At 42.1% G+C, this 144179-nt stretch overlaps 4 protein-coding genes and 3 long non-coding RNA genes across 18 annotated transcripts in view; 4 read left to right on the top strand and 3 right to left on the bottom strand.

Annotated features, from left to right (window-relative positions):
- Positions 1-9488, bottom strand: part of LOC127001008 (uncharacterized) — a 65740-nt gene extending 56252 nt beyond the window's left edge. For 4 of the 5 annotated variants that reach the window (XM_050865208.1, XM_050865199.1, XM_050865205.1 and 1 more), the window contains exon 1: positions 9342-9488. The gene's annotated coding sequence lies outside the window, so the exon portion shown is untranslated. The remainder of the gene's footprint in view (positions 1-9341) is intronic. The other variant, XM_050865195.1, reaches the window with a different exon arrangement.
- A 26750-nt stretch (positions 9489-36238) lies between these two features.
- On the top strand, positions 36239-55559 carry LOC127001044 (metabotropic glutamate receptor 3-like). Of its 2 annotated transcripts, XM_050865216.1 has the most exons (17): positions 36239-36775; positions 42766-43056; positions 44517-44676; positions 45781-45917; positions 46775-46923; positions 48006-48199; positions 48740-48861; positions 49097-49275; positions 49388-49626; positions 49734-49856; positions 50006-50127; positions 50550-50745; positions 51468-51748; positions 51967-52209; positions 52588-52736; positions 53342-53523; positions 54192-55559. In XM_050865216.1, exons 2-17 carry the CDS (start codon positions 42793-42795, stop codon positions 54329-54331), a joined length of 2880 nt encoding a protein of 959 aa, XP_050721173.1. In that variant the 5' UTR covers positions 36239-36775; positions 42766-42792; the 3' UTR covers positions 54332-55559. The 2 variants fall into 2 exon arrangements, with proteins under 2 accessions (XP_050721173.1, XP_050721180.1); XM_050865223.1 differs by lacking the exons at positions 36239-36775; positions 42766-43056; positions 44517-44676; positions 45781-45917 and adding an exon at positions 46049-46503.
- Positions 55560-60576: 5017 nt separating this feature from the next.
- Positions 60577-82516, bottom strand: LOC127001083 (uncharacterized aarF domain-containing protein kinase 5-like). Of its 7 annotated transcripts, none has more exons than XM_050865257.1 (11): positions 82090-82516; positions 77027-77168; positions 76792-76875; positions 75787-75921; positions 75072-75230; positions 73406-73537; positions 71859-72024; positions 70085-70255; positions 65476-65719; positions 61823-61990; positions 60577-61050 (listed from the first exon to the last, which is right to left on the bottom strand). In XM_050865257.1, exons 1-11 carry the CDS (start codon positions 82332-82334, stop codon positions 60951-60953), a joined length of 1746 nt encoding a protein of 581 aa, XP_050721214.1. In that variant the 5' UTR covers positions 82335-82516; the 3' UTR covers positions 60577-60950. The 7 variants fall into 7 exon arrangements, 5 of the variants coding, with proteins under 5 accessions (XP_050721214.1, XP_050721223.1, XP_050721224.1 ...); XM_050865266.1 differs by lacking the exon at positions 65476-65719 and adding an exon at positions 66335-66569 and having other exon boundaries at positions 82090-82515; XM_050865267.1 differs by lacking the exon at positions 65476-65719 and adding an exon at positions 64197-64377 and having other exon boundaries at positions 82090-82513.
- A 612-nt stretch (positions 82517-83128) lies between these two features.
- Positions 83129-104475, top strand: LOC127001114 (damage-control phosphatase ARMT1-like). The gene is made up of 7 exons (XM_050865287.1): positions 83129-83367; positions 97565-97700; positions 100045-100210; positions 100822-100993; positions 102708-102876; positions 103485-103662; positions 103978-104475. Exons 2-7 carry the CDS (start codon positions 97666-97668, stop codon positions 104206-104208), a joined length of 951 nt encoding a protein of 316 aa, XP_050721244.1. The 5' UTR covers positions 83129-83367; positions 97565-97665; the 3' UTR covers positions 104209-104475.
- A 5726-nt stretch (positions 104476-110201) lies between these two features.
- Positions 110202-126205, top strand: LOC127001117 (uncharacterized). Its single transcript, XR_007754728.1, has 3 exons — positions 110202-110369; positions 119395-119711; positions 125940-126205. It is a non-coding gene; the product is annotated as an uncharacterized LOC127001117 (long non-coding RNA).
- A 976-nt stretch (positions 126206-127181) lies between these two features.
- Positions 127182-128411, bottom strand: LOC127001123 (uncharacterized). Its single transcript, XR_007754732.1, has 2 exons — positions 127828-128411; positions 127182-127744 (listed from the first exon to the last, which is right to left on the bottom strand). It is a non-coding gene; the product is annotated as an uncharacterized LOC127001123 (long non-coding RNA).
- Positions 128412-139725: 11314 nt separating this feature from the next.
- LOC126997985 (uncharacterized) lies at positions 139726-141540 on the top strand. Its single transcript, XR_007752543.1, has 2 exons — positions 139726-140411; positions 140595-141540. It is a non-coding gene; the product is annotated as an uncharacterized LOC126997985 (long non-coding RNA).
- Positions 141541-144179: the final 2639 nt, after the last annotated feature.

Genomic DNA, 144179 nt, shown 5'->3' on the forward strand with positions numbered 1-144179 from the left:
AGAGAGAAAAGAGAGTTAGAGGAAAAACAAGCCCGCGGAATCGGAACAAAGCGAAGAAGCCACAACAGGAAAAGGAATAAACGAATCAGGTCATCAGACACAAACTGACTAACTTTTTGACGAAGCCCGAAAAACAAGGGTGGCCAGGCTTAAGAAGGAGGAGGAGGAAACATGGAAACATGGGCGAGCAGGCAGCAGAAAGCCTGTTGACTCATTGCGAGGCTGCCTGCTTTCAGTGACTTAATCAGTCCGTCAGCCACGGGAGTGGCTTGCCGGAAGGACTGAAGCACTTTTGTACGTACTCGTGGGTACGCTTAGTTCACTCCCGACGCAGCAAAGTGACGGCCAATGCGATTTTTAAAGGAGTTGATTGTTTCCGCACTAACCACTCCTGCAGGAAGGCTGTTCCAGTGGCGGACGACTCTGTTCGAAAAATAACTCCTGCCGATATCCGTAAAGCATCGCTTGGCTTGAACTGTTTTACCGTTGTTTCTTGTTCGCAGGTTAGTTTGTAGCGTGAAGAGTTTGGAGGGATCAACATTGCTGAACTTGTTCAGGTACTTGAAGACTTGTATCTTGTCACCCCACAGTCGTCTCTTTTCCAACGTGAAGACGTTGAGTCGCTTGAGTCGTTCTTCGTAAGGTAGCGTTCTCAATGATGGTATCATTTTCGGAGCGCGTCGCTGTACTCTCTCGAGAAATTCAATGTCTTTCTTGTAATTAGGAGACCAGAATTGCACAGCGTATTCCAGGTGGGGTCTTATCAGCGACTTATATAATGATAACATAACTCCCGGCGTCTTGAATTCGAAGTTCCTCGCTATGAACCCGAGCATAGTGTTGGCTTTTTTGCAGGCGGACTTGCAATGATTTGTGGGTTTCAGGTTACTGCTGATAGAGACCCCGAGGTCTCTCTCCTGTACTGCCTGTAGTGATTCGCCAGGAGGAGGAGGAGGAGGAGGAGGAGGAGGAGGAGGAGGAGCATGAGAACAAGGAGTTTAGAAGATGAAGAACAAGAACGAGAATTACAATAAGAACAACCACAATAACATGAATGAGAACTGGTAAAGGAAGCAAAAGACGAAGAAAGAAACGTGGAAAAAAGAAAACCAGGGGTGTGGAGTCGGAGTTAAAAATTTCCGACTTCGACTCCGACTCCGGGAAATTTTAAGGTTGCGACTCCGACTCCGACTCCGGGAAATTTTAAGGTTGCGACTCCGACTCCGACTCCGGGAAATTTTAAGGTTGCGACTCCGACTCCGGGAAATTTTAAGGTTGCGACTCCGACTCCGGGAAATTTTAAGGTTGCGACCTGACCTGACTCAGGAAATTTTAAGGTTGCGACTCCGACTCCGGGAAATTTTAAGGTTGCGACTCCGACTCCGACTCCGGGAAATTTTAAGGTTGCGACTCCGACTCCGACTCCGGGAAATTTTAAGGTTGCGACTCCGACTCCGGGAAATTTTAAGGTTGCGACTCCGACTCCGACTCCGGGAAATTTTAAGGTTGCGACTCCAACTCCGACTCCGACCTCCCTACCCCTCCCCCTCTACTGCAAACCTTTTTTTTTTTAGGTGCTGCCTGAAGCGCCGGTAGACTCTTTTGAGGTCCTCTTGGACGGCCACAACCAGAGAATAGTTTTTGAACCGACCGAACCCGATAACTGCATTAGCTAGCCATCTCGCCCTCCTAACTTTATCTGATCTCCCATTCCTCAGTTACGTTAGTTCAAACCATGGTTGCCGATTTTGTTAAGTCTGTACTTTCTGTCTCAACTACATTTGGTATGTCGTTTTCAGGCCACCTGTTGACATATTTTCCTCCTTGTGGTTCCCATTCAAATGAAGGACGTATTTACACCACAAGAACGTCTTATCTGCCATTCCAGGACCTAAGTGTAATGGAAAATAGCTCAAGAAAGCCTACATGCGCTATAGGCAGGTCGTAAAAAAAAAATTCAGAACTACATTACAAGATAAATCATTACGTAAAGGAGTCGGAGTCGGAGTCATTTTTACTGACTCCGACTCCGACTCCAGCCAAAAGTAGCCGACTCCACCGACTCCGACTCCGACTCCACACCCCTGGAGAAAACAAAACAAAAACAAATGCAAGAACACGAATGAAGAGAAAGAAAACAAGAACAAGAAAAAGAAGAGCAGGAAAAGTAGGATGAGGAGGACATTATATGAGGCGACGTGTAGCTGACCTCTTCTCTAGAGTTACCCCTCCCCTTCCCCACGGTCAGTAGCCTATTGTCAGACGCTTCCACCCTTCACATCCACTATTTCCAAAGGCCGAAAAGGAGATCAGTCGGGTTCTAATGAGTGTTTTTTTTAGGTTCATGGTATATCAGAGCAGTCGAACTACCAGAAGTGTCATAAAACTACCCCTGGAAATGCCCCAAACTCCTACGAAAGCCTAGTCAAACATGTGTGTTTGGGTGCCGAAATGTTTGAGTATGATCCTAAGTCTCGTCCCCAGATGGCGCGTCGGTAGCAAGAACCAAACCAGCGTGATCTTGCCTTATATACTCTGTCTACCCTTCTTTAGTCCCTAATGTTGTTTTTTAATATGGAATGTGATCTTTTGGACCATTTAGCGTTATAGGCGGGGTTTGTTCATTTCTTTTAGCTTACATGTGTTAAGTTTTTGAATGTCACTCACGGGATAATTTTGGATAGCATTATTTTTTTTATTATTATTCCCTTCTCTGGTCCCTAGTATTGTTTTTTTTTTTTAACACGGAATGGGATCTTTTTGCACCATCAGGCGTTGTGGGCGGAGTATTTTCTTTCTTTGAGCTTACGTGTATTAGGTCTTTGAATGGCACTCACGAATAGCTTGGGGAAGGGTGAGCAGTTTCTTTTTTATATCTTTTTCTTCTTCTATGCTGACACTTTTTAGAGCTCGTCCTGCTCCGTTCTTTGCTTCGGCTGTTCCCTTGCCCGACACCATGATTAAAAAGAAATATAATGTTGAATGGGAGCAAGAAAAAAAACAGAAAAGGAAAAATGTAGGAATATAGTGTAGCATTAAATGAATCAAATCGAGCGTTGAATGGAAATCGAAAAGAGAAAGAAAGAAATAGAGCATTGTATTCAAGGAAGGAATCATTGGTGTTCAGTGGAATAAACAAAAATAGAAAAAAAAAGTGTTGAATGGGAATTATGATTAGCCGTAACCCGGACAAGAACGCGGGTCGAACACGGGTCATTCAACATGCAGTCAGCCAGTCAGCCAGTCAATCAGCCAGTCTAACCAGCCTTCCCTCCCCCCTCCTAAATCACCCCTTCCCCTTATAGCAGAGAGAGAGAGAGAGAGAGAGAGAAGCAAAAATCTGTGGCGCTGGAACTCAATATTTATTTTTTTGCGTGCTTCATTAAGTGCAGTCGAGGTTTTCCTGGGCCCGAGTATGGTGGAAGGGGGGGGAAGGCGAGGCTGCACGGTCTATTATTGATCATTAATTAATACCCGTCAGAAGTTTTATAAAAGCCAATTAACGTACTTTGACAGGCCATTTATCCCGACACAAGCTGATCCGCCCATCATCTCCTGTAATTTCAAAAGACCATTAGACCCGGTGATGCGTAACTGAATGGTGCCCTTGTTGCCTCCTCCTCCCCCTCTTCCTCCTTTCCTCCTCCTCCTAACCCAATATCCCTATCCTTCATCCTATTATTCTTCACCTCAAAGTCCTCGTGCTCCCTCCCCCTACCCAGCCACCCGAGCTCCACTTTCACGCCTCCTCCCCTGGTTCCTTCTCTCCGCCCTTGTGTCCTCCTGCCAGTCACCTCCACCTGCGCCTGATTACTCATTCAAGGGCCTCCTGTCAACAATATCCCATCCTCGCCTACCTGACCTTCGCCGCCCACACCTCACGACATGGCTCACACCTTAGTACACCTGTCTTCTCCTTTCCCTCCCAGCCCTCCTCCTCCTCCTCCTCCTCCTCCTCTTACAGGTGTCAAATCCGTAAAGGTGAGCTGTCTACCTGATTACCTGCGTGCGTGCTGGACTTTATCTTACTCTCTCGAATGCCTCCTGATTTTTTGTTGTTGCTGATAATGATACTACTACTACTACTACTACTACTACTACTACTACTACTACTACTACTACTACTACTAATAATAATAATAATAATAATAATAATAATAATAATAATAATAATAATAATAATAATAATAATAATAATAATAATGTACACCAAAGCACCTTATGATCACTCGACCGGTCACTATTACTTTTCGATGTGTGTGGAGGATGGGGAAGGGGGGGGGGGGACAGAGAGAGAGAGAGAGAGAGAGAGAGAGAGAGAGAGAGAGAGAGAGAGAGAGAGAGAGAGAGAGACACACAGACACAGACACAGACACAGACACAGACTCAGACTCAGACTTAGACACACACACACACACACACACACACACACACACACACACACACACACACACACACACACACACAATGCATACACACGTAGAAACATAATCTAATAGACAGACAAACAAATAGACAAACAGACAGACAAACAGACAGAGACAAACAGAGTGGACAAAAACGGACAGAGAGGTAGACACAGACAACAATAGAAACAGTCACACAGACCAACAGGCAGACAGAGACGAGACAGAGACCCATACTCACAAACTCCTCGGGGCTTACACATCCACATTTGGTAAGTCTTTCTTAGAAGTTGTGTGCACGAGTCTTTCCACGGGTAGTTTAATAAGCCTTATGATAGTTTGACAAGGTTTCCCCACCATGAGCGTAAAACAAGTACTCGTGAGAACCCGCATAATCTCCTTTGCGTAGTTGTCTGAGCTTTTCCATGGGTAGTTTTGTAAGCCTTGTGATAGTTTAACCCGTTCGCTGCGATTGGCACGGATTTGCCCTTCCCTGGTAGCCTGGTAACATAATATAGTCCCAGGTCTTTCTCTGCCTCTGTGGTGGACAGTGGAGTGTTTCCCATGTGGTATTGGTGTGCTGGATATACCCTCCCATGGTGTAGGACTTTACATTTTTCTTCACTGAATTGTAACATCCACTCTTTGCTCCATTCCAGTAGCTTGGTGAGGTCTAACTGTAGGAAATCCGCATTCAAGGGGTTAATGAGGTTTATGCACCATGAACCTCAATAAACACATATAAGAACCTGACTAATACCCTTTGTGTGGATGAGTGAGTATTGCCATAAGCCTAGTAATAGTTTACCGAGATTTCTGCACCATGAACGTCAATAAACACATGTAAGAACCTGACTAATACCCTTGCCGTGGATGAGTGAGTATTGCCATAAGCCCAGTGATAGTTTGACAAGGCTTCTGCACCATGAACGTCAATAAACACATGTAAGAACCTGACTAATAACCTTTGTGTGGATGAATGAGTATTGCCATAAGCCCAGTGGTAGTTTGACAAGGCTTCTGCACCATGAACGTCAATAAACACATGTAAGAACCTGACTAATACCCTTGCCGTGGATGAGTGAGTATTGCCATAAGCCTAGTGATAGTTTGACAAGGCTTCTGCACCATGAACGTCAATAAGCACATGTAAGAACCTGTTTAATTCCCTTTGCGTGGATGAGTGAGTATTGCCATAAGCCCAGTGGTAGTTTGACAAGGCTTCTGCACCATGAACGTCAATAAACATGTATAAGAACCTGTTTAATTCCCTTTGTGTGGATGAGTGAGTATTGCCATAAGCCAAGTGATAGTTTACCGAGATTTCTGCACCATGAACGTCAATAAACACATCTAAGAACCTGTTTAATTCCCTTTGCGTGGATGAGTGAGTATTGCCATAACCCTAGTAATAGTTTACCGAGATTTCTGCACCATGAACGTCAATAAACACATGTAAGAACCTGACTAATACCCTTTGCGTGGATGAGTGAGTATTGCCATAAGCCTAGTGGTAGTTTGACAAGGCTTCTGCACCATGAACGTCAATAAACACATGTAAGAACCTGACTAATACCCTTTGCGTGGATGAGTGAGTATTGCCATAAGCCTAGTGATAGTTTGACAAGGCTTCTGCACCATGAATGTAAAAAAGCACTCATAAGAACCCGAATAATCTTCTTTGTGTGGTTGTGTATGTCCATGAGTAGTTGCACGAGTCTAATGCTAATTTCACAAAGCTTCTTCACCGTGAACCCAAACACTCATAAGAACCTGACCACCAGCGTTGCCATATTATCGTACTCAAAACATTGCATTTATCAGTTCCAGGGCCCCAAACCTTCCTACCCGCACAGATAACGAGATTCCAGCTAAAGTAATCGTTAAAAGCATTACTTATTGGTGTTTGTTTGCGATAGGTGTGTCAGAAATCGGAAAATACGATGTGCTGAGTGGCTGAGTACGATAATTTGGTAACCCTGCTGACCACTCTCCCTTTTTGTGGCTTTTGGAAATATTTGTTGCGAGAGCCGAAAGCGTCTGAGAATACGGACCAGACTGACACACGGAGGGCAGCGGGGGCGGCGTGAGGGGGCTTGAGCGGGGCGGCGAGTGGGGCAAGGCGGCGCCACGGCGTTGATCGGGGGACGGACGTGCGTGAGGGCGTGAAAACTTAAGGGTTTCGAGGGCGAGTTGAAGGTCAGGCGGCGAGAATTAAACGCTTAAAGAGAGAGAGAGAGAGAGAGAGAGAGAGAGAGAGAGAGAGAGAGAGAGAGAGAGAACGGTGAAAAGAAGGGACTCTGGCGTAACAGGAGGGAAAGTTTGAGAGAATGGAAAGAAAACTTGGGATACTACGAAGAATATGGAAGCAGAGGAAGGAGTACGCGAAGAGAACAGGGAAAAGAGGGAACTATGAGAACTGAGATGGTAGTGGAGGAGGAGGAGGAGGAGCAGGAGGAGGAGGAAAGTAGGCCTAGAAAGAATCATTTGAGCGCCATTTTGAGTCGAGTGATAGTAAGATGTAAGGGTTCGAGGTGTGTGTGTGTGTGTGTGTGTTGGTGGGTGGGTGGGTGTGTGGGTGTGTGTGTGGGTGTGTGTGTTGGTGGGTGGGTGGGTGTGCGCCGCGTCGAGGGGGGAAATATTATGTTTTGAAGAAAATTTGTCAGCTAATTCAAGTTTGTATTTTTCGTTCGTTTTCGTTTTTTTGTTTTGTTTTTTTGGACAGAGCGATTTGATCCTGTCTTTCTTCCTTCCTTCCTTCTTTCTTTCCCTCCTTCCTTCATTCCTCCCCTCATTCCTTCTTTCCTTCCTTCCTTCCAGTCTTCCTTATCTCATTTCTTCCTTCTTTGTATCCTTCCCCCTTTCTTCCTTCCTTCCTTCCTTCCTTTCTTCCTTTTTTCCTCCCCTCCTTCTTTCGTTCCTTCCTTTCTCTTTTCCCTAATTTCTTCTTCCTTTCTATCCTTCTTCCCTCCTCCCTTCCTTCCTTCCTTTCCTCTTTTTTTCCTTCTTTCTGCCATTCTTCGTACTTTCGCTCCTTTCTTTTTTTCTTCCCATCCTTCCTTCTTTCCTTCCTTCCATTCATCCATTTATCCTTCTTTCTTTGTTTTCCTTATTTATTCCTTCTTCCCATCCTTCCTTCTTTCCTTCCTTCCATTCATCCATTTATCCTTCTTTCTTTGTTTTCCTTATTTATTCCTTTTTTCCATCCTTCCTTCATTCATTCCTTTCCTTCCTTCCTTCCTTCGTTTCTTCCTCCCAGCTGTCCATCCATCCATAACTTTCCTCATATTTCCTTCGATCCGTCATGTTCTTGGCATCAGCAACATCTCAAATTTCAAGCAAAAAAATAAAACTTCAAAAATACGTGTCGCCCTCTTGAAGTGACACCTTAACCCGTAAACATTAAACTGGTATCGATTAATTTCTTGAGCCGTTTTATACGCTTCCATCTCGCCCCTCTCGCTCACCCTCGTTTTCCTCACCTCCCTCGTGCGCCTTCCTCTCCTTCCCTTTTTTTTTCCACTCTTTTCCTCCTGTTTTGACTCCCTTTCTCTTCACACACTTTTCCCTCGCTTTCTTTTCCACCCCTCGTTTTAAGTTTTCTTTTTCCATTCTCTCAAACTTTTCCTCCTGTTCTACCTCTCTTTCACTACGATCTCTAACGGTTCCCACTTTTCCCTGTTCTCTCCGTTGAGACTTCCTTCTGTTTCCATATTCTTCGTGGTATCCCTGAGTTTCTTCCCATTCTCTCAAACTTTCCCTCACGCTCCGTCTTTCCTTCACTACCATCTCAGTTCTCATACTTCCCTCTTTACCCTGTTCTCTCCGCGTGCTCCTTCCTCTGCCTCCATATTCTTCGAAGTATCCCCAAGTTTCCCTCCTTCCGATTCACTTATACTTTCCCTCCTGTTCAGTCTCTACTTCACTACTAAGTTCTCACAGTCCTTTGATTTCCCTGTTCTCACCGTGTACCTCGATTCCCATTCTCCTATTCTTCGCAGTCTCCCTCACCGATGACTGGAAGGTGTTACGCCATCTCCTCACCTGGACCCACGCTCGTGCCTTCTGTTATGTCACGAGGCGGAAGGTGAGGAGGTGTCAAGTTCATGGTAAGCTACGACTTTCTCTTTTCCGGGACATTGTAATAAAAATCAAATCAGTATCAATGGTATGAATGCCTTTTGTAGCGTTAGTATTCACAGTGGACAGACAGACACCTGAGGGGATAAGAGCGATACGTTATATAACAAGAAAAAAATATAATAGCAATGTAAGGGTGAGGGCGTGGAGTAGGGAGAGGGTGCTAAGTAGGGTGTGGGGTCCGTAGGGTAAGGGTGGTGTGAGGTTACGTGGCTGGGAGTGTTACGGTGTAAATAGGTGGCCTACAGTGAAGTGCTGGGGATTAGGAACGGGAATGGTGAGGATATATAGGACAGTGTGAGTTGACATTATGAGGGCGATGAAGGTTAGTGTAGAGGAGGGAGAGGGGGAGGTCAGCCAGGGTGTATAAGTGGACTATAGGCATGGCACGTGGGTGTGTTGGGAGGGGGACAGGCTGCAGGGCTGGTGTACTGGTGTGGGTATGGGGTCTGGCCAGCACTTAAGGGTGGAGGGACGGGAGCAAAACTGTGGGTAGTGCTTGTAGGGGAGGTGTTATGGTTAGCAAGGAGGGGGAGGATGTATGGGTGAGGAAGGGTAGAGGTTAGCAGTGTGGGGGTCGGGGTCAGCACTGAGGGCAAGGGTGGGTGGTGGCAGTACTAGTGTTAGTAGTGGCGGGAGACTGACAGCATTGTGGATAGTGAAGGATGAGGGACAGAATGGAGGGGACGACAGACTGGGTAGAGACTGAGTGGTTGAGGCAGCGTGGGTAGTGTCGGGGCTGGCGAGGGGGGTGGGAGGGGGCGGGAGGTGGAGGGTTAGGGGGACAGGACTCACCTAAGCTGTTGCGTCGTCGGGGGCAGGAGGAGACGCTCACATGGGGTTCGGTCACCGCGCGCCGACCCACAAACTGTCGGCGGCGCAGCACCGCTCCGAGCGCCCTGGTTGCTGCCCTGGCCGCTTCTGCCCCGCTACTGTTTCTGGTGCTGGCTTCTCTGTCAGCCGCCCCCGCCCCCTCCCCGCCCACACCCCGCGTGGCAATGGGTGCCAGGAGCGGCGACGACTACGTGAGAGGGAAGCCCCGGGCACCCTCCTGCGGCGGCGGCAGCAGCAGGCCTGGGCGCGCCACCCCCCATCCAGCGGTGCAGCGGCGTCGGGGCTGGAGCCTCACCTGGGCAGGCAGCCACCCGGGCCCCCCGCGGCCTCCACCATCACCTCTCTGGCCTGCGGTGGGAGGGGGGGAGGGAGGGGGCGGGAGGTGCGTCACAGGTGGCGGTCGCGCTCAGCAGGTGGTTGTGGGGGTCCGGGGGGGAGTCAGATCAATGGTGCGGGGGGCGGGGGCTCTCAGGCCAGCGCTGCCTCTCTCGGCACAGCTGCTGCGTCCGTCTCCTGATGTTTGTGGCACAGGCCTCACCACCCTGGCCTGAGGTCACGAGTCACAGCAACACGGTGTGGTCAGGCCAGGTCACTGACTCACTAGAGTGGCTTTTCTGCGGCGCACAGGTGGCACAAGGCGGTCGCGCTGGGGTACAGGAAGGGAGCACACTAGCCCCCGCTTCTTCCTCTCACCTCTCACCTCAAGCTTCTAGACACGCATGGCATGGGGCAGCCCACTCCTCGCCCACACCGTCGCGCTTCTCCCGAGGTGAAGGTAAAGCTGCTCGCCGGGGCAGACAGCTAACGGCTGACGGCTGGCGGAGGGCGGCTGACGACTGACTCCAGGGCACGGCGAACCTCGGTGTGTCCCGTTCGGAGCGTTGTTCGTCCTGGACCAGGTGTTGTGGCGGCGGAGGCGGCGGTGGCGGCGACGCTGGGCGCTGACGGGTCTTGACTGCGACCTGAAACACGGCAACACACAGGCGCGTTAACAACACACACCGAGGGTACACACACACACACACACACACACACACACACACACACACACAAACACAAACATTGTTAAAGGAAACTTATTACGGACAAATACAAACTAAAGGAGAGGAAGTAATTCTCATATATATATATATATATATATATATATATATATATATATATATATATATATATATATATATATATATATATATATATATATAAAAATTGGTGTGTGTGAGGTGTGAGTGGAGTGTGGCAGTACCTGGTGCTGGCTCTGGGCCGGGACGTTACCGAAGGTAGGTGAATGGTACCTGACGTCACACGAAGCCAGGTGCGACGGTGCACGCTGCCTGTTGCCTCAAGACACCGAATTCTTCCTCGCTTCCCTTTTTAGCAGCGGTCTCTTTCTTCCACTTCGTTCGCTTCTCCCTCCTCCTTGCACTGTCTGATCATACTGCTAGTTTTTTTTCTTCTTCCCATCTTCCTTAATCCTCTTGCCATTACTTCGTCGTTATCCTACCTTCTTCCCTCCCTTCCTACCTTTCCTCCCTGATCTCCTACTGCTCCCTTCTGCCCCCCTCCCTTCCTCCCTCCCTCCCGTTTCATCGACCACTTGTTGATTTGCCCAGGTGGCGCATGCTCCCTCCTCCCTCCACCTCCATCCACTGCTCTCAACTTCCCTCCACGAGTCCTCCCATGCCTTCTACCTTCCCCTATTTCCCTCCTGCACACCCAAGCCCCTCCGGCCCCATACGTGGCACAGTTCCCTCGACAGCCACTCCGGGACACAGTGGGCCAGAACTAACCAAGACATGAGCTTTAAACAAACAGGATAATCATGGACTCATCAAAATATCCAGATACACACATAATCGTTCGCTCTCCTCCACCTTTACCACCACCTCCTCCTCCTCCTCCGTTTCCTCATCCTATTCTTACCCCTCCTCCTTCTCCGCCACTTGCCTCCTCCTCCTCCTCCTCCTCCTCCTCCTCCTACTCTTCCTCCTACTTCTCCTCTTCCTCCTCCTGCCCCAGTGTGCCTGTAGGTAGCACTAAAGTTGGCACTCCACGACCACCACCACTACCACCACCACATTCCTCTACAGCACGACCACTTCAACCACAACCATCACCCCCACAACCATCACCACCAACACCAACACAATCACCACCACTTCCGTTGCCTCCACCTCCACCACCACCAACAGCGTAATCACCACCACCACCTTCACATCATAAGATTATATCCACCACCACCATCACCGCCACCTCCAACACCTCCATCTCTCTCTTAGGACATTTCCCCCCTTCCACCATTTCTTAAAGATCTACCACCACCACCACCACCACCACCACCATCACCCTATTTTTCCCCCACTTTTACTCCTGTGCACAACAATCTCACACACACACACACACACACACACACACACTCGCTCACAACCACACCACACTCCTCCACCTCCGCACCCTTCAAACATCATCACAACTTCCCAACCGTTAATCATTGTGGATCACCTACCCTCATACCCCTTCCATATTGTTTTTTTTTATAGTTATTCCTAGTAATCATAATAAGTAAATTTTCAACTTAACGACTGCAATACCTAAATAAACCGATCGTTATTATTATTATTATTATTATTATTATTATTATTATTATTATTATTATTATTATTATTACACACACAATGATGACAACGACCCAAATAAATAAAAATCATACGTAATAAAAAAAATCCTCTCTCTCAGTCGATCTATTTACATATCTCTCCCATTCCCCGACTCACCGACGTACCGACCGACTCAACCCAGCTCCCTGTGACTCTTCCTGTGCCTGTATCCACGATCTGACTCCACCATACCCCCCCAAGACTCGTCCCAAACCCAAGGCATCGCTAGCGTCGAGTCCCGCCCCGGAGCCTGCCCTTGAGACTTGCCTTCATATATTTAAAGGAGAAAACGTGAGGAGGGAAGAGGTGGTGATGCGAGAGAGAGAGAGAGAGAGAGAGAGAGAGAGAGAGAGAGAGAGAGAGAGAGAGAGAGAGAGAGAGAGAGAGAGAGAGAGAGAGAGAGAGAGAGAGAGAGAGAGAGAGAGAGAGAGAGAGAGAGACGGACACACACGTACAGAAAAACAGAGAGACATATGGAAAATCAAGAATAGGCACACTTCCATACACACACACACACACACACACACACACACACACACACACACACACATACAAGAGGGAAAGAAAGCAGAGACAGGAAGAGATGAGACAGACGGTAAACGAGATACAGGGAGAGGCGAAATAAGAAAGACGTGTAACAAAGCGCAACCACAATGAAGGAAGACATAGATAGATGGTAGGAGGGCGTGCTACAAGGAAACCGATAAACAAGAATAGGATAAAGGTTTCTAGGAGCGTATGTGGAGAAACAGAGGTGACGAGAGGAGGCGCATGGCAGAGGAAGGAATGAAGGACTGAGGGCAGAGGAAATGACAACAGGAAGGCAAGGAGATGAGGCGGGGGAGACGAGGGGAAGAAAGGGCGATGGGAGAAAAGATGGCGATGTGTTATAGATAGACAAGGGGAAAGATGGAAGAAAGGGAAGATATGGAGAGGTAGATTAGATAAGGAAGAAAGAGAGGAACATTGAAGAAAGGATGGTGATGCGAAGAGACAGATAAGAGGAAAGAAAGATGGATAAAAAGGGAAACTAATGACACAGGAAGATAGAAAGAATGAATGCCGATGCGAATAGAAAGAGTTGCAAGAAAGGGAGGATAAGGAAAGATAGATTAGATAAGAAGGAGAAAGAGGAAAACGGAGAGAAGGATGCCGATGCGTGATAAATGGACAAGGAAGAGAAAGAAAGATGCATGAAAGAGATGACGAGAGGTAGATTAGATAAAGACGAGGAGAAAGAAGGCGAAAGAAATATGGTAATGCTTGATAGATTTATTTTTATTTTTATTTACGTCTTCGCCTGTAGCCCCGGTAGGCTTTCTTCAGGGGCCTAGTGGTCGGCCCAAGCCTGTCATGGCGCAGGCAATTTTTTCATAGTGGCGCCATTTATGCTTGGCTCATGCTGCCCCCCAGAACTCATTCTTGATTCACTTGGACGGTTTCTTCTAGAGTCCGGGTTGATGGGTGGTCTTCAGGACAGTATGTGGGTAGTCTTAGGCCACTCAGGGGTGACTGTAAAACCCCAGGTGGTAGCGGCCGGATTCGAACCGACGTCGTCCATGGCCCGCACGCTAACCACTCAGCCACCGCCTATCCAGGGCGAGAGAGAGAAAGAGAAAGATGCAAGAAAGGGAAAATAACAAAAGGTAGATTAGATTAGGAGGAGAAAGAGGAAGAAGATGAGGCAAGGAAGACGAGAGGAGAAAGCAAAAAGGAAGAGGGAAAAAACAGTGAAGAGGAGGAGAAAGGAAGAGCAACAGACAGGGATGCAGGAAAATAAAAATAAACACAGAGGAGGGGAGATGAGAGGAACATATGACAGGGAGGAAGGGGGGAGAAAACACAGAAGAGGGGAAAAAGAGTGGAAAAAAGAGAGGGCAGCAATGAAAAATACAAAGGAAAGGAGAAGAGGGAAAAAGAAAAACACAGGTGAGCAGGAAAAGAACAGTGGGAAAGGGAGAGAGAGAGAAAAGCACCCAAAACAAAAGCTAAGGAGAGGAAAAAAAATAAGAGGAAGAGAAAGACTGATAGTGAGACAAGACAATAAATAACAAAAAAAAAGGAAGAAATATACAAAGCGGAGGAAAAAGACGTAAGGGGAAGAGGAAGGACGGAGAGAAAGAGAAGGAGGAGGAGGATGAAGGGGAGGAGGAGGAGGAGGAAGAGGGGAGGAGGAAAAACTGACAAAGAAAAGGGGATGGAGGGTTGATACACAGAGAGAGAGAGAGAGAGAGAGAGAGAGAGAGAGAGAGAGAGAGAGAGAGAGAGAGAGAGAGAGAGAGAGAGAGAGAGAGAGAGAGAGAGAGAGAGAGAGAGAGAGAGAGAGAGAGAGAGAGAGAGATCAAGGTGGAGGATGAAAGAGAGGTAAAGAAGGGGGAGGGGGGAGGGAGGGGGGGCAGGAAGGAAAGGGACACGAGGGAACAAGGAAAATGCTGTGACACGGTAAATCGATCGAAAACAAGAGATAAACGCGACCTGTAAATCCTGTTGTTTACAAATTTGCCTTTACCGATACACCTGTGGGCGACGGGGGGCGGAGGGGAGGACGAAGGGGGATAGGGGGAGGAGGAGAAGGGGTAGAAAGGGGACAGAGAATACCACAGAGACCAAAATAACAAAAACAAGATTAGCGGAATAAGTAGGAAGTGGTGGTGGTGAAGAAGAAGAGGAAGAAAAACGATAAGAAAACGATAAGATAAAAACAATACAAAGAACGAGAAAAAATAATAATAATAATAATGATAATAATAATAATAAACATAAGTAATAATGCTAATATTACCAAGATTATTATCATTTAATTATCATCAAAATTAGCACTATTAACATCAATATTATTTATCTGTAATTATTATGAGAGCAAAAACCAATAGTTGTAGTAGTAGTAGTAGTAGTAGTAGTAGTAGTAGTAGTAGTCGTATTAGTAGTCGTATTAGTAGTCGTAGTCGTAGTAATAGTAATAGTAGTAGTAGTAGTAGTATATGGAAATGAGGAGGAGGACACGGAGGATGTGGAAAAAAGGAGGTAAAGGATTAGGAAAATGAAAACGAGAAGAGTCGGAAGACGCGGAAGAAGGAGAAGGAAAAGGAAAAGGAGGAGGAGGAGGAGGAGATAGATGAAGAGAAGGAGGAGAACAGGAGGAGAAGGAGGAGAAGGAAAAGGAGGAGGAGAAGGAGCCAGAATGCAGGCGGCAGGTAGCTCCGTCCGCTCACCTGTTGCGGGGGTTGGTAGGAATTATTGATCAGCCCCGATATGAAGGGCGAAGGCGTGTGGGTTGGGGAAACTCTTCTCGCCTTTCCCACTTGGCCTCCTCCACCTCAAACCCGACACTACAACAATAACACAACAACAGCACAAACACGACAACTGCCCCCCCCCCCCTCTATACCAACACTCCCTTACCTCCCCACCACCGACTAACTCCACCTCCTCCTCCTCCACCTCTTCCTTCTTCTTCCCGCGTTTCTCCACATCCTTCCAGCTCAAAATCACCGTTTCTACAACAACAACAACAACATTAGTACCACAACCACTACCTTCCACCAACACCCTCTTCTCTCCCCACCACCGACTAACTCCACCTCCTCCTCCTCTTCCTCCTCCTTCTTCCCGCGTTTCTCCACATCCTTCCAGCTCAAAATCACCGTTTCTACAACAACAACAACACTAGTACCACAACCACTACCTCCCTCCAACACCCTCTTCTCTCCCCACCACCGACTAACTCCTCCTCCTCCTCCTCCTCCTCTTCCTTCTTCTTCCCGCGTTTCTCCACATCCTTCCAGCTCAAAATCACCGTTTCTACAATAACAACACTAGTATCACAACCACTACCTTCCACCAACATCCTCTTCTCTCCCCACCACCGACTTCCTCCACCTCCTCCTCCTCCTCCTCCTCTTCCTTCTTCTTCCCGCGTTTCTCCACATCCTTCCAGCTCAAAATCACCGTTTCTACAATAACAACACTAGTATCACAACCACTACCTTCCTCCAACACCCTCTTCTCTCCCCACTACCAAGTATCGTCACTAACTCCTCCATTTCGTCGCGTCCCACCACATTCTTCAATCTCAAAATCACCGGTACTATAACAACGCAAATATCACTCCTACCACTACCACTCATAACCTTCTCCTTCACCCTCACCACTCCCCCCACCTAACAGCCACCTCCTCCACCATGCCTCATCACCATAACGACCTCCTGCATACCTGAGGAGTAGCAGTTTACCTTTACACAGCACCGCACAGCTCATCACCACCGTCCGTGCTACACCAACACTGCACACACCACGTAAGATCACCATCTCACCCTTAAAACACCAGGCACACGGCACTTTAAGCTTCGGTGGCAGGAGGAGGATCATCACAAACGTACCCAGCCAGTATTCCGAAACAGTACTCGCGTCGTGGCCTTGTTTCGACGCCGCCTGCTGCTACACGTTATATACCTGCCCCTGCTCGACCACCTGTCTGCCACCTTCACCTGACGTCACCTGTGCACCTGCCTCTTTCCCCTTCCACGCGCCGCGCCCCCCCATTTCCAGCGTACCCATTTTCCTCCGTTCTTTAATAGATCTTGGGCCCGAAATACCTCGCGTGTCCCCCTAAATGGGTTCTTCCGGATGCTCACCTAGGCAAGATGATACTCTTTGTTATACACCGTCTGAACTTTTCCTACTAAAGACATCTACGTGTGTGTGTGTGTGTGTGTGTGTGTGTGTGTGTGTGTGTGTGTGTGTGTGTGTGGAGCGACAGAGATTGAAGGAAGGAAAAAGAGAGGGCAGCAAAAGGCGCGTCGAGGAAAAGGTAGAAGAATTAAAAGAAAAGAGGAGGAAGAGGAGGAGGGGGAGGAGGAGGACGAGGACGAAGCGCACAGACGATGGACGACACACACACACACACACACACACACACACACACACACACACACACACACACACTAAGAACTCAGAACAATCACACAGAGAGAGAGAGAGAGAGAGAGAGAGAGAGAGAGAGAGAGAGAGAGAGAGAGAGAGAGAGAGAGAGAGAGAGAGAGAGAGAGAGAGAGAGAGAAGGAAACTGGAGGAAGCGGGGGGAGGGGGGATAATGGGGGAACGAGGGAAACGAGAAGACGAGACGCAACGAGCAGGGAAAAAACGGCAAAAAAAAGTAGAGGAAAAATCAAAACGCCAGGTCGCCCCGCCATCCCGCGTCCCTGCTGAGGCTCCGGCGGCGTCCCGAGGTGGCAGCGAGCGTAGCGTACCTGGTGGCGGTGGCGGCGGCGGCGGGTGAGGTGGCGGCGGCGACGCGGCGGGGGGCGTGTGGTCGTAGCTGCTGGTCGGCGGCACCTGGCCCGGGAGGTTGAGTGTACCTGGTGTGAGGGCCAACAGGGGTGCCACACGCCGCCACCTGCTGCTGTCCAGGTGACCCTCTCTCTCTCTCTCTGTGACACACACACACACACACACACACACACACACACACACACGAAGAGAGAGAGAGAGAGAGAGAGAGAGAGAGAGAGAGAGAGAGAGAGAGAGAGAGAGAGAGAGAGAGAGAGAGAGAGAGAGAGAGAGAGAGAGAGAGAGAGAGAGAGAGAGAGAGAGAGAGAGAGAGAGAGAGAGAGAAAAAAAAATTTACAATCTTTCCAATTATTACCCGAATTAAAACTATATTTGATGATGATGATGATGAATAGGAGAAAAAAAGAGGAAGAGCAAAAAGAGGAGGAAAAGGAAGAGGAAATGGAGCAGAAAGTGAAGGAGTAGGAGGAGGAAGTCACTTTAACTATTTTTCCTTCAATTACCGGTAATAATAATATCAAGATATAAAAAAAGAGAAAGAAGAGGAGGAGGAGGAGGAGGAGGAGGAGGAGGAGAAGAAGAAGAAGAAGAAGAAGAAGAAGAAAAAGAAGAAGAACAAAAAAAAGAACAAAAAGAAGAAGAAAAAGAAGAAGAAGAAGAAGAAGACGAGGAGGAGGAGGAAGAAGAGAGAAAAAAAAGTAGGGGTAACAGTAGTAGTAGTAGTAGTAGTAGTAGTAGTAGTCCAGCTCTAGTAGTATAGTCCGTTTCATTCCGTTTGTCCACTCGTGAACGTAGATGTGGCACCTGCGCATTGTTAGTTCGTGATTGCGTGAAGATTAACTTTATATATCCAGTGATATCTTTGAATGTTTGTGTATATAAAAATCCCTCAAGACCTCTTATATGAACCACAAACATGCCGATTTGCATCTATAATATACCAAAGAAGAACACGAGAGAACAGCTTATATATCAAACAGTATAGTCTGATCATACTCGAACGACTTACAGCCTTTCAGATAGCCATATTTCATCTCATTCAGGAAGGCTACATAAAGTGATATCTGGTTCTGCAAGCGTCTATACATAAGGAATTTTGATGTGTTGCATTTAAATAACATGGATGATATTCGAAATAGCCTAGCATAACATTCATCAGTTAATGTTTATTATTTCATGTTATTTTTAATATTAATTGTTATTTACGTGCTGTGAATTATTAAAATACCCTTTATTTGCACTTGGAGAGCCAGATGTCTTTAATATACCTGAAATGAGATGAATATACGAATTTGAAAACCCATAGATCGATCGTTCGAGCATGATGTGACTATGTTGTTTAATACAAGCTTGTCTTTTCGTAAGAAAGTAAGGTTATCAATGAAAACGACTGAGTTGTTTTTTGTATACATAAAAATTCAAATATATTACTGAAAATAAGCTTGAATGTCAACAGTTGATTTTCACGTATTCACGAACTAGAAATGCGCAGGTCCCACATCCATCGAAATTCCCGCTTTGTTGGTGGACAGACGTATTGAAACGAATTATAGTAGTGGTAGTCCAAGTAAAAGTAGTAGTAGTAGTAGTAGTAGTAGTATACGTATAACTTTAAATCATTGTTATCATCTGTGGTAGCATAAAGCACATTTTTATCATTCCACTCATAAGAATTTTCATCGTCACTACTGTACTACTGCTACAACTAACAACTATAACAATGCTAACGCTACTGCTATAACCTCTAGTACAACCAGGGCCCGCAGCCGCACTCTATCCCCCTGGCACTCATCACAGGCCCGCGGACAAGCAAGCATTCCCGTCTTCTTTCATGGGGAGGCTACGAAAACGGCCGATCAATAAGGAATGACGTATGGACGGGCAGCGAGAGGAGTGACGTCACGGCCCACCTGTGTTACGTCACCACCTGCCGCCCACAATGCAATGGGCCAAAAGGGGCAAAGGTGACGGCCCGGACTGACCGAACAACAACAACAGGGAGGGAGGGAGAGGGGAGGGGAGGAGGGGATGGGAGGGGAAGGGAGAGAGAGAGAGAGAGAGAGAGAGAGAGAGAGAGAGAGAGAGAGAGAGAGAGAGAGAGAGAGAGAGAGAGAGAGAGAGAGAGAGAGAGAGAGAGAGAGATGGAAAGGATTTATTCACAAATTCAAACACACACACACACACACACACACACACACACACACACACACAACACACAACACACACAAGCATGCAATCTTGGAAATCGATCTTTATATCCTTTTTTAACAAAGTGTGTGTGTGTGTGTGTGTGTGTGTGTGTGTGTGTGTGTGTGTGTGTGCATAAAAAATCAGCTTTAATCTCCTTCATACGCAGTCCCAAGCTTTTTTTTTATAACTAAATGTATTATTTTTGTACTTCAGTTCCATCTACGTACACTGAGAACTCTTCAACTACACACACACACACACACACACACACACACACACACACACACACACACAGAGAGAGAGAGAGAGAGAGAGAGAGAGAGAGAGAGAGAGAGAGAGAGAGAGAGAGAGAGAGAGAGAGAGAGAGAGAGAGAGAGAGAGAGAGAGAGAGAGAGAGAGAGAGAGAGAGAGAGAGAATATATGGGTATCACTGTGGACACGCAATAGACCCTAATTCCCGGTATTGCGATATTTCCACTCAACCGGACACAATCTTACCTCCCCAGACGCTTCCTCCGCCCCCCTCCCCCCTCCAACCCCCCAATGGGACACGGACGAGAGGGTAGAGAGGGGGGAAAGTGGGTGACGAGGGAGGATGTGATGGGTTGTTATGGCCGGTGGTGAAGGGTTGTAGTGAGGGGTGACAGGGAGTGGTGGTAGGATGGACAAGGCAGGGAAAGGCTGTGTTCGGGGGTTAGCGTTTGGCCTTCCGCGAAGTGACCGGACGGACGAGGTGTGTGTTTAGAGTACGACGGAGTGGTCACCCGCATCCCGTGAGAGAAAGACATAAAGAAAGAAAGAATGAATGAAAGAAGAACAAGAAAAGAAGGAAGGAAGGAAGGAAGGAGAGAAAGAAAGAAAGAAAGACGGAAAGAGAAAGTATAAAAGAAAGAAAAAAAGGAGGGAGAAAATAAAGAGAGAAAGAAAGAAAGAAAGACGAGCAATATTTTTTCTTGTGGGCATGTTGTGTGGCAGGTGTTCAAGCTAACAAACAAGTCGCAATATGACAACAGAGCGAGGAAGTAGAACGTAACGGCTCTCCTAACACTGCCCCGTTTCAGCCACTGAGCGGGCCCGTATATGAGCCAGAAGCAGTAATGCACTCCATTGTTCGTCGAAAAAGGAAAATGTCGAAGGAAAACAACAACAACACCAAATCATTTAAAAAAGAGGCTGGAACATTGCTATTAAATACTGCATCCACTATCCTGGTTTCTTTTAGTTCAACTCGCTCTGTAACGCTTCACTAACGCCCCAGTTACGCAGTCGGTGGCCAAATGGTTAATGCTCAAGAGCAAATTGAAGGTCCTGAGTTCGTGTCCCACAGATGGCTGACTGCTTAGACTTTTAGAGGGTCGTTGTCTGGAAGCTCCTCAACATCAGCCTAAACTTCCACTACTGCTTCGGATGAGCTGAGCACCAGAGGAAGGAGTTCTTTAAGGGACGGGCAACAACCTGGTGCTGGGTCGCGATAAACTGTTAACGGGGTCAACAGTACTTCACACACTGGGGGCCAAATACCGGACGGAAGGAATCAAGTCTTGGAAATAGTCCGTGGCCTCAACAGACAACTCTTCAACCACTCTTAGCATAACATGCGGTGAGCCTCAAGGATCTGTATTGGGACTTTGACCTTTCCTTTAGTGTAAAAGACACGGTAAATGCTAGTCTAGCATTTAAATACCTGATCTCCATCTTATTAGCCCTGATTTAAATAAAATACACTAATAAAGATAAAAAAAACTAACAACAACTTCACTTAACATTGAAAAAAAATAATTAAATGATTTTTCACGGGAACAAGTCATGTACTCTGATAAGTGAGAAAAAAATATAGCAGTTGAAAAGGAAATGTGCACCAAACTTTCAGGAGTAATTATTGATAAGAACATAAGAACATAAGAACATAAGCTAAACTTGCATTCTCTAGAAAGGCGAAGGGTGCGTGGAGACATGATCGAGGTTTATAAATGGATGAAGGGCTTTAATAAGGGGGATATTCATAAGGTTTTGTTGGTAAGAGAACCGGGAAGTAATGGGTTTAAACTGGATAAATTCAGATTCAACAGGGACATAGGCAAAAAATTGGTTTACTAACAGAGTGGTGGATGAGTGGAATAGGCTTAGCAGTCACGTGGTGAGTGCCAATACAATTGTCACATTCAAAAATAGATTAGATAAATTCATGGACAGCGATATTAGGTGGGGTTAGATACACGGGAGCTTAGGTTCAAAGGAGCTGCCTCGTACAGGCCTACCGGCTTCTTGCAGACTCCTACGTTCTTATGTTCTTATGTTCTTTAAATACCGACAATGGCTGAGTGATCAGCCTGGAGGACACGGGTTCAAGTCTCGCCCGCCGTTACAAGTTGACAATTTTCAGTCATCACCGAGCGGCATAAGACTAACCACATACTGTTCTAAAGACCACCTGCCAACCCAGACCCTAGATAACCTCTTTAAAAAAAGGTGAGCTCCGGTGGAGCAGCATGACCCAAGCAGGATGGCGCTACTATAAAACACTTGCCTGTGCCATTACGGGCCCGTGCCGACCAATAAACCCATCAAGAAAGCCTACCGGCGCAATAGGTCGAACACACACACACACACACACACACACACACACACACGACTCATTTTAATACAAAGTCTTGGTAAGTAAACAGCACCGCTTCAAGAGGTTTTCCCTAATTCCACCACTTAGGGTGAATTGGGCGACGCTACTCCGAGGGGTATCCATGCATCTTTAGTAAAACACCTGCGTTATAATCTCTCTCTCTCTCTCTCTCGTTTAACCACCTTACTGGTTTAGTCTTGCATCTTCTTCTTCTTCTTCTTCTTCTTCTTCTTCTTCTGCTTCTTTTTTTCTTCTTTATTTCTTCTAGAATTAGTCTTCCTCTTCCTTTTGTTTTCCTCTACCTCTAATTATTATTATTATAATTTTCCTTCCTCTTCTTCTTCTTCTTCTTCCTCCTCCTCCTCCTTCTCCTCCTCCTCCTCCTCCCCCTCCTCCTCCTCCTCCTCCTGAGCAATGACAACGAAGTCCATTGATGAAGCTAATCTATCCCTGCTTAAGTCTGCAATGCTGAGTGTCTCACATGATGAGTGTCGTCTGCTGCCAGTTCGAACCCCGCCGAGTGTACCGAGTGATAACCCTTTCTCTCTCTCTCTCTCTCTCTCTCTCACCTTACATTATCTCCTTTTTTCCTTTTACTTCAGCCTGTCTTTCTGTCTAATGTCTGTTTGTCTGTCTGTATCTCCCTCCTTATTTCTACCTTCATGCCACCTTTCTCGCTCACACCTGCTTTGTTCCCTTCCTTTCTCCCTTCCCTCCTCTTCCTCCTCCTCCTCCTCTTCCTCCTCCTTCTCCTCCTCCTCCTCCTGCTCCTTCTCCTCCCGTGCCTCCCGTAACCGGATGAAATTCTCCCACAAGCAAGAATTAACAAGTTTCTCGCGCAAATCTTCCCTTTTTCTTTTACTCTATCGGATGTTTGCGCAAGGATCATGATACTACGAGAGAGAGAGAGAGAGAGAGAGAGAGAGAGAGAGAGAGAGAGAGAGAGAGAGAGAGAGAGAGAGAGAGAGAGAGAGAGAGAGAGAGAGAGAGAGAGAGAGAGAGAGAGAGAGAGAGAGAGAGAGAGAGAGAGAGAGAGAGAGAGAGAGAGAGAGAGAGAGAGAGAGAGAGAGAGAGTTCTCTATTTTACTGAACCGTATTATAATGCACTATTCCTTCCTAAAAAGATGCGAGTAAAAAAATAATCAGCACATTAATGTCAAATGTTTTCCTCTCTTAGCCGTTTCGGTGAAACTTTCTCAGTTGCGCTAAACATATCGAAAGCCTTCGATAGAGTCTGGCACAAGTCTGCTTTCTAAATTGCCCTCTTTCGGATCCTATCCCTCTCTCTGTACCTTTATCTCCAGTTACCTCTCCGGCCATTCTATCTCTGCCGTGGTAGACGGTCACTGTTCTTCTCCTAAACCTATCAACAGTGGTGTTCCACAAGGCTCTGTTCTATGACCCACTCTCTTCCTATTATTCATCAATGATCTTTCTATAACAAACTGTCCTATCCATTCATTCGCTGACGACTCCACTCTGCATTATTCAACTTCTTTCATCAGAAGACCCTCTCAACAGGAATTACATGACTCCAGGCTGCAGGCTGCAGAACGCTTAATGCTATCATTTCCGATTGGGGTAGAAGGAACCTTGTGTCCTTCAATGCCTCAAAAAACAATTTCTCCATCTATCAACTCGACACAATCTTCCAAACACCTATCCCCTATTCTTCGACAACACTCAGCTGTCACCTTCTTCAACACTAAATATCCTCGGTCTATCCTTAACTCAAAATCTTAACTGGAAACTTCACATCTCCTCTCTTACTAAATCAGCTTCCTCGAGGTTGGGCGTTCTGTATCGTCTCCGCCAGTTCTTCTCCCCCGCACAGTTGCTATCCATATACCGCCCTCGTATGGACTCCTATGCATCTCACGTGTGGGGGGGCTCCACTCACACAGCTCTTCTGGACAGAGTGGAGTCTAAGGCTCTTCGTCTCATCAGCTCTCCTCCTCTTACTGATAGTCTTCTACCTCTCAAATTCCGCCGCCATGTTGCCTCCCTTTCTATCTTCTATCGATATTTTCACACTGACTGCTCTTCTGAACTTGCTAACTGCATGCCTCCCCCCCTCATGCGGCCCCGCCGCACACGACTTTCTACTCAAGCTCATCCCTTTACTGTCCAAATCCCTTACGCACGAGTTCACCAGCATCTTCACTCTTTCATCCCTCACGCTGGTAAACTCTGGAACGATCTTCCTTCATCTGTATTTCCGCCTTCCTGCGACTTGAACTCATTCAAGAGGAAGGTATCAGGACACCTCTTCTCACGTAATTGATTGCTCTTACGGCCACCTCTTCGGATTCTTAAAAGGAGCAGCGAGTAGCGGGCTTTTTTTATTGTTTCCTTTTTTGGTGTGCCATTGTGCTGTCTCCTTTGCTGTAAAAAAAAATGTTCCAAGGGTCATGAAAACGCTCTAATACGTTAATCAGGTGTGAGCAAGACGGCCAGGTGTTTGCCGCTAAAAGTGCTGGTAATTAACGTGCAGGTAACTTTAAAAGGATACAAATTAGCTAACCACCACGAACTTTCTCTCTCTCTCTCTCTCTCTCACACACACACACACACACACACACACACACACACACACACACATACACATACATATACCACCATTATCACCCTTACGAACATACTCCATCACCACCCCCTCACCATCACCACCATCACCCCCACCATCATCACCATCACCAACACCAGCACCACCGCCGCCACCCTCGTCACCCGCCACTAAATCAGTCAGTTCATCCGGCAAGATTAGGGACTCCGAGAAAGTGTTATACTGGAAAGCTTACAGTAAACAGGGCAAGACTTCCCTTTCCTCCACCCTTCTCGGCAGGATTCGCTTTACGTGGAAATACCGAAAGGAAAAGAGGCGTCATGCTTGGGAGGGGTCACTTAAAGAGAAATTAGAGGTCGGAGAGGGAGGCGGGGAGGGAGGGAGAGAGAAAGGAAGGAAAAAAGGAAAGATAAGAAAGGGATTTGGAGGGGAAACATGCATACCGACAGAGATGGAGAAGCAGATAACAAACAAAGTAAAATAAAAAGAAAATTAAAGAAAGAACTCCAGACAGTGAGAGGGCGTGTAAGGAGGGAGGCGGGGAGGCAGGGAGAGAGAAAGGAAGGAAAAAAGGAAGGATAAGAAAGAGATTTAGAGGGAAAACAGGCAAACCGACAGAGACAACCGACTAAAGGAAAATAAAAGAAAAAAAGAAAGAAAGAACTCCAGACAGTGAGAGGGCGTGGAAGGAGGGAAGCAGGGAGGCAGGGAGAGAGAAAGGAAGGAAAAAAGGAAAGATAAGAAAGAGATTTAGAGGGAAAACAGGCAAACCGACAGAGACAACCGACTAAGGGAAAATAAAAGAAAAAAGAAGGAAAGAACTATAGACAGACAGATATAGACAAATAGAGAAATAGATAGGGAGGAATGTAGAGAGGAAGGAAAGATGAAAGATAAGAGAAAGATAATGAGAGGGAAAACAGAAAAAATAAGAGAGATAAAGAAGTAGATAACAACCAAAGGAAAAGAAAGAGAACAAAGAAAGATGCAGAGGGAGGAAAGGAGAGAGGAAAGATAGGAAAGAGAAAGATAAAGAGGGAAAACGGGGAAACCGAGAGAGATAAAGAAGCAGATATCAACCAAAGGAAAAGAAAGAGAACAAAGAAAGATGGAGAGGGAGGAAAGGAGAGAGGAAAGATAGGAAAGAGATAGAGAGAGGGAAAACGGGGAAACTGAGAGAGATATAGAAGCAGAAATCAACCAAAGGAAAAGAAAGAAAGATAGAGAGGGAGGAAAGGAGAGAGGAAAGATAAGAAAGAGTTAGAGAGAGGGAAAACGGGCAAACCGAGAGAGATAAAGAAGCAGAAATCAACCAAAGGAAAAGAAAGATAGTAAAGAAAGATAGAGAGGGAGGAAAGGAGAGAGGAAAGATAAGAAAGAGTTAGAGAGAGGGAAAACGGGCAAACCGAGAGATATAAAGAAGCAGATATCAACCAAAGGAATAAAAAAGAACAAAGAAAGATAGAGAGGGAGGAAAGGAAAGAGCTAAAAATAAGAGATAAGGAGAGGGGAAACAGCCAAACCGACACAGATAAAAAAAAAGCAGATAACACGAATGGAAAAGAAAACGAAAACAAGAAATAAAACAAATATGAACAAACAGATATTGACAAACAGATAGACAGATACACAAATAGATAGATAGACTGACAGGCACATAGATTAGTAGATATATAATAAGAGCAGAAGAAAAGACAAAAATGTAGAAGGAAAAAATAGAAAGTAGATAAGACAAAAAGGAAAAAAAACGACAATGACGGGAAAGAAAAAAAACACAAAGAAAAGAAAAAGAATACAAGCAATACGTTCTCAAAAAAAAAAAAATACACATCCTAATACATAATAACGGTGGATAGATAGGTAGATAGATAGATAAATAGATATCTAACGAGAGAAAGAGACGGTAGCAAAGAAAGAGAAGAGGAAATAGACAGAAAGAAAGAAAAAGGGAGAGAGAGAGAGAGAGAGAGAGAGAGAGAGAGAGAGAGAGAGAGAGAGAGAGAGAGAGAGAGAGAGAGAGAGAGAGAGAGAGAGAGAGAGAGAGAGAGAGAGAGAGAGAGAGAGAGAGAGAGAGAGAGAGAGAGAGAGAGAGAGAGAGAGAGAGTGTAGGTCAGGATTTCCCTCCACACCTCAAAACGGATATCAAACTAACGTCACTTCAACCCCAGTAAGTCACGAGACAAGAGGATAGGAACGGAAGAGAAAGTGAAGAGGAGGAGGGGGAGGAGGAGGAGGAGGCAACAGAAAGCAGAGAAAGAACACCGGATGAGACAATGAGCGAAGGACAGGAAAATCAGATAAAAGGACAAAGAAGAGTCAAAGGAAACGCAGGGACGAGTAACTGACCCCAGAGTTTCAAGAAGGAGAATACGGAGGAGAGGAAGCAGAGGGGAAGGGCAGCACACAAGAAAGGCGAGTAGGCAAGCAGGGAGAGGGAGGGAGGGGCAGCACATAAGAAAGGGGAGTAGGCAGGCAGGGAGAGGGAGGGAAGGACAGCACATAAGAAAGGGGAGTAGGCAGGCAGGGAAAGGGAGGGAAGGACAGCACATAAGAAAGGGGAGTAGGCAGGCAGGGAAAGGGAGGGAAGGACAGCACATAAGAAAGGGGAGTAGGCAGGCAGGGAAAGGGAGGGAAGGACAGCACATAAGAAAGGGGAGTAGGCAGGCAGGGAAAGGGAGGGAGGGGCAGCACATAAGAAAGGGGAGTAGGCAGGCAGGGAAAGGGAGGGAGGGGCAGCACATAAGAAAGGGGAGTAGGCAGGCAGGGAAAGGGAGGGAAGGACAGCACATAAGAAAGGGGAGTAGGCAGGCAGGGAGAGGGAGGGAAGGGCACATAAGAAAGGGGAGTAGGCAGGCAGGGAAAGGGAGGAGGGCAGCATAAGAAAGGGAGTAGGCAGGCAGGGAAAGGAAAGGGAGGAGGGCAGCACATAAGAAAGGGGAGTAGGCAAGCAGAGAAAGGGAGGGGCAGCACATAAGAAAGGGGAGTAGGCAGGCAGGGAAAGGGAGGGAGGGGCAGCACATAAGAAAGGGGAGTAGGCAGGCAGGGAAAGGGAGGGAGGGGCAGCACATAAGAAAGGGGAGTAGGCAGGCAGGGAAAGGGAGGGAGGGGCAGCACATAAGAAAGGGGAGTAGGCAGGCAGGGAAAGGGAGGGAGGGGCAGCACATAAGAAAGGGGAGTAGGCAGGCAGGGAAAGGGAGGGAGGGGCAGCACATAAGAAAGGGGAGTAGGCAGGCAGGGAGAGGGAGGGAGGGGCAGCACATTAGAAAGGGGAGTAGGCAGGCAGGGAAAGGGAGGGAGGGGCAGCACATAAGAAAGGGGAGTAGGCAGGCAGGGAAAGGGAGGAGAGCAGAAGACGAAGAGGCAAAGCAACAAACTCCACAGCCTCGAGGAGAAGATCGAGAAGGAAATAAAGGGTAGAGAAAGGGCAGCCAGCGGGAGATAGAAAGAGGAACATAGGAAAGGACATAGAAAAGTGAGAGACGAGGAGCAAGAAACCAACGATACAATATGGAAAAGGAGAGAAAGGGCAGATGAAGGGCAGAAGATTGACCATACGGAAAGGAGGGTAAGTAGGAGAAAGAAAGAAGAGTAGGAGGAAACAAGTAGCAAGCAACCCACCTCATAACCTTGAAAGTAATATGGAAAAGGGGGGAAGGGCAGAAGAAGGAAGGGGAAAAAGTTGGAAAGTTTCGTTTAGTCGGCGCAACATCTGAGGTCATATGCCGGAGAGAGACAGAAGGGGAAGGAATTATAGGAGAAAGGAACAGATCCCAGGAGACGGGACACAACCCCCGCTTAATACCTGGTACCCATTCACTGCTGGGTGGATAGGGTGTAGGGTATCGGGGAAGGAACGGGAACAGATGAGACATACGGAAGAGGGAAGGAGAAGTAAAAGGCGAGAGAAAGAAAAGCAGGAGGAGGCGAGGGGGAAGCAACCATCCGTGGCCGGGGAATAACGACGAAACTTACATCAAACTTTCTTTCCCCGATGATACAAACCTAAAAATGGAGGAGCCACGTAAGAAAGAAACAAAAGAAAACAAAAGTATGGGGAAATAAACACACATGAAAATAACAACTTACTCGTGACGAAACATTCTTGATACTGGCCGAAAGAAATATGAGGAAATGAAAAGAATTAATAAGTCGAATAAACAGAATAAAGAAAAAAATAGTGTACGTAGTAGAGCCTTTAAAGATGTAGTACACTGATTCAGCACACACACACACACACACACACACACACACACACACACAAGCACCCCAAAACACACACGCAAATACAGTCCCCCTCCCCCCCCAAACACACACACATACACACAAACATACATACAGAAACACATACATTACCATATCAATAGTTATATGTTAACGAGAAACAACAGCTCTGACGTAGGTTCCAAGAAGTAAAACGGAGGAGACGGAGGAGGAGGAAGAGGAAGAGGCAGCAGCTTGATCTGGAGGTGGAAAACAAAGTACTTGAACAGGAGGAGGTACTGGAAGATGTTATGCATTCTTATAGTCCATTTCATTCCGTCTGTCCACTCGCGAACGTAACGTGGCACCTGCGCATTGCTAGTTCGTGATTGCGTGATGATTAACTTTATTTTTTTAGTGATATATTTGAATGTTTGTGTTTACAAAAAAACTCAAATCATCTTATATGAACCGTAAACATAAGATTTGCATCGATAATATACCGTATAAGCACACGAAGGAACAACTTGTATATCAAACAGTATAGTCTGATCATACTCGAACGATGTATAGCCTTTCAGATACCCATACTTCATCCCATTCAGGTACATAAAGTGACATCCGACTCTGCACGTGTCTATACATAAGGAATTTTGATGTGCTGCATGTAAACAGCATGCATGGTAGCCTAATATTCGAAATAGCCTTGCACCGCACTCAACAGTTATTATTTACTATTTCATGTTATTTCGATTGTTATTCGTTATTTACATGCAGTAAATTATTAAGATACCCTTTATTTACACTTCCAGAGCCAGATGTCCTTTAATATGCCTGCAATGAGCTATCAATCAATGAACTTGAAAAACCATAGTTCGAGCATGACGTGACTTAAGTTATTTGATACAAGCTTGTCTTCTCGAGTGCTTGTGTGTTAGGTTATCGATGCAAACGACTAAGTTGTTTTTGTATACATAAACATTCAAATATATTATTGAAAAATAAGCTTGAATGTCTATTACAACAGTTGATTTTCACGTATTCACGAACCAGAAATGCGCAGGTGCCACATCCATCAAAATTCCCGTTTTGTTGGTGGAAAGATGAAATGAAACAGACTATTGTGGAGGGTACGGTGCTAACAGCCAGCGTGAGGAAATGAAAGTAAGTGAAGAACGGAGAGGAAATGGTGACGTAGAAGGAGCAGCAGTATGCAATCATGGTGCTGGAGGAGACACGGGAAATGATGGTGATGGTGTGGACAAGAAATGGGTAAAAATAGTGATGGTTGTGAAGGGGACGGTAACTATAGGGATGGTGGATGAAGAAGAAATGGTGTTGGTGGTCGTGGTGGTGATGAATGTAATGATGGAGAAGGTGGAGTAATACGACAAAACTGGCAGTGGTGACTAGAAGAAGAGGAAGAAGAGGAGGAGAAGAGAAAGAAGAGGAGGATAAGAGAAGGAGGAAAATAGATACATAGCTGGGGCCAGTTTTGTGGATGTTATTGTTGTTGTTGTTATTGTTGTTACACAGAGGTGGTTGTGGAAACGTGCGTGCTATGGGTGGGGGTGATGGTGGTGTTAGTGATGGTGGTGGTGGTGGTTGTGGTGGTGATGGTGATGATAGTAGTGGTGATAGTGGTGGAGGTGATGGTAATGATAGTGCTGGTGGTGGTGGTAATGGCTGTGGTGGTAATGGTGGTGGTGATGATAGTGATGGTGTTGATAGTGGTGGTAATGGTGATGACTGTGGTGGTGATGGTGGTGGAGGTGATGGTAATGATAGTGGTAGTGTTGATAGTGGTGGTGGTGGTGATAAAAGTGGTGGTGGTGGCGATGATAGTGGTGGTTGTGGTGATGATAGTGGTGGTTGTGGTGATGATAGTGGTGGCGGTGGTGATAATAGTGGTGGTAGTGGTGATGATAGTGGTGGTTGTGGTGATGATAGTGGTGGCGGTGGTGATAATAGTGGTGGTAGTGGTGATGATAGTGGTGGTTGTGGTGATGATAGTGGTGGTGGTGGTAATAATAGTGGTGGTAATGGTGATGATAGTGGTGGTTGTGGTGATGATAGTGGTGGTGGTGGTGATGATAGTGGTGGTGGTGGTGATGATAGTGGTGGTGGTGGTGATGATAGTGGTGGTGGTGGTGATGATAGTGGTGGCGGTGGTGATAATAGTGGTGGTAGTGGTGATGATAGTGGTGGTTGTGGTGATGATAGTGGTGGCGGTGGTGGTGATGATAATGGTGGCGGTGGTGATGACAGTGGTGGTGATGGTGTTGATAGTGGTGGTGGTGGTGGTGTTGATAGTAGTGGTGGTGGTGATGACAGTGGTGGTGATGGTGTTGATAGTGGTGGTGGTGGTGTTGATAGTGGTGGCGGTGGTGATGATAGTGGTGGTGGTGGTGTTGATAGTGGTGGCGGTGGTGAGGACAGTGGTGGTGATGGTGATGATAGTGGTGGTGGTGGTGATGACAGTGGTGGTGATGGTGATGACAGTGGTGGTGGTGGTGGTGGTGTTGATAGTGGTGGTGGTGGTGATGACAGTGGTGGTGATGGTGATGACAGTGGTGGTGGTGGTGTTGATAGTGGTGGTGGTGGTGATGACAGTGGTGGTGCTGGTGATAACAGTGGTGGTGGTGGTGTTGATAGTGGTGGTGGTGGTGGTGATGATAGTGATGGTGGTGGTGATGACAGTGGTGGTGGTGGTGGTGTTGGTGTTGATAGTGGTGGTGGTGGTGTTGATAGTGGTCGTGGTGGTGATGGTGATGACGTGTTGATGGTAATGATAGTGGTGGTGATGGTGATGACGTGTGTTGATGGTAATGATAGTGGTGGTGATGGTGATGACGTGTGTTGATGGTAATGATAGTGGTGGTGATGGTGATGACAGTGGTGGTGCTGGTGATAACAGTGGTGGTGGTGGTGTTGATAGTGGTGGTGGTGGTGGTGATGACAGTGGTGGTGATGGTGATGACAGTGGTGGTGGTGGTGGTGGTGGTGTTGATAGTGGTGGTGGTGGTGTTGATAGTGGTGGTGGTGGTGGTGATGATAGTGATGGTGGTGGTGATGAGAGTGGTGGTGGTGGTGATGATAGTGATGGCGGTGGTGATAATAGTGGTGGTAGTAGTGATGATAGTGGTGGTTGTGGTGATGATAGTGGTGGCGGTGGTGATGATAGTGGTGGCGGTGGTGGTGATGATAGTGGTGGCGTTGGTGATGACAGTGGTGGTGATGGTGTTGATAGTGGTGGTGGTGGTGTTGATAGTGGTGGTGGTGGTGATGACAGTGGTGGTGATGGTGTTGATAGTGGTGGTGGTGGTGTTGATAGTGGTGGCGGTGGTGATGATAGCGGTGGTGGTGGTGTTGATAGTGGTGGTGGTGGTGATGACCGTGATGGCGGTGGTGATGGTAGTGGTGGTGGTGGTGATGATAGTGGTGGTGGTGGTGATAAGAGTGGTGGTGGTGGTGATGATAGTGGTGGTGGTGGTGATGATAGTGGTGGTGATGGTGTTGATAGTGGTGGCAGTGGTGATGACAGTGGTGGCAGTGGTGTTGATAGTGGTGGTGGTGGTGGTGTTGATAGTGGTGGTGGTGGTGGTGGTGTTGATAGTGGTGGTGGTGATGGTGTCGGGCGGTGTTGTCAGAGCTAACACCTCTCACCTGGTGCGTGCTAGTTTTAAAGAGGACAGGAGAGGCTGCTCCCTTCACCCTCCTGTATTGATCACCCTCCATTCACAACACTCTCTCTCTCTTGCTTTTATTTACTTTTACGATGACCCATTTTTGGTTCTGGACAAAGCCGCTGCGTCGTTAGACACGCACACGCACCCAGACATGTACGTACACACACACACACACACACACACACACACAGGTTATGCAACAGGCGGCAAAGAGTCTACACTAATGGATCCACGGCGTTCTGCTCTTGTCACACACCCTCGCGACGTTTTAAAAGGCTCGGCGCTATAGTTCCTGTTTGCTATATCTATCGCGTGTGATCTACAAATACTCAAGCACCTCAGGAATAGCACACGCAAGCAGATGTTTCAGAAGTTTCGTTCCTCATTGTTTCACTGTTTCGGCGTTCCACAGGGCTTGGTGTTTACTTCCGGTTCGGATTGCTGTGTTTCATGACTTTCATTATCTCTTTCTCAGCGTCTCAGGTGGATGGGGAGTGCTGAACATGGCGGCGTATCGTCCCTGCACTACTCTCCCTACCTGCTACGTCTCTTATAGTAATAATAATAAAAAAGTAGTTCCCCCGCGTACCCGTCCATGCCAGACTAAGGCGAGAGTAAGGTGGCAGTCGGAGCACCAGCGAAGGACGGAAATGGGATGAGATGCGTGTATTTGAAGTTTTTTGTATATTCCAATTCGCAGCTACATAAAGAATGGTGCTTCTACATTCTACTCGGCAGGGGATTTCCGTGTCCTTTTACTTTCACTTATCGAGATGGAGAGAGAGAGAGAGAGAGAGAGAGAGAGAGAGAGAGAGAATAAGCAGACCGGTGTGTATACAAGCATCAAACAATTGTAGGTGAACGACAATGAAAATTTATGGGTTCACACACACACACACACACACAGAAATCCTCAGTGTGGTGTGTGGCGGGTTTTTCCCAAGAATGTTCTTCATACAAGTTACGGCGTCGAGAGTGTGACGTCAGGCGGACATCACATCACCTCTGTCTGTCCGTCACGAGGCCAGACTGTAACGGTGGGGATGTTTGTGTGTGTGTGTGTGTTGTGGTTGGTTCTGTTGTTAATACTTGGAGTAGTTATTGCTTCCGTTGTAGTTGTTATTGTTGTTGCTGTTGTTATTGATGATGCTGCAACAGTAATAGCAACAACTTATGCTACTGCTAATCATACAACTACTACTACTACTACTACTACTACTACTACTACTACTACTACTACTTTAAATGACTGTAATGCTAATACTAATACTAATAATGATAATAATAATAATAATAACAACAATAATAATAATGTCTGATGATTATGATGATGATCGTCGTCGTTCTCGTAACAGCAACAGCAAAAAAAGAGCAAGAACAAGAACAAGAACAAGAACAAGAACAAGAGGATGACAAGGAAAGTAATGATTATGACGATGATGATAATGATATTGAAATGGACAATGATGATAATGATGATGCTGGAGATGCAGATGAAGATAAATAACGATGATGATGATGATGATGATGATGATGAAAACCAACGAAAATAACCCTAACTACACCACCACCACCACCGCCACTACGCATTATCACCACGGGGGGGAAGGAAGGCGAGAGAGAGAGAGAGAGAGAGAGAGAGAGAGAGAGAGAGAGAGAGAGAAAACACTGGGTCCGCGGGGTTTCCTGTCCAGAAGAAGTGACACAAGAGGGACAATTGGTACCGTTACTGCTCAAGGTGGGGCTTCCTCGAGATGTCAACAACGATTACCTCCTCCTCCTCCTCCTCCTGTCGAAACTCTACATACCCAAACACTGACCCCAAGAAATAGCTGTGACCTTTCAGAGTACGATGTGTCGAGCGAGTGTTTGGGTCTATCTTTGGCTCCCCGTTCTTTGTGCTGCTTCCTTTACGGGTGGTGTGTTTTTGTTTATGTTGACGCGTTCGTTGTTGTTGGTGCTGTTGTTTACTTCGGGATATTTCTTCAGAGGTCTGCCGCAAGCTAATGCAAGGTTGCAAAGCGTATTTGAAGAAGAAAATGTGATATCTAATTCATACAATTTGACAAAGCGCTACTTTGATGCTAAGTGGGTTACTGACAAGTAACATATGCACATAAAAATAAAGATAGCCACGAAATCGCCCGATGAAAGCTAAAGAAATGTTTTATTCAAACCATGGTCTGGAAGTAACTGAGCATACCAGTGCATAGAAGTTGTAGTAGCAGCAGCAGCAGCAGCAGTAGTAGTAGTAGTAGAAGTAGTAGTAGTAATAGTAGTAGTAGTAGTCTCAGGGTCACCAGACACTCTGGCCCAAAAGCCACCAACACCTCCAGTATGGACTATGAGGCCACAGTGGTGGAGAGTGACATTAGGGTGGGTCGGGAGTGAAATGAGTAGGGAAGGAAAGGGAAATCTAGACGCAATAGATGATAAGGTGTTATGTAGAGATTTAGTGCTAAGTAGCATTAGTGATATGGTTGGATGCCACAGTCATTAGCGAACAGAGTTGGGGCTAATGACCTCCAAACTATGGAGCCCTCCATGATTATGTGTCGGGAAAATAAACATGGGTGGAGGTATCTTTTATGTAGTAGTAAAAAAAAAGTAGTAGTAGTAGTAGTAGTAGTAGTAGTAGTAGTAGTAGTAGAAGTAGTAGTTGTTGTTGTTGTTGCTGTTGTTGTTGAAGCAGTAGTAGGGCTCCGTAACCTTGTTTCGGGAAAGGACTATAAAGGGACAGGATTCCCAGCCTGACCTCCGTCAACCGGATCGCAGGAACAATGGAGGAAGCTTCTTACGACACACCACTGCCGGACAAACAGGATGTCGCTGCTTTGTGAAATAATAACAAGAACACAACCAACCAAGAGTAGGAATGACAATAAAGCGCCCGTTCTCCTCCTCGTCCTTGTCCTCATCGTGGACGCCGTCAACCTCCGTCAACTCTTCACGCTACAAACTAACCTGAGAACAAGAAACAACGGCAAAACAATTCAAGCAAAGCGATGCAATACCGACATCGGCAGGAGTTATTTCTCGAATAGAGTTGTTCGCCACTGGAACAGCCTTCCTGCAGAAGTGGTTAGCGCAGAGACCATCAACTCCTTCAAGAAACGCATTGATCGCCACTTTGCTGCAACAGGAGTGAACTGAACGTTCCCAAGAGTAGGTACACAAGTGCTTTAATCCTTCCCTGCAAGCCACTCCTGTGGCAAACGGATTGATTAAATCACTGAACGCAGGCAGCCTAGTAATGAGCCAACAGGCTTTCTGCTGCCTGCTAGTCCATGTTTCCATGTTTCCATGTTTCCTCTATCATTCCTTCATCTACTTCATTCTCCTCGAAGTTCATGCAAGTCGGACGCCACTTTGTCACACCACGATAGTGATGTATGACCTTTGGTGTTTAAACCTTTCCCGGCCCTCACTGTGAACGCCATCTCCATTCTTCTTCCTTTTTTTCTTCTTTTCCTTCTGTTTTTTCTCCTTTTCTTCTTCTTCTCCTCCTCCTCCTTTCTTCTTCTGCCATTCCACCTTTCTCTTCACCGTTGTCTGTATACGTGCTCCGGCCTGTATCGTCACAGCTCCGGACGTGGCGGTGAGTCAGGTCCTGGGGTGAGGGCGGTCCAGGGCCAGTCACCAACCCGCGGCTACCCTCCGCCACGCGCCACGCTGCGACTCACTGCCCGCGCCGCCTTGCTCACGGGTACACCTCGAACATGATGACCCGGCGCGCGGCAAACACTCGTAAGTTTTAATGAGTACGTGTGTGAGCGTGCGTGTGTGTGTTTAAGAAGTGATAAACGCCTGCTCAGTGTCTCCAAACCAAACGCGTGCATCGAAATAGATTAATGAAACTCGTGGTCTGTGTTGTTATAAAAGGATACACCACTGCTGAGTTCGTGTGCTCTTTTGACGCCTGTGTGCGGTGTGTGCGTACAGCGCGTTGGTGGTGCGACAAAGTGACGTAGTGACGCAGCTGGAACAGACCGCCTCTCACCAATTAACTGTTTCCCGACGCACCACACCGAGGGAAGCTAATGACCAGCCGAGCAGCGGGCGGCCAACCTTCAAAGCTATTCACTCCACTCCTGGAACACGACACTTACTGAGAGAAAAAAGGAAAGTGGATACTGTCTCCAGAAGTGACGGAAATAGCTACCATCGGCGTCGATAAGAATACATACGCGGTGAGTAATACAACTGGTGGTGACTAAGACGGTTCTTTTTGTGAGCAGCGAGTAGCGGGCTTTTTTTATTATTGTTTACTTTATATTGTGCCCTTGAGCTGTCTCCTTTGTTGTAAAAAAAAAAAATAAAGCACGCATTTCCCGAGCTGACTATCAAAAGTTTCTACTATCACTATATTATTCACAAGAGGTCATACATTAATTTGGGATGCGTGCCTGAATAGCCAAAAAAGCTTCTAACACCTCATGAGAATAACAGTCACCAAAATGTATATGATTGAAACGCAAATCTATCTCTCCAAATTTGCATCCATGAAAGTATCGAGTAGCACGACTTTAATACATCTCTCAGTCAGGGCAGTTCAATGCTTCAGATGCTTAAGCCTTATTGAACTCTATCCACTGTTAACTTTCCCCTTCGCTGTTAACTTCCTTGAGCCTAGACCAGCATCACCGCACCAATGCAAACATCCATCACCACATTTTTTATTTCAATAATACGATGAAAATTGATGCTTCCCCATAAACTGAAAGGGAGCTATAGAGAATCAGGGCAAGAGGAAATGGCAACTCTTTCGTGTCCGTTTTGAGAGGCGCAATAGAGGTGTTTGACCAGCACGTTAGGTGTGTTATCATGTAGAGCACAGGGTGACATCCGTTCTTTGAAACCAAGGGATATGATGTAAGCAAGACGAACAGTGGCTATGTGGGAAGCGAAAGAGAATGAGGAAAAGGGTAAAATAGGAAAAGGTCAAATTGTATACAGACAGAGATTAGACAAAAGAAAAACGCATCCTTTCGAAACTATGCTGTCCAACTCCGTAATGCAAGAGTCAGTCAACATCTTAATTCTTTTATTCCCTTTCATTGCCAAACTGTGGGACAACTTTCACTCCTCAGTATTTCCTCCTTCCTACGACCTAACTGATACTCTTCATGAGGGGAAAATCACGGCACTTTTGAACCTAAATTTGATCAATAGTCGATATTCTCAGACGCTTCCGCCTCTCACATCAATTACTCCCAATGACCGAAAAGGAGTTTAATCGGGTTCTAATGAGTGTTCTTTTACGTTCATGGCACAGAAGAAGGGTCATAAAACTACTCTTGAAACGGCACAACACTACTACGAAAGCCTTGTCAAATGTGTGGGCTTGGACACCGAAATGTTGAAGAATATGACCCAATATCTTTTCGCTTCTTCTGTCGCCTTTTTGCGGGTAATTTTCATGTGATTTAGTTTTGCCCTTTGCCTGTCACCGGTGGGGCAATAAAATATATGTAACCCGGTCTATAAACAAAAGGAGATCAATGGACAATTCGGCATACATAAGGAGATACATAGAGGCTCCTGCTATACTCGTGTTCATGCAGGGCAACGGAGGTAGTGAGAAAGGTAAAGAAAGGGATGGATGAGAAAGAGAAAAATGGAAAGAAAGGTTCGTGGGGGGGAAATGATCGAAAAACAGAAAGAAAACGAAAGGAATGCAAAGGAAGGGAAATGAAAAGAAAGTGATGGAAGATAAAAAAGTAAGAAAGGAAATGTGAAGATAGGAGTGTGGGGAGACGGCGATGAAAGAGAAAGTAAAGGAAGGGAATAGATTGTAACAGAAGGGAATGGAAAAGAAGGCAAGGGAGGAAGAAGAGGAGGTGAAAGATGAGAAAAGGATATGGAAAGGAAAGAGAGCGTGAAGAAGGTCATGGAAGAGAAGAGAAAGAAAGGGAAGGGGATTGATGGAAGAAAAGAGAATAAAAAAAATGGAAATAAAAGACGGAGGAGGAAAAGAGAAGCAAAAGGAAGGGAAGGGCAAGGAAGGAGGTGATGGAAGAGAAGGAAAGAAAGAGAGGGAAAGGGATGAATGGGAAAAGAATGAATGAAAAGGACACAGAGGACACACACACACACACACACACACACACACACACACACACAAACTCGTGAACTTTGTCAACTTAGTGGAACTCTTGTTTTCGGCGGGTTGGATGGAAGCACGTGGGCGGGTGGGCGGGTGGAGGGAGGGGGGGAGGGGGGAGGAGAGAGTGAGGAGGCGAGGCGTGACTCATTCCTCCTCCCTCACTCACGCGCAATTACCTGTCTTGGATCGTCTCACGTGGGAGGAGGATAAGGATAATGGAAAGGTGAGAACTGGAAAAAACAGCGCAATAGTAACGACATTCTAGTGATTACAACGACAACAACGATGAGGATGAGGACGGTGGTGGGGGGTGGAGGGGGCTGGGGGGGATGATGATAATAACATAATAAAAAAAACAGTAATAAAAATAAAGGAGAAAAGTATAACAATAACAAGGGTAACAGTAGTAGTAATAGTAGTAGTAGTAGTAGTAGTAGTAGTGAGAGCAATAATATGCAGTATGGTAAACTGGTGAGCTTTAAATAATACATCACGAGTAATTAAGACAGGTAAACAGTAATGATGACGATGATGATAATGACACCGTAAAAACAAGTCTCATAATACCTACAAACATGCCTACAACAATTATCATACATTCCACAACATTATCATCAAAACACCGAACAAAGGATAAGGTCAGCCAAGGCACCACCCCCACCGCCACCACCGCCACCTGCATCAATTCATGGCTCTTCGTATGAATCAAATCGTGGAAATACCTGAAGCGGGTTACGTACGACAACGACGACACTCCCTCCCCGCTTCCTGCTCCTTCCAGCACCACAGCCTTGCCAGACGGACGACTCCACGCCCCTTATTTGGGGTGACTCATGCAAAGACCGTGTGTGTGTGTGTGTGTGTGTGTGTGTGTGTGTAATGGATGGAAGAACGTGAGGCATCCAAGCAGGTGTAGCTGTTTACTCAGGAAGGAAGGAAAGTGTTCTCATCACTAAGGTGTTTCCATGAATGTCAGTGTGTGTGTGTGTGTGTGTGCGTGTGTGTGTGTAATTCACCAAGACCTGATCACAAGCTAGACTCGCCATCGCGAGCAAGTACCCTCCCGACTAGAGCAAGGCTCATTAGTCGATCTCTGGGTACTGGCAGGACCTTTACACACCACACATCCCATCCCCCTTGCTCAAGGGGGGACAGTAACTGCTCCTTGCCAGCAGAAAAATCCCGGCCTGCGAGCGGGGCTCGAACCTACGCCTGCCAGACCCCGAAGGCTGGCAGCGCAGAGCTTTACCGCTGAGCTAAGTGTGTGTGTGTGTGTGTGTGTGTGTTTACCTATTTGTATTTACCTATTTGTAGTCTACCGGGCCCGAGCTAAGCTCTAATAGTCCCGTCTCCATATCTACATTTATCCAGCCTTTCCGTGTGTGTGTGTGTGTGTGTGTGTGTGTGTGTGTGTGTGTGTGTGTGTGTGTGTGTGTGTGTGTGTGTGTGTCATTGTTTCTTCTCCAGTGACTCGAGCCGCACTAAATGCCTGAGGAGCCAGTCATCATTGCTACCTGCCATGACGAGGACAAGGGAGGAGGGTGAGGAGGAAAATGATGATGATGATGATGATGATGATGATGATAAAAATACTACTACTACTACTACTATTACTACTACTACTACCACTGCTACTTATAATAATAATAATAATAATAATAATAATAATAATAATAATAATAATAATAATAATAATAAGTCATTATGGGAATCACGCATGGCTTCTGGAGTGCTTCATAAACGCAAACCTTGTCAGGAAGAACCGTCAGCCACGCACGTCAGCATACAGAAGACACTGAATGCAGAGTCGGTTTCACGGTCAGGTTCTGCGGACTTCACTTCGAGTCAATCAAGGGACTTTGCACATCTCGTTTGTCAATTATGCTATTTTTCAGTGATGAAATTCCCCTCGGTGGAGTGGAGCTCTCAAAGACGGATACTGTGCTCTCAAACATGAACACGACACGGGATTTATATTCAGGATTCCATGCATGTGTCTACTGTCGATTTAGTTCTTACGTGTGTGAAAAGTTGTTTGGGTTAAATTTGGCTCCACATGCTGCTCGCTTCTCATAGTCACGCTTCCTTTCCGGCTGAGAGCTCGGCAGGCCCTGAAGCTGTGGCGGCGCCGTCCACGGGCGTCAGCAGTGTCGTCTCTTTCCTCAAGTTAGAAGACAACGCTGGTGAACCAAGTAAACGGCGCCAACACAGGAGAAGGAGGACGAGAAGGAGAAGGGGGAGGAGAAAGGAGGAGGATGAAAGAGAAAGAGGAGGAGGAGGAGGAGGAGGAGGACGCGGAGGAAGAAGAGGACGCGGAGGAGGAAGAGGATGCGGAGGAGGACGAAGGAAGGAACGAAGGAAGCGGAGAAAAAGGAATGAAAATATTTGTGTTGTTGGAAGTCTTGCCGGAACTGTTATGGTAGTTTTAAAAATAGAGAAAAAAACTGTTTACCTATTTTTTTACCTTCACTCTACTATTATTACTTTTTATGTTGTTGATCTGAGTTTTAAGAGTGTTACCAGCAGCAGTAGTGGTAGTAGCAGTATTACCAGCAGCAGCAGCAGTAGTAGTAGTAGTAGTAGTAGTAGTAAAAGTAGTAGTAGTAGTAGTAGTAGTAGTTCTTGTTTTTCGTTGTCCTGCAAATGATGACGATAGTTAAAATTAAATTACATGTATACACGCTAACTTAGAGGTGCTTAGTGTTGTGTGGTGTAGTGATGTGTTGCGTTGCGTAATGAGAGAGAGAGAGAGAGAGAGAGAGAGAGAGACTCGAAACGTAACATTCCCTTTAACCATCTTCAATACAGCTCCACCTGTAGTCAATCTGTTCACCTGTGTCTCCCTTCCTCCTACCTCCCCTCCCCCCTTCCGTTGGCCATTCAATTTTCCTGCTGCAAGACTATCCCCTCGAAAGACAGTGTCCACGGTGATCAAGGACGCATGCTGGAGGAGGAGGAGGAGGAGGAGGAGGAGGAGGAGGAAGAAGAGGAGGAGGGGGAAGAGGAGAATCAGGAAGATGAGAAGGTAAAAGAAGAGGAGGAGAAGTGAGATGAGGAGGTGGAGGTGGAAGAGACAGAAGATGAGGATGTAAAGGAGGAGGAGGAGGAGAAGGAAGATAAGAAGGTAAAGGAGGAGGAGGAGGAGGTAGAGGAGAAAGAGATGGAGGAAGATAAGGAGGAAGAAATGGAGACGAAGAAGGAGGAGAGGGAAAATGAGTATATAAAGAAGGAGGAGGAAAAGGAAGACAAGAAGGTAAAGGAGGAGAAGGAGACGGAATAGGAGGTAGAGAAGGAAGAGGAGGAGGAAGAGGGGGAGGAGGATAAGGAAGATGAGGAGGTAGAGGAGAAGGAGAGTGGAGGAGGAGGAGGAGGAGGAGGAGGAGGAGGAAGAGGGGGAGGAGGATAAGAAAGGTGAGGAAGAGGAGAAGGAGAGTGGAGGAGGAGGAGGAGGAGGAGGAGGAGGAGGAGGAGGAGGAGGAGGAAGAGGGGGAGGAGGATAAAGGAGATGAGGAGGTAGAGGAGAAGGAGAGTGGAGGAGGAGGAAGAGGGGGAGGAGGATAAGGAAGATGAGGAGGAGAAGGAGAGTGGAGGTGGGTGATTGGGGGTCAATGGGTAGATATAGGAGTAGGAAGTGGAATAGGAACTTAGAGGCTATTTCCAGATCAATCACTCGCCTTGTACTAGACGTTAGGAAAGAATAAGTTTAAATTTAGCTCAAGCTTCACGTGTTTCAAATGCTCTTTTTTTCCTTTCAAAACTGCAAGGCTTTCACCCCCCAGCCTCCCGCCCCTCCGTGTGTCACCCCCACCCCCACTACCGACCCTCACACGTCCCTGCCTACGCTTCCTTCCTTCCCACGCTTTACCCTCACCCCCCTCTCTCTCACTCTCTATTTCTCTCTCTCGCCCTCTCTTCCGCCACTCCCTGACTCCCTCACCTCATTCACTCACGCACCAACCTGCCATTCTCATCTCTATGCCATACGAGTCTAGGTGGTCCATCGCTTTATTGTTCCAGATTTACTTTTTCCTCCTACTCCTCCTCCAACACGGCCTGCTCTTCCTATTCCTCCAGGTTACTCTCGAGGCGGAGCGTGGGAGGATGCTAGTACCCGTGCTGGTGGTGGCGACGGTGCTGCTGTGCGGGGGAGGAGCAGCAGGAGGAGGAAGAGGAGGCTTCGTAGCGGCGGCGTATTCAGCTGACTATGAAGAAGGACGAGTCAAACGCTCTGCTCCTGCCACCGAGACCTTAAGAATGACCGCTGTGTACCCCATGGACGCCACCCTCTACCTCGGTGCTTTGTTCCCCCTCCACGGCAGAGAAAGGGACACGATCACAGGGGAGGACGTCTGTACGGGTCTCCAGGTTGGTTGGTGTTACGTGTTCGACTCCATTCAAACTGACCTCGTACATAAGCCCCTCCCTCTTCACCAGTAAGTGCACTATAGCATCGGCCCATCCACAAGCAAGCCACGCCCTGTCTTCACCTCAGGCTGCTTGCGATTGGTGGATGCAAGGAAAGGTTAAATGCCATTGGTGGTCGCATGGCTGGCGTGGGCGGGGCTTGGCTACGAAGTTAATGTGAACGGAATAGTTAGTTGGTGTGTGTGTGTGTGTGTGTGTGTGTGCTTTTGTTGTTATTGTTGCTACTGTTTTTTTTTCCATATTTTATCGGTATTTTCTTCTTCTTTCTTACTCCTCGTCTTCTTCCTCCTCCTCCTCATCATCATCATCATCCTTATTTTCTCTTCTCTCTTCCCCTTTCCTCTCCTCCCTTGTCTTCTGTTTCAATTTGTTTTGCTCGATGATCATAACTGTTGGTTCATAGAGGTTGTGTTGGTCATTTACTCTCCAATTATGAAAGAAAGGTTCTATTTCTCGCAATGTCGTTTCTTTTCCAAGTTGCTCCAGTTTCCCGTTTCCCTTAAGTTTTTTTCTATATCTAATTTGTTTTTCAGTTTATTTTCCCAGTCTGTTCTATTGAAATTTTATAAAAGCAGCTATTTCTTTTTCATTGTGATCATCGTGGCAGTATACGTCCTTTTTTACCCTTTTTCTTTGAATGCTCACAACAGCTTTTGGTCTCTCAGTAGTTTTGGTCCACATTTTCCCCACGCCTTTAAAAATACACAGCAGCCCTTTTTCCTTTCCCTCCCATGCTCTTCCATCCTCCACTTCCTTTAAATATCCACAATGACTTTTTTTTTTTAGTTGCTCCACGCTCTCTTTTAGCCCTTCTAACTTTTCCCTGTCTTTTCTCCTTTTTCTTTATAAACATCATTATTTTGTGATATTCATCTGCGCTCCATATTTTCACGCATAATAATTCTTGCCTCTTGTATTCGGGTCTAGCCAGCACACCAATATGCATTTTTAATTAATGTTACCTCACGCTCCCTTGCAGAGTTTTTTTCCATGTTTTGTTTGTTTTTCACTATGTATTTTACAAAACATACAAATTAATTCACTTTTTCACTGGCTTTAATTCATTTAAAGCTCTCTTTTTTTTTTTTTTTTTTTTTTTGCCTCGTGTTTTCCAAAAAATCACTATTTTACCAGATTTCCTTCCAACGCATTAAAAATTATTACCTATTATCATACTTTAAGCCTTCTTTTAAATTTTGTCCGTCTCTCTCTCTCTCTCTCTCTCTCTCTCTCTCTCTCTCTCTCTCTCTCTCTCTCTCTCTCTCTCTCTCTCTCTCTCTCTCTCTCTCTCTCTCTCTCTCTCTCTCTCTCTCTCCCCTCCTCCACCACACACACACCCCACCCACACACAAGACAAGGCCACAAGTCACTGCCCTGACACACACGTATACGTTACACAGAAAAGGGAAGGCATAGAGCCGCTGGAGGCGCTGATGTACACACTGGACGAGATCAACAAAGACGACACACTTCTGCCTGGCATCACCCTTGGAGCCATTGCCTTGGACTCCTGCAACTCCCCGAGTCTCGCCCTCAACCAGAGCCTCAGCTTCATCAAAGGTAAGGACACATGTGGGGGGAGGTTTCAGTTTTGTCGTTTTACTTCTACTAGTGTTGAGACACTACCCTTCACTTCAGCTATTTTCTCGTCCCCCTCCAGTCTCCTTCCGCCTTCTCCTCTCCCCACTGGGTCTGTCCTCGACAACCTTCCTCCACCGAAGGGAATCACACCCTTGGAAATTGGCACAGTAGACTATACGAACAAGATCTGCAAATGTACCTGCATATGATCGACATGAATAATTCAACAGAATCAGACAATTTATCAACGAAGTTGCTGAAAGAAAAGACTATTTATGTTGGAAAGGAAAAGATTGCATAGGATTTGATACAGACCTTCAAGTACCTGAACGAGTTCAATAACTTCGATCAGTCAAGAGTTACTTGAGCTCAAAACTTAACTGACAACTAAAAATAACTGTCTGCCGCTTCAGAATGCATCACAAATATCGGTGGGAGTTTTTTTCCTCGAAGAGTAATCCGTCACTGGACCAACCATCCTACAGAAGTAATTAGTGTGATAACGATCTGCTCCTTTAACAATCTTATTAACTGCTGTTTCGTAGCGACAGAAGTGACTGAACGATCTCGAGTGTACGTAAAGCGAATGCTTTATATCAGCCTGCAGCCTGCAGGTCACTGAAGTGCCTGACGAAAGGACTTATCACCAAGGCAGACAACTTCATTACGGGGTTTCTGTTGCTTACTCTCTTGCTTGTTGTTCTCATATTTCTTCAGACTTCTCATTCTTCTCATTAATTTTTATAAAAGAAGTATCCATCCTATTCTTCCTATATATTCTTAATCCCACCATATTCTTTATTTTCCCACGAGTTTCACTGCCCCTCGTTTCTAAACCTTTTATTCTTTTCAAGATCCGGTGGTTCTACGTCTCATTTATCCATCTTTTATGTCTTCCACCGCAAACTAGACATTTTTTCTTCTCTAATCAACTGTTATTGTGACATTTATTATTTCTACGTTTTCTACAGTTTGATCATCCTAGGCTGTTTCCTTTCAGCATTCAGTGCAGGCTTCTTGGCCGGACAGAATATCACTGCGATGGCCGTCATCCTTCAAATTGTCTTGTTTTCTTCCATTCAGGTTTCTTGGCCGGCCAGAACCAATACCACAATAGTGAGTTTACCTGCGGGGACGGCAGCTCGCCTGTCTACCGCGGCGGCAAGTTTGATAAGGTGGTGGGCGTCGTAGGTGGCCAAAGGTCCTCCGTATCCGTCCAGGTGAGTTAATAATTCCCGGCGGCGCCCACACCACGCACCTCCCCCGCCACGCTCCCCAGACTCACGGACACGCTACACAGGGGGGGGGGGGGAGAGAGAGAGAGAGAGAGAGAGAGAGATCCATAAACGTAACAGTGCCTCTCCGCCTGAGTGTCATGTGTTAACGTGAGGTGCATGCAACTCAACCACACCTACGAATGTCAGACTTTGCTTTTTACTAAGATTTTATTACCAAAGTAGAGTAATGGTCATGATGTCTATCGATATACCCCCTTCACTGATATTCTCATCAAGTGAACATTTTCTCCCATAATGTTGGATATCATTTTTGTCTATGTATCAAGCTCCCAGCCCTGAGAGTGAAGACAATTTATTACCTTAAAAATCTCTTGCTCGATATGAAAGAAGTGTTACGCTTTCGCTCAAGGTTACAGCGGCTCGGCTCACCATAGCGTCGACGCGGCTGTCTGGTGCACCGATACTGAGCGGTTCGAACGCTTTGCGTTGAACAATCGTTCTTAAGGAAGTGACGGGTGGTGCGGCGATAAGTTCACTCGAGAACGAGACGGAAAGAATCAAAAGAGAGGTGACAGCAAAATTTATTTTCAGAGTTACCCAGCTGTCTCTGGTTCCTCACGCTATCATTAGATGTTGATTAACCGCCTTAGATAACATGATGAAACGTTCTCCACTTTGACAATAGTTCATTATTGTGCCCCTGTTCATTTTCTTGAAATGGTCGTGTTCTTATTCTCCTATTAGTAAAAACTATTTGAAGAAACGTACAAATTGTTTAACACAAGCAAAACAAAAAAAGACGAATCCCAATAAATACATCCACTTCCATGTCCCTCCAGATGGCCAGCGTGTTGAGGGTGATTCAACTGCCCCAGATCAGCTACCTGAGCACGTCTGCCTCGCTCGGCAACAGGGAAAGGTACCCGTTCTTCCTGCGTACGGTGCCCTCCGACGCCACACAGGCACAGGCCATCCTGCGCCTCATGAAGTGAGTGCTCAGGCAAGGCAAGACAAGGCAATGCAAGGGAAGGAAGGGGGGGAAAGGGAGGTAGTGGGGAGGGAAGGAAAGGTAGTGAGGAAATGAAGGGAAGGGAAAGGGAAGGGAAGGGAAGGGAAGGGAAGGGAAGGGAAGCAAAGCGATGGGAAGGGAAAATAAGAAAGGCAAGGCAAGATGAAAGGAGGATGTGGATTGAAAATGATGGAAAGAATGGGACGGAATAGGAAGGGAAAAAACTGAATAAATGGGAAGGGAAGGGAGAACATGGAAAGGAAGGAAAGGGGATGAGAAGAAAGGAGAGGGGAGGAAAGGGAAAGGAGGGAAGCAGGAGACACAGAAGGTTATGGAAGAGAAGGAAATGATGGAAGGGAAGACAGAATTATGGAAGGGACGTTAGCCAAATAAGTACGTCCATATATGTATAAGTACCTTCATCAGGGTTAGGTAGTGAAATAATGTGTTCGTGCTCGGATTAGTGATAAAAAATGCAACAACAACAACACCAGCTGAGGCATCACCAGCACCAACGAGAATAGTAGTAGTAGTAGTAGTAGTAGTAGTAGTAGTAGTAGTAGTTGCTGTAGTAGTAGCAGCATAATAGGGAAAGAAGTAGCAATAGTAGTGACAAAAATGGACATGAACTATTAAAGAAGCACAAAGAAAACAATCAATGGAATAAATACGTAACTGAATGAATAGATAAATAAATATATTTTTAAATAAATGAATTAAGATAAATAAATTAATACATAAATACACACACACACACACACACACACACACACACACACACACACACACACACACACACACACACACACACACACGAAGAGAGAGACGATATCAGTCAGTTAGACAAGGTTAAAAATAAACCAATCTTACTTTGAAGAACAACCACCACGGACAACAATAAGACTTCCATAACCAACAATCACTACTACTGCTGCTGCAGCTACAATTACTACTACTACTACTACTACTACTACTACTACTACTACTACTGCTGCTGCTGCTGCTACATAACACCCCCCACCCCACCCCACCACCACCTCTATCGCCTCCACCGCCCACAGTCACTTCGGCTGGACACACGCCGGCGTGGTGTACAGTTCAGAGGAGTATGGCGTGGGCGGCTACCGGGAGCTGGTCAGCCGCGCCCACAAATACGACGTGTGCTTCGCCACACCCACGCACGCCCTGGCCGGCCACGACCCCGACGAGACCTACAGGAGTGTCGTAGAAGAACTGTTCCGAGGACATTTTCATGGTATGCTTCACAAACTAATTCACTTCTATGGAAATTTTTACTTAGCGTGTGTTGGATATCATGCTATGCGTCGAGTATCATAAAGGCACTCGTGGCAGTAGAGATAAACAATAATCATTCTTCGTTCTTCGCACACAAACGGCGGCAGGTTGATGAATGAACACACACACACACACACACACACACACTCACTCACTCACTCACTCACTCACTCTCTCTCTCTCTCTCTCTCTCTCTCTCTCTCTCTCTCTCTCTCTCTCTCTCTCTCTCTCTCTCTCTCTCTCTCTCTCTCTCTCTCTCTCTCTCTCTCTCTCTCTCTCTCTCTCTCTCTCTCTCTCTCTCTCTCTCTCTCTCTCTCTCTCTCTCTCTCTCTCTCTCTCTCTCTCTCTCACTGTGTGTGTGTGTGTGTGTGTGTGTGTGTGTGTGTGTGTGTCGTGAACGAATACGAGATGTAAAAAAAAAGTAAAAATAACACGATGAAGCTGTGGACCTGTCACTATCTGCCTCCAGCCTCACCTCTAGTACTATGGTACCCCGCAGTGGTGGTGGTGTTCGCAGTGCGGGAGGTGGCCGTGCGGCTGCTCAAGACTGTGCAACTGAGCGGCCATCAAGATAGGTTCCTCTGGCTGGGCTCCGACGGCTGGACGTACAATACACCTGAGGTAAGTAAGGGGGGACGCGCGCACAGACAAATGGACAACCCAAGTGAAGAGAGCATGAGAGAGAGAGAGAGAGAGAGAGAGAGAGAGTAATGGGATGCTATAAGAAAGAACGGAAGAAGCGTAGGATAAATGATGAAACGAATTGATGAGTGGCAGGTACAAGGGTAAAATTGGAGAAGTGAGGGAAAAATGAACACATTCCCTCGTGTTTCATTCGTTTCCATTCGTTGTCCAGGACGTGGCACCAGTAGCCGAGGGCGCTTTTGGGATCCAGCCCCTGGCACGGAGTATGCCAGGCTTCGACGAGTACTTCAGTGGCCTCACCCCGCAGACCAACACCCGCAACCCGTGGTTTTCCGAGTACTGGACGCTGAAGGACGCCCCCGAATACTCCCGCCGCCACTACCGCCCCGGGTGAGAGTGAACTCCTTAAAAGGATATAAACATATAATGGGATACTGTGAAACTCTTGGTAATTAATCTGAAGGTGTGTAGCTTACTCTCATCCCCACACAACGCCCTGCAGCGCCAGAAGTCTCGACAGCGAAGCGCAGGCGAAAAGCAACATAAATCTGACGGAGCCATACCGACACGAACCGTGGCTACACTTCGTGAGGGACGCCGTAATGGCCTTTGCTCATGCTCTGCACGACATGTGGGAGGAGGAGTGCGCAGATCAGCCGGGGCTGTGTGAAGCCATGGCGCACAGCGGGCACCTCCACGGTCATCACCTGCTGCAACACCTCAAAAAGGTGTCTTTCACAGGTAAGAAATTTACGTCGATCACCAGGGATGGCCAAGCACGAGATAGGTTAATAGATATCACAGCTGTCCATGAGCATGAATGTCATGTCTTTTTCTCTTCTACGCAGACCTAAGCAACGTGACCTTCCGTTTCGACGAGCAGGGGTCGGGGCCAGCCAGGTATACCGTCTTCAACTACCAAAAGGTGGAAAATTATACCTACGCCTGGGTACCCGTCGGCAACTACTTCAGTAAGTCCTCTATGCCAATCTGTCTGCGTCTAAGCTACTACTACATATACTTATCAAGTATTTGATAGCAACATTGTTCACTTTTGAAAGCCTTGCAGTCAGTAGGCGGCGTGTATAGCAGCTTTACAGTCCACCCCCCCTTCTCACAGACACCACAGGGGCCAGGCCAGAGCTCTACTTGGACTCTGCCTCCGTCAAGTACCGCCGCGGAGCACTCTTCCCGGAGTCTTCGTGTGGCGTCCCTTGTGGCCCCGGCCAGGAGAAGGTGCCGGTGAGTGGCTCCTCCCGTCATCAGTAAATCTTTGCCATTCGTCCTTTATTGATTTCATAAATGTTGCCTCATTTTATACTTTGGGCGTACACACTTCACTCACTGATGACTAGCAAAGGTCTCTCAAACACTGCACACATAGGTTAATCAGCAATGAAAGGGCAGAAGTTTTGCCAGTTGCACGTCGCTATGTCACACCCATGTTACCATTCACAGACTTCCGTGTAAACATGTAAATATATATTCAAATGTAAAGCACGTGCAGCTGCAATGTAGGCTGCACGTGCTTTACATTTGAATTTACATTTACATATTTACAAGGAAGTCTGTGAATTGTAACATGGGTGTGACATAGCGACGTGCAACTGACCTGCAAACCCTGACAGTCTTTCCTTTATACTGGAACTTTTTGTCATCTACAGCTGCAAGACTCGTGCTGCTGGAGCTGCAAGGACTGTCAGCCGTACCAGTATTACAACAAGACAGAGTACATGTGCAAGGACTGCATGCAGTGCTTCAAGCCTGACCAAGAGGGACGAGGCTGCGTCCCGAAGGAGAAAAAGTCCATCGACTACAAAAGTCGCTGGGCCATCACGTCACTCGCCCTTGCCAGTCTCGGTTAGTATCCCATGCAGAGACTCAAATTAAAACATGATGCATACAATACTAATATTTCTGATGTAGTTAAGATGACTGTAACACATTTTCACACCCTGCCTTAAGTTCCCAGAGTGCACGGCATAAAGCATCGTGGCTTTTCCATGACACCAAACTTGCATTCATGTCTGGGCCTCAGTTTTGGCCATTCTGGCCACTGGTCCTCTCCCATAATACTCAGAAAACACTCCACCTGTTTCCAGTAGTCAGCACTCACGCCACCTCCCTCCCTACGCACACATATAAAACACATTCCACCCCTCCCCGGCACAACATTCCTTGATTGTCCACAAACTCCAGAAAATATGACTCCCTCGTTAACTTAAATTAACAAGGCCGGTCAACAAGAAACCTTTTATCAGCGTTATCTAAGTCAGAATCACTCCCATATCGTTGAGTAATCACCCCCACACTCCTCCACTACATCTCACTCTACACCCCCCCCCCCCTAGCAATCAGTCCATACCACTCCTCTGTCGTTCAACCCAACTCTTCCCCTCCCTCAGCATTCCCCACCACTCTCCTATCGTTCAACCCTCAACCCAACTCTCACCCTCCCTCACCACTCCCCTATTTTTCAACCCTCAATCCAACTCTCCCCATCCCTCACCACTCCCTTATCGTTTAACCCTCAACCAAACTCTCCCCCTCCTCCAGCACTCACCCCCAGCACCCCTTCTCAGGTATTTTCAGCACGGTACTAGTGGGAATCATCTTCTGGGTGCACCTGGAGACACCGGTAATCAAGGCTGCCTCGAGGGAACTCTCCTACATCCTCCTAGGTGGCATCCTGTTCTCCTTCCTTATGAGTTTCGTTATCGTGGCGCCCCCCAACATTATGTCCTGCGGCCTCACCAGGTTTTTCCTCGGCTTCAGCTACACTCTCTGCTACGCCGCCATCCTCACCAAAACCTCCAGGATCTCCAGAATTTTCAACAGCACTCATTCTAGTAAATCCCACAAGGTAAGCTTAACTCTTTTATTAGTATTATTATTGTTGAAATGCCTAGCGATTTTCATTCCCCTTTGATGAATGCAATAATACTCTCTCTCTCTCTCTCTCTCTCTCTCTCTCTCTCTCTCTCTCTCTCTCTCTCTCTCTCTCTCTCTCTCTCTCTCTCTCTCCGAAAGCATTACATCACTCACCTCAACTTGTTCTCTGTCTCTCCCCGGTCCTGGTAGGCTCGCTACACGTCCCCATGGAGTCAGGTGGTGATCGTGGTGATGCTGGTGAGCGTGGAGGTAGTGATCAACGTGTGCTGGTTGGTGCTGAAGCCTCCAAGCACCAAGAACCTGTGCGACAGAGCAACAGACTATCAAATTATCATATGCAGTGGTCTTGACGATTATTCTTATATCGTGGGCCTCATCTATCCACTAATCCTGGTGGCCTTCTGCACTATCTACGCCATAAAGACAAGAAAGGTAAGCTGGTATTTGATGTCAGCGAGTTAAACTCAATAACACAATTCTTACAGCTCGATTCGGAAACCATTAATTACCCTTCTTGACTGCGATGCACTTACTGGTAGAAACTGAAGCACAAATTGATACAAAACGCTCCATTAAGGTATTTACTCAATACCTCATACGTTTATTATTTTATTTCCCCTTTGGGACCCGGGTGACTCGGTGGGTAGGTGCTTGACTCGTGACCGAAATGCTGCGGGCACAATCCAAGCTCAAGGAGGCGTTTCGGTGAGAGCGTTTACGCTTTCTTGTAACCCTGGCAGAACTACATGGTCTTAGGTACTCAGCTGAGAGAGATCTATAAACCACTTTTTTTCTATCTTCCCTTTACAGTGCCCGGATGGATTCAATGAGGCCAGATATATAGCCTTCACCAGCTACACGACTTGCATCATCTGGCTTATATTTGTGCCTCTGTACCTATCAGCGGGAGTCACGGATGATATAAGAGTCGTCACGCTGGCCTTGTCCCTGTCTTTGGGGTAAGTGCGTGTGATACGAGTGTGAGGATCAACATTCATGATTATTATACATGTTCCATGAAAATGGACCAATAAGATAAGATAGCCAAGCATGATTGTTCAACTATCTAAACTTCATACAGAACAATTGTAAAGGCATCAAAAATTACTCCAACTCTCTAACTACCTACTGCAAAAAAAAAATCAATATCAATTGACTACAATTTTTTTTTTGTTATGATTCGTCTCGGGTCCTTTTATATTACCGATTGAAAGAGGCAATCTTCCAGTTTTGAGAGCAAAAATTAAACTAGAACCTATCAATATCCCTGGTTCACGTGTTACTTTGAAATAAATGCGTAAAGTAAAAGTCTGTTAAACTTCATCACGCAATACCGCGAGTACCTCCGAAGCCACACTCTCATGGCACTGCTTTCCTGCTTCCGGCTGTATTCGCGTAACAGTAATGCTTTACAATTTCTTCATTTATCATTGTTGAGGGACCTAAGACGAATATTTACTTTTCCTCAACAGTCTGGGTAGCAACTGTGTTAATATGAATAGGATGTAAGATCATTTTATTATGAAACAGAAACAAGACCCTCTTTTTCCTGAATAATTTTCAGAGGGTTTGTGCAGCTGGGTTGCCTCTTTTTCCCCAAAGTACACGTGGTCCTCTTCAAGCCAGAAAAGAACACTAGAGATGCTGTCATGACTGTTAACAGGAACTCGATTTATGCACGTGACTCGACCTACAGGAAGCAAGGTCATGACCACCACAGCGCCCCTGCGATCTTTGTGCTCACCGGTAAGTTGCGTGTTCATGTTGTCACAAAGGATCATTATAACATTATCGCTGAAACTTATAACTGAAACTGCCATGTGAATTACTCCAAGGCTATCTTGAAAATTTGTAAAATAGATATACACTATACCAGTGATGCATCAAATTTCACGCTGAGAGTTTGGAGTTTCACGCTGAGAGGGAGAGTTTGACCGCTCGTTCACCAGACGCCATCTTGCCTCTATATGCTGTTCATGCTCACTCACTCCAACCCAACGCTCCTGCCTGAGCACAAGCTGTTGGTATTTTAAAGACTATACCATTTTCAGCTATTGGTGGTCAGCTGGTGTTCCGGCAGAAGCACGGGTAGGAGGCAGTGAGTAGGAGTAGCATAGAGGCAAGATAGGGTCTGGAGAGTGCATGGTCAAACTCTCCCTATTTACAGCTCTGCATTAGCCTACATATACTACATTCAAGTTCATAGACTATGATGTAGGCTGCACACGGTGAGCATTGCATAGAATGTTCTTACCATAGAGAGAAACAGTAAATTTTCTAAGGGCAAATTATAATTTCTAAGTGCAGTACTTTGAATGTGTATTAGGAAAATGATTAACACTGCTTGAGTGGTGGTAAGTATTGAGTTGGATAATCAAAATACACCTGCAGTTTTATTTGTGTGTTGGTGACAGGTGGGCAACAGAATGGCGGGGCACCACCAGCAGCCTCATCCCAACCCCCTCAGCCTGTCTTGCGGGAATCCCCGGGCAGAGTGAACCAGGTGTACATGAGCACCATCCTCAGCACACACGAAGACATGGACAACCTCTAGGGCTCCGTCACTTTCTTCAACATATAATTAGAATATTAAGTATTATTCCTCTGTGACCCCTAGTTTTGAAAATCCTTCTTCATATACATTCCTCCTCTCATGTTAACTATTCTCAAACTACTCATACCAAAGTATGTTGATGGCATAGTACACAATGGTAAGCTATATTAGTTGTGTGTGTGTGTGTGTGTGTGTGTGTGTGTGTGTGTGTGTGTGTGTTTATGAACGTCTGTGGGGGGAGAAGCTATAACTGCATCAGTATTCATTGTGTGAGACTACCCTGTGATACAAGTTGTATTAAGGTAATTTCCTGTGTTTTATCACTGCCATAATAATAACAGCATCGTGGTTCCTCAGCACTGTGCGCTGTATTTCAAGGCTTTCAAAGCTACAGAAACTATGTAGTTGTATTATAGTAGGCCTCGGCCGGAATCGATTCCAAAATTTCTGCGATTCTGAGAAAACTACCTAAGAACCTGTTCCTAATTTGGGAACTGATTCCCCATTACTTGATTCCACGGACCAATAACTGACACTACAGTGCAATGAGAGTGAGACAACGCAAGGAAGCAGTGAAAGGTTGGCAGTGACTGGCGACTTTTTCACTTTCCCTTGCTTAGTGACAGTGTTTCCCTCTGACGCTCACGACACAAACGAAAGGTTATTGACTATCAGTAGCAGTTTCGTGAGCTAGGGGGAGGGGTTAGTTTGTTGTTGTAGTTGTTGTTGTTGCACTGCCCTCTATAGCCATAAAGCATTATCTACTGACTTGAGAATTCTATTCTAGAATTGAATAGTGATTCTATTGGTATTTATTGTGAATCCGAAATCTCGATTCAAAATTTATCATATATATATATATATATATATATATATATATATATATATATATATATATATATATATATATATATATATATATATATCGTATTTTTCTGTGTATAAGACGCAACTCTATTTTCAAGGCTATTTTCAAGGGGAAAAAATCATCATAATTTTTATAAACATTGTTAATCATCATCATAATCTATTATTATATCTTAGCATACTTCACAAATAATATAAGCCACGCACGTTTCGATACAGCGCATGTCAGGGTGGCACAGGATTATGTATATAGTTGTTTCCAATGAGAGTACACAGAAGCTGCCTTGTACAGGCCTACCGGCCTCTTGCAGACCTCTTATGTTCTTATGTTCTTATGTAAATATTACAAGATTGTCCTGCACTATTTTTCTTTCAATTCTTAATCATCCCTCAACAGAAGTTTACTAACAGCGTGTAGATACAGACACCTTGTTATCCTGTTACTCGGAGTAAAACTAGAAATATCCAGGCAAAAATAATCATCAAGACCTTGTTATAGGTTATTGAGCCTCAGCTACAAGCACATGACAGGGCACTTGAATAAACACTGTAGACAATTGTAACACAAAGGTAAGTAGGGTAGGCGGTGGTTGAACGGACAGCAAGACGGCCCCGCGTACAGGAGGACGCGAGTTCAATCCCCGACCGGTGCCACCAAACTGGGATTTTTCAGCCGCCGCCGAGTGGCTTAAACTACCCACATGCTGTCCAGAAGACCACCTATCAACCCGGACTCTAGATTCTAGGATTAAAGATGAGCTCCGGGAGGGCAGCATGAGCCAAAGCAAGATGGCGCCACTATAAACACTCGCCTGCGCCAGAACGGGCTGGCCCGACCATCAGGACCCACCGGGAAGAAGCCTACCGGCGCAATAGGCCAAGACGTAAAAAAAGAAGAAAAAAAAGTATCTGTGGATCTTAACGTATATAATCACAGACTGATTTACCCACTACTAACTTAGAGGTAAGCAAAGCACAAAAAAAGATGAGAAAGTTAAAATTATATGTACTAACACAGAAGGGCTAACTATATAATGAAAATACATAGATATATATAAGGGTTTTAGAAAATGAAAGGCGAGGATGACTGAAAAGGAGGAATAATGATTTTGCAAAAGAGGATAAAACATTGAAATCATATAAAGATATTATGAGAAGTATATAGGATTCACACAGAGTTAATAGTATATGGAGAAAAATAACAACAGTGGTACTATATTTTTCTGTTAATTATAAGAATAGAAACAGAAAACTAAAAGAACATAATTAGAGTATCGATAAATAAGGAAGAGGATGCAGTGTTCTTAGTTCGTAACTCTAAGTGACAAATGGGGCTACAAAGAACACAAAAACTGGATAAAAATGCCAAAATGGTAAACTGGTTTTGGGTAGAAAAAGAAGCAGGATTAAATGAATGTAAAAAGTGTTAAGAGTATATGAATAAAATAGGAATGAAAGGAAAAGTGTAACATATTAAATGGTGACTGAAAAGAGATATGACAAGTTCCAAGGGACTGTAACTGATGAAAAAGAAAATGTTTGGCTCTTTGGACCAGAACACTTTACAATGCATAGAGATGGGGGTAAAAGTTGTGAGAATGAAAAAATACAAGGGCGAGGAGCAGGTGACCCGAGAATACTACAGCATTGATAAGGTTCCACTAAAAGAATATATTAGAGAAGTAAGACAACAGACAGAAATTAAAGAGCCAAAAGAAGTGATAGAATTGGAAACTATAATGAAAACTGAGACATAAAAGAATCAAAAGAAAATACAGAAGAAAGAAAAGTGAATAAGGAGAGGATATTGAACCGAAGCATCTTTTAAATTTCTTTTCCGTCGTAAATCACCATTTTTAAACTTCCCTCACTCCAAAAAGTTACCGTAGGTAAATTCTAGATCTTGGAAACACTAGCGGTTTAAGAAAGAATCTGCTGCTGCTGGTGTTGGTAAAAGGGCTGCCAGATACACCCGCGGGCTTGTGCCACCCCTTGAAAGAGGTGTTTCTTGATGGTGGGTGCCAGTCAAGGAGACTACCAACTCCTGCTGGGTGCCATCGCAGGCTCATAATTTTGGCTGGTTTTTTTTTGGTGGGGGCTAAAGGGCATCATAAGTTCAGGAGGGGGAGGTGAAAGTGGCGACTGGCGAGCGAAGCGAGCATGCGCAAGCGAGTTTTTTTTTTTTTTTTTTTTTTAATAAGCACTTTTAGGGGGATTTTGAGGCCGATATAGAAATCACTGAGGGAGCTATAACCCCTCTAGCACCCCCGGAAATTATGGCCCTACACCAGGCCGCCTACAGCAGCAGAGACTGCTGCTAGCAAGGGCTGCAACCCGCCTGTCTACTGACAGATGTCTCATCATGTCTGGCGTGTTTACTTCAGTCCAACTCCAAACAGACTACGGTGCGAGGAGTACATAACGTCACAAGATACATTAGAAAAATAAGTTTCGTCCTTGAAGATGCTGAAGCAAAGGAATCTAAATGCGGCACTAACCTGGGGGCACAGAAGGGCGGGAAGACGTGGGGGCGCGGGGAGGCGTGGGCTGCAGAGGCGGGGGCGGAGGATGGACTGGGCACGGGGCAGCAGGGCGCCAAAACAATGTCGTACATTCGATAAATCGCAGTTATATTCACGGTATTTCTTTAATTCTCGACTAACTGCGATTTTGTGCTCTGGATAGCTATGTGCCACTTTCACATTTCGCTATGGTAAGTTAGTTGCAAAACTCCAAAGCTTCGAAAATTCCTCGTATAATGTTTCATATATAAGTTCAGAAATTTTAGGAAACTACACACGAAATCTCTTGTGCATCTGGTGCTACATCGACAACCTCACCTTTATGGGTTGCATGAGATTGAATAGTTTGGTTTGGGCGATTACAAAGCCACTGTGTTGCAAAGATTTGTGCCAGTACGCTACAGCTGCACACGGCCAAGGTGCTGACCTCCATCACACTGGCCCTTAGAGCCTGAGGTGGGAAGAACCCATTACCCTAAGACACAGGACAATAAGGTTTGGGTTGCCACGGTTTACCTTCTTCAAGTTCCCCCATTTATTGATCAGCCTGAAAGGTAGGATGAACAGCTGGATGAATTTCATGCCAACTGCCTGGGCTGGGATTCGAACCCGGGCCTGGGGATTCATAGCTATGCACTCTAACCATTGCTTCATAGAGGTGCTAGATTATACACATTATACATGTATCAATAATTTGAAACTTCTTTAGTTTTCCAGAAGCTGTTAGTTACTGGACTGCACTCAGAGAAATAAAATACAGCAATAATGTCAGAATTAACCTCATGTGAGGTGGCTACTTCTATTTACATAAAACCCCATTTCCCCCATGACCTGACTTTTGAAATGTTAAAGCTCTGCTAAATTCATAAAAAGTCAATATGGTTGTGTAGCAGATGTCAAACAAAGGCAAAGAAGTTTCAAAGTAGCATACTGCATGTTCAAGGCTATATTTAGGTAATTTACTTGTAAATGAACCCATTCTTCACATATCCTCTTGCAGTATGGCATAACTCATTCAAGGATATATATAGTGATGGAGTGACTTGGTACTCTTGTAAGGAATATTTCATAAAGGTGACTCAAGTAAATCCTTGCTTTGATGAACCATTTGGGGGGAAATGGGTTTTGTTATATCTGAAAATCTGTCATATCTAAGTATAATGAACTTTGTTCATTGAATGGGCTGAAGTTTACCATTTCCGTTTTCAGTAAACCTTTGCTTCAACTGACCAATTGGGGGGAAGGGGGTGATGCTTAAATAAAAAAATCCATTACATCCAAGGAATCTGAACTAACTTTGTTCATAATACGAGCTGAAAGTTCACTATTTCTTATCATTTGCGTATACAGTAAACCTTCACTTTAATGAACCTATTATGGAGACGGGTGACTTTATATCCAAAAATCCATTATATCCAAGGGATACAAACTTTTTGCATATAATGAACACTGTTCATTACACATAATTTACTGTATAATGAACTTTGTTCTTTATATCAGTATAAGCTGAACCTTGGCTATTTCTGACCATTTCCATATACAGTAAAACCCCGACTATCCGGGCCCCAGGTATTCGGAAACCCAAAGTATCCAGCAAAAATCTGGCCAGCCAAAAAGATTAACAAAATTTTCAGAAAAACGGAAAATTAAAAATATCTGTCCAGTCTAAGATTTAAAATACTCGCGCCACGCTTCCACCACCTCCAGAGTATGCCTGCCCTAGGTTCATTTGAGTCATTTGCCACACAACGTTACACAGCATTATTACTCTTAACTAGTTTTGCCAAGCTAACAGCTTTAGTCAAACACTCAAACTAAGACCAAGCCATGACAAGTTGTTGCCCTGGGGGATGTACATCTGAAGGGGTAGCATTCGTAAACAAAAGGTATGTAGAACTTAATGAGTGTGGCCTGTGTCATCCCTATTTTTTTATATTTATTTAGTTTATATATATATATATATATATATATATATATATATATATATATATATATATATATATATATATATATATATATATATAAATAAATATATATATATATATATATATATATATATATATATATATATATATATATATATATATATATATATATATATATATATATACACACATACAGTAAGGGAGACAGCTCAAGGTGCAGGCCGTAGCACCAGTAGGCTTTCTTGAAGGGTTTCTTCGATGACCCCCAGCCCATTACTGGCGCAGGCAAATTTTATTTATAGTGGCTGCCGTGATATATGACTTGCTTGGCCCATGCTGCCCCCCCAGTGCTCCACTTGAACAAAGTCTCTGAAGTTAGGGTTAACTGAAGATCCGGGCAGCAAGAGGGTAGTCTTCCGCCACTCGGTGATGGGTGGAAAAATCAGCGTGTTTTGGTGGGTCTCGAACCTAGGTCCATGGGCTCACCATGCCCACATGCTGACCACTCGGCCAGTAATATTAGCAATAGTACTTAGTTAAGTAATGAAATGTAAATTTTGACTTATGACCAGCTTGGCAATACCAAACCCTGTAACTGGAGGACTACCTGGATGGGCATGTGGCACACTTCCCGAATGTCAATCCTGCTCATAGAGTTGTGTTTGTAGAAGACAACACTAAGTGGAGGAGGCCAAGGGGGGTGCTTGAGATAGGAAAGGAGGATGCAAAGAGGCTTGCTCGGGGAGACTGTCAGGTGGAGGCAGCAGGTGAGTGAAGCTATACACCTTTTAGCATATCCTTCCAGTTAGTTAGTTGCTCAAAAAGAGTAAGAGTTCAGCTATTAAAACTGATTCACATTAAGTTTTTAAGGTGATTTAAATTTTTCTACTTCAAAGGATTTAAGTTATGGGAAGGAAGAAAACAAGTAAAATGAAATTCTTACATGGTTTTCATTCAAGAAAATTACAAAATCACAGGACAAAATGTACAAGTAAATAACAATATAGAATATTTAGATTATTCTACATACATTAGGCAGAAGGTCCTGAGTTTACAAAACCTTGCACGATGCAAAATCAATAGAATTTCTATAGTTAATAATTTACAGATCTTGATTTTTTAACAAAATTTGTATAATTAATATATCAATAAATCATTTGGTATGACCTACATAGTTATATTGATGAATACCACGGCAACATAATGCTTAATATGAAAATAATGTACCTTCTATAACTTTCTGAAGTAACATCTTGGTGGTACTCTTCATGCTTCTGAGCAATGCGCTGACACTGCACTTAAGTCTCATAAGGCCGCCTCCACCTGAGCTAAATCTGGGATGCGGCCCAAAAGATACAGTACATATAGCACTTTCTTCATCACCCACATCCTCACAGCTTCTTTCCTGTAAAAAGGGCCACATAAAATTTTCATTATCAAAAATGAAGAAAAATCCATTATAAAGATGAAAAAAAAAAATCACCTGAATTAATCATGGCTGACCTCATTGTGTGATAGCTTGAGGTCCTGAAAACTCAAACATGTAACAGGCCTGTAATTTTGGCACATATTTTTGGGAGGGCTAGAGGGTATCATAGGTTCATGAAGTGGAGGGGGGAGGGTGGCATGCGAAGCAAGTATAAGCAGTTTTGGGATTTGTATTTTATTTATTTTTTTATTTATTTAAATAAGCACTTTTAGGGGCATTTTGAGGCCGATATAAAAAACACTGGGAGGGCTATTGCCCCCCTTGCCTCCCCTAAATTATGGCCCTGTGTAATGAATTACTGTTTAATAATGACAATGTGTCTCAGGTAGGAAACAAGACAGGCACATTAATAAACCAATCTTTATCATGTTGGGTGGAATCTTTTGGTTTTTGTTATTCATTTGCCTGCATTTATTATTTCTCACCAAATCCTAATAAATTTAGCACAGGGGGTACATGTACAAAAAAGAAACAATATTAAGTAAGTTTTTTGATGGTTTAAACATACCTCTGTCTGGTATGTTGTTTGCAGAATTATTAAGGATATTTTGGAACATCAGATAATGTATTATTTTAATTCAGCAAAGCAAGATTTCCGATCATGCTGAATCAATGAAGGTTTACTGTATATAGTTTAGTTAGTTAGCCAGCTGGCTAGTTAGTTGGTTGGCTCCTCAATGCCACATACTTAAGGGAGTAGTCAAAATAAAGTTGCTCCCAGCGTCCCCGCAGCATCTGTGAGAAGGAAGCATTGGGAGATACGAAGGCACCACGAGTAGCAGAACGTGCCATCAGCTTGTAGCGGTCCACAACGTCACCATGCTCCTTGGTAATGGACCTAATGGTATTCACATTTCTGAAAGGGTGACGTCAGATATTATGAAAAACATATTTTGATACTAACATCAATATCTGAATATTACATGCTAGCACAGTGGTTCCGAAACATATAATAGGATCAATTTTTTGAACAATTGGGATATATATATGTGATAAGTTTTAACTGAGGTCAATATGACTCAAATATACAAGAAGCATGCAAATGCCACACATGGAAATAGTCACAATAGTATTTTCGGAGGTTGTATGTTTGTACACAAATGTCAGGAGCAGCCAATTATCTAAATATAAATGATATTATTTAGTTAAGTTGGGTGCATACGCTATAGCTGCACTAGGCTGTGGTGATCATCTCTGTACCATTGGTCCTTTGAGCCTGTGGTGGGTACGAACCCATTATCCCGGGACACAGGTCAATATGAAATCCAGGATTGCCACAGTTTACCTTTCCCAGATTTCCCCAGGTACCCATTTATCGATCAATCCAAAAGGGAGGATGAACAGCTGGGTGAGCTTCACGCCTACTGCCCAGGCTGGGATTCGAACCCAAGCCTTTGTAGTCATAGCCAGGCACACTAACCACTGCTCCACGTAACAGAACTCGACATGTATTTCAAGGTGCTTACGTGGCAGTCACATAATTAGATAATGCATGCATAACCTCTATCTCCCATGTATACATATGGTATTATATAATTAATAAAGGATGAACTCATGCTTGTATTATCCTGGTCCCACTTTCTCAAATCTACTTTTGAATATATGAATTTATGTATTTTGGAATGAAGGGACATTTATACTGCTATTATATTTCATGTCAATGCTTCTATTTGAAAAATGGTATGGTATCTTATTACAATAATTTGGAATGAAGCATTTCTTAATGTATTCACATTCATTTATCTATCTTATTTGATAAGTTTGACACTATCTAACCTTTAAATATAAGGAGTCCCTTTGCTGTCTTCTCTCTTACCAAGAAAATTAAGCTTTGTGAGTATGTGAGTCTACCATGTCAGCTCTTTAACACAAAATAATTCTTATCTTTTTCACTCTATTGAAGTCTATTCATTTTTAAGTGAGGATTCATTTTTAGTTCTAATTTTAAAGCATCCTTTGCATTTCAAATTAATCACATTGGTTATATAATACTGTCAATGCATATGATACTAAATATAAGAAAGTATGAACATGTATATTACCTATAAGCAATGTTCTGCAGTCGTCCCATGTATCTTACTCCATGTATGAAGTTTACTGCTTAACTATTAAACAATCAGCTATGCATTTTTTGTTGCTTCAGAGGTTTGTTGCATTAACCATTTGATACCAATTGTATAATTTGTTAGGGAACCACCATAATATACTACAGAACCATTTAAACTAACATTTAGGTTTGATGTCTAAAATCAATCAATAGTTTGAAAATATTTTTATCCAGATATAGAATGATTTGCAATATGTAATTATAAAAATTATTGCAACTTTTATAAATGAAATACATCCACATTAAACAATATATTAGTGTAATCATATATTACACTAAAAATCCAATTTAAACATGTATAAAATTAAGCAAGGGTTTGGTTGAGCATCTTTACTTTCCTACATTTCACTACTGAAAGTGGTGAGGTCTAAGACAATACATTCAACAACAGGGAAATTGGAAAAGCTGAAAACATGGTCAGCAATTGTGAAAGAGAAGCGATAGCTTTCTGGGGGGACCTTATTTACCCCTTTAAATGACACTTAGGAGGAAATCTACAGCCATATTTACAACCTTTCAGATATGAGGGCTAGCAAGTTTTACTACTGAAGCACAACATACACAACCCATATCATGGATACTATTAAGAGAAAGAAAGACAAGCAGCATATTATAATCCCTCTTTTGAAAGCCTATGGAAAGATATTACCATTAATGAGCATGCTGTTCAGAAATGCGTAAAAAGGAAGACATGAAATGACAGTCAAGTGAAGGATAAATGTGTTCTCAACGATCTTTAAGAGCAAGTTTTTTTTCCAGAATCTGCAACCACCAACCTGACTATGAGCAAGACCCATCCTAACATGTTTACATCCACCACTATAATGAGCATCCCTATAGACCATGAAACTTAAACTATTTTGTTTTACTCTCTCTCTCTCTCTCTCTCTCTCTCTCTCTCACACACACAAAAAAAGGAATGGATTATGGCAACTGAATGACTCCTAAATCTTACCGTATGATCAACAACATCTGGCGGGGCAGTTCCCGCAGAGTCCTGTCTATCTGATCAAATCGACTGGCAGCCATCTTTTGCATGTACTCAAACTCCTCAGCACTCAACACTTCTTTTAATGAAATAGTCCCTTCACCCCCCACTGGACGCTGCATAAGCATTTCCGCAAAAAGGAGGTGGTCTGAAGATTGACAAAGAGATTTCTCATGATAGTCAAATGAAGGTAACGATACTGTAAGAAACACATTTTCTAAACAAAATTTGCAGCCAATTTGAAAAATACAAGAAAAGTATCAAAATGAATGCATGAGCTTAAAAAGTCTCAGAAATTTTGATTATTGGATAGAAAGAACAAGACAAAAAGGAGTTCTAACATTAATTGTTCCATACATCCCTATCACAGACAAAAAATGCACTAGTATATGGAATATCAATTATTTAGTATATGTGATTCTGTGAGCATGAATAATTATCTAATCATTTACTTCCAGGTTTTAGAAATGGCTGGATACTGACTAAGGCCCTGTCCATATGATCTGACACTGCCCAGTAGAATCTATTCTTCACTGGGCAAAGTCGTGGGCACACTTGTATTCTCGTCCATATGGCAGTGTCTGGCACAGTCAAAGCTGGGCAGCCAGGCAGGGCGGGCTCTCTTGGTAAGGAGGCCATGTGTGGTACAACTATGCTTAGCAGGAAGAAGCTAACACTGTGTAGCATTATCATTGTTGCTATGTGTGTGAAAAAGAAAAGGAACAAAGTGTAAAAAAGGTGTCCTCATGTGTCTGGCAGCGACGTATTACCAGGCAGTGCCTCATGAAATCGCTCAATTACCAGCACGGACATTTTACTCGTTTGCCTGCAGGAAAAAGCAATAAGCCCATTATTAACAAGCAAACTGCTTGCTTGTGCCTGCAGGCACTGCCCGATAATGTGGATGGGGTCAGAGTGTAGATCATCACATCACTATCGACCCCTTCTTACCATCTCTCGAATCAGTCACTTGATGGTCATGATGGAGGCTGGAAGAGTTTTGACGGGAAAGACCCCTACGGGAAATGTATAATTGAAAAAAAATGCCACACCCAGCAGAGTAAGTAAAGTCTAGGACTTTGAGATGGCATCAACAACCCTACATTTGTATATACCTTCTATACTAACACTGCTCAGACACATCACACTTGGACCAACAGCCCGATGAATTTTTATAGTTTAAGTGATTAAAATACATGCAACCTTGCCAAGATCCCACATGAACATCTTTACTACAGTACTGTACCTAAATATTAGAAGAAGATTGCTGGGTATACCCTTGAAGACATCTAAAACACGATCATGGACATCCAAAATTTCTTTCCTCAGCTCTCTCTTCTCATCCTCAGGCAGCTTATCAAACTGTGCCCTTGTCATGAACTTTGGCCCTTTCTCATCATAAAACATGTCAAAGACATCCTGGATTATACCCTCCTCTGGTGAGATGTAGCGTTGTATAAGAGATATGGAAAACAGCCTGTAGTTTGAGGCTGTGGAAGAAAATATGACCTGAGACTTTTGGACCTAAGTAGGGACAGCAACACTAATATAAGGGGATGAATGCTCAATATGACCTGAAATTTTCAACACACCAGGAGAATTCAAATTAGTTGAGGGATTATGAACATTACTCATTACAGTGAAATATGTTGAAGATATTGAATTGTTTGGAGACTGAGCCGCAAGAAATGGTCAAGGCAAGCATTTGGTGACTGATTCCTGATGTACACCGAAAGAATCATCTAATTACTACAAAAAATACCTTATTGAAGTCCTTCTCTCTTATCATCAAAGAACCTCAATGCCCCCAAAAAGCCTGTCCCTTTCCCTGCATAATCTGTTTTCATAATTAGAGGAATAGAAGATTTAACTTGATAAGAGAAATTCATAACTCAAAATGTACAGATAAAAGTACAGGGATGGAAACAAGGTACTGTAGCATTAAACAAGGACTGGAATGCCAGGAAAGTGGGAAAAGGAGTCAGGTAGTCCCACTAAGCTTCTCTGCTTCCAACCCCTTACCAAACAAACCACAAAGAAGTCAATACTATGTCCATCCACATGCATCCAGAAATCAAAAGTGGCATAGCCTTCCGTGTGTTCACCTCAGCACCAAAAACAGCTCGGTGGGCAGATCCTTGAATGCATTGCTCAGTTTTTCTCGTGCTTCTTCCATTCGTTTCTGCATCTTCTTCTTGTCTTCCTGTGACAGCTTTTTCCAGTCCTCCCGACTGAATCTCTTAGGTCCTTGGCGGTTGAAGATTTCATTTTCACGTTGATTAGAGCCAAATGGAGCAATATAACGTTGCCCAACCATCATGCAGAAGAACCGGTAGCCATCTGCAGGGCATTTACGTGTGTGTGTGTGTGTGTATTTATCTAGTTGGACTTACCAAATTGTAGTATACAAGATTAGTCATGAAACAGTTACGTGTTATTTATTTACCATTATCCAGCTTAACATTTAAGTTGTGGATGTTCCTTGCCTGCACCACCACCCAGTACATTCCAAACATAAGTACAGTGGGGTATGCTATCATAAATGTTTTTTAATTGACAAAATGAAGATGATACAATGAATAAAAATGCTACAACATACATGGAGGAATATCAGATCCCTTGAGCCAGTGACACATAGGTCCTTTCAAATGTTTCTGAGGTTCAGCAGTGCAGTTATGTATCTGCATGTATTAGCAGTGAAAATACTTAGATTTTTCAATTACTGTATAACATAACTGTAATCACTGCCAGCAAATTAGAGAAGAAATTGAGTTATTTTAAAAATTAGGAGACATAATTTTTAAGCAAGATATGGGAAAAGGATGTAGATCTAAATGTTGAGTATAGTACGGCTAAATCACCTATCTGTATAATATTAAAAAAAAATATATATGGAATAAAAAGTGCAAAAAATGCAAGGGGAATCTCTAGGCTAAGCAGTTTACCTTCCTCTCTCCTTGCTTGCATCTCCCTACATTCCTCATTTGTCCCTTGTAGATCTTCTAACCCCCTTTCCACCCTTGATGATCCCAGCTAGCCTCTACCCACACCCTACGGCAAACAGGGATTTCATGATCTATTTTTCGGGTTTGAATGGTTATTAATGTCTCTGTATCTCATTTCCTACTTTACGAACTTCAGTGTTGTTATGTGTGTCTTCTCCTAACCCCTAACCTTCAAACATCTTGGAAAACCATAGGAAGCAGTATAGGGACCAAAACAAGTGTAAAAATAGCAAAGATGGGCATTCCGCTAATTAAGTCCACTAATCGCTAATCCGCTCATAGCGAACTAACAAAAAAATTGCGGAATAGAGTTAGCGGAAAATTTGAAAAATTAGCAGATTTGCAGTAAGCGGAATGACAAAATTATAGTCCGCTAACGCAAACTTGCAAAAACCGCCAACAATGAAATTTCCGGGAAATTCAAGAATATTCTTGAAAGTGTGGAAAAACTTCTAGATTAGGGTGGCCAGACGTCCTGGATTTTCCAGGACAGTCCCGGATTTTAATGGTTCGTCACAGAAATGTCCCGGATTTCATGCACTGTCTCAGAAAATGTTTTTTTATTAAAGTGTCTAGGATTTCACTTCCAGAAATCTGGCCCCTATTCTAGATCTGTCTGTTGCGCAGCAGGACTGTCCCAGCAGCCTGCGTGAGAGGCAGTTTACATTGACTCACTGAGTCTTAAAGGCATATTCCTTGCAGTATTTGTAGGGTTAGCAGACTAAAAAATGGTTAGTGGACTGTTGTGGACTTCATTAGTGGACTAAAAAAAAATATTGGCGTTAGCATTAGTGGATTTGCAATTGTGTACCGGCGAAGCCGTACATTTTGCGGATTGGCGATTAGCGGAATGCCCAACAAAGCTAGTGGAATTGCGCTTTACAGAAGAACGCTCCTTTTGGATTATAACAGTGGTGAACAGCAGGACACTTTAGGCTACACTGCTGCCTGTGGTCACACAGGGTTGTACATATGATTGCTATTTCCACACTTGTTTTAATCTCTACAGTTTTCTAAGGGGCTTCAAGGTTAGTAGAAAACATTTATGAGAACAAGAGTAGTTTGTAAGGTAGGAAACATACTAATCTTTATCATTGTCTTGGCTGTGGGCCTGAAACAGATTACCCATAACTACATTTTTTTTAATGTATGCTAGAATAAATAAATGATGTTCTGGAAACATTTACGTTTGTTCTAGCATACCCCACTGTCTCGTAATGGTGAGTGATCACAGTTTTAAAATATAACAATAAGTATTGACACAAGCAATTGAGAGAATGTGAGAAATAAAACTCTATCTATCTATCTATGTCTCCGACAACCTGTTCCCCCACAGGTACTCCCCTCTGAGGGTGGCTGCAGCAGAAGAGTCTCCACCTCTCCCTGTTTTGGCACTCCCTCTCAGCACACTTAATCCAGCTACTTCCAACTCTCTCACTCCAATACTCACTCACCCTATTAATCCGTGTCACAGGTGGTCTTCCCCTAACACCTCCTCCCTCAATCCTTCCCTCATACACTTCACATATTTATTCTCATTCATGCTCATCACATGTCCAAACCATCTCAGCGTACCACGCTTCACCCATTCAACCACTCAACAATCCAGGGTTGTACATATGATTGCTATTTCCCTTTGATGTCACATCCATAACAAACCTCTCATACACACTTGCATTACTCTCTCCATCCCATCCTGAAACACCACATGCACCTCTTATAAAACTTATTTCCACTCCACGTATTCTCGATTGCTGTGCTGCATTCCATGTCCACATCTCTGACGAATGTGACAGAGTTGGCAAGATAATACTGTTCCTTATGCCCCTCTTTATGGCCATGCTCACACTTCTTCCTCTCATAACTCTCTCCAATGCACCTACTACCTGTCTGCCCTCATTGCTCTTTCCCTCACCTCACCTTCCATACTTCCATGCTCACATAAACTGTCCCAAAATATTTAACCCTTTCCATCTGTGACGCAGACGTCGGCGTCACAGTATGGAAAGGGTCAAGAAGAAATGGAAGAGGATTAATCCTCTTCTAAACCTCTCAGTCCCTCTTAATCCTCTTCCATTTCCTCTTAAGAGGTTTAGAAGAGGATTAAGAGGAAATGGAAGAGGATTAAGAGGTTTAGAAGAGGACTAACCGTTTCCATACGGTGACGCCGTCAGATGCCAACGTCAGCGTCGCCGGAGTAAAGGGGCTAAACTCAGTCACCTCCTCCATTCTCTCTTCCCCCAGCCTTATCCTACACTTCATTGTGCTCTCTGCTCTAACTCTGTACAGCCCTGCAAAATCAATGGTCTGCTCTCATGCCCTCTCAAATACCATAACCTTACTCTTTCCAGCATTCACTTTCAGCTTTCTCCTCTTACACACCCTGACAAACTCATCCACTTTCCATTATAACATGCAGACTAAACTGCTCTTCACTGGAAAATATCTCCTGAATCTTCATGCAGCTCCAAACACAACAAGCAAGCATCAAGTGTGAAAAAAGCCAGACAAGCTTGGTCACTGCAAGCCAATTTTCAGCTTCTGTATGCCATGTTTGCACGCACTTTATGTCTTACCTGTTTCAAGTTTTATCCACCAGGCAAATTTTTGTGTGTGTGCATGTGATTTTCAGTCTTTGCTACATCATCCTGGTTACAATATATCAGCATCAGCTGCTATAGGAGAGTGTAGTGGTGGTGATAAAATGGTCCAGTCCACCAGTTTGGAACCAACTGATTTTTTTTCTATTAGTTATTTACTTCCCATTTTGCAAATTTGCAATTCACAAACATTTATGGCACCAATTATTTGCAAAATGCAAAAGTGCTGAACTCTCAACTCAGTCCTCACCTGTCACTCCCAGCTGTGCAGAGTTGTCTTTCATTTGCTTATGGTCTCCTATGACAATGGCTTTCCACAGCCTGCACAGTGGCTGACGAACTGAAGTAGGCAGGGGTTGGTAGAGTCCATGGTCCAGAATCACCACCTCTGCTTCACCATTGGATTGCTTCCGAATCAAGACTATGAAGGAGATATAAGCAAAGGTTTAAATACTCTGCACAAATCAAACTCATGTTCATCTTGCTTACACACCAGTCACAAAAACAGCTAGAAGATGTAATCATATTCTAATACTGAATAATAATAATAATACTTCAAAAAAAAAAAAAAAAATCTACAAAAGAGGGGCCTACTATGTATTTCAGAGCATAAGACAATTGATATGATGACCCACAAAGTTACCATTGAAAATATTGGCTTAGATGCATATTTGCTGTGCAAGACAACCCCCAAATCTGGAGTCATTATGAGCTGCTGTGCCAATATTCCCAGTCTTGTATCACTTCCCACTGACCAGTGAATTGGTATTAGTTACATCTTGCTAGACAACAAAGCCATTGATTAAGTTTTACTTTCAATCAGCTTTTGTGTTGCCACTGCCTCTTTCCTTTGTCTCATAAGACACTTTGCTTACTTAAATATCGTATTGAATTATGAATGATGAGAAAAAAAGAGTTGGCTCCATGAATACGACTGCAAGCAGTAGGATACTTGGCACATGTAGACAAGGGACCTGCCATTTCAATTTTCCAGGTACTCATATGTATCATTATATTACCAAGAACTACTTACTAATTTGTGACAATGAAACTATTGAACGATTTATGAAAACTCAGATCAGCAACAAGCAGTTGGTCAGCTGATATCAGTAAACAAAGGATACAGCATGGATGGTGATGATGCAACATCCACCATTTTCACTTTCAATTACATACCTTATGTCTGTCATCAAGGCTGTATCCACGGAAATATTAATATTTGAATTTGCTATAATATGGCAAATTAGTTGTTAAAATAATTAAGGAAACTAAAAGCCTAAGATAAGTGTTTGGCAATGTTCTCCTTCACCTTCAGAGATCCCAAAGCCAAAGGATGCAGAGGTCAAGATTTTAAATCTGGTGCAAAAGGTAAAGGTAAAGTTGGGGCCATACGCCTTAGGTGCATATGGCTGCAGTGCTCATTTCTGTCCCACTGGCCCTTTGAGCCTGTGGTGAGTGAGAACCCATTTTTCCTGGGACACAGGGCCAGTGTAAAATCCAGGGTTATCACAGTTTACCTTTCCCAGGTTTCCCCAGGTACCCATTTATCAACCAGCCCACAAGGGAGGATGAAAACCTGGGTGAGCTGCACACTGCCTGCCCAGCCGGGATTCAAATACAGGCCTGCAGATTTGTAACTAGTCACACTAACCACTCCCACCACCGAGGAATAAGGTGTATATGATCCTTAAACTCGGGCTTATAATTTTGAGGTTCAAGGGTCACCTTATATGCCAGAATATTATACAGTGAGTGAAGGATAACTGAAGAGGTTTAACCCACTCCCTGCCTCAGCTAGGATGGGGATACTGACTGAGAAATGAGAGCACAGGCACAGCCAGAGGAAGGTATTTTCAATGTCATGGAATGAAACAGATTCATAGACCCTAAGATCAGATGAAGGATGACAAAATATATAAAAGAATATGAGAACATTTTACCTGGAGAGTAAAGCTTATGAAAGGCTGAAAAGGGGGAAGAGAGTAGTATATGAAAGTGGAGGCATTAAAACTAGAAAAACCCACTGTTGCCAGGATGTGGATCAGCATGTACAAAGCCTGTGTGGAAAATCTGCTCAGCGAAAGCATTAACCAACTTCCCGTCCACATCTTTAAGGTCCAGACCAGCCTTCTTGATGCCATCCACATCGCTCACCTTGTACCCATGGATGTACTCTGCTGTCAAAACTCTCTGTGGGAGAAAATTTGTGTATTCAGAGGCTGGGCTCAGTTACTAATCAATTCGAAAAAATGAACAACAAAAGAATAGTCCATGAAATCCCAGTTTATTTCCTCCAAATACGTGACAATTCACAGCATATATTAGCTGGGGAATCTTTGGTAATCAAGAACTTGGAAAATTTGAAGACATACCAGAAACACCTCATATCTACTAAAATATCATAAAACTTGATACTATAACTCCTTGGAATGAAATATAATTAAGTGCTTTAAAGAAGTAATAAATCAGCAGCAGAATCTTGGAGTACCACTGGAGGGAACAGGTGTCAAAAATAAATAAGTAAAATAATAATAATAATAAAAACAACAATAATAATAATAATAATAATAATAGTAATAATAATAATAAATGGTTCATGAGGCTGAATTGAGGAATAATTTATGAATCAGGAATCAAACTGGACCTTAGAAACATCTGATTTTTTACGAGCCAACAGCCAATATACATGCCCTCAGGCGTATGCTCCCCATTAGTTAGTTAGAAACAGGGCGTCCACCAAGGACTACTCTGCACTTCTTCCATTCACAATTAAATCCCTTACTCAGCCTTTCATTTCTCGTCTCTCCATGTAAACACTGAAAAGACATGCCCGTTTCGTACCCAAACCAATGCCAAAAATCTCATTCTGCTAAACATTCACACACACAGAGACACTGGCATCCATGTAAAAAGACCTGATCCCTTAAAGTACATCCCTCCCACATACTATATCCTCTGGACTTTCCATAAACCCTTTCTGTCAACCATTTCATGTGCCTTCCCCAGGACCATGAAAGTATCAAAAAGTTCTACTCTTCTATTAATAATTTCTAACAATCATTTCAGTGCAGAAATCTGGTCCACACATCCCTTTCCTTCCCTGAAAAAAACATGCTCATCACCTTTATCTTTATGTTTATTTTAATCTTCCTCTCCCTCCTTAAAAACCTTCCATACACATTTGTTGGCAGTGAGTGTGTTTCTTCCTCTATATCGGTTATATCATCCCTACTTCCCTACTCTCCTGTCCTTCGTACAGCAGGACAGTGATGTTTTTTCTCCTGAATTTTGGTGCCACTTCACCCTGCTTCCATACTAGATTACATATCCACAGCATCCACTCCACAACTACATTTCCTCCATATTTCAACATTTTTGCTTTTATACCATTAATGTCTGGGCCCTTTCTAATTATGTACTTGCTTCTTACTGCCTCCTCTATCTCACTGTGCTTTCGCCTGTGGATTTTAACTCCCTGCAGTGGCAATAATTGTTACACAACTGCACACACCATAATCCTCAACCTTGTATCTCGTCTCCTAAAAATTAGATGGATCAGAGTCACACCTACCTTGCTACATAGGTCCCAGTGCACTCGTGGGACATAAACATATGGTAAGTTAGCCAAATCTCTGGCACAACGCTCGCTGTTGACACCCTCGTTTAAGAAGTCAAGTTCCTGCTGCAAAGTTCCTTTCAAATCCTGCCTCAAAGAAAAATGTATTGGCTTAGTTATGTCAAAAAATACAGAAGGATCTCACCAATAACGATCTCCAAAATAATATCTTCAGCAATAACAAAAGTTAGAATAAATACTATTTCTACAATAATGTTTAGATTCTCTTGAAAAGTCTATTTTTTGCCAGAGCAAAGCACCTGGGCATATCTTAGATAGTGTTTGTTTGTCTCCATCTTGACGACATAGACCTGAGACCTGCATCTTGGTCGCAGGTATAAAGGATTTTCTTGTGCTGCCACCTCAAGGCTGTCACCCACTTTTCCAGTTTTAACCTCTCCTATCACTTTTTTACTGAGATGATGGATAGTTATGACATGAGTAATGTAAAACTCACCTTGAAAGGGAATTCATGAGGTATTTGGTGTGATGATTGATCTGAGGTTAGCACATGGAGGCACTTATAGTGGACCATCATACCAATGGTTACATCCCTACTCGTGCCTGGCTCACATACTTCAATTCATCATCAAACCCATCGAAGCCAACCCTTACAACCACTGCTTATACAGGCAAAGATATCACACAACAGCACTCACACCACTTTGAACCACAAAGCGTGAGAACTTTTGAGCTATGGGTGACCTGGCCATAAGGCAATAGGGATAGTTCACCAACTATTTTATCCACATTGCATCACATACCATTTGTGACTCCTGGTCCAAATGTAAGCACAACATTGAGTGGTATCCTGACAGTTCACTGAACTAATCCACATAATTTAACCTTTCCTGTAGTTTGGCCATTGTATGCGGTGCACTTTTGGTACCACTCAATGCTGTGTTCACATGTGGGTAAGGAGTCACGGCAATGACTGATGCATTATTTTATTGTCTTTTATTCTTAGTTATGGCCACTACCTCAAAAGTTATCATGCTCTTGTCTAGGGTTTAAAGTGGTGTGTATGCTGATATGTGACAGTTTTGCCTCAACAACCAGTAGTTGTCAAGGATGGATCTGAAGGGTTCTACAAGTTCTTAGAAGTGGGTGAGTCAAGTGAGAGGGGCTAGTGTGGGGATGGAGCAAGCAGAAGGGGACAGAAGGGGAAGGAATTATAGAAGGGAACAGATCCCAGGAGACGGGACACAACCCCCGATTAATACCTGGTACCCATTCACTGCTGGATGGACAGGGGCGTAGGGTATCGGAATCAGAAAAAGAATTTTGTTATTTCAGCAAAATATAAAGTTTTGAAAAGAGGGTTTAAAATGAGAAAAATGGCTGAAAGTCCTGGGATGGAGGTACCAAGTAGCCTTTTGTACATGCATTTCAATGTCGTGCAAATAATGATTTTACTAAAAACAAGATTTTTCAGACACCAATGAAGCATTATTGGCAAGATCCTACTGGACACTACTTTTTAGTAATGACAATATCTATTACATGTATTTCAGATATTTTCAAAACTTTTGTGCTAAGCCTTAGGTTCACAATATCAAGGGCATAAAATTCTAACCCTTTGCATACTGTAATGATAATCAATTGAACAGAAAAAAATTACCTTCATAACCCATTTGAGAGCAAACTTGGGGTGCATGAACTGTATGATCTCCAGCAAAAGTTCTATTGTTGCAATATCCCCCCAGAATCTATCTTGAAGGTCGATGTACTGCACCTTTATTGCCACTTCCTCCCCTGCATGAGTCTTTCCTCTAAAAACCTGAAAGAAATCACTGTAATAAAATATTTATACAAATTGAGTACTGCTGTAGTGTTGCCTCATATGTGAGTATATGGGTGATAGAAACCCTCACATCTGAAATTCACACATCAGGTTCCATAAAACCCCATGTTATAAAGGGTACACATGTGGTTGGACACCCACAGTGAGCTATACTGATGCAAACTGTTACCCCAGCTGCACAACATTGCACAGCCTTGTGTGCCTAACAAGTCAACTGAATACAGATCTTCGTCGATGGTGCTTAAGTTTAAGTACTGGATACAATAGAAGGACCACCCACTCAGTCCTCCTAGTCAAAGGGAATATTTTCACTAGTTCCGTAGCTTTGGTTGTAGGTTATGAAAATTGGGAGTGTTTCTAACCTAATGCTCAACTTGAAATTGCTGGTATGAAAAATGTTAGTTGATGGGTCTCACTTAGTCATAATCTTACAAGTAGGTGGCAGTGAGGATGAAATTGACACTATTAACAGACATTTAAAGAAAACAGGTTAGCCAACAGATAGAAAATTAGGTATGGAAAGTTTTCCTACCTGAGCAAGGGAAGCAGCTGCTATAGGCTCATTATCAAACTCAGCAAACAACTCTTTGTGTGAATGGCCAAAATCCTCCTGAAACAGAGTGCCAATCTCATTCCAGTCTCGATTGAGGCATCTGTCCTGTAGGGCCTGTGTGGAAGATAAGAATTACAGACATATTATTTCTTAATATTTTATACAGTACAGTAGTGCTATGTGCAAGCTGATAGTAACATGAGTGCAAACTTTATGATTGGTGGGAGTGAGGCAGTAAAGAATGATGTCACATATGCATGGAGTAGTATATGGGGAAAATGTGTGGAGGTAACAATATGGGAGCTTTGAGCTGGGGCAGTCTCATAACTAATGAGGCACATATTTTTTTTTTTAAGTCCAAGGGTTGTGGTACTGAGCAGAGGTAAGTACTGGATTAATGGGAACTAGCTACACCTATACAAATAAAGAACTGTACAGATACAAATGATGGGGAGGGGGAGAGGGAAAGGGAAGGGTGGGAGTGGAAGGGGAGATAAGCAGGTAATGCATCTCTTGCCAACCACATTTTCCATATACACATACAAATAGTTTTTAAGTAACTAAGCAAACCCACTATTCATTGCCCTAATTTCAACCCACTCATAGTTTCTTAAATATCACTTTCTTTAATTTTCACAATTTTCCTTGCTGCAGTTGTACCAGTCTTGTTTGTAGACATTGTATCTTACCAATGGATGACAAAAGGCCACTTATATTTTAATCAAAAGGAAACCACTCTTCTCCAAGTACTTTATATATCTCACATTACTAATTTTATTTGGATCATTAGTAAACACCAAGTCCAATCTTGAGATCATCAAGGGCTCTTGCCTTTGTGTTTTTCCTTACATGTTGGGTAAACGAGTCATCCATTACAAATTTGAGTAGGCTACCCCATTCCCTCAAGACTTGTCATTTCCTCCTATTTTAGGACTTTCTATTTTACTTCTATACAATTAAATATGAGAAAAACAACTTACGTACTTTGAGTGTTTCCAAATATTCCTTTGGTAATATGTGGTTCATTGATACCAATCCTTGGCCAAGCTTCACATAGAGACCTCCATTCTGGGGAAAATATTATAAAATTCATTAAGGGTTGAATACACAAAAACAGATACGGCCCATTTTACTAAATTATATGAGTTTTAAATATATCTTCATTATTTATCATTATTAAAAATAAACAGGAACATAGGAGTAGCTGAGAATTTTTCACCTTCAAGCAGCCATCTAAAATGCGCCCGGCAGAACGCAAATGAACCACAGACAAAGCCTCGTCATATGCATCACTCTCTTCATCCAGGCCATATGTTGTCCACTTGTAGTCCACAGAGATCATCATTCCAATCCATAATGTTCTGCAACAATAACAGCTTTTAAGGTGAAGTGGTGAACTAATGAGGTTACTAAGTAATATGTTACTCTGTGGCCACTAGAACAATGATACCATTGACGTAACTTATGCGCCATCTTATAACATATCGATTGTTCAGATCACCTTCATGGAGGACATTACAATTTTGTCACTTTTCACTATTGTGGCAATTCTGCAATCTAAAACATGTATATCATTGTGTGAATGACATACATCACCAAACTGGTAACCTAACTCCCATGAAGTAGCTCAGCTCATGGGTGCAGCTATAGTCATACTCAGCTGTGAAGTCTGGTTGGACGGGCTCACTCGAGGAGTCCCTTGGCCAGAGTGCTGCCAAATCTTATTTAATATATACAGAATATTTGATGCACAATTTCAAAAAGTGTGTTTGGGGTGCTGCAGCAGTGCTGTGAAGAGGTTTCAGCCCTATCCTTATGGAACTCATATTTGTGTTGGACTAGTGAAGAGGTAGAGAACATGGCATCTGCTTCCTCATATACAGTAATAAATTTTCATAGCAGTATAAATCAACAAAGAATGACCTCACTTTGTTGTATAGAAAGTCTAATCGGTAAAGAAGCATTTATGAATTTTCTGAGTCGAGACCTATAGTAACTGTTTGGGGTTTGGTTAGGTTAGGTTAGGTTAGGTTAAGTTTAGGGTAACTTCAAAAACATGATTGTCAGCACCTTATGGTATAAATCAACAAAAAATGACCTCACTTTGTTGTATAGAAAGTTTCATAACCAAGGAATCGTATATGAATATTCTGAGTCAAGACCTAGAGTAACTGTTTGGGGTTTTGTTAAGTTAGCATAAGTTTAGGGTATCTTCAAACACATGAGAGCCAGCACCTTATTCATAAATCAACAAAGAATGACCTCACTTTGTTGTATAGAAAGTCTAATTGGTAAAGAAGCATTTATGAATTTTATGAGTCAAGACCTATAGTAACTGTTTGGGGTTTTGTTAGGTTAGGTTTAGGGTATCTTCAAACACAAAATTGCCAGCACCTTATGGTATAAATCAACAAAGAATGACCTCACTTTGTTGTATAGACACTCTCATTAGTAAGGAAGCACATTTGAATTTTCTGAGTCAAGACCTGTAGAAACTGTTTGGGGTTATGTTAGTTTAAGTTACTTTAAGTTTAGGGTATCAAAGGCAAGATTGCCAGCACTTTATGATATAAATATAAAAGAATGACCTCACTTTGTTATACAGAAAGTTTCATTAGGAAGCATATATGAATTTTCTGAGTCAAGACCTATAGGAACTGTTTTGGGTTTTGTTAGGTTAGGTTAAGTTGAGTGTATCTTCTAACACATAATAGCCAGCACCCTATGGTATAAATTAACAAAGAACAACTTCACTTTGTTATATAGAAAGTCTCATTAGAAAGGAAGCATAAATGAATGTTCTGAGTCAAGACCTATAGTAAATGTTTGAGGTTTTGTTATGTTAGGTTTGGTTAAATTTATGAAATTTTCAAACACATGATTGCCATGCACTTTATGGTATAAATGAACAAAAATGGCTTCACCTTGTTGTATAGAAAGTCTCATTAGTATGGAATCATATATGAATGTTCTGAGTCAAGACCTATAGTAACTGTTTGGGGTTTTGTTAGGTGAGGTTAAGTTTAGGGTATCTTCAAGCACAGGATAGCCAGCACCTTATAGTATAAATCAAGAAAGAATGACCTCACTTTGTTGTACAGAAAGTCTCATTAGTAAGGAACCATATGTGAATTTTCTGAGTCAAGACCTATAGTAACTTTGGGGTTTTGTTAGGTTAGGTTAAGTTTAGGGTATCTTGAAGCACAAGATTGCCAGCACTTTATGGTATAAATCAACAAAGAATGACCACGCTTTGTTGTATAGAAAGTCTCATTAGTAAGGAAGCATATATGAATTTTCTGAATCAAGATCTATGGAGTAACTGTTTGGGGTTTTGTTAAATTAGGTTAGGTTAAGTTTAGGGCATCTTCAAACACATGATAGCCAGCACCTTATAGAACAAATCAACAAAGAATGAACTCATTCTGCTGTATAGAAAGTCTTATTAGCAAGGCAGCATATATGAATTTTCTGAGTTAAGACTTATAGTAACTGTTTGGGGGTTAGTTAGGTTAGGTTAAGTTAAGGGTATCTTCAAACACATGGTTACCAGCACACTTATGGCATAACTCAACAAAGAATGATCTCACTTTGTTATATAGAAAGTCTCATTAGTAAGGACATATATATGAATTTTCTGAGTCAAGGGTTTTGTTAGGTTAAGTTTAGGGTATCTTTAAACACATGAGAGCCAGGACTTTATGGCATAAATCAACACAGAATGACCTCCCTTTGTTGTATAGAAAGTCTCATTAGTAAGGAAGCATTTATGAATTTTCTGAGTCAAGACTTATAGTAACTGTTTGGGGTTTAGTTAGGTTAAGTTTAGAGCATCTTCAAACACAAGATTCCCAGCACCTTATGGTATAAATCAACAAAGAATGACCACACTTTGTTGTATAGAAAGTTTCATTGGTAAGGAAGCATTTATGAATTTTCTGAGTCAAGACATAAAGCAACAGTTTGAGGTTTTGTTAGGTTAAGTTTAGGGTATCTTCAAACACATGATAGCCAGCACCTTATGGTATAAATCAACAAAGAATGACCTCACTTTGTTGTATAGAAAGTCTCATTAGTAAGGAAGCATATATGAATTTTCTGAGTCAAGACATAAAGTAGTAACTGTTTGAGGTTTTATTAGGTTAAGTTTAGAGTATCTTCAAACACATGATAGCCAGCACCTTATGGTATAAATCAACAAAGAATGACCTTACTTTGTTGTATAGACACAACAATAAAGGAAATATTTAATGGTAAATTTCCAGTCTTTCACCAACGTCACTCCAAGTTGCCAGTTCTCGTCAGTCACTGCCATAGCACCCTGCCACTACACACAATAAAACAGGTTCCAATTTATTATCAAAATTAAGTATATCTAACAAATTAAGTTAAAACTAAGTTAACTAACATATCCCCACTAAATTTGGTAAAATTCTAGTGTTTGCCCATACTCCCCCCTTCCCCCCATACAAGCCTGGGGACTTGGTGGGAATGCAGGGTTTCGGGTGGGGGACACGAAATCCGTCGTATTCGTGTATTTTTTAGTGTGTGTGGAGGGGGGATACAAACTCCCTAGATCTAGGGAAATTCCCTAAATTTAGGGAATTTTTCCTCCCACCACCACTAAAATAAGCGTTTGCGACGAATTTAGTGTTTCCCATACGAAAACCACGCACTCAGTGGATCCCCAAGCTTGTTTTGGGAGAGAAGCGTAGTGAACCCACCAAACGATGCTCACCTCACCATCTGGCGTGGCACTGGCTGCCATCTGTGCTCACATAAACCGCCTTCACCACACTCATGCCCTCTCACTAGTAGGTTGTCACCTCATCGCAAGGTTTCTATCCTCCAAGTAGAGTCCGTGGCACCAAACACAGTGTATCTTCATTGTTTATCACTGACACAAGTAAAACCACCGGCTAGCCGGGATCCATCCAACACTGCGGCTTGTGCAGGAAGTGCAGGCTCTCGAACCTCTTGCCCGAGCTGTTCGAACACGTGAATCCTTACTGACCGGATTTTGAATCTGCTTCACGGGCTCGTATTCCCAGTATACGAGGTGATCGTGGATATTGACTCCGCACCTCCAGAATACGATAATACGCCTCCATATATCATAGTAAAAAAAAAAGTACTTAGAAGTAAAGAAGCCGAATTAATCCCCTTCCCCCATCGATCTTGGGGGACCTGCGTGAACTCGGGGTATTTGGGCGGGGGAGCATATTTAAACTACTCCAACCGAACTTTACGACCTGCTAACGAGGGGGCTTCGCCCCCCTTGACCCCCCTGCTAACTAAGGGGGGGCACAGCCCCCCCCTGGACCCCCCCCTCTTACAGGTGCGTTCTAAAAAAAAAATAACCACGCGTGGTGGACCTGGTCTTACATGCGTGGGCTAATGGCTAACTAAGCGTACCATCGCTAACCAAGCGTAACATCGGTAATAGTGTTAGATAAAGGTGCATGTTCTAAAAAAAAAATAACCACGCGTGGTGGACCTGGTCTCACATGCGTGGGCTAATGGCTAACTAAGCGTACCATCGCTAACCTAGCATACCATCGGAAATAGTATTAGGTAAAGGTGCGTGTTCCAAAAAAATAATAATAACAATAACCACGCGTGGTGGACCTGGTCTCACCTAGCGTATCATTGCCAACCGGATCGTTGGCAACGCTGCTCATATTGCAATGGCGTCGCCATGTAAACACATCGTCCGTATGTATAATATGCCCTTAAGTACAATATGGAGGCGTAATATCGTATTTTCGAGGTGCGGAGTGATTTTCAATAATTACCTTGCGTGATTTCCGTACGTTTAAAAAAAAAACGGAATGTATGAAATTTCCATACATCTAAGTAATTGTAAGGAATTTCCCTACATCTAGGGTATTTTTCAACCCCTCATAACTCAAAAACCATGCATTTGTGACGCATTTCATGTTTACCACCGCATTCCCCGAAGTCTCAATGGCCCCCTAGCCAATTTTGGTTGCGAGGGGCGAGTATGGGCAAACACTAGAATAATACCCTAAATTTTAGTGATCAAATGAAATGTTGCAGAAACGAGTACATTGTGATAAAAACAGTTCATCGACATTTCTCAGAAAAAAATAGTGTTGACCACCTGAGTGAGGGTGGTGAAAGACTGGAGTATAATACTATGTACCATTGTTTGCCATGGTAGTGCTGATGCCATGGTAGTGCTGAGCAAATAGTGGGTCATACCAGGGAAAGTTGAACCCAGACCCAGCTATAAGTAATAACCAATAACCGTCTCCTTACCTGATGAACCTGTTAACACCCTGCACTGTAACCCTTATCTGCCGCTTGGTGAGGTCGTCACTCGCAACGTAGTAGACCCCGCCCACCGCCGGCACGGCCACCACCAGGCCCGCCAGGCCCCTCCCCACGGTGCCTAGGACACTTCTCTTCCTTGCTGTTACCGCTGGAGTTTTTGATGAACAATTCCTCATGGAGATCCGCGCCGTCTGCCATAAAGGCTGCACGAGATTCCTGGCCGTATACATTTTCAACTGATAATAGACACCGTAACAACCAGATACATGCAGTCTTCTGATTACCTCTTCACTCAGTCACCAGTGTTTTTTCATGGTTCAGTATACTCGACTAACGTTCATACGTGACGTGAAATACACTCTCCTAGCATGTCCGTCCACACCGTCACGTAACCTTCTTCTTCTTCTTCTTCCGTGACCAGTGTTTACGTAGGTCCATAGAGGCTGTGGCTGTAGAACGCCGGCGTGGAGCGAGGAGGGACGCCAGCAGCCCACCGCGGCGGCCATGTTGCTGTTCCCAGAATGAGGTGTGTAAAAGGACAGAAAAGGTAAATGCAAAAGGAAAAGACTAGTCCAGCCAGAGTAAGCTAAAGCGAAGAAAACAAAAGAAAAGAAAAGAGAAGCAAAGTACACAGAGAAACAGCTCAGTGCAGGGTGAAGTATATAAGTGTACACAGTTAAGTAACTAAGAGTGTGTAGTGAAGAATATAACTGTAAAGAAATACCAAGGACTTAAGAAGCGATACAAAGCGGAACATCTCAAAAGAGGGAGCACAGCAACATGGCCGCCTGCAGCGACACCTCACATGGGTCCATAGTGTATTATAGTGAGGAGACAAAAATGGTGTAATGTCACTGAAAAGCAAAGTGTATGAATAAGCAAAAGGGGGACCTCTGATACAGTGGCAAACGTTACAGGTCAAAAGAAGAAGTAGAAAACGTGCCTTTCTATGGCCGACTGAACCTTCTTGTTGGTCACGGCCACCTTCCTGCTGCCCTCTATCGGGGTTGAGGATCATCAGTTTTGTCCTCAGTTTGTACAGGAAACATCGGCTCTCCTTTACCCTCAGTGTGGTGGTGAGGAGACAAGCCAAGGAGACTAAAGGAGAATCCCAGCACCAGTGTTTAGCCTCAAGGGGGCGGGCCGGCACAGCACAGGACACTCGGCAGCTCAGCGGGTGCCTAGCCATCGCAACACAGCTCGTGGCGGCCCAGAGAGCATGGAGATATCGGCCCCCCTACCATTTTCAGCCAGCAATATCGGGTGAGGTGAAAAGTGGGAATGTACTACTTTGGCAGGAAGGACACTGCTAGTCTGATGAGGCTGCTGAGTCTTGTGCTGTGTCCTGCCAGTTTGGTGTTTAGCTTGGAATGCAATAGACTGTGATGAGTGAATGTCAGATTAAACATAGCTTTGTTTGATGAGTGTGAAGCAGTAATCATGAAGATTGACCAAATTTATTGACTCGGAAAGTAGCATTTGACACGAACAATAATAACCATAAATGTAGTATTTTTCCACAATTACACCCAAACTCCTATGGTTGACCCTTTTTTCTGATAATTTTAACGTGCTAATCTCACTGTGATTACCATTTCTATCATATCTTACTAGTTTCAGTGGAACATTTGAAACAATATGCCTGTGCAAAAATAGCTAGATTTATCAACTTTTTAACCTTACTGGATTTAATGGATAAAATGCAACATATCTGAACAATCCATTTCAGAGACACAGACTATTCATTTTGGGGTAAAATATGATGTTTTTTTATCCCTATTCTGTCCAAATTACCTTCTGCTGGTAAACTCTGGAACAGCCTTCCTTCGTCTGTATTTCCTCCTGCCTACGACGACCTGTTTCAAGAGAAGAGTATCAAGACACCTCTTCTCATGAAACTAACCTCGGTAAAATTCTAGTGTTTGCCCATACTCCCCCCTCCCCCCCATACAAGCCTGGGGACCTGGTGGGAATGCGGGGTTTCAGGTGGGGGACACAAAATCCGTCGCAATCGCGTATTTTTTTTGGGGGGGGGGGGGGGGGCAGATAAAAACTCCCTAGATCAAGGGAAATTCCCTAAATTTAGGGAATTTTTCATCCCACCACCACTAAAATAAGCGTTTGCGACGAATTTAGTGTTTCCCATACAGAAACCACGCACTCACTGGATCCCCAAGCTTGTTTTGGGAGAGAAGTGTAGTGAACCCACCAAACAATGCTCACCTCACCATCTGGTGTGGCGCCGGAGGCCATCTGTGCTCGCATAAACCGCCTACACCACACTCATGCCCTCTCTAGTAGGTTGTCACCTCATCGCAAGGTTTCTGTCCTCCAAGTAGAGTCCGTGGCACCAAACACAGTGTATCTTCATTGTTTATCACTGACACAAATAAAACCACAGGCTAGCCGGGATCCATCCAACGCCGCACCTTAAACAGTACTGCGGGTTGTACAGGAAGTGCAGGCTCTCGAACCTCCTGCCCGAGCTGTTCGAACACGTGAATCCTTACTGACCGGATTTTGAATCTGCTTCACAGGTTCGTATTCCCAGTATACAAGGTGATTGTGGATATTGACTCCGCGCCTCCAGAATACAATAATACGCCTACATATATTATAGTTAAAAAAACAAAGTACTTAAAAGTAAAGAAGAAGCCGAATTAATCCCCTTCCCCCAACGATCTTGGGGGACCTGCGTGAACTCGGGGTATTTGGGTGGGGGAGCATATTTAAACTACTCCAACCGAACTTTACGACCTGCTAACGAGGGGGCTTCGCCCCCCTCAACCCCCCTGCTAAACAAGGGGGGTCTGCGCCCCCCCCGTGGACCCCCCCCTCTTAAAATACCCCAACTGAACAGCTAACTGAGGGACATTGAACACAAGTAACCTGCGTTCAGACCTGCTTCACGCATTCGTACGTGATACCAGTAAGTAAATACATAGTCGTATATGATGGCTGCAAGATTCCTACGACGTAAATTACTTACCGTTTAGATGCTTCATTAATCTTAATGCTGTAACGGGGGGCTTCGCCCCCTCGAACCCCCCTTTGGTATGGAGAGTGAGTGAAATTTCGTGGTCTCCGTACGTTGTAAAAAACCCCGGAATGTATGAAATTTCCCTACATCTAAGTAATTCTAAGGAATTTCCATACATCCAGGGTATTTTTCAACCCCCCATGACTCAAAAACTATGCATTTGCGATGCATTTCATGTTTACCACCGCATTCCCTGAAGTCTCAATGGCCCCCTAGCCAATTTTGGTTGCGAGAGGTAAGTATGGGCAAACACTAGAATAATACCCTAACTTCTCTTTTGGCCTCATTCTGTTTCCTTCTCTAAGAGCAGTGCCTGGTGAGCTTTTTTTGTTGCTTTTCTATTTTATTTTTTTGCCCAAACTGTCTCCCATGCTTTAAAACAAAATAATAATAATAAAATAAAAGCAAGTTGTCAGATGGTCCTTTAAGAGAGCCAAGGTGATTAAAGATTGACAATCATAAGTGCAAAATATTGTAAAATGAATCATTGTATAGCAGGGAAGACTGTACTTCTTATTTATTTGGAAGAACATCAGTGCTAGTAACGTTCTTTAAATTTTATCAAGGGACAATGCCAGAGCTGAGTAGCACTTTAATAACATAGGGAAAAAGCTGATGGAACTCGTACTAGAAGTGACATCGTTCCAAAAAATTTTGAGAGACTGGTGGCAATGTTATGCGGACGCTGGACAGTATTTAGGACTCAACTGATAAGCGGGGGGATTAAGAGTTCTCAGAACATTAAGGCTATTGTCACACATTCACAATCTTGACTCCAAATGTTAAAAATGTTGTGCTGCCATAAGTACATTAATTATGACCATTGTAAATAGACCATATCAAAACAACATTGTTGAGATGGACATTCAACAGTCATGGTTTATTACCGATAGGTGACAGATGTCGGGGAGGGCGCCTATTGTTTTGAAATTTCTAAACCTGTCAGCATGTGGCCCGACGTCAGGAGGCGCCGGGAATCAAGATCATGAATATGTGACAGTAGCCTAACAGATGTCAAAATTTGTGAATAATTCATTCATGATTTGACAGTCTTTATTAATTGAGCTCTTAGACCCTTTAAGAGTAAATGCCTTTTGCATAAATAAATCTGTGAAGAAAATTGAATAAAACAAGGTAATTTGCCTCAAGTTTAATAGGTTCTTAGATATTCATATAATCAGATTTAGCAACTGTTTGAGGCAAATTATTTCATCTCTATATTCACCATGCTATGAGATACCTAACACCTCAGTACACAGTGGCTGTGTAATTTTTGAGAGATTACCTTTAGTTCCATCATTAGGCTATAGACAAAAAAAATGTCATTGTATGAGCAAATTGAAAGTGGAATGTTCAACAGAAAAAGTTACTGTGGGAATCTTTTCTGATATTGTGATTGGCACATCAGTATGTTGACTAATTAGCTAACTTATGGGGAGCACATGCCTGGGACTGCATTGCTTAACTCACTCACCGCCTGTACTCCCGATGGTTCCCCCAAGCAAGCTCCCACGCTGCCGCCCTATCCATCCTAAGTTCCTTCCCAACAAGATCATACCTCTTGGTCTCCTCCACTCATGGTTGTCTCATACAGAAACCACCCTGTAAGTAGGATCGATATCTGGGAGTCATGCCACGTGCCCATATAGCCAGTGGATCCTAACTACGGTAGTTAATATCTATCTTCCCCTTATCAATACTCATATTCTAGGTAGTTGTAGGCAACAATACAGTTTCTTTACCCTAATGATGGTGATCCTTTTTATGAAAAAAAAATCAGTAAACTGATATATTATTTAATTTATATATCTGAATATTTTTCATTCAGTTTCAGTAATTAGTCAGTACAACACAGACCATTAATAGATTTTAATATTTCAGGAGTTTTGCTTACCAGACTGTGAAAGACCGCCTACCTGTGATATTGACACGAGTCATCGACTATTTATACAGAGAAAGAATAGCTCTAGGATTAAAATATGGAGAGGTGAGAATCATTATTTTAAGGATAGCCATAAATGTGAAAAAAAAATCATCTTGTTAAGTAACAAACTGTCATGTTAGAGACACTAATTAACAGGCAGTAAGACGCTATGGAGACAAGCTTTAATTTAATGCATTTCACAATATCTCTAACTGTATCAATTAGTAAATTAAAATATTATTGTACAGACTTAATTGAAAGTAGATGTTATCAGGGGTTGCAGAGTACTGTCTTTGTGCATCAAAAGCCTGCTTTGCCATTCTCTTTCTTCCAAATTCGTCTTCATCTATGCACGCATTGAAAGACTGATGGACAAATCTGGAGAACTATTCGGTCTCAGCCTATAGTTTGCACTATATTAACAAAGCATACCTACATTAGAGAAAAGCCCTTGACTTTAGGTTAGTTCACACAAAATGTGTTGGGGTCCTCCAGGATTTCATCCTCACTAGCCTACGGGGGATGCCATCTTGCTACCTCTGACCCAGTTAAGGGTATGGTCACATGCATAAGGGCTTATGTTTCCCTCATCCTGCCCAAGCTAGGATCAGGGGCCACCCACTGTTCATGAATGGAAATTTCATTTTGTGTGTAAATATTGACTTGTATGATTAGTGCAAGATACACTAGACTCAGTTATAGCATGCTGGATAGGATTCTTGTATATTTATTTCTTCTTTCATATATTGAATTTTGTCTATATCTTTCATTGATTATACTTAATTCTTACACATCATCATCACAGACATTGTTTCCTGCATAGACAGGGTGGGAGTTATGCCTGAATTGAGTTCACTACTGTCCCTTCCACATACACATTTGTGACTGTGATATGATTGAGAACTGCTATTTAGTCAGGCCACATCATCTTTCTAGTCACCCTTTCTTATAAATCAAATTGATTTTCAAACCAAAACTAAATCATATGGTAAATTAAATTTGTTTAATATTCATGATAATAAAACAAATTTTCAGTGATGCAACCTCTTGCTAAGAATTAACTTCTGTGTGTGTCATTAAGAGCCTCAGTAAGAATCAAGTAAAGTTGTTAAATCAAAGTCACATTCATAGGTAGACAATTCATGAATTGTTTTCCTTTAATAACCATATCTTGAAGCAAAACTAAGTTTTCACTTCTGTACCGATTTTGACACAATTCATTACCTTTCAAAATCTTCCAGGCTGCTCAAGAAGGTACAAAAGAAGTTGTTGGTCGCCTGTCTCAAATGAAGAATGAGATGCAAACCAATAAAGACTTGAGGCTCCTACATTCTCCTCAGCCCAGCAATCCATATGGTATAACATGTCTTCTCATATTTTGCTTTTTTATATTTGAATATAAAAAAAGTATGTAGGAGACAGGTAAATATGAGTAGCACTTTGCAGTAAGTATTTCACAATAACACCAAAACTTTGTTGTTTTATTGAAGAACTTAAAAATTAATAGGTAGTGTAAAGTTTTAAAAGATGTTACTTCAGTGGGATTTTTTGATTTTTTGGTAGAAGAGAAACACTTATTACTCACTAAACAGTTTTTGACAAAAATCATGATTAACCCCTACGGAACGGGGAGCGGCGATCGTTGCTCGGTTGACAGAGGACGGGTGGCGGTGATCACCGCTCTGCTTATATTTCGCTCATGTTAGCCATTCTCCCAAATTTTTTCCTACCCAAATATGTCAACACTTGTCCTGAGTACTTTTATCAGTGAGTCAGTGCGTCTGATACTTTCTTAGTGGATGGACGTGTAAAAATAGAATATCTACGTTTGAAACGCCTCGTCGATCCGTGTGGCCAGTGGCTAAGTCCACTCCAATAGCTAATTCATCACGTACTGATCGCTCAAGTGCTAGACCTTCCGACAGTGCAATAGAACATGAACTTGGTATTTCTATTGTAACTCTGGAAAGTGATTTTGAATGGAGTGACAGTGATTCTGAGTGGCATAATACGAGTAGTGATGATGATGGGGCAACCACCTCAGGTCCACCAGCTCTGACCACGTGCACTGCTGTGACACGTTCCACACCTGTTACTGCCCCATCCAATAGTGGGCAGGAAATGACAAGGCCAAACTCTATATATACCAAGTCAAGTCACTCTGCCCTCAAAACTGCTACTAGCACGCGCAGGGGGCGGTTTGGGGTGAAGCTGTGGGGTGACATCATTTGAATCCAAGTACCCGCCAGTTCACGGGTGACTAAAGCTGTGGCCGTGTGTACACTTTGGATGTGGATTCTCGACTTCTTTCACCGCACGTTCAGGCAAGCCATTGATGAAAAAATACGCATTTTTATTGAGCTATGCATGACTGTAATTCCAATGCCTGCAAATGGGTGTGAGGGGGGGGAGCATGTTGAAGTGATTGATTTAAATTAGTCTGCCTATCTTCATTTTCTCTAAATCCCAGTTTCTACATTCTCTAGTTTGGCTCCAAGCAACGTCCTCCCCCAAAGCTGCGTATGACTTGACTTGGTATATATATACTTTGGAAAAGGCAGCCTTCTGCTCCCCTTACATCTTCACTATGTTCTTCTCCACCTCTATCTCCTCCCAGGTCCAGGAGGAGGATTGAGTTTGCATTATCCTCTTCCTCTGCTGAATCTTCTCCTCCCAGAAGTGATGCAAGAGGCCATACACGAGGAAGGGCAGGCAAAAGAGGAATTAGAGGGAGGAGAGCGAGACAAACACGAGTTGGGAGGGGAAGGAGGGTTAGGGGTGATAACATTGTCACACCTCCACAGCGTGTTAGTCGAAATCATTGCAAGCCAGAGTCAAGAAAGAAAACGGACACAGTGACTCGGTCACCAAATATCTGCAGTAATTACTCCCATTCAACACACTGTATCTCAATAACTACAGAATCTAGACACTTTGGGAAAATTCCATTTAAAAGAGGAAGAGTTAATGATAGTCAGAATGCATATTCCATTCACCTCGTTTCTCTAGTTAAAGAGTATTGATAATGTGAATGTCAATGAAAATAAGAGATTGACGCGTGTTTGCCCGTACAGCGAGACATAGGGGTTAACAAAGAGAAAAATGGAAATGAAGAAGCAGAGTTTCACTTAGAACAAGATGCTGCAACATAATGCATGCCAATAGGCCTACACTGGCCCTGACCTTCACTATAAAAAAATTAAAAAATGATGGCTGTCTTTGCTGCTTTCATAGTCACACCATATTGACACTTGTTCGCCCCATCTAAAATATACAGGAGTTTTTATATGATTTTGTTGACACTAATCCTCATGTCTACATAAATAAAATTATCTATTTCTCCTACACTCTGTTCTCTTGAAGTAACTTCCCTCAAGGGAGTAGCCACAGCAGAAGTGTCTCCAACTTGCCCTGTTTTGGCACTCCATCCCAGCAACTCTAATGCTCATCTACTCTATTGATCCATTTAACGGGTGGTCCCCCCCAACACCCTCTCCCTCAATCCTGCTCTCAAATACTCTCTTTACAAAGTCATTCTCATTCGTTTTCATCACATGTCCAGACTATTTCAGAGTGCCACTCTTCATTCATTGAACCACTCCACCATATTAAACCTCTCATACATACTTTCATCGTTTTCTCCATCCCATCCTGACACACCACATTCACTTATCATTAAATTAAGTTCCACTGCTCTTATCTGTAGTTGCTGTGCTTCATTCCACATCCAAGCCCCAAATTCATACAATAGAGTTGAGAGGAAAATCCTATTCCTCTTACCCCACTTTACCTCCATGCTCACATTTCTCTCACCAGTCACCTGTCTGCCCTTCTTTGCTTTCTCCTTCACTGTTCCTGTCATGCTCCCATGCTTGCATAGAACTGTATCTAAGTATTTACACTCAATCACTTCCTTTATTTTCTCTTCCCCCAACCATATCTTACACTGCAGCGTTCTCTGCCCAAACTTTATGGCTTTGCAAAAAAAAAAATGGTCTCACATACTGGGAGTTATTAACACCATATCTAATTTTGACTTTAAAGGATCACTAAAATCTGATAAATATTAACAAAGTTTTCAAAGTGGCACATTTGATAGTCATCACTGAAACAACGAACCAAACTGAATACTGTATTTTTTTTATATATATATATATATATATATATATATATATATATATATATATATATATATATATATATATATATATATATATATATATATATATATATATATATATATATATATATTGGGCACCGATCACTCTTTTGCTGTTCCGATCCCCGATCATCTGATCATTTTGGGCAACTGATCTGATTCCGATCATCCGATCATTTTTTAAGTCCTGCTGTTCCGATTAATCATTCCGATCATCCGATCATTAAAACTTATAATGATATTTATTATTTTTTTATAAAATAATAAAAAACTATTTTAGGTGTTCTTTACATAATAATTTCAAATAAGTAATAAGTTAATTATTTGCTCATAAATACTTTTTTTCCTCTTTCTTTTGGTATATATGACATGGTAAAGAAAAAAAAGTTATCTTAAATTCTTATTTTAGGCATTTATTTAAGTCAACCCTTTTTATTCAGTTTACAAAAGTATGGAAAAATAATTATGTTCACTATTCTAACTATTGATATTAATGACTTAAAAATTACGCCACCAAAACAGCAGCCGCCCGACATGGATGAGATAGACTCCGTCCCTCCGTCGTGCGCCTTTCCCTGACAAACATGGCCAGCATTAACCACGACTTATTGATTGCTGTCGCTGTGCTTGCTGCTGTAGAAGAAGGGATAACAGCTAGCTAGATTAAGGCCCTGTCCCACCAATGCCCAGTACATCTCGAATCATGCCGAACTGGGTTACTTCGGCACGCCCACAGAAAAATCGGCACTGGTCGGCGGTCAACGAGCGCACATCTTTCCACGCCAACACGCTCCAGCTAGCGCAGTTGACAATATCTTTATCCGAGAGCGGCCTGACAGAATTTTTTATCACGAGATACCGTGCCGACACCGGACGCGTATCGGCCTTTACCAGGTCATAATTTCTACAATGCGCACGGCAGGGTAAAACGTTGTACTGGCTGGCAGTAGCTGGCAACTCACTGACCCAGGCTTATAATTTATAAAACCAGCCACCGTATCCAGGGTTGTAATAATTAAAATAATTAATACCACAAAGGCCGCCCGCTTAAGATGGATGATGAATAGAACCAGGATTGTACAGAGACACGGCAATCCTTGTCAACAGACCGACTTGGTCGGCTAGATTTCGATCTCCCATAAAGTCAGTCTGTCGACACCCCACGGTTGCCATTTGGCATTGAAACACTGTGATTGGTATTGGACTCAAATTTGGTAATGAAACGAATGAAATTTGGTATTGAGCTATAAAAAATTAAAAAAAAAAAAAAAAAAAAAAACGTACATGACAGTTCAAGCTCCTCAGTAACCAACTATTTTTTTTATAGTACAGTAGAGCCCCCCCCAGTGCGATGCGAGATCAATTAGCGAGCCACCATCCGAAAAAAAAAAATTAGCGCGCGCAGCCCCACCGACTGAATTTTGAAAAAATTGCCAAGCCGCCATGATGCACGCCATGTTGATACCAAGTGTGATCCTACCTTTATGGTACATCCAATAGCATTAAAATCTTAGTATGTTATTTGTTTCTGTAAATATATGACATTCTGAATTTTCATGAAATTCGCAGTTAATCACTGTGAAAAAACATTTTGTATTTATAAAATTGATATGTTGTTTTGTCTTCGAGCAAAAAATTTTTTTCAGTTTTTCACTTACAATTTCTCTCTGTGTGTGTTTTTTTTTTTTTTTTTTTTGAAATTTACAAAAAAAAAAATTGCCCTTTAGTAGTAGTTTTTTTAGTACCACCAAAAAAAAGACAGACTTTTTTTTTTGATTTTTTGAAATTTTTTGAAAAAAAACTACTTTCGAGATATTGGCTCCAAGATTTTTTTTTCCATTCTATCCATGTCTTGCCATTTGTATTTATCTGATTGGCATGAATTTTTCACATGTGATTGTGTATACCTTGTTGACTTACTGGAGAATGCTATGATGAAAGTTTCACTTATGTCAGAAGGAGGAGGTTCAGTTGAACACCTCTGCAGAATTTGTTGTTGGAGCTGCAGTGATGTTTCATGTGGCAATGATTCTGCAGCTGGTGGTGATGGCGAATCAGCTGGTGGTGGAGCAGGTGGTGGTGGTGATGAGTGGCGGGCAGGATGACGACTTATCTTTACCCGAAACTGCTCCCTGAGCGTGGCAGGATCGACTCGCTTCATAACCTCCCGAAACTGCTCCTTCCTGGTTTCAACTTGTGTTTTGTATTTTCATCTTTTCTAAAGACCTTTGTTACAAACGAACAGGTTGCGTGGTCCTTCCCGCCTGTTGTTGTCTGGGTGGTGTGCCACCACACACCTCAACTCACACCTCCCTCCCTCGATCCGCAAAAAAGGGAATGACAGATGACAAATTTTACGGAAAAAAATATTCTAATGCAAATTTTACGTACATGCAAGAACAGAATGATATAGCATGTCTTTAATTTTATGAAAACAAACCTCACCACATGGCAATTTTGGCTATCCCGGTCGCTCCCCCTAAGGCAGCGAGGCCACTGACTGGGTGAGCGCCGGCAATGACGTCATCAGACTCCCAGCGAATCACAAGCGTGTTTTCAGAGCTCAACCAATCGTAGTTTTTTTTTTTTTTTTTTTTTTTTTTTTTTTTTGTGAGTGATTATTTTGAGTAATTATCAAACCCAAAAGTCAGACCCACGTGTGCACCAAATAATTTTTTTCATATTGGTTACTTTATTCAATTAGCGTGAATTCAGTTAGCGCAACCGCGTTCATCCACCTAATTCTCGCACTAAATGGGGCTCTACTGTATTTAAAAGTTTAATATTTTCATATCTTAGTTGGAACGTTCGGGGTGAATCTTTACCTGTGCTGCATCATTCAGTTTTCACCGTCACCCTGCAAACCAGAGACACCAGGATTAGTAATTAAAGGCAACGAATAAATAGTCATTAGTTACGGCCATGCAGGTAGCGACCCCCGACAACTCTTAATTTCCTCGCCAGGCCGTCCCTACCCTATTCCTCCCCCTCTCATACCCTTCGGTTAACACGCTTTTTTGTACGAGAGTCTCAAGACGTGTATAAGTCTCGTAAAGAGACATACACGTCTCGTACAGATACGCACAACGCAGCGACACACTACCTCCCGCCTCCGGTTAGTTGCCGGCTCTTAACTGTGAAGGTATCACTTATCACACCGAGTGGAAACAAGAATTACGAAAACATATATATTATATTATTAGTTTGGTATTGGAAAAGTTAAGCTGGTATTTAAAATTGAAGTATTTGGTATCAAGTCCCTGAGTAAACCTGGCAACCCTGACCCCATCTCAGCTATCAGTGCTTTGGCCAGGGTGCCCAATATATAGGCGGTGCTGCCTTTGTGGGGTGTTTACCGGGGTGAACCGTGCGATGCCGAACACTTGCCGGGCATGTACCGTCCTGGTACCGTGTTTTGCCGTGCGAGGATCAGCTAAGACCGTAGTGGTTTCGGCCTTTGCCGGGGGTTAGTTCTTGGGACACCGTGCTCGCATCGCCTGTCACCGAGGAAATACTGTGCATATGTACCTTGCACCTTATATGTACTGTGTAGTCGTCAGGTCGGTACTGGAACCTAGGGGTGGTCAGGTACCAGTACCAGACTGCTCGGTACCGGTACCAATACTAACCAGTCGCTCATGATGTTCCTCATTTCTTCCTCACGAGTGAGAAGCTGAGACTGAGTGCATGAGTGGATATCTCGGTGTTATGGATATTCTCTCTCTCTCTCTCTCTCTCTCTCCACTGAATGAAGTGAATATTTACCCAACCACCACCATGAGATTTTCCCCCTCAGAAAAAAAATCCAGCCTGGCAACTCTGCGCTCGTTTGGCCAGGGAAGACCACAAACCGCGTCATAGATGGTTTTATGCGCGTGATCTGAACATACGGTTCTGAAACCATACCTCGTCATAGGAAACCGCGCCTTACGAATCCGCGTCATACGCGACTTGACTGTCCTTCCATTTCATATTTTCGTATGTAGAATATTCAACATCACTGGATGGGCCACCACCGCCCCCGTCACGAACCCAAAAGGTAACTTGGATTCATCTCTGCCTGGGCCGACGGAGCTCCACGCAAGGGCCCGGGTGGACACCGGTTCCCACTGTCCCCGCCGTCGATGACGTCACTGCTGGTCGACGGATCCGTGAAAACGGAATAGTGGGAACCATGCCTTAAGCCGTGTCCACACTAGGCCTCACAAGGAGACTCATGAGGCAACTCGTGTATGCCCTGGACTCACAAAAACAATAGAATACAGACGGCCATGAGGCCGCTGCTGGCAATGGACATGTTTCCGGTTCTGGGAAGAGCCTAGAAATGCATTGTGCCATGTACCATAGCGTTGTGTACATATTACGTCCTATAAATCGCTAGTTGACTGGATAGTGGAGAGATATCACAAATTCTTCTCATCTCATGGGGAGAAGCCACCATTAGCTCGTGACGTCATCAGGCTGAAGCAGAGTACAGCAGACGACAGTACCAGTGTTGTGTCCATTGCATTTTTCATCAGCTATGGCCACTCTAGCTCCAAACTGTGCCCAACATGTATGTTATAGGTGCTTACAGAACACCTTAAGAGTGTTGGAAATATGCTATATTATTAAAATGGGAGTGAAATCACCCGATTCACCTCTGCTCTGCATAAAATAGTTGAGTTCACGAATAAAAGTTAGTCCGAGGGGGAACTATAGAGAATAATCAAGGTTGAATTTATATTAGTATTATGGAAATTTACCTAGCCTAACCTAGAGAAAACAATGGCTCTGGAACGTCAGAGAGAGAGAATCAACGCCTGAAGATGAATAAGAAGAAAACTAATGCAGACCAATATTCTATAATCAGAGGACGTGACAGTACAGAGAATAGTTGAGTTCACGATGAAAAGTTAGTCCGAGGGGAAATTAAAAAAATTACTGCAGGATTCACTAGCACAGTCAGAAATATCTTACGTGGAGTACTTTTGTCCATATATATATATATATATATATATATATATATATATATATATATATATATATATATATATATATATATATACTCTTGCACTTTGGCACGAATCACCAACGACTGTGGGTTACGTCTCCAGGCAATGCTAGCCACTAGAAACATACACCACAACACGAAATCTCGGAGTAACACAAAGTTGGCGGCCTACTGACTGCATTGTGACGTCACAACCAATCAGCACCCGTTTCCAGGTCACGTGATTTTTCCTCAACTTTAATCCATATTTTGTACCACATTTACTATTTTACATGAAGAAAAAATAGCACCATAGAGGAATATTTTATCCATACAGACAGAGTTTGAAATAAATATGTTGACCGGAAACATGTACATTCTGGCGAGAGGTATTTTTGGGGCAGGAGGCATGAACGTGGCAACATCAGCTGCGTGCTGCTCTCAGATCAAAGCTGAAAACGTTGAGGACAACGTTGAGCGAACTCGGAGCAACACTCATATGATGATTGATATTCTGAAACAGCACCCCTGCATCTGGCAGGTGAAAAATAAACATTACAAGAATAACAATTACTGGCGAGGCGGTGCAAGAGTCGCCTCGTGAGGCCTAGTGTGGACACAGCTTTAGAGTCGATAGATTACATCACTATAGTAACATATAGCCTAGTCATATTCACATACATGAATTACTCTAGTTAGAAGGTAAAGCTTTAGATTATATAAAAATGCGTTTGTCCCTCACCAGGTACAGTGGTTAGTCAGTTTAACTAGGTTAATGGAGTGAGCGCCAAGTAAATAAAGCGACTTTGCGCCTGCGCGTTTCGTTCATGATATCTTACCAGGATTAAATAAATCAACGATCAATAATTATCACTTATTATTATAAATAAACATGCTTATTGAAGAAACTATTTAGCAACTTGTATAAAAATAATTGTAAAAAGCTAGTAGTGAGGTTTCAAAATGTCTGCAGTCAGTTGTTGCCATGACAATTTTGATCACAATTTTTTTATGTGATCGGTGATCGGAAGTTGGTTTGTGAAGTTCCGATCTCCACAGTCCGATTACCTTTTACAAAGATGATCCAATCTTTGCATTCCGATCGCCAATTGCTGTTCCGATCAGATCGGGAGATCGGACGATCGGATTGATGATCGGATGTGCCCAGCTCTGATATATATATATATATATATATATATATATATATATATATATATATATATATATATATATATATATATATTTGTGTGTGTGTGTGTGTGTGTGAGTATTTGCATCACCAGATTTTTTTTATTTATTTTTTTATTTATTTATTTATTTATTTATTTTTTTTTTGTTTATTTATTTATTTATCTTTTTTTTCAGATGATTCAGAACTGTGGAACCATCAATTTGAGAGATTTGTTAGCAAACATGAGGTGCCTCCAAAGTGGTTTACTGCGCCATGGTTGTATGTAGAGTGCTATATGTATACTCGCATCCATGAGGCCTTCTATCTTTGGTAAGTAACAACTGCAGAATCTCAGTTTAGTCCACCCCTACTTAAATAACTTATAGTTAGGGACAGTGTATCCACAATAAAAGTGCGAGCTAATGCACTGTAGGGAAATACATGATAATGGAGAGGCTTGTAGAATGGAGAGGATAAGAAAGCTGCTTTAAAGTATCCGTTTCAAGGGTTTACCTCAAAAAAATTGTTTTCTGTGAAAAAAATTCCATAGAAATATAGAAAGCACGGCCTTTTCAATGGTATACTATCATATATGTACACAGATAAATTGGGTCGGAAAAAAAATTTTATTACCCGTATTTACCGCGCCAGCGCGTCTCAGAGCGCTAAGCTCTCATGCGTTTATGCATGGTACTCTTAGCAGAAAAATCACCAAAAATTGTTTTTTTCCCCAATCTTTTTGAAATTTTCTACACCACTCGCTCATTCCTAGCTGGCAACTCTGGATCGTGAGTCAGAGCCGTGGGGGTGTTCTCTGCTTCCTCACACATCTTGGCTATCAGCCCACCTTTGTCACACGTGGGTATACAGCATTTCCCTGCAGAAATCTCACAGTTTTTGTGCTTGAAATCATGCCACGACCTTCTAAGAAGACCTAGAGAAGGAGAGAATGTGCTATAGCTGCCAGGAGGAGGCAGCTAGAGACACGAGGAACCTCTACAGCCACTACAACATCCGAGCCTGGTGTTGAGGGGGAGCTGGCACCTCCTTATACCCCCATCAAGAATGGATAATATCCTTGTAAAAGAAGGAGACCGGATGCCTGGGAGTAATACTTTATGCAGAAAACTCTCTGAGACCTATACAGCCTAGATCACCGTTCATACAAAGTGATATAGATCACGATTTAAAAAAGTGGCTTTTTCTCGATTCTAAAGTTGCTCGCACATAATGCGAAATAACTTCAAAAGTTCTGAACGTATCTAAAAAGTTTTTTCATCAAAAGAAAAAGCATAAAAAGATGTAAATTTCAAGGCCAAAGTTTTGCTCTATATATCTTCAAACATTAGTTATGAAATTTTTTGTAGGATTTTTGGTGGATTTTTTTTTTTTCCGACATATATATCTTATAAAAAAAACTGGCTTACAAATGCAAGCAATACAATGTTGCATACGGTGTTAGAAAGTCATGTAAATGGGATAAAAACTTTACTAGTTTTTTTTGGGTCGAAAAACTGCAAAAAAAGTAAAAACTGAAAAACTATTCTTCAAATTCCGCTGAAAATTGCACAGACCCATCTCGGAACAACCCCAATTAACATATAATTAAATAATAGAAATTGCCCTAAAAATAAATTTAAAAAATCAGTGAAACAGATACCTTAACAGTAGTGATAGATGTGCTAAATATCAGTCTAAAGATTTTGGTAGATGTAGTATTATTGCCCCACCATGAATATGCTTATATTTTCTTTATCGTATCCATAGCTAAATTATTATCAATTGGGATGTGTTAGGCTTCTTGAGAAGAGTTTGCGTTAAAAAGATCTCTAGAGCAACTGTAGTGGGAAAAAACTAATGGTATGGATGAGAGTAAAAGGTATCAGGTGCAGAGTGAGAGAATGAGTGAAACATAATACATTGAAGTAGTTTAGAGATGGGAGGGAAAAGCAGAACCAGATTTATGAAATGGGATTTTGAAAGTCAAATAGAAAAGTATGGGGAAGCTAAGAAACTGTTGGTCATATGGATTGATAAGGTTAAAGAACACATTAGTATAATGGGATGGGAGTGCACAAAATTCTGAATAGGGAGAATGAAAGACTTTAAGCGAGCAGAGTGCAGTATTGTACAGTATAAAATATTTAATGTAATTTATACCAATAGAGATTTATCATATAATATTTTCACACTGTACCTCAAAATTGCTAGTACTATCTTTGTACCTACCATTGAAATCATTATTTTCCCTTGCTCTCTGTGATCCAGGGATCTCACCTCACTGTGAGGAATGGGATAGGCCTGAATAATTGTGGACTGTTATCCTGGCCATGTGTTTGTCAGGCAGTTCAATGGAATGATCTGTCACACATGGTGCAATATGATACAACAGCAGTAAAAAAATATACATACTTTTGTACTGTGCTGTACTTAAAAAAATTTATACCACTATATCGTACCATACTTTTTCTGTCACAACCATTTTGTTCGTACCATCATTACATGCTGCACTGAATCATACTGCATGCTGTGCTTGTAAGGGGGGCACTTTTGAGGTCTTTACCAGAGGGTACAGGGCATTAGATAGATTCTTACTGGTAGTTTCACTAAATTTTTCAATCATATTTAGTTACATGCTCATAAACCACTTTCTCATTCTTCCTATTTGTTTCAGTGATTCTCTAAGGGACTTTGATCCTTTTGAAGAACAAAAGCAGAAGAGTTTGGAAGGTTCCCATTCTGCAGTAGAAGCTCTTACAGAGAAAGTGTTGGCTGTTTGTAACAACCTTCCATCACAGACACAAGATCAGCTAAAGCAGCATGTTTTAAAGTTCTTTGAGGTACTTACAGCCATTTCTTTGTTGTAGTAAAATTATCTGTTTCTGTGTATGTATTCACCAAAAGAAAAAGCATAAAAAGATGTAAATTTCCAGGCTGATTTTTTGCTCTATATATCTTCAAACATTAGTTACGAAATTCTTTGTAGGATTTTTTTGGGGAAATTTTATTTAGTTTTTTTGTTTTTTTTTTGTTTTTTGTTTTTTCCTGACTTTTATATATATATATATATATATATATATATATATATATATATATATATATATATATATATATATATATATATATATATATATATATATATATATATAAAAAACTGGCTTCCAAATGTATATAGGTTTATAGTTACATAAAGTATTTTTGTATGTTTGTCAAATATCAAATATCAAAATACTGTAAAAATATCAAATATCAAGATATTATAAATCTCTCTCTCTCTCTCTCTCTCTCTCTCTCTCTCTCTCTCTCTCTCTCTCTCTCTCTCTCTCTCATTATTATCTACATTTCTTTTGAGTGTACATAAGTTTAGATATTAGGTTATCACAGTTCCAAGTTAAACCTAATAAAATACAGAGAGAGAGAATTATTAAACATAGATCTTGACATGTTTCAGGTTAGTCTCTGGGGCAATCAGTGTGACCTCAGCATATCTGGTGGTGCTGATCGTTCTCAAGAAACAGATGTGTTGTCAGTACTAGAGAGTTTAAGAAGCAACATCATTGTAAATGACTCCAGTGCATTGTGGCAGCTCCTGGTGTCTCTTCCTGAGGATCAGAGAGACATTGGTAAGATTTGTAGGACTTTTAATTTGCTCCTTAGCAGAGTTGGGAAAAATCATGATATTTTTAATAAAAAAATCAACTTATCTGATTTAAATTGGATATTTTTCATTTAATATTTTTTTATTCAAATGATTTATTTTGCTTTAAACATTTTTTGGTTTCTATTGATTATTAGTTTCACCCTTATGAGGACATTTTCTTGTCAGAAACATTGCCAATGTCAAATGAAACCATAGTTTAGTGTTGTTATATTACCCAAGATGAGTTTTCACTGGAAAATCATAAGTAGAAATACACTGGTAGCTTAACCAGGTCTGACAAGTAAAAATTACCAGTATATAAATACAGAGATACAGAGGAGGGACTTCAATCAGCATGTAGTCAAATTTGGATCATATTAATAAGAAATTACTCAGTCATGTTCCTGTGCATTCAAAAAAGAATTATGCTCATTAAACTTCATAATTACATTTATTGTTGATATCAACAAAAAGACATCACTTCCCTTTTTTATGCTTCTGAATATTTGTCTTGTAAGAGAAGGCAATCATTTACTGGTGCCTGATTTGCTACAGGACCAGTACTGGACAAGCAGACTGATGCTTGTCCTGTACAAGTGGATCACATTTTCTTACTCCTACCTTGTGTGTGTGTGTGTGTATATATATATATATATATATATATATATATATATATATATATATATATATATATATATATATATATATATATATATATATATATATATATATATATATATATATATATATATATATATATATATATATATATATATATATATATACACACACACACACACACATACAGTGGTGGATTTTTTTTTTTTTTTTTTTTTTTTTTTAAGAACAGGTTCTCTCTATGAGGGTTTACCAAAATAATTCATAAGTAAAATGTGTTCATGAGGGAAAAATTGAGAGCCCCTGATTTAAGCTAATAGTAACAACCGGTTCTCGGATTAAAGAAATTCCAATATATATATATATATATATATATATATATATATATATATATATATATATATATATATATATATATATATATATATATATATATATATATATATATATATATATATATATATATATATATATATATTTAATTTTGCCTTAAATCATGATCATTTTACTCTAATTTAAATAAAAATAACCCTGCTCTGTAGTAATTTCAATCATAGGGAGCAAATCAGGTAACCTATAAAATATTAAAAAATGAATCCTACTTTTCATTGTTTGCAATACAAGGCAGTGTTCTTAGGCTAAACAATTCAATCACCATTGTTGTTGTTGCTGCCGCTATAAACACAACCACTTCATTTTGGATTTTTCGATTTCGGTTTGTTGGAAGTAGTAGTAGTAGTGTCGGTGGTGGTGTTATTATTGTCACCACCAATGATGCTACCACCAACACCATCACCACCACCTTCACTACCATTATTGATGTTGTTGTTGTTGGTGGTGGTGGTATAGTCTCCATCATTCACACTCAACACATCCATTAGTCCACCTTCAGTTAGTAGAATGTGAAACATTCCCTACTTGAGAAACACTGTTCTGTTTTCATTACTTTTAATAATACAAATCATATGACACACACTATACTACTATAAAGACATGTATTTTTTATTCAAATTTTTTTACAAGAATGATTTTGATAAGAAAAAAGTATGTGCTTAATGCTATAAATCTTTCTTTTTCAGTGTTAGTGCTTGACAATGCTGGCTTTGAGTTAGTTTCGGATCTCTGTTTGATAACTGTCCTGATGGAAGCTGGTCTCACAACTTCTCTCACTATCCATACCAAGACACGGCCATGGTTTGTCTCAGACACTACGGAAAAAGATTTGAGATGGACCATAGAAACACTCAAGTAAGCTATTTCAAATCTTTAGCAAGATTGTGGGATACTTCAAAAAGTGAAAATACTAGTAAATCTATTATTATTCATTTTGATGTTTAAGGGGCTACTGTACCTCACATGAAGAGCAGGATTGTTTAACCTCTTTGATTAGCTGTATTTTCAAGTTCAATACCAACTTAGAAATTTTCCATATAGGTCCTCAAGTTACAAACACTGTCACCTACACATTTGCATACATATGAACTGACTGCCATAAAGTCTCGTTTTAAAAATCAAATTTGGAAATCATTTTTCAAAGCAACAAATTTTCACACTGTTTACTGATGTGGAGCAAAGTGATGTACCAGCCTCAGTTTGTTGAATTCTAGAAGCATAAAGACTGGTTTCTTTTGAATATTTCAAGTGTGTTCGCTCCTGTCATGTGTCATGTATGTAAACCTGAGGCTATTCATTCATCCGTGAGCATTCCAGCTTACATACTTCCATTAGAACATAACTTGTTTGTTTCATAGGAACTGCATCCATTGTATTGTAGAAAATGGCAAGAAAATGTTAAAAATGCTTCTTATTAAAGAGAAGAGAAAATAGATTATAATGTAAGCTTTACTTTGTTTCAGAGAAAGTCCAGGGTCTGTTGGTGAAGTTGCCGGTAAGTGGTTTCATTATCTCTCAGATGGGCGATGGAAAGTTTGCAACAACAAATTTTGGACTACAGGATATGATTTTGCTGAAATGAGCAAAATTGATCCTGACCTTTACTCCCAACTGAGCAAAGCATCCTTAATTATTTTTAAGGTAAGAAATTTGTTGGGTCAACTGAGACCTCCAGCTTTCCTGTCCCTCAAAACACTCCTTCAACTCCTAATGTATGGACACAAACAGTATGAAATTTCAGTTGATTACATTTTCAAAATACATAAACCATTTACATACTTCACTCAGCATAATTTCAAAGTTTTCAACATTCTCACTGTTTTCATTGTTCTCTGTTTCACCTCCCTCCATCTATTAACTTTATTGTTAAAGTTAGATTTAATTACCTGCCCTATTCTCGTGTACTCTTACTTGAGACTGGCCTGACTTTGTAATTAGGTTATGTGTATTTTCCAGGGTGATCTGAATTACCGTAAACTAACTGGAGACTTAGAATGGCCCACTGAAACCATGCTTGAGCATGCCCTTCGAGGATTTAGCCCAGCCCCTCTCTTAGCAGTCCGGACAGCCAAGGGTGGGCCAGTTGTGGGACTTCTGCCAGACCAGTGTCACAGAATAGCCAGTGTGACACAGGACTGGAATGTCAATGGAAACTATGGAATGATTCAACTCTGCACTTTCTCTTGATCAGATACTATTTTTATGTTATGTAGAAGCACAGCTGTATACCATTTTTTTACAATTAAAATGGAAAGACTCATTTAACATTCAGAGTATAGAATAGGAACTCATTCTCTCATGTCAGTTTTTCATAGGATATAGAGCTTTTTAATATTAATATTGTTCCTATGTTATTAAATTTTGTAAATACTAATTACCAAATGTTTAAAAAGTTATATGTGCACAATATCTGAATGTGAAAGCTAAATGGTTCAATAAAAGATTGTTAATTTAGTTATATAAAATTTTGTCCCATGTAAATTTTAAGACATTATCTATATAGCATCCAGTAAATTGACAGGTTTGGGAAGGGGGTAAGAGAGCACCCATGTCCCACCAGTCACACCCACTCCCTTTTCCTGGAGACCACCATGGTGGTGCTGGTGCAGATGAGGCAAGCTCATCCAGTCAGGCCTGGAGTTAACCTCCAGCAGACTCTCCGTGTAGATGCCTGGAACATCCTGAGCCTCTCAGAGGATCATCAAGTACCCTATCTGTCAACTGAACTCAAGAGGTTGAGAGTGGACAACTGGACATAGTGGGGCTTAAAGGGTTATCCTTACTATAACCAGCTCATGTAGTACAGTATAGTTCGGTACGGTTGTTTAGACTTTAGAGGCTCGTAAGTATGGTTTGATATTAAGGTTCGATATATTTCTTAATTAAAGAACGGCATGGTACGAAAGTACAATTGTTCTTTTCTTACTTATATCGTACCACTTCTGTATCCAGTTGAGTTGCAAGGGCAAGGTCGTCACCTCGCCTCATATGATTAGGGGAAAGTCAATGAATCCAAATTCTGGCCCAACATCAACGCTTGGTGTGACTTCATTAGCTGGTTGGTCAATAATGACGAGGAAAGATTATACTAAATACATTGAAAAAATAGCTACACACTGCCAACAAAGATTTATATGCAAAATGCATCATGAAAAATACCTCCTTTTTCATTATACTAGTCTATACATGTCAACAAATGACAAAAAATAAAAAGTTAGAGATGGAAATAATACCCTAGAAACAAGAAAAGAATTAACCTATAGTACTTTTAAGTTATTTCAATGGACATTGTGAGATTCCTGGGAGAACAGGAAGTAATAAGAAATGGAAGAAGAGTTATAACTGGATCAACAAAAAAAAATTGACATTATTAAATGCATGGAGACCAAAGTTGTAATGATACAACATGGGAAAACCAGAACCATAAAAGCGTTTTAGATTTCATAATTGTCAATGAGAGAATATGTATGATAAGTTCACCAACTTTACCATTATTTTCATGTGGCTCATAATTAATGGTGAGATACTCAACATGTTTATTATTATTATTATTATTATTATTATTATTATTATTATTATTATTATTATAATTATATACGAACTTGATTGATAGTTTATTGTTGCAAGTAAAACAACAAAGGAGAAGGGAGGAGCATGCCATCCCAACCCCCAGGCAGTACAGAGTGTGATTATACAACTAAGGATACATGTGTAAGTAGCACCAGGAAACTAAAAAGATACAATGGTAGGGGACAAGTGCTAAAACAATAAAGGCCTTGATTTAGTCAAAGGAGCAGACATAAGGGACTGTACATATGGACTACAATCTAGGGGCAAATGCAGGAAACTCACTAAGCACAGCTGAAAGAACATTATTGTTAATGAACCAGCCCACCAGCCCAGGCAGGTCCCAGTGGCCCTGTGGGCGGTAGGCACTAATAGCAGAACATTGCAGGACAGTGTTTGAGCGTGTGACCCCCTGACCTGGCACACAAGCGGCAAGGTACAGGGTCAGCCCCACTGACCTCCCAGTAATATCTATAGCCCAGCCTCGGCCGCATCACCACCAGATCATAAGATGCACTAAGCCTACCATAAGTATGGGTGCAGATACTTGATACCTGGGCATAGTGAATGCTGGAGGGACTACCATCCTGACACCTCAAGGCAAGCTGATTGGTAACAGACTTACTAACAAGGGATCTAAGTCTATTCTTAACATAATTATAGGTGTATTCAACACCTGGGTGTACATTGAGATCATCAGAGGCAGCACAAGCAAGTCTGTCTGTCTTTTCATTATGGGGCAGCCCAACATGTGAGGGCACCCAGATGAAGTGTGCAGTAGCACACGCTCCAGCAGGCTAAGGGCACTAAGGCACTTATTGACTATATCACAGTCAGAAGGGGAGGAGGACAGAAGTGCATACAAGGCACATTGATTATCAACAAACAGGTACACATCTTTCCCAAGAGCTACAGTGATATGGAGGGTTTCATATATGGCATAGAGTTCTGCCCTTGTGGAAGACAGATGATCAGGAAGCCTCTTAGAAACCTCAGTGTCAGTGTATTCAGAGGGGGTGGCATATAGTCTCTAATAAATAATCCACAACCAGTCTTGGTGCCATTGACAGATCCATCACAAAACACATGGACAGCCTGGGTGCAGGCCGGGATATGCAGACAATTTGGTCAGAAAATGGTCCTGCAGGACTTGAGAAAGCCAAGAATCTTTAGGTTTATCTAATTTTTCTATATCAACACTGACTCTATGAGGTTTCCAAGATGGATAACAAGGGCTGCTAATGAGGGCAAGACACGGTTCAAGGACACCAAGGTCAGCCCTTACGCGGGCAGCAGGCGAACTGATTATTATTATTAATTATTATCATTATTATTATTGCTCATTTGTATCGACGTAACTATGAATTTTACCAATACAGCCATAACGTGAGCTATACCCTGGCAATGCAATAATGCAGGGAGCTATATGTACTTTATCTGCCTATAGCTATTTGTGGATCGAGTTGATAATTAATATATGTGAATCACTTAATTGTAAACTAATTAAACATTTCATGAACCTATTTCGTAAAATATATCTCACGTATGAGCACCTACATCTTTTTCTTCCTATAGTGTGTGTGTGTGTGTGTGTTTCATCCGTACGTCAGGACCTGTTCCTACACGTATATTACTTCCTCTGAAGGCCTGTTTCGGCTTCCCTACGTCATCTATGATGTCATAGACGAGTTGCCACTATATAATTACTACACATATAAAACTATCAGACGTTTACATAGATAATCGCAAAATAAAATGAAACATGCTTGCTAATCATGACACCATGGTACATCTATCTATCATTGGGTGAATATTTCAGGCACAAAGCAAGAGCAGGGTTCACAAATTATCGTGCTACGCCATCTGGTTCTGCACATTGAGTTGCCAAGCAGTATAACACAATGAAAACAAAATAATATATATACTTGTATGTTCGAGACTTTCAACATGAAGATAATTAGTATGATGGATGATTGGCTTCTTTTCATCCCCTTTTTACAGAAAATAAAACATCACATCAGAAAATTGTAAGGGTTGCCCAATCTCTGTTCACTGGATGACACCCAAGAAACGTTTCCCGCTGGCTCACGTGATGCAACGTGTCTAGAACGACTGGGCCCGCATATATATACTTCGTGCTCGGGTCTCGCCACCACACAACTGAGCTTAGCATAGAGCGGCAGCGGCGCCTCAGAAGCTGGTGCACAAGACAGGATCCACACGACACGTTCTGGACCTTGATACAACTTCGATAGCAAGCCACACACGATCAAGTATAAAATCACTGCCAATCAAGGTACTATCAAGACATGAAAAGCAGCAGCTACAACATGAGTCTGGATGATACATATTCGAGAGGCAACAACTACGGAATGTATACGGATGACACGACAACACTGTACACTGATATTCTGCCCTTTGACGACCATCACCTGCAGAAGCCGGAGCTTAACAAGGACCCACTGGCACTGACGGGGCACACTGATCCGTGGCTGATGGCTCAGGCCGGTGTGTCTGCCACCCACACCGACACTCCAACCAGTAGTTCTGATATATTTGGAAGACTCTCGCCGACCATGGAACATTTCGCAAATTCGCTGCTGTCCAACCAAGTGACTCTGCCACTGGTAGACGACGTCTCCTTCGACGTGGATATTGCACTTAACTCCCTCACGACTCAGGTTAGTGGAACCCCAGTAGCAATAAGATCTCATTCGATCGTAATTAAGATGAGTCAAATGAATCAGCAAGATCATATCCACTCCTTTCACTTCATAGATATTATTATTATTATTATCATCATTGTCATTATTATTATCATTTCAGAACGACGGTGTGTTGGGAGCTGCAATGGAGAATTTGGTGTTAGAGCCGCAGAATCAGGTGGAGATGGGACCCCGGCGGCGGAGTGCAAGACTATCTAGCAGAGCTATGAGAACGCCTACTTCCACCGAGGCACACGCCCTGGTGGGTCTCCATCCATACCCATCACATGATCTCGGCGCTACAGTGGAAGAGAACCCATGGTCCCCCGTGAGTAACGTTGATGGCGCTGAAGACAGCGGGGGAGCCCACACATCACGGAGGCGGCGGCCCAGAGTCTCCTACAGTACCCTGACGGAGGAGGAAAGGTATCAACGGATCAGGGACCTCAACAACGAGGCGTCGCGGCATTACCGAGGAAGAATCCGTGAACAGCTAACGAGTTTGCAGCAGAGGGAAGCCAGTGAGAGACAGAGGAACACGGTTCTGAAGGCCAAAGTTGCAGGGCTTGAAAGACTGCGAAAGGAAATTGAAGAATACACGCATAATATCTTAAGAGAGCACATGGGGAAACACGGGGTTCAGTGAAATCATGTGTAGTGCTATGAAGCGAGTTCTTAAAAAAAAAAGAGAATAGATGGCGTCGACCTCACCATGGGAGACGAAAAGTCGTGCCCGGCAGCGGTAACAAGCACAGAGCAGTGACACATGTATTCGTGTGCATGTTTCGGTCATGGTGATATGGTACTTTACGCTAGAACTGAAGCTCTTATCCCAAATCTAGTATACGTACTTCTGCCACAATACCGGTGCCCATAGCCGCCCCGGTGCTAATCACGTACGGTGGATATAATGTTGACCAAGGAGACTATAATATATACACTATTCAGTCTATATTCTCCTTGATGCTAATTGTAGCTGTCCATTTTTCATTTTGTACGAATTTTTCCACAAAATATATGTATTTATACTCATTATGTGAACTTATTAATCCAAAACTAGACAAATCTACAACAAAATTTATACTTATTATACCAAACCCTGTTTCTGGATAACAGGAAAAGCCTACAGTAAAGTGTATATAATATGGGGTGCATTATAATGACTTTGAATCATCACAAAATTGGTGAAGTTTAATTTAAATATATTGGTTCTATTATTACACTGCATTTCATCATAATTATGTTAGATAATGATTGCTGCTGAAATGTAGACGTTCGTCACTATATATAAAGCCGCGAACGTTCGCAGGGGAGGAACGTATGTACTACGTTGCCACATTGTCTACGGTAGTTTTCATGATACTTGAAACGCATTCGTAGTGAGATCGGGAGGTATTAAGTTCTGGGTAAGTAAACTTTTTAATTTACTTTAAAAGTAATATCATACATGAACATACAAACGTTGGGGCAACTCGACTATAGATAGATTGCGTCACGTGATGTTCCAGATATGGCATTTCAAGACAACCTAGCGCCAGCAGAAATAAATACACTAGAGGAGAATGAGTTAACATCTTATTTTACTAATGATTGTGGTGTGTAATTTGATATTGTACATGAGTGAAGGAAGAGAGCATATGATCCCTCGGCACCTATGCATTTTATTTGTATGGAGGCCAGTGGTACTGGTAACCGAACTTGTCATAACTCTCGTCTCGACCAACGCTGCCAGATTATCTTACTCAGTCTCTTATATTTACCGACTTCCGACCCAAAAACTGTCTCGTGGACCCCAGTAAGGAGATTCACTTAAAATTATCGTTAAAATAGTTAATTCCTGTTGTTTCTTGGCAATAGTTAGGCGTCAGAAACCGGTAAATACTGTGCTCTGAGTACGACAATCTGGCAACGGTGGTCTCGACCCCTTGTCCCCTTCTCAGCTCTTTAGTCGGTCACTGCTCAGTGATCAGTGTTGTGTACGAGATGTAGGGTTGTGGATCCGCTCAGTTGCTGCCAGCTATACACGTGCCTTGCTCAAAGTTCCTAGACTATATCTTATGAAGGCCGTGCCTTAAAGTGAGTGTATATGAATATACAGAACAGAGACCTGCCGTATCCGGCGGCGACTCGGAGACAAGTACTGTTTTGTCTTATCTCGGTTCCTCTTTTCTATTTCGGAAAAAAATAATACTGGCTTTCGTTTGGAGCCAAATGTCCAAACGTGGTACCTGCTGGTAGAAAAAAAATGTATTTACCCTTTGCTGGTAACGTTTTAAGGTTTGCTTCTGTGTGTGGTGTGTGTGACCACTGAGGGGCGAATGTGCCGTGGGCCGCAGTCTCCTGAGCGGCCCAAACAGCCAAAACACAGCTTGGGAGGTTTCGCATTTTTTCGCCCAGGGCTTTATTTTGCTCTCCAGCAACTTAAGAATGATTTAACTTGCTGTTAAATAATTGTTAGTTTAAGTACCTGTAGCTATTTTGACTTCCGGTCTTCAGATAAGCAAGAGGGCGTCGGTAAATCACTTATCTTAAGACCAGAAGTCAAAATAGCTACTAACAATTGTTTAACAGCAGGTTAAATAATTTTAAGCTGCTGGAGAGCAAAATAAAGCCCTGGGCGAAAAAATACGAAACCTCCCAAGCTGTGGTCCGCGGCACATTCGCCCCTCAGTGGTCACACCACACACTGACGCAAACCTTAAAACTTTACCAGCAAAGGGTAAATACATTTTTTTTTTCGGTAATTGTGGAGATTCAATACGCCGTGGGCAGGGTGAGGTCGGAGGAGCTGCTCAGGAGGTACAGGGAACTCCTTGGTGGGTTGAGGGAGGGTGACAAGAGATTCATCCTGTCCGGTGTGCTGCCTAAGGCCAGGTGTGGGGGGGGAGTGGGCCTCGCGGGTCATGGGCCTGAACCGCAGGGTAAAGGCCCTGTGTGAGGGCATGGGGGATCAGTTTCTAGACGGGTGGGAGTGCTTCTGGGGACGGGGGGAGCTGTTTGCAATGGATGGAGTGCACCTTAGCAGGAAGGGGGTGGATAGATTCAGCAACTTGCTGGAGGGTCTCCGGCAGGTAAACTAGACCTCAAAAGGGTAAGGGCAAACCTAAGGGGAACAAAAAACATAGCGGTGTAGGGCAGGGACAGAAGGGGAGGGAGGCAAGGGTGCATGGGAGGCATCTGGGATGCCTAAATGTTAGGGGATGGGGAGTAGGGAAGTTAGAGGACATGACTAAGGAATTGAGGGAGTGGGACTTCCATGTGGTGGGGGTTACCGAGACCCAGCTGAGGGAAAGACTAGAAGTCAGGTCAGGGGACTACAATTTTATAGCCAAGGGAAGGAGTAAAAACCCAAAGAAAGGTGGGGGAGTAGGTTTATTTATAAAACGGGACTCGGGCTTAACTTTTGAGGAACTAGATGTGGGTAACAGCGAGGCAAGCGAGGATATTCTAGCAGTGAGAATAGGGTACAGGGACAAGGATAGGTTGGAGCACCTAATCATAGTAGTGTTCTACATGGCAGTGGAAGGGACGGGTGCAAGGGTAGAGAACGAAAGGAAGTATGAGAGGGTAGAGGGTAATAGCAGAAAATAGACATGAGCAAGTAATTGTCATGGGAGACATGAATGGACATATTGGTATCCTAGGAGAGGAGATGAATAGAAATGGGACATTGTTATTAGTGTTCGTGGAGGAGTATGACGTAGAAATATTAAATTAAACCATAGCGGAGGGAAGGGTAACCTGGGCAGAAAGGGGAAGGGAGTCAGCTATAGATTATATCCTTGTAAATGAGAAGGCTAGGAGGATGGTTAGGGATATATGGATAGACTAGGAGTGGCTCATAGACATAGTAAGCGATCACAATATGATGGTCTTAAATTGTGTTAGCCAGGGCCAGAGGGAGGAGGGGGGAAACAGGAATAAAGACTGCCTCTGGAACATGAGAGGGGGTGACTGGGAGGCCTTTAGAAGAGACCTAACAGGTGTAGAATGGGGAGCGGATGGTAGTGTGGATGAAACGAATGACAGGATGTGAAGGATAGTAAATGAGACAGCCAAGAAGAGGTTAGGAATACCTGAGATAGGAAGGGGTAGGAAACAAGGAAAGAGGTGGTGGAACGAAGACGTAGAAAAGGCAAGGAAAGAGAGAAAGGAGCTGAATAAGAGAACCAGGAGATTAAGGAAGGAAATGAATGGTGATGCAGGTAGAGTAGAATATGAAAACACTTGGCAGCAGTATAGGAACAAGCAAAGGGAGGTAAAACGACTCATTAGGAAGGCGAGGGCAGAGACTGAGAGGGAGATAGTTGAGGAACTCAGGGAGAAGAGGGGGGGAAGAGACTGGTATGCCTTCCTGAGGGAGGAGGAATATAGGGAACAGCCCAACGTACAAGAAATAGTAGTGGGAAACAGAGTAGTGAAAGGGCCAGAAGAAATAAAAAGGGTATTATTCTACTTTCTTCCCAGTCTCACAGCGGTACTTTTCACACTTCCCATCGATTAGATCTCATTATTCTATACATTATGAACCCCATTTATGTGCGCCGCAAACTGTTAGAAACGCCGCTAGCGATTTTTGAAAATTTAGTGAGTTTTTTGCGGCCGCCTCGGCGTCATGGGGGGGACTGGAATACTTTGTTCCCCGTCTCTTCTCACACTTCTCACACATCCCATCGGTTAGATCTCATTATTCTACGAATTTTGAACCCCATTTATGTGCGTCGCAAGCTGTTAGAAACGCCGCTAGCGATTTTTGAAAAGTTAGTGAGTTTTTTGCGGCCGCCTCGGGGCGTCGGTCGACGCGTCGGTGCCGCCGCCACCGCCGTAAAATAGCTCGCATTCATTACCTACCTTATGAAACATCACTAGGTCTTCATATATCTTTTCTACAAACGCTTGGTTACCGATGGTACGCTAGGTTAGCGATTAGCCCACGCATATCAGACCAGGTCTACCACGCGTGGTTATTATTATTATTTTTTTTTTAGAACACGCAGACCAACGGCTGCCGTGCCGCGAACTATTTTGCGGTGGCGGCGGCGGCACCGACGCTCATAGCTGGGCGTTATCGCGATAAGTTATTGCGATACTTTATTGCTGATAACAAAATCGGGTTATCGGCCATCCGCTACTTATTTAAATATATATCGGTATCATAGTTACTTTTGTAACCAAACTAGCGATAATCGCTACTTTTTTCCACCTCAGAAAAAAAAGCGTTGCTTCCTCCCTACACGTGGCCCGGGCGCCCGGTGTAGTGTGAAAAAACTTCGGGGTATGAAATATCTTCGGTGAAGAGATTTCATACTTAGATCATCAACATTAAAACACTAGCTTATTTTTTTATGTTACTCAAAAATCAATATATCAAAGAGAAAAATCATTAAGCTTTGCCCCAAAAATGATTATTCACTGCCCCAAATTTGATATTCCATATTCCTTTGTGAGCATGCCATGGTATTGAAGGCACCCGGTGTTGTGTTATTTGGTGTCCCATTATCAAAAGCTGGCGCTTTTGTTTACAAACACTGGTCTCGTGAACTGCGCATGTTCAGACCAGTAAGCTTAGCCCTGTACAGTCTCACAAGGCATTTTAACACATTAAGAGTAGTTGCTGGAAGGCTGAATCAGACATACAGTACCACCATACTCGCTGTTTCTAGAACGACACTCTGTACATATAAATACAACTCGTACAGAGTGTCGTTCTAGAAACAGCGGGGATGGTGGTAGCGGTACTGTATGTCTGATTCAGCCTTCCAGCAACTCTTAATTACGGTTAAAAATCTTTGTAAGACTGTACAGGTCTACGCTTACTGGTCGGAGCATGCGCAGTTCACAAGAGACCAGTGTTTGTAAGCAAAAAACGCCAGCTTTTGACGGTGGGACACCAAATAACACAACACCGACTCAGGCGTTTCTAGTATTACCGTCCATAGGTACGTGTCAACGTATGGTTTTCAGGTTTTGTAAGTTTTCTAAAATACAAATAATGAAAATTTGAATTCATCTTTGTTTTTTTATTTGAAATATCAATATAGTATCGTTTTCGCCTATCAGACTTATCGCTAGCTAGTATCAGAATTGTGGATTTATATCGGTATCGGTTATCAGTTATCGCCTATATTTGTGTCTCCAGTTAACGAATATCGGTTATCACCGATAAGGTTTTCCATTATCAGTTATCAGTAATCGGGAATAAGGTTTTCTGTTACCGTGCCCAGCTATGCTGACGCTCAACGGCACTCAGCGGCTCAGTGTTAAAGTCGGTCCAAATTAGGGCCAATTTGCACCGAGAGGCCCCTCCCCCATTCTGGCTAAGCTCCGCCCCCCTTTCACCTGATTGGCTGTTGATGACATCATAGATTGTATCAAAGACACTTATCAAATATATATGATTGAGATAATCTAGCTTCTTTCATGATTAAAAAATATTCGAAACTAATTGAATAACGACACTACTTAAACAATTATATTCTACAGTAGTTTAAAGTAGGAATCATTGTATTGAGGAATAAGTTTCGTATCTGTGGCTGTTGCGCTGAGCGTACATACGTAGCCTACCCGTCGCTCCAAGCCACAGATACATATCTTATTCCTTAATACAATGATTCCTACCTGTATTCAGTTATTATAGAATATATTTTTTTATGTGATTTTATTTGGTATGTCTATGTGAATGAGCTATGTAGGAAATAATGACGGAAAGTGTGCATTACTTTATAGGTAGCCTATTATCATCGCCTTCAGTGCTCGTTTCGCAGGGCCCGTTCTCCCTTGAAAACTTGCTGTATTATGATTGTACTTTGTTTCTTAGGTGATATCATTGATTGTTTAAGTAGAGTGTCGTTATTCAATTAAGTTTCGAATATTTTTTAATTATGAAAGAAGCTAGATTATCTCAATCATATATATTTGATACGTGTCTTTGATACAATCTATGATGTTATCAACAGCCAATCAGGTGGAAGGGGGGCGGAGCTTAGCCAGAATGGGGGAGGGGCTTCTCGGTGCAAATTGGCCAAGCTAATTTGGACCGACTATAGTTACCCGTGAAATGTCAACACGTGAGGATGTCACGCTCTTCCTCCCAGCTCCCTCCATTGCGCCCCGAGGCGGCCGCAAAAACTCGCTAACTTTTAAAAAATCGCTAGCGGCGTTACTAGCAGTTTGCGACGCATATAAATGGGGTTCAAAATGCGTAGAATAATGAGATCTAACCGATGAGAAGTGTGAGAAGTACCGCTGTGAGACTGGGAAGAAAGTAGAACTTTACCATAAAAAGGGAAATCAAAAACTTCTGGGAGGAGATAGGGGGCATGTCTGTTCCTGTTGAGTTAGGGGAGGTGCACTTGGAATCTAGCAGGAAAATATTTGAGGATATGGGGGATTGCTTCAATAGGGAAGAGATCAGGGAATATGTAAAGAAACTCAAGGCTAGGAAAGCAACAGGGAGGGATGGGATTCCTAATGAATTCTATAAAGAAGGAGGGCCAGGTGTAATAGAGGGGCTGTATAGGTTGTTTAGAAAGATTTGGTTGGAGGGAAAAGTACCGGGAAAATGGAGCAAAGGTAGGGTGACTCTGCTACACAAAGGGGGGCACAAGAGTAGGAAAGAGTTAAAAAACTATAGGCCATAGCTGTCACAGACACAATAGGAAAGATTTTCAGTGGTCTACTTAGTGATAGGATGAGTAAATGCTGCGAAAGAAACAGGGTAATGGGGGAGGAACAGAATGGTTTTCGTAAGGACAGAAGGGGGGAGGACAACATGTTTGTAGTTAACACGGTGATTGAAAGAATTAAAGGAACGGGAGGAAAGGTATACCTTGCTTTCCTTGACATAGAAAAACTGTATGATAGGGTAGATAGGGGTCTTAAGTCGATTGTTGACTAGAATAGGAGTGAGTGAGAGGGTAGTAGGGATAATAGATAGTATGTATGAGAACACATGGGCAGTATATAACCTAGGGGATATAGAGAAGAGTGGGTCAACAGCCATAGAGGGGTTAGGCAAGGGTGTGTGCTGTCCCCGCTACTGTTTGGGCTGTACACAAAGGAGCTGGCAGAGAGGTTGAGGGCATCGGGTTATGGGATAAGGGTGGGGAGTGAACAGTAAGGATGTCTCATGTATGCAGATGACATTGTGCTCATGAGTTAGGATAGTGAGGAATTACAACAAATGTTGGATGTAGTAGCACAGTATGGGAGGGACTTTGATATGAAGTTTAGTAGTGAGAAGAGTCAGGTAGTAGTAGTAAATGCTGAGGCTATGGACGAGGGAAGGACCTGGGCACTAGGAGAGATGAACATAGGCCGTACGAGTTCATACAAGTACCTAGGGATCATAGTTGATGAGAATGGAACTGATAGGACCAAACAGAATAGAATTTCTAGGGCAAATCAGTGGGTAGGAAGGCTAGGAAGTAAGGCTAGATGTAGAGCTAACAGATATGAGGTAGTTAGGGGAATATGGAAGGGCATGGCAGTACCAGGCCTCATGTATGGCCTAGAATGCATGAGGTGGACAGTCAAAAAGCTAGATAAGCTAGAGGTAGTACAGAACAGAGTAGCCAGGCTGGCTCTGGGTGCCAATAGGTATGCGGCGGTAGATGCAGTGAGAGGGGAAGTAGGCTGGAGCACCTTTGAGGAAAGAATAGGTAAAGCAGTTTTAGGGTACAAAGTCAGGCTAAAAAAGATGAGTGAGAATAGGTGGGTGCGCAAGGTATATGAGTGGGCGGGACAGGGGACGAAGTGGAACAAGTCTAGCATACGCTGGGAGAAGAGATGTGGGCTGGAGGGCTTCACACTCTCGGAGATGATGGTAGGGGGGGAGGAGAAAGAAGTGAAGCGTAGAGTGAATGACAGAGTTCAGGAGAGGGGCAGGGTAGACTGGAGCCAAAGGGTGGGGGCAAAGAGTTCTCTAGAATGGTACAAGTTGAAGGCCAAACCCAAGTGTGAAGCCTTCTACGATGGTAGCCTGGAGGGTGTGTTGCTTTTCAAGGCCAGGACTAAATCCTTGTAGGTGAATAGTAGGACATATAGGTGGGCAAATGGGGGAAACAAGGTATGCCGTATGTGTGAAGGGAGGTTGACGAGACAGTAAAACATAGGCTACAAGAGTGTGTAGGTATAATAGGGATAGGCAGAGTTTGGTAGAAATAATAACACAGGAAATAGGAACAGAAGTATGGAATAGGATGCTAGAGGGGAATGTAGAAAGGGTGATAGAATTCTTGCTAGGTCTGAGTACACTGCAGACAGTGACCAGAAGAACAATAGAGGGGGTTAAGGAATTCCTGGAGAGAGCCTGGGCAGTGCGCACCGGATAGAGTGGACTCCTGTACGTGTCCCCATCTGTACCTCTACAGGCTCTTTCAAATGGTTATACGTATTTTAATTTTGGATTTTCAGGGTGTTGGCCCTGAGGGAGTAAGCCGTTACAAAGGCTGTAGTTGGATCCAAAAGGGACAACTACCTCCCAAACCAAGACCAAGCCTCCAAAATACGATAATACGCCTCCATATTATACTTAACCCTTTCATTGCTAAGTGCTCGCAATGAGACTACCCCCTCAGGAGCACTCAGGCACCCCAGCGGGGGAAAGGGATCTCTTTTAACTGCTGTATCTCAAAAACTATTCATCACAGCTACAAAACAAAAACACCATTGGAAAGAGGAGGCCAAGATCTATAAGATTCGGTTATGTAAGCCTCTCCTGCGAATGCAGAGGCACGTTCAAGGGGTGTTTTTTGCTGTGAGTGTGACTGGCGCTTGCAGCAAGCTTTTAGCACCACCAGCAAGTGACGTTAGTGCTCGCTCTTTTAACCTCTGTATCTCAAAAAATATTCATCACAGCTAAAAAAACAAAAAACACCATTGGAAAGAGGAGGCCAAGATCTATATGATTTGGTAATGTAAGCCTCTCCTGCGAAAGTACAGGCACGTTCAGGGAGTGTTGCCTGTGAAGACGTACATTTATACGTGCGCGATGGTCAGCCGTAAGGCAACTACTGTAGATCTCTTGATGATGGGGTGCTGGCAGGGCAGCATTGCCAGCTGCTAAATTTACAACTATTTGGTCATAATATCAGTCATGTGATAGGTGAAGCTATGCAAAAATGTCATTATATTGGACAACAATTAACATCCACCAGTTGCGCGTCCGTAGATTTTCCATTCTGGGCTGACATGATTTTCCACCAAATTTAGTGGAGAATACACTCAATTGGCAATGCTGTGTTGTGAGAAATATTGTTGGAACACTCTCATACGCGGGAGATTTGAGTGTGGCTGGAGCTCGCAGCGAGCGTTTAGCACCACCAGCAAAAATACGCCTAACGCTCGCCGCGAGCATTTAGCCATGAAATGGTTAAGGGACGAAATACATGTCCCTTAACCATAATATGAAGGCGGGAAAACTGAAAAGTAAAGAAAAAGTGGTAAAGGTAGTGAAAAGGCATATTATACATACGCGTGCTGTTTAGGGTCGGTGGCGGTGGCAGTGTTGCCAACGATCCGGTCAGCGATAGTACGTATAGTTAGCCATTAGCCCACACATGTGAGACCAGGTCCACCACGCGTGTTTATTTATTTATTTTATTTTTTTAGAACACGCACCTTTACCTAATACTATACCTGGCCCAAACCTTCACAAAACCCTTTGGGGCTGGTCTCACATGCGTGGGCTAATCGCTAACTAAACATACCATCGCTAACTTAGCGTACCATCGATAACCGGATCGTTGGCAACACTGCCACCGCCGCCGACGCCAAAACAGCGCATGTATGTATAATATGCCTTTTCACTACCTTTACCACTTTTTCTTTACTTTTAAGTTTTTCCACCTTCATATTATTGTTAAGGGACATGTATTTCGTCCCATAAGTATAATATGGAGGCGTAATATCATATTTTGGAGGCGCGTAGTTAATCTCCACAATTACCTTTTTTTCTACCAGCAGGTACCACCTTTGGACGTTTGGCTCCAAACGACAGCCAGTATTATTTTTTTCCCGAAATAGGAAAGAGGAACCGAGTTAGGTCAAAGCAGTACTTGTCTCCGAGTCACTGCCGGATAGCTAATACGGTCCATTACAGATGACATGCAGCTCACATTCCATAAAGACGAACTCACGGTAGAAGACAGTCCTTATGAATCTGACAAGATAAGCAACATTTACCAGTCCAATGGGGAACCGCTCCACCAAAACGAGGAGGAAGAGCTACCCGACCCAGAGCCATGCTCAGACCCCCAAGACGAGGAGGAGGAGGAGGAGCTTCCCGCCCCAGACCGACAAGAAGGGCTCCAAACACATGAATTCAGTTTAGAGGATGAGGCAGCGGCAGTCCTGCCATATCGTGACATCTATACTTGCTCAGAGATCCTTGACCAAAAGCTTCTGACACAGCCCTGGGTGAGCACCTTTAACAAACCGTACCTACGTAAGATGCATGCATATCAATGTTAAGGACACCTTACTGTAATAATGATAATAATAATAGGTAGGGTACTGATTCCTCAATATCTACATAAGCTGTTATTACTATTATTACCTGTTGTTGTTGATAGCAGTCATAGTAGAAATAGTAACAGGATTGGAAAAATCGGTAAATCTTAGGCGTCCAGGCTCCAGGCGGGTGCGCGTTTAGGGCAAGGTGTGGTGGTAATTACAACATTTCCAGCATGTACGACGGGGTTTCGACAAGCGGACAGGCATGTTTATGTCACAAGGGGTGTATTTTTCCATGCTGGCCTCACGATTTCTTCTAAGTCGATGGGTGATGAGACTGCGAGCTCTGGAGTGAAGAAAGGGAAGAGCCCGCGCAGAAAAATACACGCCTTGTGACATAAACACGCCTGTCCGCTTGTCAAAACCCCATCGTACGTGCTAGAAATGTTGTAATTGCCACCACACCATGCCCTAAACGCGCACCCGCTAGGAGCCGCTGTTCCTAAGATTTACTGAAAAATCATGATCGTATGAAAACTAGAAAAACTTGTTTTGATCTAGTGTTTTAATTTTATTTTATTGATTAGAATACTGTCCCTTTAAAGTAAATAAGATAAAACGAAGTTCAATCATCGGCTTTTTAGGTAGCTATATATTCATGAAAACTATCGAGAATAACCTATCTGGGAAAGGTAAAAAATAAAATGTTTTTTTAATCACAAAATTGAAAAATGTGATTTCTAAAGTAAACACAGATACCTACATCTCATCTTGTAGAAAAAAGTGAAACCATGTGTAGCAGGAGCTGCCTTGTACAGGCCAACTGGCCTCTTGCAAACTCCTTACGATCTTGTGTTTTAATTGGAATGCCTGTGACTAGTCATTGGGTTAGATGCCATTTCCTTACTTAAGTGGTTCCAATTTTTGAGTACACAAAACCATAGCTTGAAAAAAATCTTGTCAACAGCTATAACCAACTGCTTAGGAACATCCATTACTAAATACTGACACCATGTAAGGAGTGAGAGTGATTCCACAACATTTTTGCCAAAATAATGTGTTTTAAGTGGTGCAGTGATAGTTGGAAGAAAATGTAGAAAGGTAAATCATTACAGAAGCATGGAATACCATCATTTTTATAAAAAAAAATGGATGATGCCCTATATCCTTGTGGATGAATTTACCTTCCTACAATATATAGCTACATATTAACTTCAGTGGAACAAGAAATGATGAGCTTAATAGTGAAAAAATTCACCTTGATTTAAATAAAGATTTTTTTACTATGATTAAAATCAGTTAAACTTAAATTATTTAAATCATAACAACCCTGAAAAGTAATAATAAGTAGTAATTGTCATAGTAGTAGCAGCAACAGTAGTAGTAATAGTAATAGTAGAAGTAACAATACTATAGTCTGTTCACTTAAGCTAGATTCCTGGTGCCTAGGCAGGTTGGTAAGCTTGTAGCTGATTGGCTGCTCCGCTCTCCCGCTAACACTCATGTTGGACCACATCTTGCTTGCTCGAGTGAGGCATGTTTCTTTATTAAATGCCATAGCTCACCTCACATACGAGATAGCCAGTTTTGGTTGACACCATCAGACTCAGCAGTGACCGTAGAATCAAGATGTATTTTAAAAACTCAACAAAACAAATAAGAAAATGGTATTATGATGAGTTGAACTGTGAGGATGTTAAAAAAATGTTTATAACATGTTTTACTTATGCTCACTATTTTCAACAGTTGTTCATTGATTGCAGAAATATATTATTTCATTACGTAAGAAAATCTCACGATAGTGTGATCAGAATTCAGTTAAAGCTCCACGTATTGAAAACTCATTTATTTATAGCAACATTTCACTCGCCCCAACCATCACGGCGCGCGAGACATGTTGAATGATGATGTTAAAAAAAACGAGTGTCGCACACGACGTTATGGTTGCAGCAAGTGACATGTTGCTATAAATAACCCTGTGTTTTCAATATGTGGAGCTTTATCTGCATTCTGATCACACTATCGTGTTCACGAGAGATTTTCCTACGTACCGTAATTGTATATTTCTGCAGTCAATGAACAACTGTTGAAAATAGTGAGCATAATTAAAACATGTTATAAATATTTTTTTAACATCTTCACAGTTCAACTCATCGTAATACCATTTTCTTTTTTGTTTTGTCGAGTTTTTACAATACATCTTGATTCTACAGTCACTGCTGAGTCTGATGGTGTCAACCAAAACTGGCTAGCTCATATATGAGGTGAGCTATGGCATATAATATAGAAGCATGTCGCACTAGAGCATGCAAGATGTGGTTCGACATGAGTGTTAGAGGGAGAGCGGTGCAGCCAATCAGCTGCAAGCTTACCAACCTGCCTAGGCACCAGGAATCTAGCTTAAGTGAACAGACTATAGTAATATCATCACCATTAACATGATTAATGAATGCATGATTCCCGTGCACTTAGTACACCCGAGGTATAATCATTAGCGAGCTTTTTCTGATAGCAGTAATTACTAGTCAGAAATAATAAAAGCTGAGAAAAGTACTAGAAAAATATGACTTCCTTAAAATTTATAATGAAGGTATAGGAAAGGGGTACCATGCCATGTGTTTATGAAAAGAGGGAAAAAGAGTGGTTTAATAATAAGATGTCTGGAAGCAAAGAAAAAGAAAGATAAAACATGGAGAAACTTAAAAAGGAGAAGAAATGCCATAAACAGGGAAAGCTGTAGAAAAGCTAGAAATGATTACACCAAAGTGAGGAGAGAAGAAGAAGAAAAAAGGATGAAAAATATATAATAGAAAAATGTAAGGAGGCCCGAAAGCTTTTTTATCAACATAAATCAGAAATTAAGGAAAAAAGGAGCTGTGAATACGATCAAAGTGGGTGACCAAGTCTATGAGAATTTAAAGAAAATCTGTGAAATATTTAATGAAAACTTTCAGATAATATTTACCCAAGAGACAGTTTGAAGAGAGGGATAAGGAGAAAAGTGTCAAAAGAATGGAAATCAAAAACAGTGGATAAAGAAGAGATACTGGTGCTACAAAAATCACGATGTCAAGAAGGCAATGGGTCCTGATGAAATATCAGGCCAAGTAGGTACTGAAAGAGTGCAGTGAACAGATGATAGAACCAATTCATGACATAATAAGTTGTTTGATCAAGACTGAAGAAGTCCCAGTGCTGTGGAAGAGGGCACATTTGGTCCCATTATACAAGAGCAGAAATAAACAAGAGCCACTGAACTACAGACCAGTTTCTCTAACAAGTGTAATGTGCAAACTGTATTAGGAGGTAATTAAAAGACAATGGGTGGACTGTCTGGAAAAATAAAAGATAAAAAATGAAAGCCAATTTGGATTCAGACAAAGTACATCTTGTATCACAAATCTAGTATGTTTTTATTCAAGAGTAATAGATATAGTCAGTCAGGAGAGAGACGGATGTGCAGCCTGCATATTTTTGGACCTAAAAAGGCATTCGATAAAGTTCCACATAAAAAATTACTATGGAAACTAGAACGTAGAGGAGGATTAGGGAGAAAAATGACAGTGGATGAAAAATTACCTAGCAAACAGAGAAATGAGAACCATGTTGAAAGATGAAAATTCAGACTGGAGAAAGGTCACAAGTGAAGTGCTGCAGGGATCAGTGTTTTTAAATATGTATATATAAATGATATGCCAGAAAAAGAAAAGTTACATGAGTATGTTGCAGATGATGCCAAACTGCTTAGAAAAATAAGAGATGATGATGATTGTAATAAACTGCAGGAAGATTTAGATAAGATACATGAATGGAGTAAAAAAATGGGAAATGGAGTTTAACGAAAAAGAAATGTTAGACAATGAAAACGGGAAAAAAGGAAAAATAGACCGTGTGGACTGTATAGGATGGGAGGGACAATCATCAACACAGTGAATGAAGAAAAAGACTTAGGAATCATAATACTAGATACACCTGAGATGCACATAAATAAGATATTCATACCTCGGTTTACGAGTGCCTTAGTTTATGAGTGCTTTGATTTACGAACAAAAAAAATCTCAAAAGATGTCTTGCCTTACAAGTGTATATGAGCATCCTGTTTTTTTTTTTTTTTTTGTTTTTTTTTACAACTCAAGGGTGGGAACATGGACTGTATGGAGGCTGTCAGGGTCAAGCGCTTACATTCCTCTGAGGAGGGACCGCAGGCCCTTGTCGGGTGACAGCTCATGAAGGAGAGGGGAGGATGCCAATGGACTGACTATCAGCTGACGTCAGCCTAGGCGACCAAGTCGGTCTTTCAACGAGGACTGTCGTGTCTCTTTGTGCAAGTCTAAGACATTAGCGTGGGTTCCCTTTGTTCGCTGCAAGACGAGTGGTCAAAGCGGAAAACAATGGGAATAGAGTCTCCGTTACAGTTGCCACCTTGAGCTATATAAAAAAAGAAAAAAAAGGAACGCAACATCCCATTCTCCAATACAGAACGAATCCATATTTTAAGGATCAGGTGGCAATCCTAAAATTTCTCTAGCCTGTCGTGACCTCCAGCCACTGCCCGCTGCTGGTGAAGGCAGGAGGAAGGGGGGAAGAGACGTTAAGACACTTATTTTACACAACGATCTGGAACGTTGCTCAATGTTGTGTGGCTAAAGGGTCAACCAAACATAGACTTGGGAGAGGCAGCAAGCACATGAGGACAGAGGCAGCGAGCACGTGAGGACAGAGGCATTGTAGAGGGAAGGGTGGGAGTAGCAGAAACGGTGCTCTATCCACAGCGGGACATTTGAATAATATTTTATTGTATTTTTCTATTTAAAGTTCGACTTATGACCAAATCGACTTAAACCGATCTGTCAGTCCCAATCCTTGTTGTAACTCTAGGACTACCTGTACTTCATTTCCTTTTTTTCTTATTTTGAGGTCATTTGGTAGTTTTAGAGCACATGGTGCTTGGGCAGTGGGACGGAACGGGGAAATGGTAGGAAGTTTAAAAGGAGGGCTACTTGTGGATTTGAATATGAAATGGATGGATGAACTATTTTCAGTATTATGAACTGTTTTCAGTGAGTCCATATAATTATATAGGGACATGGTACTTGGCGTAACAATACCCCAGTTCGCATATCTTCAGACAAGCACCATGAGGTTTAAATATGATAAAATTCAAATATACTATAGTTGCAGCATTCGAGTCTCAGGTTTGCAGACAGCTGTTTTGTTAATTTATAAGGTTGCTGATTATAATCATTAAGTAGCTCTGGCATGGCCCTCTGTGGAGAAAAGTATAACAAAACAGCTGTCTGCAACATTATTAATATGTAATTTGAAACTCAAAATTGAGTGTATGTAGTTGATAGTATTTGTCATTGTTGCCTGCATATTATTGCTACAGACAACTCTTTCCTATGTTTAGGCAATGGTGGGCACGGTTCCGCTAACCGCTAATTAGCGAAGCTAACTTTTTCGTTTGCTGATTCGCATTTTCGCTAACTTTGGAAACAGTTAGTGAACCAATTAGCTTCTGCTAAATGTAGTTCCTCCACTAACTTTTAAGTCCACTAAAAGATTCATACAGGTTTGTTCCTGTCCATTGTGGGCAGACACAGCACCAGTTGAGCCACATGGTGCAATAATTCCAAGGCTTCCACTTTGGGGTAAATTACACCTTAAAGTAGGGTAATTGCACAATTATTAGGGAAACTTTTTGATATTTTAGGGTAATGCATCTTCCATTTCCAACAAAAGTTAGCGGTTAGCGTTAGCTTCCACTAATTTCTTCATCAGTTTAGCTGTTTAGCATGAGTGAAGCTAACTTTTTAGTTAGTGGATTACCAGTTAGCAAAGCTAACTTTTCGGTTAGTGGTGCCCACCACTGTGTTTAGGCTATCTTAATTATCCACGAAATCAGATATGCCATGTGACAGCAGGTTTCTTGAGCACAATAATGCACACCTTAGGCTCGGACACTGTGACTTTAGTTTATCTCTCCATTTGCAAATACAAATACGAAGTTGACCCCATTCCTGATGATTATGATAAAAAAAAAAAAAAAAAATTTTAATACCTTTTTTTTTTTTTTTTTTTTTTTTTTTAATATTATCACTATCATTATCATCCCCCATCACCATCATCAGTACCATTGCATTACTATAACAAGAATTAATCCAGCCAGTGTGTTTGTGTCTGTACTTCTAGGAGTCCCCAGAGTATGCCAAGGAACTGCTCGGCATCCAGCCAGATGAGTCCGGCAAGGCCCTCTAGGAAATGAAGGGGTAGCTGCTAATGGAAACCAAGAAATGACATCACTCTGGACAGTTGCCTCTTTCTTCACATTTTTTTCTAATGCATTCCAGTGGTATACATATAAGCAGAGCTGGGCGCGTTACTGGATATCGGGTAGTCCGGTACCGCTCCTCCGCACCTCGAAACACATATAGTCCGTACCTGTACTTCCGCCTAAAATTTTTCACTGTTCTGCCGCACCTCCGCACTGCACTCCAAAACTATTAAAGCGCGCTGAAAAAATCTAGTACGTGACTTTAAAAAAAAATACAAGGCAATACTGCAGCAGCATTATTATTATCATTATTATTATTATTATTACCATTATTTTTGTTATCATTATTGTCATTTTAACGCATAGAATCTCCACCACCTGAAGTAAAGTAACTACTTTTACACTCATCATAATTATCATACCTCAGTACACATGCAACACAGAAAATTCCGGTTAATATCATTCAAAAGAGGAACGACCGGAAGTATTACTGCAGAGCGCGGACTGTTTGTCGTTTTCATTTTTTTTATCCTTGAAAACCTCAGGTGCGGAGGTACGGACTTAAAATACTGCCGTTCCGCACCTGTTACTTCCGCACTTTTGAAAAACTTTCCGCACTTCGGACCTCCGCACCTCGTTTAAAGGTCCGCAGGTCCGGAGGAGCGGAGGTGCGGACAGAGGTACGGAAGTGCCCAGCTCTGCATATAAGGCAACACCAGTGTCTCAAATGGCCATACAATATGAGTCGATGAAATTTTTGTTATCTGGCAGCTGGTGGCACAAAAAAAAAATTATATAGCTACAATTATTGCCTGCTTTTTTCAATGTCAAATAACTAATACTGTACGTTTTAAGAAATAATGCTATTCATAATGAACCATTCAGAAAGAAATCTGATGAGTAATAATGGCAACATAAATAATCTGATTGTATTCTATTTAGAAGAAAGGAATATTTAGCTGAATTTCCAAGGATACTGCTTTGTAATGTCTGTCAATGAAGAGGATACATATTATATATGTGAGATGAAAAGATTTATTTATTTATTTTTTATTTTATTTTTATTTTTTATTTTTAGTCTGATGAGTAATGGTAACGGTGGTAATGGTAGCAGCGACGGGCCAAATTTGTGGCTTTATCGCATAGCAGCAACAGGCCAAATTTGTGCCATGATATAAACCTCCCAAAATAGAAGATACATAAAATGATCACAAATGCTTTGATATATATTATGAAATGGTTTGTGTGAGTGATGATTTTTTCTCATTTTTCTCGCTTAGAGGGAACATTAAGAAACATGATCCCCGCTGCTACCGGGTTAAACTTTGCCAGTGTTAAATAAAACCATAGTTTAAAACAGGGGTGTGGAGTCGGAGTCGAGGAGTCGAGGAGTCGGCTACTTTTGGCCGGAGTCGGAGTCGGAGTCGGAATTGGAGTCAGAGTCGGAGTCGGAGTCGGAATTGGAGTCAGAGTCGGAGTCGGTAAAAATATGAGCGACTCCGACTCCTTTACGTGCTAATTTTTTTAGTAAAGATTTCACTTCATGGAGATTCTTACAAATTGGGAGAAATTAATTTTTAGCAAAGTAGCTAACTTATACTTTTTGTTCCTTTACTTTTTCAATTTTACCTGCAATATGTGCAGTATAGGATGTTACTCGTATTTTTTTTTTAGCAAAGTAGCTAACTTATATTTTTTTGTTCCTTTACTGTGTCAACTTTACCTGTAACATGTGCAGTATAGGATGTAATTTTTTTGCAAAGTAGCTAACTTATACTTTTTTGTTCCTTACTGTGTCAACTTTACCTGCAACATGTGCAGTATAGGATGTTATTTTTTAGCAAAGTAGCTAACTTTTACTTTTTTTGTTCCTTTCTTGTACCAGCTTTAACTTAGCTTTAAACCTTATCAAGTAGTTTCAAATTTAAGTGAAACAATTGATACAGTACCTAATACTTTAAGTTCATTTTGAAAAAAAAAATCAAACCACATACACATTTTTCAAAGGCTGTGCCGCTGTGATCAAATAAATAAGAATTTAGTTACATTTAATATTACTTCCATCCCACAAGTTTTTATTACATCAGATAATTATAGCAGAACAATAACCATGAATACCATTACTTATTTAAAGAATAATTACAGCATGTTATTACATATAAAGATAATTTTTATTAATTTATGATAATTATATAATCGTCAAGTACACTTTTATTACGGATTGACTCGAAAATATATAAGTATTGATTCCTTTAACTTTCGTCTTTTTGGGGTTTAGCAACTAGCGTCCTTTTTTAATCTTTTCCCTTGGCCACCATCCCTCATGTAAAAAAAAAATATATATATATATATATATATATATATATATATATATATATATATATATATATATATATATATATATATATATATATATATCATACTGTAAAAAAAACAAAAAAAAACGGAGTCGGAGTCGGAGTCGCAACCTTCAAATTTCCTGGAGTCGGAGTCGGAGTCGCAACATTTAAATTTACTGGAGTCGGAGTCGGAGTCGGAGTCGCAACATTTAAATTTACTGGAGTCGGAGTCGGAGTTTTGAAAATCCGACTCCACACCCCTGGTTTAAAATACATTACCCAAGATGAGTTTTTCACATAAAAATCATAAGTTTATCTTTTTTTATGTTTTTGAATATTTTTCTTGTAAGAAATGGCAATGATTCACTGATGCCTGACTTGCTACTGGACCAGTGCAGGATCAATACAGGAAAAGTAGACTTTCTACTTTTCCTGTACAACTGGTTCATGTGTTCTTCCTTCTTCCTGCCATAAATAGACTTTCTATTTAAATGAAAGGTCCCTTTTTTCTGTATTCTGGTGGGTAATAATGGCACTTCAAATGAAAACATTTGTTATAACTTTTTAAAATCAAAATAAAAGTAAAAAATATTTAATCGAATTTCAAAGGATATTGCTATTTGTGTCTAGCCAAATTTACATGACATGCATTTTTTGTTAGATAAAAAGTATTATTTGATATGACAAAATCCTTGAGTATCAATGTATTGGGTAATTTTATCATTAAACTTGCATTTGATTAATCTGTTTGTGTTTCTACCATAGTCAAATCATTGGAATTTTGTATTTCTTTATCTTGTCATTAATGTACCACCAGTATATGTGTCAGTTATTGGAAGTTTTCAATGTACCACTGGTGGTACATATAGTGGTTAAAGTGTTGGTATGATTGTTGATTTTTTTTTTCCACATCCTGAGGCCTGCCCAGTAATCAGAGGCCCCACACACTGAGTGTAGTGAGCATATGCGACCACTTTTGTCACCCAGGCAGCATTTGGTCCAGCGTTTTTTTTTTTTTTTTTTTTTTTTTTTCTAATAAAGTTGATTTAAAGAATCATTCAAATAGTTTTTAATCATTTGATTCAAATCAAGATTTCAATTGCATGATTTTATTTAACAACATTTATTTGAATCTTGATCTTAATACAGCACAACAATATCAAAGGGAAAAACAAACAAAGAAAACACTATCTTGGATATCAATATTTTCCCTATCAACTTCACAAATTTTCATGAGCTGTTTGGTTCATTATACTGCCTTCAGTCAGTTACACATGGTCCATCTCATGTCCTAGGGCATAACAAAACTTTGACTGCCTTCCTAACAGTATCTTGCTGAGGCATGGTGATAGTTTAAGTATTTTCAACATGAACCACATGAAATTTTAAGTTACCAATTTCCAAATCATGAACGAAAACACTCAAATGTGTTAAGTGCAACCATAGGTTAGCAACTTCAGCTCATTTGCTTGTTTTTTTCATTTTGTTGACACTGGCTGCATTATGTCAGAACACTACCAACCTGGCAGCCAAAATCTTTACACTTCTGAAATGATGATATTGTGAAATCTTCAAGATATTCAGCAGTAAGAGGTTAGTCACTTGTGTCTATTGTATCCACTAGATATATATGGTCATTTGAAGTTGTGAGAGCAATGCATATTGGCTCCTTGTGAGTGTTATGGCATCCATCTGAAGAGACATTGTTTATTCTTAAGCCTGGGACTGAGGGTCATCCAAGAGACCCTTCAAGAAAGCGTACTGGTGCTATAGGCAGCACATAATATATATATATATATATATATATATATATATATATATATATATATATATATATATATATATATATATATATATATATATATATATATATATACAGGTAGCTCTCGATTTACGCGTGTTTGGTTTACGCATTCTTTTAAATAACGCGGGGTCCAAAATCCATATAAATGTTTAATTTACACGTTTTTTCACTTACACGCGATATTTTATGGAGTGGCCACCAGATGTCTCACAACAACTGGACTCACACGGCGACGCGGCCACGCAGCTGAGCTCAATTCTTCCCGCGCGCCACTTGAACAACAATACAGTACCCGCGCTGCCACGCTACTCAAGAATAGGGATGGGCAGGTACCGGTACTAACGGTACCAGCTATACGGTACGGTACCGGTACCAATACTATCCAGTCGCTCAAGGTGTCCCTCATTTCTTCCTCACACGAGTGAGGCTGAGACTGAGTGCCTGAGTGGATATCTCGGTGATATGGATATTCTCTCTCTCTCTCTCTCTCTCTCTCTCTCTCTCTCTCTCTCCACTAAATGAAGTTAATATTTATTTTTCGATAGAAACCTACCTCTTGTTTGATTTACATTGTTTTTGATTTACGCGACCTCTTCAAGGACGCAATACTCGCGTGAATCGAGAGTTACCTGGATATATATATATATATATATATATATATATATATATATATATATATATATATATATATATATATATATATATAGATAGATAGATAGATAGATAGATAGATAGATAGATAGATAGAATATATATATATAGATAGATAGATAGATAGAGAGATAGATAGATAGATAGATATAGATATGGTATAAATGGGCAGGTGGTTCTCTTTTATGCATGTCTCACTAAATGTGATGGCTAGTTCGACTTCGGCATCAGTTATTTTCTGTGAATGTTGCAGTTGCAGAGTTAAATAATAAGGAAAAAGTTTGAAAAGCTATTAAGACACCTCCCCGGTTGAGACCCAAAAAATATTCCGCTCTGAGGGTACTTGTGGTCTCCCCTCCCAGACGGGGACTCCAAGGCACGTTTGTGACTGGCCATAATGAATTTTGAGGAAGGGGCGTGTATTTAGTGGAAAGCATGAAGAGAAGCTGTATTTAGAGAGCATGCTGAGCTACTCTGGTATTAATGAAACAATAGGAAAACAAAGTGAGGACACAGGAAGGGTCTTTGATAGGCTTGTAGCACCCGTATATATACGTATACCTCACCGGGAAAGGCCTCATTTTTCGGCAAGTGTATTCCTACCTACTCCTAGTATACTCCCAAGTGCAATTAAAAAAGGTTTAATTTATAAATAGATCATTGTAAGAAATATAAAATCAAGTAATATAAATAACCTATGTACTATCAGTCTATTACTAGAGGGGAATAAACTATAAAAAAGTGAATGAAAAATTATATTAAAGAAAAAATTCAACTATATTGTATGATTTAAGTTATTGAATTATTAAATTACTGAATCATTCTCCATTTATATGGGACCCAGTACTTTTAACAGTAACGATTGCATTATTGAAGTTATTGAATTTTAAACATCCATTTATGTGGTATCCAGTACTTTTAACAAGTTTGGTTGGGGCAGAAGAGCATCCTGCCCCGAATAGACCCATCCCCTTTTCTTATGGACCGCCAGGATGATACAGTTTCAAAGTTTATTTGTGATGGACCATATTTGTATTCAGACATAACTTAAGCATTTATTTTATGTATAATAAAAGTCATATTGTATAAAGTGGTTATTTTTTTACTTTCCTCAGTAAGCAATTTTTTTTACAAAAACAGTAGGCTACCTACTTTATGATAATAGAAAAGGTTTTTACATTGAGTACTGTGTCAATACATGGTAGCAAGACGAATCTACATGTATGTTCTTTACTCAAGCCCCTAAACAATGAAGTGGATCAAGTATTTTACATTCCAACAATTTTTTTGCCATATTCTAATAGTTTTGACATTTTACACAATTTTATTCATTTCCAAAGAAAAGGAAAAAAATAATATGAAAAATATAAGGTCTTTTCTTGATGTAATACAAGTAATATTTAGCCAATTGGGGCACTTTCATTTTTCATGTTACTTGATGCACTTAAGGGGAAAATCCCAAAATGACATGCCACACTCAAAGGGTTAAATGTGAAATTCTCTAAGCTGCCAAGGAGTGCACTGGTGAGTATCCAAGATCTAGGGGTTGAGTTACCTTGAGGGAGAAGCTGGAGAGTATAGAGGGGAGTCATGATACCTGGCTGGCTGGAGACTGACCGATACGGCGATACAGTGTAATGCAGCTGTCTTGCCTGATGGGCGAGCCTCCCATAACTCACTCTACGAGTGGGGTTTCCGCTTTGGCCGACTGGTTAAGGAATGGCTCTCCTGTCTCGCTGGTCGCGGGTTCGATCCCCGGCGCCGGCAAGACCTTTCCTTGTCTGGATTAATATCTCGTGTGTTTCGTTACACGCAGAGGTCGTGCGGGAGTGTATAAATGAGAAAATTTTGGAGTTTCACTGGTGGCAAAGCGGTGGCATCCTCTCCTGTGATTCTATTGTGTCACCCCGAGTGGGTAACAGGTAGAGTGATGGCCCAAGCTCTCCGAAGTTCATAAAAATAGAAAATCTTAACACAGAAATCAATCTTAATAGGAATGGGGAGTTGTGTAGTGCAGCTGGCTTGCCTGATGGGCAAGCCTCCCATAATTCACTGCGAGTGGGGTACCTCTTTGGTTGACTGGTTAAGGTGGTCGCGGGTTCGATCCCCGGCGCCGGTAAAACCTTTCCTTGTCTGGATTAATTTCTCGTGTGTTTCATTACACTCAGAAGTCGTGTGGGAGTACAGAAAGAAAATTCTGGCGTTTCAACAGGACTTTGTCAGTATGAATAAAGATGGAGTTACAGGTGATACTGTAGCATGACCTGGCAATGGGGTATCAGCTGCCAGCCAGCGGGTGTCACCAGCGATTTGGACTTTGTGCCAAAGAAGCTTTGAACTATTCTTTTAATTATTGTAAATTACCTTCTTTGAGACTTGTAACAATTACACTTGAATACAATATGTCACACTAATGTTAATAAAGATGTAGCAGATCATTCTCGTTGTTTTATTTATTTGTAAACGAGAAAATAAATGCCTTGCGGAAGCCTAGCCTCATCAAAAATCGATCGTTCTTGCATAAAAAACATGCAAAATTAAGTATAAAATGGACTTTAAAAAAATCCATTTACATTACAACAGTGAAATTTATCAAAAACATTAGGGAGTCAAGTATCTCCACCCCCCCCCCCCCCCCCCCTAACACTAGGAAGCCACAGGTGTTTAGGTCTCCGTGGGGTCACCGGCTTCCGCTCCCATATAAAAATTACATTCCGCCCTCAACTGACTGTTGCTTTTGTGATATGGACAAAGACCTTGGGTGGACGCCTGCCGATACCCGGGAGCGTGGGCAGATCAAAGGTGTGGGATTAAGGCCAACACTGATACATCCTAAGCAGGTGGGTACTCGGCAAATATTGTATTGTAAATAAATAAATAAAAAATAATAAAAGCCCATTTTTGCTTGATTTTGCATGGCTTTCATGCAAGAACGACTTTTGATGAGGATAGGCTTCCACACGGCATATATTTTCTATCGTTTACAAATACGTAAAACAATGAGATTGGAATATAGGCTCCCACCTTCTGTGGTTCAGTGCAACACGACTGATTCATTTAAAAACAATCTCGACCGACAATTCTTTCAGCTTATGATTTACTTAAGTAGTGCTACGCCCCACCCACCCCCAACTCACCCACCAAGTTTACCCTAAATTTACTCTTATAAGTGCTTCATTATCCTCATGTGACACCAAATCATATTTTTGCCCATTAGGTTGGGGTCTCAAACATCCACTGCCATGCTGATAGTTTTCTACCTCTTAGATTCAGCCGCCATGTTGCCTCTATTTCTATCTTCTGTCGATATTTTCACGCTGATTGCGCTCTTCTGAACTTGCTAACTGCATGCCTCCCCCCCTCCCGCGGCCTCGCCACACACGACTTTCTACTCAAGCTCATCCCTATACTGTCCAAACCCCTTTTGCAAAAGTTAACCAGCATCTTCACTCTTTCATCCCTTACGCTGGTAAACTCTGGAACAATCTTCCTTCATCTGTATTTCCCCCTGCCTACGACTTGAACTCTTTAAAGAGGAGGGTAGGTTATCAGGACACCTCTCCTCCCGAAATTGACTTCTCTTTCGGCCACTCTAGTCTTTTTAGGAGCAGTGAGTAGCGGGCTTTTTTTTTCATTATTGTTTTCTTTTTTTTTAAGACCTTGAACTGTTTCCTTTGTTGAAAAAAAATAATAATAATGATGATACCATCTCGCTACGCGTCAGGTAAAATAGTATATAAATGAATATGTACACATATTTTTACTCTGATCCAGTTCACTATTCACTAGATGAATACGTGTAGGGAATGAGAGTTTGCCCGTCTCTGCCTATGGTGAGAATTAAGTGTTGTTACATACGAGACACTTACTTCAAACTGAACTCTTGTTTGCCGCAAAACGCATGTATGTGTTATACAGTGGCTCTTGGGCACACGTCTGCTACTTGTCTGTTTCATTGTCTGAGAGAGAGAGAGAGAGAGAGAGAGAGAGAGAGAGAGAGAGAGATTTTTTACAGAGATATCCACATCACACAGCGCTCTCTCTCTCTCTCTCTCTCTCTCTATATATATATATATATATATATATATATATATATATATATATATATATATATATATATATATATATATATATATATATATATATATATATATATATATATATATATATATATATATATATATATATATATATATATATATATATATATATATATATATATATATATATATATATATATATATATATATATTAATGAAGGAGGTAGCAAAGATAGAACTCTTAAGAGAATTGTATAGACACGTAGCGACTGCATGTCTCTGGCAGATCCACTATGATTTCTATAAGATATCGACATGATTACGAAATATAATTCTGAATAGAAAAAAATATCTTACATATTGAAATAAAAAATGGGAGACCACTATCATTTACTTGAACACCTCCGCCCCCCTCCCACACTACACCCAGCTGTTCATTCATCTTTTCGAAGCTGGTCGATAAACGGGTACCTGGGGAAACCTGGGGAAAGTAAACTGTGGTAGCCCGGATGTTACCCTGGCCCTGTGTCGGCATCACAGGCTCAAATGGCCAATGGGACGGAGATGAACACCGCCGCTACTAGCAGCTGTAGCGTAAGCTCCCAACCTTACCTTTACCTTTACCCCCACCACCACACATACACAGTTCTTCGAGGGAAAAACTCCTACGAAAAATGAAATGATCAGTTGTGATGCAAGTCACTTTTTGTCTATAATTCTCTTTGCTCGCCAAGCAAGAATGGCGCCACTGTGAATCACTTCCCCGCGCCTCTAAGGGGCTGGGGCTGACCAAAAGGCCATCAGCAGGATAGCCTACCGGCGCTATGGATCAAATGTTAAAAAAATATTTTAAAAAATCCAATGGAATGCACCCACCTTACCAATGACCGGAAAAGCGTTGTAACGCGATGCTTTAAAGCATTCTGTTCAGGATAAAGGAACATGTATATGAATGAATAGGGATAGTAGCTTGGAGGATCGGAAAGGTCACTTGTTACATAAAATTTAAACATCCTCCATGAGGGAGAGGTATATGCTGATGGGGAACGATGGGAGAGTTTGATCATGTAGGAATTCAGTCTGTAAGACTAGTACAATAGGAATCGATGTGTCAAAATCATACACAACCTCAAAGCTTCAGAGATAAGACTGATATATGAAAGTCTGAGACCGGAAAGTAAGGAGGCGACAAGAAATCACGAGAATAATCATAATGTGAGTAGCGTAGCAAACACCTGAAACTGATAAGACATGCAGAGATAATTATGAACATATACAGCTGAATAAATGGCGTCTTGGTTTGTGAATGGGGAGGCGGTGGCTGAGTCGTCAGAGTAACGGCCCCGTGTTCAGGAGGACGCGAGTTCAATCCCCGCCCGGTGCCACCAAGCTGGGATTTTTCAGCCGCCGCCGAGTGGCTTAAAACTACCCACATGCTGTCCAGAAGACCACCTATCAACCCGGACTCTAGATTCTAGGATCAAAGATGAGCTCTGGGAGGGCAGAATGAGCCAATGCAAGATGGCGCCACTATAAACACTCGCCTGCGCCAGAACGGGCTGGGCCGACCATCAGGACCCACCGGAAAGAAGCCTTGGACCGACCATCAAGATCCACCGGGAAGAAGCCTACCGGCGCAATAGGCCGCAATGTAAAAAAAAAAAAAAAAAAAAAAAAAAAAAATAGGCTTGCATCTTGGAGAAACGATAAACAATATTTCTCGTTGTTTGTTTGTTTAAGAGAGCATCGTCAGGACGCCACTTGAGTACCTAAAACGAGTTTAAGGGCATCCCAAGCCCACCTCAAGCGGCAAACGATAACTGGGACATCGTTATCCATGCAGATAAAAAAAAATACATAACATCAACGAGGCACCTGATACACCTATTATTTGGTCCCCAGGGAACACGTGAGGCGTCTCCCAGGAAAAAAAAACCGTGCTCACCTTGTTGTAGTCGCGTATAAACAGGCCTTTAGACCTTTCAGTGAATATCTTTTTTTTTTTATTCTGATGCATTAGCAGCTTAGACTTAAAGGATTATTTCACAAACCACCCATCAACAAACTCTCTATTTCTCTATTTGTATTTCCATCCCATGTTTCCTTCTTGACCATTACTGCTGCCTTCGTGGACAGCCACAGATCTTTTATTCTCAGAACCGAGTTCCACAAGTCTCAGTTATATTAACTAAGTTTTATTTTGGCCATTGATAATCTTCTATTGAGTGTTATATCCAATCGTTCATTGATGGCTGCAATTTTCCATGCAAATTATCTTTCAGCCATAACAATACCCAGCTGAAGCAAAACCCATTCGTCTTGCGATGTTCCTTTCAGCCCAGACTAACAAAAGTACCTTTAGATAGATAATATCTTCCTCTCATTTATTTACAACAATATAAATAATCTCTTAAGTGCGTGTAAAATAATGTTTCCTTTTGGTAAGTCAATCATAAACAGTTTGAGGAAGTTTTAAATATAACAGAGATTCCATAGAGAACCCCACCGTCGGTCACCCACGAGGAGTGTCAAAAGGGGTTGGTTAAATTGCTACCTAGCTTGGATTTGCTTTGAAACCCGTTCAGTGACAACCTAGTGTTGAGAGGAATAATTATTAATTATCACCAATTTTGGTTGGGCATTCTGTATCGTCTCCTCCAGGTCTTTTCCCCCTTACAGATGCTGTCCATATACGGGGGCCTTGTCCGCCCACGCATGGAGTATGCATCTCATGTGTGGGGGGGACTCCAGACACTCAGCTCTGCTAGATAAAGTGGAGTCAAAGGCTCTTCGTCTCATCAGCTCTCCTCTTAATAGCAGTCTTCTACCTCTTAAATTTCGCCGCAATGTTGCATATCTTTCTGTCTTCTATCAATATTTTCATTCTGACTGCTCTTCTGAACTTGCTAACTGCATGCCTCCCCCTCTCCTGCTGTCCCGCTGAGGATGACTATCTACTCTTGCTCATCCCTATTCTGTCCAAATTCCTAAGGCAAGAGTTAATCAGTATCTTCATTCTTTTATCCCTTCCGTTGGTAAACTCTGGACCAGCCTGCCTTTGTCTGTATTTCCTTTTTTTCGGAGCAGCGGCAGCAGCGCCTAGCGGGCTATTTTGTTTACTTTTTTTCCCTTTGAGCTGCCTCCCTTGCTGCAAAAAGAAAAAAAATATATCATGGCATATAGGGGAGAGCGGTGATGATTCGGACAGTGAGATGGTCCGTACATATGGGACTACCTAGTGCCGCGAGATTTTGTGTGAATGTGCAAAACTTTGTTGCCTTGGCTCACATGGGACAACTACCCCCTCAGAGCTGTTCTTTTCGATGCAAGTCCGATTTTATGTTTTTTTGCCTCTCGTATGTAATATTTTCAGGGTGTCTCTTAAGCTCTCACTTCAAGAATATAGTTAGTAGCGAAATGTACATTATTACGGTGACGCAGTGATGCACGGCGAAGGTATTGCCGTATAACACGATCACCCACCTCTCGTGCTGGAGTGTGACCACCCATTTATTTTTTTGTAGTCGTGATCATTCAGACAGTTGATGTTTTCATGATTTTTATTAATTTTATATCAATTTAAACACTACAGGTGTTGCAACAGTTATAAAAAGGCTAATTTGGTTGATTTATATTCAGATATTATGCTTGTGAGAAGAAAAGGAAGCCATAATTCCAAAATTCTTGAGATATTTCTTATAGGTTTCCATTTAATTTATTTTTTCCTATGAATGTTGAGAGGATACTTTTGTGCTTATATAAATGTCTTGTAATAGTTAAATTCTTGTTTATTAGCCAATCAAACTTAATTTATATTAATATTATGCCGAGTAGTACGAGTGTCCGTACCATCCCTCCTCCCTGGCCGAACCTCCACGGGTGGGGATGGTTCGGACGATTTAGAAACTTGTGTTTTATCACCTACATCTGAAAAATGGAAATGGCTACGGGTGTCATATTAACAACCTATACAGACAAAGAATGGAGAAACATTTTGAGATCAATAAAATTATACTGCTTCTTTAACTTTTTTTTCCAAGAATATCTTTTTATAAAAAGTGGCCGAATCATCACCGTTCTCCCCTATCAGACAATATCAGACGTTATTGATTCATCTTTGAACGAGATTTCATTAGGAATCAATTTAGTTCTCCCATTTTTTTTTCAGTACTGAACTGTATTGACCAATATCGCAGATGTATCAATCATGTGGTGATAAAAACTGTATTCGTGCAGGACTTTTGCATATTTTACCTATATTGGATATTGTGTCTGATTTACAAGTGAGGTAATAAGTGGATTTCTTAAATGAGCCGAAGTGAACCGAAGTGCGTCTGATATGGAATACTGCCTATTAAACCATTACTGAGGAGAAACGTGAAAAATCAGCCTGAACTCGACGTCAATTTTCCGTCGGTGTATATACATCGTTTATCAGTAGCTTACGTCACTATGAAGACATAATTATGCATGGTGATACAATATTTTCATCACATAAACGATGGTCCAACTTCGTCTACTTTTGGGGGAGATATTAAAGTCCCGAACACATACTTCTCACATGTAATTGCTTAATCTTACTTAACGAGGTATTTCATTCGTCAGTCGCCCCTCCATTTTTTCGGTTAAAGGTCTGTGTTGCCCATAAGTTCCCTTTTCACTTCTGAAAACTGGATTGAAGAACATGCATGCGAACGGAGGGTTATTATTATTATTATTATTATTATTATTATTATTATTATTATTATTATTATTATTATTATCATCATCATCATATCATCATCATCATCATCATTATTATTATTATTATTATTATTATTGTTATCATCATTATTATTATTATTATTGTTATTATTATTATCATCAGCATTATTATATTTTTAGGGCTCATTCGATCAACAAAACTTCCTGTGATATGTTCTTTATTGTAGGAACGTGATTTTAACTGACACCAGATTATTTTCAAGAATTATTTGCTTATTTTAACCAATACATATGCTACTTGTTTCCTTTTTTATATCACGTTGACAACTCACATGATTTACATTTGAGGAAGAGGAGACACGTTGGGCAACATTACATGGTCTACAGTTGAGCCATACCGGCCGCGTTCCGAACCAAGATAACACAACACGTATTGAAGATCCACGTCCAAGGCAGGAACATAACAAGATTTGTCCACGTTGAGAAGTCTGGGGGTCTTAAGCCTCTAGTTACGTATATATACTCGGACGGAATTCAGTCTTCCATTAGACTGCATAGATCTGGCGAAGCTGATCGCAGCTAAGTGATCATTTAAACTCCCGCTAACCTTGTCTTAAAATGTATCAAAACTACCCCACCAGGAGCCTCAGTCCTAACACTAACTCCAATCTGGAGCTAGTGGCAGAGTATCTCGCCTCAAAGGGGTACGGCGATCATGATCTTGGTGAAAACAACACTGAGTTTGGCCACAGTGCAGGTACGGGACACACTCCACCTGGCAGCGCACCGGTTCTCCAGGACACCCAAACTTGGCACGCACAGACTCTCTACCAGCTCGACCCAAGACAAATGGTAAATTCATCTCTCTGCACAGTTATTCGTATATTTGAAAATATTTACTTGTGCCATGCTATGCAGCACTCGAAAGTCCTTTGTATAATAAGTGCTATTCGAAAATGTGTGTGTGTGTGTGTGTGTGTGTGTGTGTGTGTGTGTGTATTTAAACATATGGATGTATCGAATTTATTGTTTCAGGACCTGGGAGTCGTGACACCAGATCGAGTGTGGCGGCAGTCTAACCCTTTATTAGTGGAGCCAGCAAGTCTAAGTAGCACACCGCCCAGCTCGGACGCGTCACCCCCCTACAGCTGCCCCTCGCTGCAGGCTTCAGGCGGGCGTGAGCAGAGTCCAAATCTCTTCCCGCAAGCAGAGGGCTGTTCATTAAATAGAATAGATTGGCAGAATGGCCAGTTCATTAACACGTTAACGCCCGTGAACCAATCTTGTGGACCGAGTGATAGTTTGGAGTCGAATTTCGATCAACTTTTGGTAAATGACCCCAGCAATACGTCGGGAAAGTCCAGGCGGGGCGCGCCTCACCGCCACAAGAGACAGTTCCTTGAGGGAGAGGAGAAGTTAAAGCGAAACCGTGAGTTGAACAACGAGGCGTCACGGATTCACCGCCACAGTAAGCGGACGAACAACGAGCAACGACTCAACGAGTGTCAGAGACTTGAGCTAAGGAATCAGCAACTTCGAGAGAAGTGCTGTTTGTTAGAGAAGGAAGCTCTGATGTACCGTGAGGTGGTAGAGCCCTTCCTGAGACACCATGGCTATGAGCCGGCTGCACGTTACTCCACCTTGCCCCAAACGCCCGACCCCTACCCCAACCCAGCGAATCACTTTCATCATGGAATGTGAAAAACAACTGTTAATTCTTCTATTTAATTTATTTATCTATTTATTCATTAACTAATTTATTCGACGACTTATCATATTACTTCAAAGTACTTATAATTTGCATTGAGATTAATGCTTTATTGACTACATTACACCAGTTTATCACCTCTTGCATATTCACTGAGTAAATTTTGTTCTGTCGTTCAAGTCTAGCCTGTCGAGTTCGTAAACATTCATAGCCCAGTGATACAAAAATGTAATCAAATATGTACTGTATATGAAATAAAATTAGTAAATAATACACAGATTGTATTATTTGTATGTTACATGCAAAGGCATTTTGTACTTGGTTCCGAAAACACAAATTGGTGGAAAAATATATATATATATATATATATATATATATATATATATATATATATATATATATATATATATATATATATATATATATATATATATATATATATATATATATATATATATATATATATATATATATATATATATATATATAAGTAAATTATAATAATAATAAAATAATCAATAATACATGCGACTGAGTATTATATAAATGTTACTCAAACCATCTGATTGACGTATAGTGGAGGCAATTAATTAATAAGTAATAAATAAACAAAAGCCAATTAATAAATATGTAAAAGCCTCCATAAAAAGAATCAACATAATCGGGGGGGGCACGACTTTACATCAACAAGCTGAACAACAACCAAAACGATACTAGGGCTACATGAGTGACGCGTGTGGATGGTAAGTCGACGCCTACCGCTGACGTCACTAAATTCTAGGGATATTTCCGGAGGAAGCTGCGTTCATGATTTTCAAGTGTAGCAGATTTAAAGTGCGCTTGTACTCTCTCTCTCTCTCTCTCTCTCTCTATCTATCTATCTCAAGTCGTATACCTATTATAGTGTCAGTGCTAGAATGTCGACAGCGATGGACAAAATTAACGCTTCGTCCGGGTTCTGATCTTGGTTTGAGAGTAGGATAGGTTAGGTAAGTAAATCAACCTGGTCTAATGTTTCGTCCATTCTAGCACTGGCCTCTACAGATAAAAGTTTGACCATGCACTCTCCAGACGCCATCTTCCCTCATCCTCAATGCCATAACACACACACACACACACACACACACACACACTTTACACTCAAGTGATGCAGTGTACTAAGATTGTGGAACAGCTGGACAATGGGATAACCCTCTTCAAAAACCTAACTGAAATTCAAGAATATCTCGATTACATACGGTAACTGAAAAAATAATTGAGAGGTAAGAATAGTGTGCTAATTTGCTGGTTTTGACCTAAAATACTTCTTACTTTTTTTTTTTAATCAAATCACTGTATTTTAAACTATCTGCACATCACTGATTGAAACTTATTGAGTAAATAGTCTGTGAGTTATAATAGATATGAATCAAAATGCACAAGGAGATGAACAAAATTGTCTAACAAAGAGCAAATATTAAATATTCTTTTATACTTACAGACATTACGATAAAAGCAATAAGAAAATAGTGAAAAAATTATTCACATGATTTTGATGCTACGTTTATATACTTATATGTATTTATATACTATTCATATTCAAACCAAAAGACAGTAATATGCATTCTGAACTTATAATATTTTTAGGAGTGACAGACTGAGTGGGTTCACTACAATAATATTTGATAAGATATGCAAAACTCAAAAAAATCATGATATGTTTTAAATGAAAGATGTGCTTTCAAATATATAGCAGTACTCTTGCACCTTGAAGAACAATAATTAGGTAGGTAATGAGTTTTGCAGTTATTATATATATATATATATATATATATATATATATATATATATATATATATATATATATATATATATATATATATATATATATATATATATATATCTGATAGAAGTCGATTAAACTATTATCGACTTGTTTTGGACATATCATACGGACACCAGAGGCATTACTTAAATTGGAGGTGAATTATACACTACTTTATAGTAAAAATTAACAGCGCCACCCACCACGGTCCAATCCTATTTTGTTACTTTCGTGGCCCCTTCAAGTGGTCGCCACACCTAACCCATTGTCGCTGTAGGCCAAAAACATGGCCCAATCGTCTTCTCCGTGGCTGCCTCACTTCCCGAGATATAGCCGGTTGTCGGAAACGGTCAGATTCGAAAATTGGACTTTTGCGAATTGGACAGCTCCGCGACGGGCCGGGGCCGTCCACTAGGCCCCTCAAAGAGGCTACATTGTTTGGTAATTTATGCTCAAATATAAACTTTCCCAGCCACCGTCTTCACCATTTATTTTTTTTCCATATTATTGAGTGTACGAATAGTATACAGTATATCCCGCATAAGTCGGACCAATTGGGGGAAGGCCAATCCGAGTTATCCGAAAATCCGAGTTACCCGAGGGATTTTTTTTCACATTTTGCACGCCTGTTACCACTAACAGTTGAAATGGTCTGTGTAATGCATTACGTAAATAAGTACTACATACATGGCGCGCGCACACACATACACACGCGGCGTACACACACACACGCACACACATACACACGCGGCGTACACACACACACACACACACATACACACGCGGCGTACACACACACACACACACACACACACACGTACCGTACGCACAATGAGCTCGGCACGGCTCACACCTCTCTCATGGTCCTGTATAACAGCCATTTTGTCTGCCACCGACAGCATCTTCAGCTTCCTAACTGACGTGGAAGACACAGCCTTGCCCTTAGAAGCCATAGTAGAATTACAAAGGCAACAATAAGGGCTACAGAGCGAGCGAAAGCTGAGGGAGACACTGCCACGCACCTGCTAAGTCAAATGTGTCAACACTGATCTGGGCGCCGGCACCGCCGGCTTGGCTCCCGTTTCGCGTCTCCAACGGCTCGGACAAC

The sequence above is a fragment of the Eriocheir sinensis genome, chromosome 2 (assembly GCF_024679095.1).
Source record: "Eriocheir sinensis breed Jianghai 21 chromosome 2, ASM2467909v1, whole genome shotgun sequence".
In the NCBI taxonomy this organism is placed as follows: domain Eukaryota; kingdom Metazoa; phylum Arthropoda; class Malacostraca; order Decapoda; family Varunidae; genus Eriocheir; species Eriocheir sinensis.

Coding starts and splice junctions, on each gene's coding strand:
- LOC127001044 (XM_050865216.1), top strand. CDS start 42,793: ATGCTAGTACCCGTGCTGGTGGTGGCGACGGTGCTGCTGTGCGGGGGA. Junction 49,857..50,005: donor ACCCGTCGGCAACTACTTCA/GTAAGTCCTCTA, acceptor CCCTTCTCACAG/ACACCACAGGGGCCAGGCCA. Junction 50,746..51,467: donor ACTCGCCCTTGCCAGTCTCG/GTTAGTATCCCA, acceptor ACCCCTTCTCAG/GTATTTTCAGCACGGTACTA.
- LOC127001083 (XM_050865257.1), bottom strand. CDS start 82,334: ATGTATACGGCCAGGAATCTCGTGCAGCCTTTATGGCAGACGGCGCGG. Junction 76,876..77,026: donor TTTTAGATGGCTGCTTGAAG/GTGAAAAATTCT, acceptor TATTTTCCCCAG/AATGGAGGTCTCTATGTGAA. Junction 73,538..75,071: donor CTCTCAAATGGGTTATGAAG/GTAATTTTTTTC, acceptor TCTTTGAGGCAG/GATTTGAAAGGAACTTTGCA.
- LOC127001114 (XM_050865287.1), top strand. CDS start 97,666: ATGTATACTCGCATCCATGAGGCCTTCTATCTTTG. Junction 100,994..102,707: donor TGAGGATCAGAGAGACATTG/GTAAGATTTGTA, acceptor TTTCTTTTTCAG/TGTTAGTGCTTGACAATGCT. Junction 102,877..103,484: donor TGGACCATAGAAACACTCAA/GTAAGCTATTTC, acceptor ACTTTGTTTCAG/AGAAAGTCCAGGGTCTGTTG.